The following is a 142,089-nucleotide window of genomic DNA, read 5'->3' as shown; positions in this document are numbered from 1 at the left end:
TGACATGCTCTTCAAAATGTGCGGAAGGCTGGAGGGAAGGGGGCCACAGTGTGTGTGGCATGTGGCTTTGGGTGACTCCAGTCCCTCTCTGGGCCCTCTTTTTCAATCTACACAGTAAGTGACCAGGCCCAAATGGAGCCTTTGCAGCTCTCCTATTCCACGACTTCAAGATTTCTCTACCTTTACCATCTTGGAAGCTACAAACCTTCCTGAACCGCCCGCCTCCCAACTCCCAAAGGAAGCCCTCTTCACTCAAATGAGATAAAACTTACAAATTACCAAATTCATTTTGAAAATGAGTCAAATTGAATGAAGAATACTTAATGGAGCATAACTATTCAAATGGCAGTTAAACACTCATACAATAGACCCCCAAAGCACCAGTATTCTCAAACTGATCAGGACCCTCCAATTCCAGTTTCATTCATTATTAGCTGTGCAATGTTGCTTAACCTCTCTGTGCCTCAGTTTCCTCACTGGTAAAGTGGGAATAATAATGATACCCTCCACCTGGGTTGTTGGGGGTATTTGATTCCTTTTTGTGGTCTATTTTGAGGCAGAGTCTTTCCCCGTCACCCAGGCTGGAGTGCAGTGGTGCAATCACGGCTCACTGCAGCCTCAAACTCTTGGGCTCAAGGGATCCTCCCACCTCAGCCTCCCAAGTAGCTGGGACTACAGGTGTGCACCACCACTTCTGACTAAATTTTTAAAAGTTTTTTTAGAGATTGGGTCTCATTAAGTTGTCCAGGCTGGTCTCAAACTCCTGACCTCAAGAGATCTTCCTGCCTCCATCTCCCAAAGTGCTGGGATTACAGGCCTGAGGCACTGCACCTGGCCAGGATTCGATTCTTCTAACCATTCAGAACAGGATGTGGCATCAGCAAGTAGTAACTATTAATTACTGTCATTGTCCTTATGCGTGGTAGCAGTAGTACTTCTATTAAAGAGGAAGGACTTGAGACTATTTCTGTTACATAAAGTGGCCCATTCACCAGAATCTGTCCTGTTCTGACCACACCCAAGGAAGGATGCTTGCCCTTCAAGTCACTTTCTATCACACTCCCCTGGTTTCTTTTTTTCAAGGCACTCATCATCATGAAAAAAAAAAAATCCTTTTTATGTATCTTCCTATTTGTTGTCAGTCTCTCTCCCTCTTGGCATGAGCTCCACGAGGACAGGGACCTTGTGTCATTCATGGCTATCTCCCCAGTGCCTAGAACAGCATTTGGCAGTTTTTCCATAAATATTTGTCAAACGAATGAACGTCTACATCCACGAAGTGTGTGGTGGTGTGCAGACATGAGCTCTGGGAACTAAGATGCTTGTTACAAGGCCATTGGTCAAAGTCAGGCCCATGGGGAAGCCACAATACACACAGGCACACCCGACCTCTGAAGTCTGAATTCATGGGACTATCCATTAACTGGATCTTTGTTTTAACTTTTAAGATAAAATAAGATCAGAAAAGAATGCAAGGAACAAAACAATATCCTAATCCTTTATCTCCTGGGCCTCCCCTCCAGGGGCCTGGGATAAGGTGACATCTTGTCCTGAAAAAGGGTTCCCAGGGTGCAGAGGCTCTGTGGTGAGGAGGATATGCCATTTTGGGTGACCAGCATGTTACAGTTTAAAAAGTTATATTGGAGCCATCATCTCACCTGAGATCTCCTTGTGAGGATGGAAAGCCCCCACGCCCTCTAGGTGTTACTGCCCCCATTTTACAGATGTGGAAGCCAGGGGAAGAGGCAGAACTGACTCGCCCTTCTGACAGCCTACCCACGGCGCCTGCCGATAATACCTTATGGCCTCCTCAGAAAGGGATATCAATAACACCGCTAAGGCACGGGACAGGATTTGTGCATTTCAAATCAATGTTCAACTATAGGAGAATGAAACGAAAAGGAGTGGGCTATTCTCAGTTAACCAGTGTATACTATTAGCCAGGAACACACGTGCACACACACACGCTGCCCCCAACATTCTGGCTGGAGGTATACCTTAAAGGTCATCCCACTGGGTGCCCTCAGAATTTCAGAAAGTGTATGTGTCTAATTGATCACCCTAGCAAAGACGCAGGAGCCAACATGATGAAATAAAGAGGCCGCTTCTCCTGAGAAGGATTCAGAGGCATTCTATTATTATCATTGACAGTAATAACACTCAACACTTAATAAGCTTGCACCAACTATGCACCAGGTACTGTTTTAACCCCTTCAGACCACAGCAACCTGGTGTTGTATTCTTTTCCCCACTTTTCCCCGCTGTTTTTGTTATTGTTGTTGAGATGGAGTCTCTGTCACACAGGCTGGTGTGCAGTGGTGCAATCTCAGCTCCTTGCAACCTCCACCTCCTGGGCTTAAGCAATTCTCCTGCCTCAGCTTCCCGTAGCTGGCACTACAGTATTTTTAGTAGAGACAGCGTTTCACTATGTTGGCCAAGCTGGTCTCGAACTGACTTCAGGTGATCCACCCGTCTCAGCCTCCCAAAGTGCTGGGATTACAGGCGTAAACAGCCACGCCCAGCCATTTTTCTCACTTTATAGATGAGGATGTGGAGGCACAGAGAAGTGAAGGGATACCCTCAAGATAACAAAGTTGGTGGGTGGCAGAGCCAGGATTCAAATCCAGGCAGACAGGCTCCTGGGCTCACACTCTTCATTCTTGCAGCCTGTTGTCTCTCCAAGGGAAAAATCTTAGGAAATTTTTTAAAAAGTTAAAATATACGGTATGGTATGGTTTGGCTCTGTGTCCCCACCCAAATCTCATGTTGAAATGTGATCCCGAGTGTTGGAGGTGGGGCCTGATGGGAGGTGACTGGAACACGGGGGTGGTTTCTAGTGGTTTAGCACCATCCCCCTAGTGCTGGCTCATGAGATCTGGTTGTTTAAAAGTGTGTGGCACTTCTCCCTTTGCCCTTTCTCTCCTGCCGCCATGTAAAGAGGTGCTTGCTTCCCTTCCACCTTCCTGAGGCCTCCCAGCCATGCTTCCTGTACAGCCCACAGAACTGTGAGTCAATGAAACCTCTTTTCTTTATCAACTACCTGGTGTCAGGTAGTTCTTTATAGCAATGTGAAAACAGACTAATACATAGTAATATTGGTAAGAATCCATCTTATTGCTAAAATTTTAAATCACAAAGATAATTATTAGTAGTGAAAGCTCATGACTGTCCTGTTGGCTGTAAAACCTTCCATGTAATAGCATTATCGGTGAGTGAGTCTACAGAAGATGGCCCAACATTTTGGCTGGTGGACAAGATAGAGCGTTTGGGCCACGGTTATAAAACATGTGTCCCAGCGTGATTACTCCTGGGTCTCAGAAATGGCGCACTCATCTCACCCCTGCTCTCCTTTTACATATAAACTATGTGAAGCCCAGAAAGGTTAGGTGGCTCACCAGAGGTCACACAGCAAGTTATGGGAGAAACTAACCACTCAATTCAATGAATGCTTAACGTTATATCTGCCATTTGATTGAGCTATGTTCTTTGCATTAGAAGCCAGAGAGAAGCCCAATGCCAGATCAGGATGGGCCAAGTTAGCCAGCAAAGGGCTAGAACCAGTTCCTTCCAGGGCTCCAGTCACAGCCCAGGCTATTTTCTGCCTAAGTGCAGCTGCTGCTGTGGGGTAGTCACTTAAGGGTTTTAGCCCTTGGCTGTCCTCAGGAGAGGAAAAAGGAAAGACCAGAGCCTATTGATCCTTTTGTGTGAGGGCCAATGAATACCTCACACCTTTCAGAAATTTCCAAATAACCCTCTGCCTTCCAGTAATTCTAGGAGAATGGAAATTGACTCCCACCTGCCTCTCCTACCACCATTCAAGCTAATGGCTCGGGGAGAGGCCGGGGACCACTTCTCTGTGTGCCTGCAGCCTGCTCCTCCTCCTCCTCACAGGCCCGGGATATTGATCATCTCCATCAGTGATGTCACAGGACTGGGTGGGGAGGAGGCCACTGCCCTGCAGGGGAACCCGAAGACAGAGATCTCCAGCCATGCAGCTGGGAAGTGGGGAGAGCAGAGGAAGGGGGCCCAGGAGCCCCTCCAAGGGTCTGTGCTGGAGGCTTTCCAGTGAGGCGACAGCAGCTTATTACAGCTAATTTCCTTCCCCTTGCTAGAACCAAAAATCCACAGGGTTTTCCCTGCATATTTGTGTATCTGGCACTCTCAGCTCGCCTCCCCTTGGGGACCATAAGAGATGCAGAGGAAAGAAACAACATGGCCTTCCGTAATTTCAAAGTCAGTTCCAGAGTTAATAATAAATTAAGAGCTGGGGGCGGGGTGGAGGCCTAGATGTGGCGAGCCCACTCTTGCAGCGTAGACCAGCCCCTCTGGGAACATCTTCTGGAAGTCAGGAGAAAAAGTAGGTGCCCTGGGGACCGAAGACGCTGAGGTGGCTTCCCCACTGTGGAAAGCTTCCCCCTGGACCTCAGGTTTCTGTGGTACCCACTCCAGGATGGATGGGGATGGAGGTGGAAAGAACTGGAAAGTATTCTCTCCCACTTCTCTCCGGAGCAGGCACCAGCCCCATCGGAGCACCCAGTAGTTCCACAGTCTCTGAGGAGGGGGAGCATAGCTGTTTCAGAGAGAACAGGAAGACTTCTCTCCCTGGAAGATGACTAAACCCACTCACCTCTGAGGAGGTTTCCAGACCAGCAGCCATGCCAGTTGGAAATCCAACAGTCCCAAATGCCTGTGTGATTTTGTTATTCGTTCCTTAGGTCCTAGGAAGACTATCTCCCACACTAGAAGCTCCCAGGAGACCAGGGCCTCTGACATCTGACTGGAAGCTCAATCAATTCTTGTCAGAGCTAGAGTGTGAGGGAACTGGGCAGCAGCAGGGAGGATACTAGGCAGGTTTTGCCCCAAGAAGGTGGAGTGGGGGGTGAACAAGATCACTGCCCTGAAACATCTGAAGGATGGTCCTGTAGGCATGCCTAGGCCAACAAGAAGAGCTAGGATGAATGAGAGATGACACAAGGGACTCGACTTGGGATCCAGAAAAGGGTGAACTTTTGGGAGTGACTCAGTGAGAGGCAGTGAGCCTCCCACTGCAGGGGGAGCTTCTCGGGAGGGGCCCGGAGCACAAGGTGGCGGTCGGACCCGTGGTTGTTAAGATCCTTACCAAGCCCAGCAGTCACTCCGGTTAGATGTTCCAGTCTCTTCCGCCTCTACACCTAGAGCTCCCCCTCCTGACCACACAGAGAGGGACCAGAGGCAAATGTGCAGGAGGACACAGGGACCCAATCCCAGCCAGGGAGGCCACCAAACAAATCAGGCAGACAGCCACAGGCAGAGGATGGACACAGCGGTGGCTGGTGTGGGGCTGTGTCCCCCTCTTCCCCACCCCATGGCCTAGAGGACAGTCCCCGTGTCTGCCAGCTGAAAAGGCTAATAAATAGGAAAATCAGTCTTCCCTGCTGATGGAGAGAGTGTTCTGTCCTCTCCATCACAGCGGGGTGAGGCCTCAGCTCATCCTGAGTGCTACAGGGGACCCACTCACTCTTCACAAGGAAAACGGGGCAGCGCAGAGCCGGGGAGTGACTTGCCCGCAGCCACACAGCTCACACGGCTGGTAAGAGGAAGGGGCGAGGCAGAATCCAAGACACCTACCCTACTGCCAGCCAGTATTCTTTCTCCTGCCCTTGCCTGCCCCTGTAGCACCATCTGCTCCTGCAGCAATTGAGATTCCTTTTAAAACATATGTTCATCTCAGGCAGGTCCCAAAGTGGATGGAGAAATGATATATATGTTCTTTGCTGGCCCAGGAAGAGCTGGCAGAATGAGCTCTTGACATTTCTGGGATACCAGAAGCATTCCTGGGATGCATGGTCTCCATGCTTCCTCCCCACCACCATATTCTCTCCCCAGCATTGGGGAAGAATGGATTTGTCATTCTTCTCCTCCCTGTGCCCATCTGCTTCCTTCCAGGAGCCCCTCCACACGTCGAAGGCCAGGCCAGCTCCTCCAGCTCCTGATGAGCTGTTTGCAAGAAATTTGGAGGCCAGACCCCGGTGCACACCGCTGAGGAGCCCAGGGCAGTTCAGGACCGAACACAGCCAAACGCGTTCAGCAGGGACCATGACCTCTCCCCGCCTGTGAGTAACAGGAACTAGTTCTGGAACTAATCCACACTTGAACCCAGACCCCTGAAGTCCACCCTCCTTCACCAACCAAAGCAGACAGCTCCGTCCCACAGACTCGGCCTCCACTACCCAGACACTCTCTGAGGCTGGAGACTGGACGCAGTGACCTCCGGGGATCCCTTGCCTGAGGTTTCTGGTTCCATCAATCCCAGGGAGCTGGAGAAGGAGAGCGGATTTCCCTCCAGGACTCCCGCGGATACCGAGCTGAGCACATTCGTTAAAGTCCTCGCAGCAGCGCGTTCACAGGCTCCAGAGCCGGGCCTGCGGGTCCTGTCCCCTCCCCCACCCCTGCCCCTCCTCTCAGACCCAGGGCAATTTCCCTACAAGTGTGCTCACGCTGGGCCCTCTGAGCCACGGCGCCAATTGACTGGATTTCAATCAGAAATCCATCTCCCTTAAGGACCGCTTTGGATAAAAGCAGAAGTAACCTGCAATCTAGATGCTGATGCCAGGCCATAATGGGGGAGCCGGAGAGAAGCCGGGCCCAACTCCGGCCCCAGCCCCTAGCCATGGCGAAATCAGGCCTCAGCTTCCAGGGCCCGAGGAAAAGAGGGTAGCCTGAGTTCCCTCCATCCCCGCCACCAGCCGCCACAGGCTAAATCCTGGAGCCTGCCGGTGGGGTTAGCCGGCTGCTAGCCGTTTTAACAGTTGGCCAGGGGCCGGGCACCAGCCTTGCACCCCTGGGCAGGCCCTCTGTGTGGTTCCCAGCGCGCGCGCAACAAGGGCCCTTACAGGCCGGCTAAGGAGGGTCTGGGTGTCCTTAAGAGCCAGGAGGACCTGCGGGCTCAGCACTTGTTCCCGCCTAGCAACCCCCAACCTCACCGCCAGCTGCCGCTTCCGCCACTGGGTCCTCTCCGGGCTATATTGCGGTCAGGAAAGGGCCACTCCGAGAGAGCGGGGCTGCTCCAATGACCACCCCCCAACCCCGCCTCCAGACCCCGCACGCGGGCGAAGGCGGGGCTGTAGGGACAGTAGGGACCCCGCGGAGCGCTGTCGCCTCTGGTGCGCAGCACGGACAGCCTCCCTGGTAAATAATGCACGCCTCCCGGGCCAGGCTGCAGCAGGTAGTGTATCAAAGTAACATCGCGCTGCGAATTGCAGTGTAATCGCCGTAATTTAGGGCCCCGTGGGTGAGCCCGTTTCGGAAGGGCTGTGCGCCCGGACGGGCAAGGTGACTGGAGCGTCTGCGTCGGCTTTGACCTCTGGATTTCCTCCAAGCTAAGTGAGCCCATAAAAAATGGAGAAGCCCAGGCTGTCTCCCAGCAAATGGGGTGTGGGCAGAGAGATTGTATTATCTATCCAGACCCAGCGAGATGCATGCACCTGCCAGGAGAAAAGCGATGTCACTGCGCGCACAACCCGGCAGGCTGGGTATACGCGTGCGGCGCCCATCCTCTCCCAGGTGGCCGAGAAGGCCGGGCGACGTGTCGGCTGCGCCCTGCCAGGAGCTAGATGTTTTCATTAGGACTTGGGCGGCCCCTGCCGCCGTGAGCTGGCGGATCCGTGCCTCCCACCGGCTGCTCAGCAACCACCTTCCAGGGCCCCTGCGCCGTGGCCGCTCCTCCTCCCTCCTCTTGTGCTGGGAAGTTGGGGTATTAATATTCCTGCCCAGGGCCTCCTGGGGGGCCTGCTGCCTGCCTCCCCTCCCCTCCCCCAGCTATACCAGGGAAAGTTACTCTGGGGTGGAAAGATGATAGCAGGAGATGTGTTTGCAGGCTCCCTTCTAACTTCTTGATGGGAGCCAGCTGGAAGGGCAAAAGCTGTGTTGTCCCTCTGTGCTCTGCTCCTGGTGACCTAGAAGGCGATAATCATGAGCCTCTCTCAGGAAAGACAAAGAAATGGAAAAACTTACTAGGGGCTGCAGGCCCGTCACATTGCATTAGCAGAGAGCCTTGTGTCTGCGGCCCCACCTGGGTGCCAGGCAGGGTGTTCCGTGTATCTTTAGAAGCCCCCGCCCCCACCCCATGCCTAATTTCCCGGACCCAGGAGTTACTGGTTCCTCCTCACTCATCTCTAAATCATTTTACGTCTCTCATTGAAGAGCTGGGGCAGACACCCAGCCTTCCTAGTCCGAGAATCTGCTGATATTCCCCAGCCCTGTTCCACATCCCCCCTCCAGCTTTTCTTTCTGCCTGGATGGTGGGCTCTGAGCTAGTAGGGACCTTGGAAACCAGCAGTCCTGGTTAAACAAACCACAGTGCATCCTTCCCGCAGAACATTCTGCAGCGAGAATGAGGGAGATTTATGTGTATGGGGACATGGAAAGATGTCCAGGATATATTGTTAAACCGAAAAGGCCAGTTGCAGAATAGCATGTAAAGTACAGTCTCATTTGTGTTACATTTTAAATCAAGGCTATATATACTCACATGCTTGCATATGCATAGAAAATGTCTGGAAAGATAAAAAGAGACTGTTAGCAATGGTTGTCCCACAGGATAAGGAGAAGCAGAAAGGGACTTTAACCTCTCATATTACATTATGTACTGCTAAATTTTTTTAACAATTGTATTACTTTCATAATTTAAACATAAATCTTCCCCCCCCCAAAAAAACAAAAACAAACAAACAAACAAAATAAACCCAGCAATCTCTCAGCCCAACCCCTTATGAAATTGAGGCCAGAGAAGGAAAAGGACTTTCCCAAGTTGCACAGCACTTACAGCTTGGCCTCAGCACTGGTCCTGCCCCCTCCTCACCCCACACACATAGCTCTGCCAGCCAGACCCACCAGACCCATGAGGGAATCACGGAGCACCCCCTTCCCAGAGCAGGAAGGGCCCCTGACTGGGGTGTGACCTTACTTGAGGGAGCAGTCAGATAAAGGCAGGGGATCCCAAGAATTAGAGATGGATTTGGAACCTGGCTGGATGGCCTGCACTTGTCCGTGACCTTATCCAGCCACTGCCCGCCCAGTCTTCTGACACAGCTGGCTTCTCTTGGTCCAGGCTTGGCCAGGGTAGGGACTGAAGTGTCATGCCTAGGGTGACCTACCATCTTGATTTGTCCAGGACTGAGAGGTTTCCCGTGACGTGGGACTTTCATTACTAAAACTAGGCAGTCCCTAGAAAACGGGAACAAGTCGGTCACCTTTGTCTTGCCAGACATGTCCGCGGCAACCTGCTAAGAGTCTGGCAAGGACTCCTCTTGGTAACTCAAGGGTAAAGATTCTAGAAGATTATCTCTGGATGAAGACAGCCAGCCCCTGCTCTGATTTTTCTGAAAAATATGAAGCTGCAAGAGTTAATTTACATTTTGTCAGTTGTGCTTTCTCCTTGCATTCGTACACACACACACACACACACACACACACACACACACACACACACACCGCTCCTAGTCTCCCTTAGTCTACTGAAAGGCATGTCCACCGGGGCCCAGCAATACCACACAGAGCCCACTGAGTCTCTTTGAGCAACATAATCCTCAAGAAATTCTAGAGCCTATAATTACACATGGGATGCAGCGCAGTTTCTCATCTCTCCCTCCCCACCCCAGGAGACAAAAAGGAAATTTCACACCCTAGTGAACCCAGCTCATCTTTTCCTCTTTGATGCCAGCCTGGGGTTAAAAAGCAGGGACAGACGACACATGCCTCCTCTGGGGCCTGATTCCTTGGCTGATTTTGAGATTCAAAGCATGCATCTTAAAGATCATAATCTGATTGTGCTATGCCCGCCTTCCTGGCCGATTAATGGCCTCCTGGCTTCCGCACTGCAGCACCCAGTGCTCTGCAGAAAGCCACCTCCCACACCCCAGCCCCACCTGAGTCTGGCAACCCGGAGGAGAAAAGGCTAAGGCTAAGCAGTGGGCGTGTCAAGGAAGGAACAGAGATCTAAGTTCAAGTCCTAGTCGTGTCGCTAGCTAGCTGTGTGACTTTAGATAAATTGCTTGCCCTCTCTGGTCTTTGATTTCCTCACCATGAAATGAAGGTATTGACCTACATGATCTCTAAGGCCCTTTAGACCCAATAAACCAGACTTCCTTGGTTAAAATCTCAACTCCTCCTTCTAGGTGGGTAAACTTGGGCAAGTTTCTCCACTTTTCTATGTCTCTGTCTTCATCCACCTCATTGTGTTGTGGTAAGAATTAAGTGAGTTAACATTTTTAAAGTGCTTAAAACAGTGCCTGGCACATGCCAAAGAACTTGTGGTAGGGATATTGGTGCTCCGTCTTATACCCCTGGCACTCACTAGTCCCATGCCTGGCTCTTGGACCCCAAGCACCTGTGGTTCTCTGCCCTGCCTGATAGGTTTATTTGATTCCCACACCCCTACCCCATCACTCCAGTGTCCTTGCCCTGAGCTCCATGCAGGCTGAAAGTGCAAGGAGTGGAAATGGCTCAGAGCAGCCCTCAACCTGATGACTGTAGGGAGTTGGCATATAAATACCCTAGTGGTCCCTCTGAGATAGCTCTGAGGCTTGTTCTGCACAGCCTTGCAGAGGTTCAGCAGGATTGAGCCCTGTACCCAGCAGGCTAACTGCTCATTCACACACCTCTTATTGTCTTCCCTCCTGCCCCTGGCTTCCCCACCCAGTGCTCCTCAGCATCACTCCCCAGTAAACGGCTTGCACCCAAATCCTTCCCTCAGTTATTACTCTGTGCTAATGCGCCTCACAAATGTACCTTTGTTCTTTTTCTTCTTTTTTTTTTTTTTTTTGAGACAGCATCTCACTTTGTCACCCAGGCTGGAGAGCAGTGATGCAATCATAGCTCACCATAGCCTTCAATTCCTGGACTCAAGAGATCCTTCCACCTCAGCCTCTCTAGTAGCTAGAACTAAAGACATGAGCCACCACGTTCTGCTAATTTTTTAATTTTTTGTAGAGGTGGGGTGTTGCTATGTTGCCCAGGTTGGTCTCAAACTCCTGGCCTCAAGTAATCCTCCTGCCTCGGCCTCCAAAGTGCTGGGATTACAGGGATGAGCCACTGTGCCTAGCCTACCTTCGCTCTTCACAACCACCTGAGAAGTGAGTGTGATTGTGCCCATGTTACAGATGTGGAAACTGAGGCCAATGGAGGCTAAATGCCTTGCCCAAGACCACACGGCAGGTGAGTGGCCCAGCTGGGATTTGAAGCCATGTCCGTCTGACGCCACAGACTCTACATCTCCATCCGTCTCCCTCTTTTCCCTCTGAGGGGCTGGATCCTGCTTCAGAGATGGAAAGCTCATTCCTTCAGAGGCACAGCAGCAGCTCCTTTGCTCCAGGCAGACAGCAGAGGCACAGGGCTGGGGCCATCTGTGATATTTTCTCCTTTTCCAGTCACACTCATAGAACCCTTGGGTGGCATGGTCCCAGGCAGAGCAATCAGGCACTTGGTACCACAGCCCCATTTACATGCAAACATGTGGAAATCCTTGAGGGAAAGTGGCCTCCCAAAGTGCCAGCGTTGGACCAAGCTGCTGCCTGCCCCAAAGGGTTGCAGTACTTCCTGGTCCCCAGCTGAGCCCCCCTCTCAGCCCCTGCAAGTGTGTGCTGATGGCAAGAGCAACAGGCCATATGCCTGAGACTTGGGGGAGCCAAGCCTCACATCATCCCTTCAGTGTAGAGAGCTCACTTCAGACCTGGCCTTATTACAGTTCCTGGCTTGATACATATCAATAGCTTTTATACGCACATGGTTCCAAATCCACAAAAGCCTTCCTCTTTTCCTGTGCCCCAGCTTCCCTCTCTGAAGACAACAGCCGCTGTCACTGATCTGCTATGAGTCCTTCCAGAGATAGTCTATACACAGACAGGCACATAAATGCAGTCATTCCAGACACATTCTTCTTTTTCTCTAGAACAAAATGTCTTGGAGATCTTTCTGTGTGAGTACAGAAAGAACTTCCTAATTCCTTTTTTAAAGCTATATAGTATTCCAGTGTATTTATGTCCCATAATTGATTTAACTAGTTCTCAGTGAATGGAAATTTGAGTTATTTCCAATCATTTACCAATACAAATCTTGTGCTTAAGTTATTTTACACACTTGGAAATATAACTATAGGGAAAATGCTAGAGATAGAATTACTGGGACAAGAGGAATGCACATTTGTAATTTTAAAAGATATGACAAACGGACCTCCAAAGGTGCTGAATCATTTACACTCCCACCAGTTATGTGCTGTGCTGAGACCCAACTGCATGCAGACATGGGTGTGCATTATCGACTTTAGTCTCACTACATTCCTGGGGGGGTGGCACTATTATCCTTATTTGATGAGAAAATTGAGAGAGTTCAATTTTGCCCAAGAAGACCCAATAAACCTCTTATGATTTCATGACATGCTAGGGTCTGTGCTTTACATTTATTATCTTATTTAACCTTCACAATAGCACTGTGAGGTGGGTACTTTCACCATCACCGCTTATTTTACAGGTGAGCCTAGTGTTGGAGCTCAGAGAGGTTAAGTAGCTTTCTGAGCATCACACAGCCAGCGGTAAGTGGCAGAGCCAAATGTGAGCCTGGGCTCTCCCTGCTCCCACCAGGAGTCTATCACTGGCTTCCTGCTTCCTGCCTTATGTGTGCCTCAAGCTCCTCTAGTTTGGGGGTTGGGGGTTGCACAAAGCAGAGTCCCCTGGAGGCATTAGACCGAGAATCAAGGAGTCGGCGATTGCTAGAAGGTAAGTGCTGGAAAGGATCATGAAAGGGGCGGGGAGGATGGGGCTGGAAATACGAGGGGTGGTTGCCTCGATGTTTGGGAGAGGTGGGGTTGCTAGGATGCTAAATTGTTGTACCCCGCATGGGATATTCCTTCCCCCAACATGTCCACAGTGCCCCCTATTGAGAAATTCCACATTTCATTTTGCAGATGCAGAAATAAAGGGAGGATCCCCTTGGAAAAGGCACAGGAGTCCTGCACTGGAGGCAAAGCCAGGACCAGCGCTCTGAACTCTGCACGGGGCTGCCTCCTGCACAACTTGAAACAAAGAGAACCAGACCAAGCAGGCTTAGTGTGTGTTGGCAGGGGAGGAGGGCCTCACTTACCAAGCACCTGCTGTATACACATAACCATTTGAGTTCCATGATAACTATCGTTTTACAGGAGAGGAGATTGGCACTAAGTCCCCCAGCTGAAGGAGGGTGTTGGAAGGCAGATTTTGGGAGGCCTGAAACCCAAGCAAAGGGCTTTATATTGACCACAACATTGACTACGGTGAGCTAACAGGGCTGATTCCAGGTTCTTGAACCAGGACATAACTTACGTGACTTGATCAAATTCGTGTTTTAGGACACTCACTCTGGTGGCAATGCTTTGTACATGCCATTCCCCCTGCTTGGAATGCCTTTCTCAGACTTGTATGCCCCAAGAACTGCAACTCAAAGCTCTCTATGAAGCATCCCCTGAACTCTGATCCCCCCAAAAGCAGGGGCTGGGTTTTAGCTTTTCATCCCCAAGCTCTGGTCTAGTGTCAGGCACATCGTGGGAGCTTAACAAATGTTTATGGGGCTGGGCACGGTGGCTCACGCCTGTAATCGCAGCACTTTGGGAGGCCGAGGTGGGTGGCTCATGAGGTCAAGAGATCAAGACCATCCTGGCTAACACGGTGAAACCCCGTCTCTACTAAAAATTCAAAAAATTAGGCGGGCGTGGTGGTGGGCGCCTGTAGTCCCAGCTACTCAGGAGGCTGAGGCAGGAGAATGGCGTGAACCTGGGAGGCGGAGCTTGCAGTGAGCAGAGATCGCACCACTGCACTCCAGCCTGGGCGACAGAGCAAGACTCCATCTCAATAAATAAATAAATATATAAATAAATGTTTATGGGATGAAGGAATGGAGTGGTGAAGGCCTGACTGAGACAGCGGCAGCAGGAAGGAAAAGGAAATGTGAAGACAAGTTGAAGGAAGACGGACAAGGCCCCTTGACTGGTTAGATGTGATGATAACAGCTTGTACCTTTATAGCAACTGCTGTATACCAGTTTTCATAAGGCAAGTGCTATTAGCACCCGCATTTGACAACCAAGACTCAGAGAGAGTACACAGCTAGTCAGTGCTTGAGATCACATAGCTCACAGGCAGTAAAGCCAAGCTTTGAACCCAGGCAGTCTAGCCCGGGATTCATGCTCTTAACCTCTGGTCTGTTTTGTACAACTTACAAGGACAAGCAGGTGAGTAAAGTCAAAACTATCCATCCTGGAAAACTGGATAATGATGCTCAGAGTTCTGGGTCTTCTGATCTCTAATCTGTTGCACTGTCTGCCAGGTGACCCCCCTCCCATTCATTACCTCCTTAAAGGCTCAGCCCAACACCCACCAGGATCCGAGCTCAGTCTCCACAGAATGTACTGCCTGGACGGAGACCCAGTGTGCACACGCGGGGGCTGGGGAACATGTGGGAGCGCGGGCAGGAATCTGGGTCCCACCCCTCAGGCTCTTGGCCTGCCCCAGCAGGCTCCAGGCAGGAAGCCAGTCCAGCCTGCCATGCCCTCTCTCTGCTGCGCCTCCTCCTTCACCCAAGTCACACTCCACATGCTCAGGTTCCTTTGTGGTGGGTGTTTTGATTAATTTCATTCTAATTAATTCAGTAATCTCAAGCTGTTTGCAAGATCTTGCACCAAGCGCTGCTCTGTGATGGATCTGCAGAAGGGGCTACAGACAAACACCCGATTCGTGTTGTTTCTCCATTGGCACTATATCTTACGGCTGGGAGAGAGTGGGCTGGGGGAGAGCAGCAGGACACCACCTGCCTGCTGGCTTTTCACTGTCATTCCCCAAATGTCCTCCATTTGCCTGCAAGCAGGGCGTGGGGTCTATGGTTGGGGCACAGGGACCCCGAAGGCTTTCCTACAGGCAGGCATGCTGGGTGGCAGGGCTTTGAGCCCCACTCTGCCTCTTCCTCTTTGTGGCGCCTCGGGTGATTTGCTTAACCAGCTTCAGCACCCTCACCTAGAAAACGGAGATGAGCCGGGCGCGGTGGCTCACGCCTGTAATCCCAGCACTTTGGGAGGCCGAGGTGGATGGATCACAAGGTCAGGAGTTTGAGACCAGCCTGGCCAAGATGGTGAAACCCTATCTCTACTAAAAATACAAAAATTAGCCGGGCATGGTGGCAGGCGCCTGTAATCCCAGCTATTTGGGAGGCTGAGTCAGGAGAATCACTTGAACCCGGGAGGCGGAGGTCGTGGTGAGCTGACATTATGCCACTGCACTCCAGCCTGGGCAACAGAGCGAGACTCCATCTCAAAGCAAACAAAAAAAAAAGGAAACGGAGATGAAACGCCTACCCTGGCCACCTCAGAGGCACTGAGAGCCAGCTGGGGTATGGGGACAGGCTTGGGAAACTGAAAAGACCTTAGGGTACTGCTAGTGTCTTTATCGGAGAAGCCGTAGAGGGTGATGGGGAAGACTCAAATCAGATTTCCTGGGTTGGAATCCTGCCTCAACCTCTTACTAGTGGGGAACTTTGCAGAGGCAACTTCAGCTCTCTGTGCCTCAGTTTCCATGCCTGTAAAATGAGGGTGAAAACAGCACCCATCTCAGAGGGTTCTTCTAAGATTAAATGAATATGAGCAAAGCTTTTAGAACAGTGCTTGGCATGGAGTCGAGCACTATACAGGATTACTATTATTATGGTTATCTCGGTTGTCTTCATCCCTTCAAAATCTTCCCAGTGCATTGTAAATGCCCTCTCTGATTAACCAGAATGCACCTTGCACTCCAGTCTCAAAGCACTCATCCTTCTCTCATTTCTCTGAACGTGTGAGTCTTGGCCCATAACTGGTTTCCTGTCCAGTTGGCCAATATCTCTCACCCCAGGTCCATAACTCCCACCATGGTAGGATTAAGGGGGCTTGGTCCATGAGTGTTCCAGTAGGGCCTATCCAAAGGGGACTCGGAGGCAACAAGATGATTAGAAGGGAGCTCATCTTAAAGCTGAGTCTGCTAAGTATACACAATGATTTTACTTAAAATCCAAATACAAGAAGGTTTTCAAAAATTGAGGCAATGTCAGTTGTGTATATGAAGGGTTGTTTTTCTTTTCTATGGAAGGACATTGGGAGGGACATATGGAAATGGGGGACATCCCTCCCAGTACACTTTTGGCACCTGTACTCATGCCATGAAGAGGAAAACAACTGACCCAACCAACAGGGCAATGGAACAGGGTGGGAGGTGACGCTTTAGATGGGTCATCAGGGAAGGCCTCTCTGAGGAGGTTTCAAGCCCTGAGAAAAGAGAGAAAAGCCCATTGTGTGACAATACGAGTAAAGAGCACTCCAGGAAGAGGGTACAGTGTGCAAAGGCTTGAGGCGGGAATGAGCTTGGGGGTATTTGGGAGACAACAGCAGCTGAGGGGAACAACAGGATAAATTAGAGTGACAAGGCCACAAGGTCCAGGCCAATGGCCATCAGCCATAATAAGGAGCTGGATTTCATTCTAGAGATGCTGGGAGACTTTGGAGAGTTTTAAGCCAGAAAGTGACCTGATTTCATTTATGTTTTTAAAAGACCACATTGGCTGCCGCTCTAGCATTCATCCATCCATCCTTCCACCTGCTTATTAACAAGATTTCCTGCATACCTACTGTGTGCCAGGGTCTGTGCCAGGCACTTGCAGTTTAGAGTTGAGTAGGATATTGCCCTCCCTCGTGGATCTCAGCATGGATGAGAAAACGAACTTCTGGTGCTTTCAGAAGCAGGGGTTGAGTGCCTGGCAGAGCTGTGTGCAGGGTGTGCACTGCGGAGGAAGGACTGGGGCGCTGGGATTGGGGACAGGAAGAGCTATTGAGAACAGTGGTTCTCCAAAGTGAGTGGCATCAGAATCTCCTGAAGGGCTTGTTAAAAATAGATTGCTGGCCGGGCTTGGTGGCTCACGCCTGTAATCCCAGCACTTTGGGAGGCCAAGGCGGGCAGATCACCTGAGGTCAGGAGTTCGAGACCAGCCTGACCAATATGGTGAAACCCCGTCTCTACTAAAAATACAAAAAATTAGACAGGCGTAGTGGTGCGCACTTGTAGTCCCAGCTACTCGGGAGGCTGAGACAGGAGAATTGCTTGAACCTGAGAGGCAGAGGTTGCAGTGAGCAGAGATCATGTCACTGTACTCCAGCCTGTGACAGAGCAAGACTCTGTCTCAAAAAAAACCAAAAAAAGGAAAAAGATTGCTGTGCACAACCTCCCCCGACCCGCCACAGAGATTCTGATTCAGTAAACCTGGGGTGGGCCTGAGAATTTGCATTTTTAGCAGGTTTCTAGCTGGTTCTGATGGTGCTGGCCCAGGGACTGCACTTTGAGAACCACTGTTTGGAGGATCTCAACTTCTATGGACCAGAAAGGGCTATTTCTAGGAATTCATCTCAGCACCCGAAGTGTGGACAGCTCCCTAGCGGGCTCTTCATTGTCATTCACCACTCAGGCCTGAGACAGGCAGCCCGCTGAGGACAGCATTTCCCCGCCATCTCCCTCTACCCACCACCCACCGCTTGGTTTCCACTCAGACCCCTGCCTCTCCCTGCTCCCTCCTTGGGAAGCACATCCTCAAACTCTGTCCTGCAACCGAAGGAGCAATTTCACTCTCAGTCACGTTCACTGATTCCTTTCAGGATGCAGAAGACCTCAGTTAACACTGCACTTGCCTCCTGGCCAGCCAACTGCCCCCATCTGTTCCTTTCCCAAAACTGCACCCTTGGCTGGGGGACTTGGGATCCCCCAGCTCTGTTATCTGCATGCTACAGGCCTGATTCATTTCACAGCCACATGGTCAGATGTCTCCTCACCCCCTTCTCCTCTTCCTGCCCCCGCCTTTCTCTGAGCTCTGAATGTCCCCTTTTCACCCAGCCATATTTCCCCAGCCCCCTCCTCTCCTCACTCCTTTGCCCATCCCATCTGTGATAAATTTGGCAGATTACCCCATGAAAGCCTAAATTATCAGTGCTCATGGTCACTTTGGCCCTTAGTCCCTTAGAAAGACAGTGTTGAAATTGCAAGCATTCATCAGAATCTGAATTTCAAAATTTCTAAAAATTCCCAAATTTGAGGTTGTCTCAACTATCCTTCAAGACCAGAACTCTCGTTGGATTTTTCAGCAGGCGGTTGAGCCCAATCCCTACTCCTCCACCAGATCGTAAACTCCCTGAGAACAAGAAGCTCAGCCGCTCAACTCTGAGCCACTCGGCCTAGCACAGCGCCCAGCTCCTAGTAAGTACCTAGGAGATGGCCGCTTTCTTATGACTATTATCATGATGGCATTGTTGCTGTTGTTCTTGCTATCTGCTCTGCTCTCCTCGTGCCTTGCCCAATGCCTTGCACGCAGTAGGGTCTCAGCAAAGTCTTACAGGTACACAGATGACAAATGCATAGTTGTCACCCTCACCTCGCTGCTCTTGCCTCCTACTACCTCATTCGCCTGTAACAGCTTCTCCCTCATTTGCCTTTTTTTTTCTTTTCTTAACTGCTGCTATGTTCTGAGCCAGAGCATTCGAACGATTTTTGTGCAATAACTGCCCACCCCCACGCCCAGATCTTCAAGGCCTAGGAGACTAGTGTCAGGAGATTTGGTGGGTAATGGGTTCTGGGCAGTAGAAAACAGCCCCCTTTACAGAGATACAATTATACAGGTTATACTTCCCTGAGTTCAGACACGGCCACAGACCTCAGGGAACCTAGTGTCGGCACAGATGGTGCATGGGGCCACATTATATGGAATATTCTCCACTTGCTATAAAACTGTTGACAAATATAGGAAATGCGATGTTTTCCTTTTCCATGTTTTTTTCCTTTTCCTTAGCCAAACACTGCAGGCCCTCATGAGTCACAAAAGTTTTGAGATATTACCCAGAAATATAGGAGGAAAACTCCATATTTCCCCCTGTCAAAGGTTTGGTTTTCTTATTTATTTTATTTGCATGCCACTGGGTAAATTGAACCCTAAACAATATTAAAAGGAAATAAACATATCTCTCAGCGGCTCACGGACCTAGCACTCACCAGGGAGCGGGGTTATCAACAAGCCTCCCCAGATGGCGACAAAGTTGCAGTCTGGAGGTGGGGTGGGGGTCCAGGGACCTGCAAAGCGGGGGCCCTGCAGCTCCCCACTCCAGGCAAGTCGAAGCTCCCTCTCCCCTGGCCAGCCTCCAAGACCCACAACTGATGCACACATCCACTCGGCATCCACAGCAGCTCCCAGAAGGTGGAAAGACTCCATTTTTATTTCCGCCTTTCCAGTACCTGTGCCTCTCACTGACCCATTCCAACATACACACAGGAACACACAAATACACACACACACATCAGCAATGACTAACATGTCCCAAACCATAGCAGAATGTCATTTCAGAGTCCTATCTGCATAGTTGAAATCAGAGGGTGGGATGCCTGAGAGCGTTCATATGGCCTGTTTATAGTCACTGAGAATCGATACTTACTTTGGGAGAAGAAAAAAATATACGTTAAAAAAAATATATATATATATATATATACACACACACACACACACACACTGAAATACATACCAGTGGTGGATAGATGGATCTTTCTCACCCTGAAAACCATGACAGATGAGTTTTGTTTGGGCCTCTATGCATTTTAAAGGTGCATTTAAACTCACTAAATTAGAATCTGTATCGGTGGCGGTGCCCACCCAACCCTGGCCTCCTCTTCCCCTCAGCAGGAAGGCAGCCAACCAGGTTCTCATTCAGAATTTAATCTTGCCTGAGTGGCGTGACCACTTCTGTCTCTGCCCAGTTTTTGTTTGTTTGTTTGTTTGTTTGTTTGTTTGTTTTTTGAGACGGAGTCTCATTGTGTTGCCCAGGCTAGGGGGCAGTGGAGTGATCTCGGCTCACTGCAACCTCCACCTCCCGGGTTCAGGTGATTCTCCTGCCTCAGCCTCCTGAGTAGCTTGGATTACAGACACGCACAATCACTCCCAGCCAATTTTTGTATTTTTAGTAGAGACAGGGTTTTGCCATGTTGGCCAGGCTGGTCTCAAACTCCTGACCTTGTCCTTCCAAAGTGCTGGGAGTACAGGCTTGAGCCACCACCCCCGGCCTCTGCCCGGTTTCTGCGATGAGAAAGCTGGGCCCTCTCCCCAGGGGGACAGGTCTGGACTAAGTGAGTTTACAGGGTAAAGTCAGAGACCCCACTGCCTTGGGGTCTTCAGAGAGCCCAACCCCTACTGCAACTGAGTCAAAGTTGGTGGGATCAAGATAAGCAGTTCACCCAGGATCCAGGAACACAAAACCTGTTCTGACACCCATTCTTCCGCTCAAGAACATGCAGTGGCTCCCAATTACCCACAACAATGACGTTTCCTCTCAACAGCAGACCATAGGTGGGGACTGCCTGGAGCTCTGGGTGAAACAGATCTCTGAGGCCTTGTGTGGGTTCAGCAGGGAGAGTGCAGTGATCAATGATCCATGTCTGCCATGAATGAAGAAGGGGAGATTGCAGCCGCCCACACTGAATGTCAGTCTTCCCTGGACTACAGAACTAAGTCTAAATGCCTCTGCTGCTCTACCGAACTCTTCCACCATCTGACCCCTCATTTCCTCTCCAGAGTAACTGCCTACTCCTCTCCAGCAAGGCCACCCCCATCACGCCATCTTTGCACTGTACTTGGCACACACCACCTCAGACCTACCTCTGTGCCTTGACTCAAGCTGCCATTCCCACGCTCCTGCCCCATCTTCATCCTTCAAGTATGAGTTTAGTTCCTAGCACTTCTTAAGGTCCAGCTCAAATCCTCCTCCTCCAGGAAGCTTTCTTAACTGCTCTGATCCATGCCAAGCCCTCAAGGCACTCAGGGGCGTTACCACATATTGAAATAGTCAGTGTTCGAAGAGTTTCCTATTTCCAAGTACTCTTCTCACCAACCTGATTGAAAACACACCATCACCACCACCAATGAGAATCACAGCTGACTTTCTTTTTTCTTTTTTCTTTTTCTGAGACAGAGTCTCGCCCTGTCACCCAAGCTGGAGTGCAGTGGCGCAATCTCGGCTCACTGCAACCTCTGCCTCCCAGGTTCAAGCAATTCTCCTGCCTCAGCCTCCCGACTAGCTGAGATTACAGGTGCCCGCCACCATGCCCAGCTAATTTTTGTATTTTTAGTAGAGACAAGGTTTCACCATGTTGGCCAGGCTAGTCTCAAACTCCTGACCTTGTGTTCTGCCCGCCTCAGCCTCCCAAAGTGCTGAGATTACAGGCGTGAGCCACCGCACCCAGCCCTTTCTTTTTTATCCTCCACAGCATTTCACACGGTGCTTGCCAGGAACCAGCCTGGCCACAAGCACTTACTGATGTCCACGGGTTTACCTTAGGTGCTTTAAGATCCTTGGGGTCTCAGAAACCAAACTTGTGGGGCCAGAGGTGAAATCAGAAAGGCCCCACCCTGGACTGAGAGTCCCTCTGACACAAGTTCCATTCCTGACTCATTGTGCAACCTGTGGCTTATGGGCAGGGTCACTTCACTAAATGTCTAGCCCTCGATGTGCCCATCTGCAAAATGGGCAGCCTTGTTCTTCTCCTTCCCCGCCCACCACACCAGGGGCAGAATTTTAATCTCTACCCTTCCACTGACTAGCCAGTGGAGCCAGGGACCCGCCCTCCTCAAGCCCCAGCGCCCTCCCCTGTGCAATGCAACGTTCCCAGTAATGCAGCAGGTGTGCGGGGCAGCCCTGCTCCCCTGAAGGACAACAGCAGGCCACTGGGGAAAGGTGAGGTGTCGGGCAGTAGCAGAGACATGAGCCCCAGCATCTCATTTTTGGTGGGCTTTCCTTCCCCCAGAGCTCTTTTCTTCCCCCTTCTCTTTTTTCTCCCTTTCCCTGGGGCTAGGAAAAGGTTTGGAAGACAGATGTGCTCCACGGGGTGTGGGTGGGGGACCCTCACGCCTCCCCTGGCTGAGGTGGAAAGACATCTCTGAGGTCTGGAAGTCAGTCACAGGACAAGACAAGGGAGGTGGGGAGGGCTCGAGGCCCTGCAGCCTCCCTTTGGACTTCGGAGAGGGCCTGAGAAGGCAGGCAGGCCCCAGGGGGAGAGTCAAAGAGGGGCAGCGAGAACGTGTCAGCCAGGCCAGGAGGGCCCCGGCTCCATTCGCCACAGGCCCCACCCAGGCAAGTGCCCACAAATCCTTCTTGACCCCACAAGGGAACCACAACCCCTCCTTTCCCCCCATTTACTGCAGACTGCAGCTGCTCCGCTTTGCCCTTCCTCGTGGAGCCACCACAGATGGTGATGACAGAAACTACGGGAAATATCTGTGGCTCTGTTAACTGAGGAAAGCAGGGCACAGGGCAGGGTGTACAGCGAGGGCACTGGAGCGCAAGGGCGCTAGAGGCGATGGTGGGCTCTCCAGCAGACCACCCAGGTCAAACCCAGCTCTGCCTCATATAAGCCGTGCGACCGTAGAGAGTCATTTGACCTTTCTGTACTTCAGTTTCCTCGCCTGTAAGACAGAGGTGACTCATGTGGGGACCCAGCTTGCATGAGTTAGTCCTCAGAAGAGATTTGGATCAGGCGCAGTGGCTCACACCTGTAAGGCTCACGTCGGCACTTTGGGATGCTGAGGCGGTAGCATCACTTGAGCCTAGGAGTTCGAGATCAGCCTGGACAACATGGCGAGACCCTCATCTCTACAAAAAATAAAAAAATTGGCTGGGCGCAGTGGCTCACAATCCCAGCACTTTGGGAGGCCGAGGAGGGCAGATCACGAGATCAGGAGATCAAGACCATCTTGGCTAACATGGTGAAACCCCATCTCTACTAAAAATACAAAAAATTAGCCGGGTGTGGTGGTGCAGACCTGTCTGTGGTCCCAGCTGCTCGGGAGGCTGAGGCAGGAGGATCGCTTGAGCCTTAAAGGTTAAGGTTGCAGTCAGCTGTGACTGCACCAGTGCACTCCAACCTGGGGAACAGAGAAAGAGCCTGTTTCTTTTCTTTTTTTTTTTTTTTTTTAAATGAAGAAAGAAAAAAAGTACTGCGAAGAGTGCTTGCTTTTTTTTTTTTTTTTTTTTTTTGAGACGGAGTCTCACTCTGTTGCCTAGGCTGGAGTGCAATGGCACGATCTCGACTCACTGCAACCTCCACCTCCCGGGATCAAGCAATTCTCCTGCCTCAGCCTCCCGAGTAGCTGGGATTACAGGTGCCCACCACCATGCCCAGCTAATTTTTATATTTTTAGTAGAGACACCATTTCGCCATGTTGGCCAGCCTGGTCTTGAACTCCTGACCTCCAGTGATCTGCCTGCCTCGGCCTCCCAAAGTGCTGGGATTACAGGCGTGAGCCACCTCACCTGGCCGAACAGTGCTTGCTATCACTATAGAAGCCACTGGAATGTAAGCCCCAGGGTACAGACTTCTACCTCTTTTATTCATGGCTTCATCCCTGTATCTAGAACAATATCCAGTGCATAGGAAGCACAAATATTTGTTGAATGAGTGAACTGGAGAGGTGAACACATGGATCAATCAGCGGCCGCCACACACCTACTCCAGTCAAGGAGGCAAACGCACATGCTGTAACTGTCAATTCAGGCCTTTCTTTCTGCAAACATGGAGTGTTTACTATGTGCCAGGTAATGTACTGTGGGGTGGCTTGGGCACAACATAGGGGTGAATGAGGCAAGGGCCCTATGGCAGAGACTACTGGTTGTCCCCATTCCACTCTCCCCTTCTTCCCTAGTCCTGGAATTCTTGGCCAGGCACATAGCCATACAGAATAAAGACTAGATTTCTCAGCCTCTCTTGCAGCTAGACATAGCCCTTTCACTAAATTCAAACCAATACAGTGCAAAGTGTCAAGTGATAGCTTCTGAAACTCCTTAAGGGATGGCTGGCACTCACTCTTCCCCCAGGTGACTGAAAAGTGGATGAAATGGCTGGAATTGAAGCAGCCACATTGGACTGTGAGGAGACGGAAGTCACCCCTCACAGAACAATAAGATAATAGGAGCCTGGGCCTCAGAGGACCATATCAAACAAAGCCACCAACCAGCCCCATACTGCAGACTTTCGAGAGAAGAAATAAAACTGCTAAACTGCATGAGCCAACGTTTGGGGTTATACTACTCATGACCTACAGCCCATGCTAAAGCTAACTGATACAGACGCATCACTAGAAGCTCACAATTAGCTGGCGGGGGGCACACAAAGAAACAGACCAACCCATCCATCAGAGTGTGGTGAGGATGTGTAGGCACAGAGTATTGTGGGAGGAAACACAGCGGAGGGAAGGGTGGGAGGGGATCTAGGAAGACTTCCTGGAGGGAACGACATCTACATCAAGTCCCAAAGAATGGGGAGGCCTTTGGTGGGAGGTGGAGGGAAAGGGAAGAAAGTGCTATAACTGAGATAGATACATGCAGAGAGTTGGGGAGTTCAGGAGTGGGGGGGGGGTAAATTTTATCCCAAGGGACTGAGAAAGATTTTTCCAAAGTGAATGGAACAAGGCTCTGAATGATGAGAAAGACTTAGACAGGTTGGGAGGAAGAACGTTCCTGGGTAAGGAACAGCAAGTGCAAAGGCAAAGTGGCCATGACTGGACATGGTTTGAGTGTGGTGTGCTCAGGGAGGGGGTAGGAATGACGGCAGATGCTGGGGAGGACTTAGAACTATGTACCGGGTGCTTCGTATTTTAAGTGTGTAACACGCGTTAGCTGGCTTACCCTCACAACCCTCCGAGCTAAGTGCAGTACTATCATAGCCTCCTTGCACAGATGCAGAAACCAGACACAGGGAGATTAGGCTGCTTGCTCAAGGATGCACAGCAGTGCCCAGCAGGGCTGGGAGTGGAGCCTGGGCAGTGGGACTCCTCAGCCCGCATGCTCCACTCTCACAAGGCAGCGGGGTTTGAGGGCACCCACCGCCCCTTCCCTCTCCTGACCTGAGCACCCGTGTCCACACCCAGCATCCTCCGAGGCCTCCTGTTCATCCATGCTGGATTTAATATTGGAGGTTTTAATATTGGACATGGAGGGAAAGGGAAACATAACAGCACCAGGGAGGCCCAGGGAAGTCCAGAGCAGCCGAAGAGAAAGGCAGATCTGAAAAGAGAACTCTTGGGTGTACTCAGACGTGGCTCTCTTTTCATTTCAGGGATGAGAGTTCTATCAGGAAGCATCACGTCTCCCATCTTCCATGTGGGATAAGGAGGTAGCAACTAATTATATACTAACGTGTTTCTTACACTGTCTCGTTTGTAACCCTCACATCAGTCCTATGAGGCTGACAAGCTGACTCTCACTTTATGGATGAGATGAAGCACAGAGAGGGTAAGTAACTTGCCTGAGGTTGCCCAGCTCATAAATGAGGGAGCCAGGATTCACCCCAGGTCTGCCTGATGCCAAGTCCACATTCATAGCCACCTCGCTCTTACAAGTCCTCAGGCAAGGCTCTTTCTACATCCGTGACAGAATTCTGTTCAGACACTGCGGCCTCCTCCCGCTTCTCCTCCCCTTCCCTCCATCCTGCTGCCACAATCTGTAGTCAGCATATGCCTCAAAAAGGCGACAAAGCCACAGACGTGTCCTCAGAGGTTTTTTAAAAAAAAAATGTAGTATTATTATGCAAGAGCTGAGAGAATCATTGCTAGAAACACCCCTCGCCTTACTTAATCCTGGCACGTTGGAAAACCCATCCGAAGACATGAATCTGAGCCTCTGGGGCACCAAAGACCTTGGACTGGTTTTCTCCTCCATCCCCTGCCTCTTAAAGGAGGCCTCTTAAATGCGATCTGAGACAGAGAAGGGCCTCTCCTGAGAAGACATGTGTTCCCCTTGCTCTATAGGGAGAGGCCCAAACCAGGAGTGCCCAGTTGCACAACTCCAGGGGCGCCATTCCCACAGGGTACAGCGTGCCTGTGTCCTGCAGCTGCTGCAGGCGGCCTCCTTCCTCCCCCACTGCCCTCAGTCCTCCAGTGTCCCATGGCCCAGTCCGTCCTCCGGGAGTTTTGCGCTGGCTCCAGGCCTGCCCGGTCCAGGCCTTGTGGCATCTGAAGCCCAAACTTGAGTCTGATGGATGGCTGGATGCTGGGTGGCACACGCACATCTGGAGTCCTTCCCGGGAGAAGCCCCAAGTACAGCCCAGTAAATCAATAAACAAATTAATAAGCAAATACTGCTGTCTGCTGAGCTGAACTGGAACTCCCGGGCGAACAGATTTAAAATCAACAACAGACGGCCACAGGGCATGCCGGGACCAGGCAAAAAAACCTGCGTGGAATTTTCAGAGCCTCCATCCCCCAGCCCATCGCTCTCGGGACTAGAAACACGGTGGGGTAGGGGTGGGGGGACTCCTGATTTGGGGCTGGCAGGGAGCAGCACGGGACAGGCTGTTGTCTGGGAAACCCCCCCCCCGACCCCTGGCAGCTTCGACTCCCCCTCACTTGCTCTAGTCTGCTGCTTCCTGCCAAGAGGAGGGCTTGGTGCACCGCTGGCAGGACCTTTGATCTGGGTACCACAGATAATGATGTGACCAAGGAGCCTCAGTCACGTGGGGCACCAATTGAGGGGGTTGGCCCTTCCTAGCTGAATCCCAGCCACACTGCAGCAGCTTCTGTTCACTTCTCAGTGGGCTGCAGAAGCAGGGTGGGGGAGGCCAGGTGGTACAGGACTGACCCCTGTGGATGCCACCTCATCACCCTGTTGGTGAGAAAGGCACATGGGCCTGGGGAAGACCACAAGGCCAGGTCCTCCAGGCAGGGAGGCTCTGGCAGAAACCTCTGTGCCAACCCCCCCGCTTCCTGTCCCCGCATGCAGAGGCCTGCGCCGCACCACCCCCACCCCCACCCCAGTGCCCAGGAGGCCAGGGTCAGGAAGCAAACAGAAGCGCCTGCACGCCTGCAAATAGACTCCAACTGATCTCAGGAGAATTTCCAGCCAGCAGGCCTGTGGCGCCGTTTGCTGAAAGGGCCTTCTGAATGCCCGGAGTCTTCTCTTTTGTGCTCACAAATGCCACCCAATCGCAGCGGCCGCGAAGCTGCATAAATAAGGCAGAGAGAGTGTCTGCCTGGGGCGCTGGCCTCTGGGATGCCTGCCAGGGCTGTCAGGCCGCCCAGACTTCAATACCAACAGACTTAAGGGACAAGAAAACAGCTCAGGTAAAGGCTTGGAAGCTCAGGAGGGAAGTGACCCGTCTTGTGAGGCGACAGAGATCAGTCTGCTCAGGGCCTTCTGATGCGAGGCTGTCATGAGGCTCATGCCCGGCAGGCTCTCCCCCACCGGGTGGGCACGAATGGTGCCCAGCAGCTGGGGAAGCAGGCCTCTCAAGCGTCACCCTGCTGCATCCCACGTCTCATGCTGCTGATGAGCGGGAGTCCGCCCTTTCTTTTCCATCCCATGGGGAGGAGGCTCACAGGCTGCTAGAGCTCTCGGAAAGAAGGGAGGATGCTGCCGGGCATGGTGGCTCACGCCTGTAATCCCAGCACTGTGGGAGGCCAAGGCAGGCGGATCACTTGAGCCCAGGAGTTCGAGACCAGCCTGGTCAACATGGCAAAACCTCGTCTCTACTAAAAATACAAAAATTAGCCAGGCTTGGTGGTACGCACTATAGTCCCAGCTACTCGGGAGGCTGAGGCAGGAGAATCGCTTGAACCTGGGAGGCACAGGTTGCAGTGAGCTGAGATCGTGCCACGGCAGCTTAGCCTGGGCAACAGAGTGAGACTCTATCTCAAAAAAAAAAAAGGAAAGAAAAGGAAGGGAAGATGCCGGCCAGCCCCAAACACCCCAGGAGACTTGGAGAATTCTGGCCATGAAATTCACCTGCTGGGAAACTCTGGTGACCCACCAGGCCCACAGAACATTGCCAAGGCCTTTGAGAACATTCTAACGTTCCTCCACAGAGTCTAGCAGTCATTGGTATATGCTGTGTCCCAAAGCACCTTTGAGGAAGGTGTCGGGTGGTGACAGTGAGGAAGACAGATATGGTTCCTGCCTTCCCAGAGTTGCAGTGAGGGAATCCGGGCTCTCAGATTCACAAGGCAGAGTGTGGTTTTGCTGGGCCTGGAAGGCCGTGGTGCATCTCATGGGCTGGGGCAGCAACTCATTTCAGGTGGTGGGGAGGGAGGGCGAGAAGGAAGCCAGCCTGCTGGGGGTTGTCTGGGAAAACAGAAACCTCTCCCACCTCCAGCCTGGCAGGGAGAAAGCCCCAGGCAGCCCCAGGCCCTGACTCTGCCTCCCAGGCTGCCTGCCCTAGGGCACTGCTCATTAATTACCACAGTGCCGCCAAGATAGCCCTGGCCTGGACTCAGTCCCACACCAGTTGCCACGTGAGAGGAAAAGAACTGGAATTTGGGGAAAATGACAGAGAAAAAAGAGATCGGCTTCAAGGGAACAGGCCCCGAGTGTAACTTTCTTTCTGGCCCTGGGGAAGACAAGAAGCTGCACGACGTGGATTGGAGCACAGGTCCTGGGGTAAGTCCTGGCTCTACTCTACATGCTCTGTGGCTTTGGGTGAGTCACTTGAACTCTCTGTGCTTCAGTGTCCTCGTTTGTAAAATGAAATTAAAGACAGTACCAGTGTTCACAGGGCTGTTGTGAGGATTAAATGAGTGAATGCATATTCAGTGCTTAGAGCTACTCCCAGCACATAGGAAGAGCTATATACGTTTGACTCATGATTACTCTCAGCGAACAAGGTGGCTGGGCCTCCCCAGGGAGGCAGGCACTCTGGGCTGGACCACTTCAGCCTTGTAGGGATGGGCTAAGAGGAGTGAGAAGAAAAGACAGTGAGGGAGGTAGCCCTGGAGCTGCAGGCAGCCCCACCTCCGGGATGAACAATGAAAGAAAAGGGAACCCACTGGTCCCAGATCGGTGTGCAGTGTGACACGGCCACATGCACCGTTTACATGTGTATACACTCATATAATCACCATGCAGATCAAGATAATGTTCCCGTCACCCCAGAGTGCTCCTTCAGGGCACTGGCCTTTGAACATGGTGTTCCTCAAGGCAGGAAAAATACACCCCCACGGGGCGTGAAAGAATCTGTTGGGGACAGAAGAAATGGAATAGAACTTCCACTTCTATCTATTTTACCACGTGCTTTTCAACACCCCTTTTTCTGTATATTTTATAATGCACATATTAGCACGATTGCACATTTAGAATTTACTAATAAATAAGTGTACATTTGCTAGGGATACACACTGAGTATCTCCTGCTTACCCCTGGGTTCCCCACCTCCTCCACCCTGCTCTGAGGCTGCCCTGCGTGATCCCTGTCACCCAGGCTCCCTGGGGAGATCAGAGGACACTGGCAAAGTGCAGTTGGGGAATTGATTCCACTGCTCCATCCCTGCAGGGCACTGCAGGCAACTCTTTCCTGGAAGCTGCTTACAAGTTGACTCTCTCCTTCCAAATTTGGCTCAGCACCCCTCCCCTCGTGGCGTTCACAGCCCTGCAGCAGCCAGCCCCTGCTTACTGCACTGTCCCTCCTGGCTCCCCTGCACTCACACCTTTATAAACAGTCCTTTGTGAAGAAATCTGCTCGTATTACCCTAATTTAAAAGTGGCATCTGTCTCCTGCTGGGACCCTGACCTGATAAGCAGCACATCCTCAAAAATATTCTACCCACTGGGGTGTGTGATCCAAGTATTTGGAGATGACTGTTAGTGCACTGGATGGTCCCCATTGGTGGTTCAGGGCGGCTTCCCCTTCCTAGGGGAGGAGTGGGAGGAGCCGCTCTCAGCGTTTGCGCTCAGCTCCGTGCTTGGAAGCAGCAAGCACTAAGATGGTTAGCGGAGTTTACTGAGCTCCTGCCTGTACCTCGCCAAGGGGTGCCTCCATTCCAGGAGAAGGATGCCCAGGAAGTGGCAGCCATGACCTCCTACCCGCAGAGCCTGCCGTCTCAGTCCCTGTTTCCTGTCTGGGGATTCGGCTCTTCCTCAAGGGGCCAGCACTGGATTCGTGCAGGGTGCTGGTAGCACCGTGATGGCAGCCTCACCCTCAGTAATGTGAGGAGACTTGAATAAAGGGTCTCTACAAAGATGGAGGCAGGGTTTAGGGAAACCAACATGGGGAGCCTCAGAACCCTAGGGCTAGCAAGAGTGGGGAGCCCCCTCTGAGAGTAGCTGCATGAGAGCAGCTGCAAGCAGGGTCGGAGGGACACAGCCACCCTGTGGTGACCTTGTGGGGAGGGAGCTGGGGTAATAAATTCCCTGTCCTCACTCTCCTCCCTTCCTCCAAACCCAGCTGCAAGCCAGAGGCCAAGGGAGCCCTTGAATGCAGAGAAGTCAGCATTCTAGGCCAAGAAGGAGGGGGAGCCAGGTGTGGAAAGGGGAATATGCATCGGACGGGACAAAGGGAAGGTTTCCTGGATGCACTGCAAATGACCTCTGTGCCACAAAGGCCTGGCCCCTACCCACAGGGCTGCTCCTTGCCCCTCAGGTGCTCACGGATAACCACATCCCACCTCCCCACAGCTTCCCTACAGGAATGGGAGCAGAGGGACTGAGCGGTGAGGAAAGGCGGGCGGAGGCTGGAGGAGTGAGCTTGGGCGGATCAAGACGTGCTTGGAATGTCAGATGAAGAAGCCCGAACTTTCTCCGCAGGCAGAGCCGTGTAAAACAGCTGATCAGAGGTCTGGCTAAAGCCAGGCCTGAGCAGGTGCCCTCGTGGAGGGGATGCAGGCAGCAGGTGGAAGGAAAGCTCTCTGATTCCTTACTCAGCTCAAAGAGAGAAGGCAGGGAGACAGGAGGCCACTGATACAAACACTGGTGCCTCCAGCGAGACATTTAGGAAGAGCCCCCCGAGCCTTTGTTCACTGCTATATACACAGCTCAGCTCAGGCTCTGACTTCCCCTCCGGAGCGGAAGCTTCTGGTGTTGAAGGCTCTGAACTAGCTGGGAAGAGGCAGCTGGCAGGGAAGGGGACAAGGAGCTCTCTCTCCCTCAGCCCCGAGGAGCTCAGCACCGGCTCTGACCCGCTGTGCCTCCGACTGACTGTGCAGCTCTAGGCAGGCTCCTGCCTTTCTTGGTGCAGCAGTGTGCCCATCTGGAAAGTGGCAATAAAGCACCCACTTGCCAGGGTTCTTGGAGGGTGGAATGTGACACCACGGGTGAAAGCGTGTGTTTCCCATCAGAAGAAACGCGGGGGTTGAGGGGTAGGCTAGTGCCACTTGATGGGAAGCCCAAAAGAAACACTAGTCACTACACATGTCTGATGGAAACGACAGCACCTTTCCCTCTCCCCATGAGGGTTTACTGAGCATCAGTGGGGGCCCTCGCCCTGTGGGCTTCTTGGCGCACAGGAGGAGATGGGGGTCTGCTCTCGCAGGCCGGAAGTGGGGCTGCAGACAAAACACACACAAAAAAACAATGTGACAACTCTACGAGGCTGCAATCATCATTGGGCTGAGTACAACAGTACAGGTTTCAGTATATAGGAATCCTAAAAAGGGGGAAACTGGTGGGAAGAGGGAGGGAGTTTAGCTAAGCACGACTGGAGAGGTCAGAATTCCATGACAGGAGTCACCTAGGTAAAGGCAGGTGCTGGCAGCAGGGACATGGCCAAGGAGGGTGGCGGGCAGGGGGCAGCCCTCTCTCCATCAGCGAGAGCTGGCTGGAAAGGGCTGGATACAAGTCCTGGGGTCCGTGCTCTTCCACACCACACCATGTGTCTTGATAACCAAAGACATGGAGACCTCACCCCAGAGAAGCCTCTGAAAGCCCTCGCCTGTCTTGCTGACTTTCTTTTGCCTCCTCTGAGCCAAACCCCATCCCTGAATTAAGCCAGACAGCTGCTTTCATCCTCCAGGCGGCTGAGATCAGCAAGAGAAAGTGACACCTTCCTGTCAGTTCTGGAGTTCCTATAAATTCATTCATTCGGCAAATATTTAGCGAACATTTCCTATTATCCTTCACTACTCTAGGCCCTGGGGATCCATCAGTGAGGAGAAGGAGCTACATTCTAGTAGAGGAAGACAATAAGCAAAACAAATGAGCAAAATATGCAGGAAATGCTGTCAAGAAAAAGCAAGGGGAATAAGGGAAATTCAGAGGGGACTCAATTTAAAGACAGTAGTCAGGGAGGGCCTCGTGGAGAAGGCAACTTTTGAGTGAAGACTGGAAGGAGGGGATGGAGAGAGCCATGTAGGCTTCAGGAGGGAGGGCATGCCAGGGCCAGGAGTAGGGTGAGAGAGTGAGGCACCTCAGGGACAAATGTTAAGGAGATGTTCCCTTTGGGGTCGTGTTGCAGCCCTGCTCCCCACCACCCTCCCTATTGCAACCAGGCTGACTGTTCTCAAACGCAAATCTGATCGCGATGGCACAAAACCTCAGAGCTGCCCAGGGGCTCCCCTTGGCCTTGGTATGAAATCAGACTCCTTAGAATAGCCCAAAGACCCAGCTGTCCTCCCAGTCTCCTCTCTCCATTCCCTCCTCCCTGTGCACGCCATGCCTCCTCTTTCTCATGCCTCCACCCTTGCAACCTGGAGCCTGGGCCTGGAACACCCTTCCCCCACTCCTGTGTTCTCCTACCTCTTCTAACTTTTTTTTCTACTAATATTATAAATATTTAGGACCTACATAAAAGGTATAAATAACAATAAAATTAATCCCAATGCACTACCACCTCCACCCAGCTTAAGAAAGAAAACATTACCCATGCAATAGAGGCCCCCCTGGGCACATGCCCTAGGCACATCTATCTCTCCAGTGGCTGGGGCCGTCACTATCTTGCTTTTTATATTTACCACTAGTACAGCACAGGTTTGAAAGTTAGCCATGCTGTGGTTTGAATATTTGTCTCCTCCAAAACTCATGTTGAAAAATTAATTACCATTGTAACGATATTAGGAGGTGGGATCTTTAAGGGGTGATTGGGCCATGAGGGCTCCACCCTCATTTGTGGGTTCATGCCATTATAAAAGAGAAGATTCGACCCCCTCTGGCTCTCTTTTGCCCTTCCACTTTTCACCATGCAAAGACTAAGCCTTCCTTGCCTCTGGAGGTCACAGCATTCAGGGCGCCATCTTGAAATCAGAACCACCAAATCTGCTGGCATCTTCATATTGGATTTCCCAGCCTCCAGAACTGCAAGCCAATACATTTCTTTTCTTAAATTCCCCTGTCCGTGGTATTCTGTTATCGCAGCACAAAGGGACTAAGACAAGCAGTATGTAGCACTGTTTTGAATATTTTGAATGTTTTCGAACTTTAAGTGAATGGGATCCTCTGGTTTACATTCCTCTGCAACTTGTCTTTTCATGTAACATTATGTTTGTGAGATTTTATCCACGTTGATATGGGTAGATCTAGATCAGAGCTCGGTAAAGTTTTCTGGAAAGGGACAGATTGTTCATATTTTAAGCTTTGTGGGCCCAACAGTCTGTTGCAGCTGCTCAACTCTGTCATTACAGTGCGAAAGCAGATACAGACAATATGTAAATGAATGAATGTGGCCACATTCCAATACAACCTCGTTTACAAAAACAGGCAGCAAGCTGGATTTGGTCCATGGGCCATAGTTTATCAATCTAGGCCATTTGTTTTCATTGCTGTATAATATTTCATTGTATGACTACACCACAGTTTATTGATCCATTCTTCTATTCATGGTATGGTTGAATTATCACTCCCAATTCTTTACTCCGGGACTATATAGGACTATACATTTAAACTCGTTGATATACAGAGTAGATGGAGAATATATCCCCATCCCATTGACTTGGGGTTTGGCCTAATGGAATTTAACCAGGCAAATGCTAAAGAATGTGATGCAAAAGGAGGTTTTTTGTTGTTGTTCTTGTTGTTTTGAGACGGAGTCTCACTCGGCTCACTGCAACCTCTGCCTCCCGGGTTCAAGCAATTCTCCTGCCTCAGACTCCTGAGTAGCTGGGACTACAGAGGCATGCCACCACACATCGCTAATTTTTGTATTTTTAGTAGAGATGGGGTTTCACCGTGTTGTCCAGGCTGGTCTTGAACTCCTGACCTCGTGATCTGCCCGCTTCAGCCTCCCAAAGTGCTGGGATTACAGGCGTGAGCCACTGCGCCTGGCTGCAAACGGAGGTTTTTAACGTGCTTTTAGGGTTTAGTTTGGCATCTTGTGGTCCTGCCATTTGCCATAGAAGGGCGTGTTCCCAGTAAACTGTTGTCTCTTCAGCCTGAGTCCCCAAATGACAGCTATTTGTAGCCAGTGTGAACGTGAGTTCACCCCAGCTCACCTGCACTCGTGTGTGCAAGAAATAAATGTTTGTCATTATAAGCCAATGATATTCTTAGGATTGTTTGTTACACAGCTTTATTGCAGCAGTAGCTAATGAATACAATGGACATTTACGTTTTTGATTCTTTGCTGTTGCAACAAAGTTCATGCTCATATACCTCAACTGGTGCACAAATGCATCTTCAACTTTGCCAGTTAATGCTGATTTGCTTTCCAGAGTTTTGTACCCATTTACACTCTGCCAGCAATGTCAGAGTTTTCTTGGTTCTACAACCTTGTCAACACTTGGTTTTGTCAGGTGTCTGCTGATCTGTGGGTGTAAAATTCCATTGCCCATCTAACTCTTACTCATCTTTCTCTTCCTCTGGGCCTCCTTCCCTAATGCCCCCATCTGAACTGGGTCCATATACTCATTGCATCCATAGCTCCTTACACTTGCCTCTTTCACAGTCCTGGTATTGTATTTATCTGTTAATCTGTCACCATAGAGATAGCCCCTGTCCCCCAGACCAGGCACTTAGCAAATAATTGTTGAATGAAAGTTTCATGAGAAACTTCAGTCAAGCTGGTCAGCTCCAGTCCTAGGGAATGTATACGCTGAGACAACTACCTCATCACAGGTACAGCCCTCATATCAAGGTGTGTCAAAGGACAGAGACTGATTGCTTTTCATGTGGTTATCACACTTGGGCTTTGAATGTGACTTGTTTTTATGCTGAAAATGTAATCATTCCAGGCTTGAATTACAGTAGCTAGAGAGATGTGAGTGAAAGCTAAACCCTAAGGGTCTAGGAAGGTTTTGTGGGCAAATGCCATCTTTAAAAAGCAGGTTACTCATATAATAAATAGCTTGCATTGCTGCACACTTTACACATACGAGATAAATATCAGAGGAGGAAACTGAGAAAAGTAACCTGCCCTGGGTGCGCAGCTGGTGAAAGCCTCGCTGTAGCCACCATCCTGTTGTTATTTATCACTCCCCCACCCCAAGGTAATTGCTTTAGAGAACAAAGAACTTGACACCTGCCAGAACTACCCCCACCCCCCACCCCACCTACACCCAGCCCCAGCACCACCTACCCCGACCCCCACCACTACCTACCCCCCACCACCACCTACCCCCACCTCCCACCACCACCTACTCCTACCCACCACCACCTACCCCCACCCCACCACCACCTACCCTCACCCCCCACCACCACCTATGTCCACCCCCCAACACCACCTACCCACCTCACCACCACCTACCCCCACCCCCACCTATCCCCACCCCTCCCACCACCTACCACCCCCCACCACCACCTACCCCCACCCCACCACCACCTACCCCCATCTCCATCACCATCTACCCCCACCCCCCACCACCATCTACTGCCACCCCCACCACCACCTACCCCCACCCCCCACCACCACCTACCTCCAACCTTTGGATGGCATGAGTTTGTTTGGTGTATCCAAGGTCACATTTAAAGAACAGAGTTCTGAAAAATCCATGGGGAGACATCTTTGCTGCCAGTCAGCATGATGGAAAAACATGGGTCTTGGAGCCAGGAGGCGGGTTTTAATCCAAGCTTGACCACAGTCTTAATTTAGATTATTTTGGTTGTAAGGAAAAGAAATCAATAACTTTAATAACTTCAAAACTCCCAAAATGAAGAGGAGAGATGTGTTGTAAGGAATGGGTGGTGCTCTCATAGGACAATCAAGGGTTGGAACCAAGAATCGGACCATTGATATAACCATACTGTCATTCTGTCCCCTTCCTCCCTGGGCTAACTGTGATCAGCATCTCATCCTAGGGTCAGATTCCTGGGAGTTAAAATCTGATTGGCCCAGCTTTGGTCAGGTGTGTTCCTCTGATCGAATCAGCTGTGACTGGGTAGGTGGGATCACACAAACCTCAGGAAATGGGGCCTATTGGGAGCTAGGCAGATATTCTCTAGAAGGTGCCTAACGCAGTTACTAATTCACCGTAGACCTCAGGGAAGATACCTTCCTTCCCGGACTCGCGGTTCTCACCTGTAAATGAGAGATTTGATCTGTGTCTGGTTCATCATTACATCTACTATGCCTGTTTAATAAATGCTGAATGGACTACAGTGATCTCTATATTAGCTTCTAGTTCTGACCGTCTGTCTTTTAGAATTCTCATATGTAAAGTGTGTGGGTACAAGGAACTGGCAGCGAGGGAGAAGAAGGGGAGAAGGAGGGTGTGCTGACACTGGCTAGGGGTGCCTGGGGACTTCGGCTTAAGCAGTCTTTTCTCTGGGCATCTTTCCAGGGCCAATCCTCTGTCCCCACCAAGCAGCATTCTGGCCAGAATTTGGCTTCTCTAATAAACACTGTCCCTGGAGGGACAGTGCCCTTTATAAGCTATTAAATTGGCCTTCTGACAGTTGCCAACACAATGCCATTTGAGAAGCAAAGTCCAAAGTGGGAGGACTCCGGATTTGATTCTGGTGTCCCGAATCCAGACTCTTCCACTTATTATGTGACCTAGTGGGTCACAGCCCTCTGAGCATCACAGTCTTCACTGCTCAGACAGATATGAGAATCTTTGTTCTGCCTTATTCATAGAACTGTTTGAGGGATGTTGTGTATAAAATTATCCATAATAATTGAACTATATTTGTGATCTGCTAACTAGATGCCAGGCATAGCGTCATATGCTGAAAATGATTATTATGTATAATCCTCACAAGAGCCTTATGAAGTAGCTGCTACTATAATCTCTGTTTCACAGATGAAGAAACTGAGGCTCGGAGGTTAAATAACTTGCCGAAGGTCACACAGTTGATGAACAACAGAGTCAGATCCACACTCTGAACAACTAGGTTCTAGTACTTTTGTTTGTGGTCCAGTTGTAGACAGACACATTATTATGATTACTTCCCAGGGCCTAAGACCTGTCGGATAAGCTGAACATTGAGACCCACAGAGCTGGGAAACCAAAACTTGGACACCAGAGAAGCAAACTTCTGAGTTTATTCCTTCAGTCTAAACACTACATGAATCAAAAAATCTGTGGGCTGTAAATGAAGTAACTCAGCTCAAATTAGCTCACTCAAAAAAGGGAATTTGTTGGCCTCCACTCTCCGAGGGGCAAAAGTGAGGCTAGGGCACCTGGAATTCAAGTTTCAAACGAGCACCCCCAGGGCAGTCTTCCTCATCATCTCTCATTGCTGCTGCCTTGTGCTGGCTGCCTGCCCTCTTTCATACTCCATGAGCTTTTTCTCAGGAAGAGAACACTGTTGCCAGCAGTTCCAGGATCACACATCAGCTGCTCTGCAACCAAAGTTAAGGTGTGATTTCCTTTCCCAGCTACAGGTGAAACAAATCTCAGGAAAGGATTCTTGTTGGCCTAGCTCAGATCATGAGTCCCCCCTTCTGAACCAATCACTATGGCTAGGGACATGAGGTTCTATGATTGGCTGTCCCGTTTAGATCATATGCCACCCATGTGAATAGTGGGAGTGAATCTGTTATAAGAAAGTGGGGTGGGAGGGGGAGATGGCAACACCGATGTGAACTCTGGGGGACTCTCTGAAGCCTGGGTCACCTCAGTTTGTATCCTTTCCAACTGGCAACAGCAACCTTGGTTTTCTCCTTCCTCAATCTGTATCTACTAAGAAGTCACCTAATAGGCTGTTAGTTTCTCACTCTTGTTTTCTTCAGAGAGGCTCATATGGTCTTCTATATAGAGGCAGGGGGTGAGTATCCTCTTCTGCAAACTTTTCCATGTCTGGAAAATTGGGGCAATGGAGCCTGCCTTACTTTCCTCACAGAGGTACGTGAGGACCCACAGAGTTAATGGATAAAACGCTGCTGCAGAAAGAACAAAGTGCCATATTGACAAACACAGGATCTATTTATTGATTTATTTATGCTCCTTTGTGTTTCAAAAAAGGATTTGAGGTAGCTTACCAAAATGCACACAACATAGTGGGATAAAAACAGTAAGGGGGTAGAGCAGAGGGAAAACACAGGGAGAAAAATCGAATAAAGCCAGGGAAAATTCTTGTACCTGGAAACTTATGCTCAAAGTCCCACAACAAGTTTGGTTCTGAGCTTCCTCATGAACAAAGTGGGAAACATGATCAGTTACAAAAGATACAGTAGTCACAGGATAAGAGAATATCAGCATGTCAGGAAAGGCTACAGAGCTTAGCTCAGCACCAATGTCTGGTAGAAATTTCTTCTCAAGAGGATACCGCAGGGTGGTCCAGGCTCGGTGGTTCACGCCTGTAATCCCAGTACTTTGGGAGACCGAGGCAGGCGGATCATCTGAGGTCTGGAGTTCGAGACCAGCCCGGCCAACATGGTGAAACCCCGTCTCTACTAAAAATACAAAAATTAGCCAGGCGTGGTGGTGGGCGCCTGTAATCCCAGCTACTTGAGAGGCTGAAGCAGGAGAATCACTTGAACCCAGGAGGCGGAGGTTGCAGTAAGCTGAGATCGCACCAATGCACTCCAGCCTGGGTGACAGAGTGAGACGGAATTTAAAAAAAAAAAAAAAAGATGCTGCAGGGTGGAGTGGTCTGCATATTCAACAATATATAGAGATCCTTTGGTTTTCATGTCACTGGATGTCTAATTCAGTTTCATGTGGATTCACTGTCTACAATTTGATTTACGTTAACTAAAAACTGGATACCAACTAAATAGCAAGCACATTCTTTTCCCCTACCTTCCTTCCTTCCTTTTCTTTCTTTTTGCATGGTAACATGAGGTTGGGTGCAAGGAGTGGTACGTGAGTTTTCCCCAGTGAAGTATGTGGACAAAAAAGTTCTACCATCTTGGCTTAGCTGAAATGTATAAAACTCACTAAGACATAAAACTGTTCCAAGCAGGCCATAAAGGCGCTGCTGCCTTTGCCTCAGAACTTGGGCTATAATCTGCTGTCCTGGAACAAAATGCAAACATAAATCAGCTTTCACAGTATTTTTAACCACCTACAAAATTCTTCATTTCCTGCCTGAAATGCTTCTGATAGTGAGCGATGCCACTCTCCCTCATTCTTGCTCTGAAAAGCTTCCCTTTGGGCAGTGATGGGGACGCAACACGGGGCCCCACAGCTCAGGCAAGCCCAGAAGGAGGCATGGGATAGAGGAAATGGTCTCCCAGGGTCTCTAGGACAAATAAGCCAGGGCTGTGGCTAGCGTATAAAGTGCTTTCGTGCAAAGTTGGAAAGGGCGCCCCTCCTTGGCACAGGAAGCCCTGTGGGTTCCCACCTGGGATGCCCTCTCCTGCAACTTTGCCTGATGCAATCGCATCTGTCCTCCTGGACCCATAGCCTCCACAAAGCCATCCCCAAATACCCACCCCATTCTCATTTCTGCACTCCTAATGCATCAACAGTGAGTACCAGACAGCTGGCATTTAATTATATGATGTCTGGCATGCACTATTTCATGTTGTCAGTCTGTCTCTCTAACTAGATTAAAGAGATCTTGAGGTAATCGTTAGTTCTTACTTTATATGTCTCCCTTACAGCTAACAAGGAAGCTTTATGTCTGCGTACCTTACAAATAACGAGGTCATGAAAAACAGGAACGTAGGGTGACTGTCTCGTTCTCCCCACTGTACCCATTGAGCAGACAAAATTGAGAGCCAAAGAGGAGGCTTCACCTGCCCAAGGTCATGCAGTGAGAACTTGGGCTAGCCAGGAATGACTCCAGTTCTCCTGTCTGTCAATGCAGCGTTCTACTTTCCTGAAACACTTAGTTCTAACGCCCCCAAATAGGAGGTTCAGAACCACAGCTCCCTGGGGTAATAAAGACAGACAGACAGACAGAGAGCTGGCCCACAGTAATCCATCTGCTCATGGGCAGAATTTCCAACATGGAGGCAAGTCAAGCTGCTCTAAGACTCAGCAAACAGCCTGCATGGGAATCCAAGCTGGGTCTCTGTATGTGCCAGGGGGATGAAAGGACCTCAGTGGGGTACCTGGAGCACTTGCGTCCTCCCTGACACCACACAGGTCACTATTGTCTGCGATGTCTGGGGCAAAGGAAACCCATAATTGATGGTCTCAGCAGGAAGGACACATAGACAGGTGGAGAGGGCATCTCCTGTTTACAGAGAAACGCTTGTGTTTGCTAGGGGCTGCCTTTTTGCAGTGAACTATGCACCCTTGATAGCAGGAAACCACCCAAGTATTTGCCCCAAATTTATAACAACAGATACAATGGTGTCAAAGCTGATAGAAACTGAGAACAAAATAATAACAAAAAATACCCATGGCAACAATTGCTAGGCAAAACCCTAAAACGACAAGCTGGCAGCAGCCTCATCAGTCCTGCTGAGCCTCTCCTGGGCACTCATAAGCCACAGCACCCGCCACTCAGTACTTCTCACAAACACCCTATGAGTTTGGTATGATGTGCTTGTTTTATAGATGTGGAAGCTGAGGCTTACGGGGCTGAGGTATCTTGCCTCACATCACAGGCTGCTAAGAAGCAGAGCTGGGATTGGCATCCAGGTTGATCTCCCTCTAAAAGCCTCCCCTTTCACTACAACCCACATAGACTCTCATTCCAACGCCACTTCAAGCATTTCTTCCCATTATCAGACCTGTGGGACAAGGTTTGGTTGGGAAAACATGAGGCTCTTCAGGAAGACAGACAACAGATTGCCCGTCATTTCACGGACAAGGGACCGACATGAGGCGCACCCAGATCTCTATGGCTTTTTCTTGGTGCCAAACAAATGCAGAAGGAGCCACTTCTCAAAGAACACAGTGTTTTTCTTCCTCTTCTCACCTCCCCTGGGCTGGTGCCTGTGATAATTGGGAAGCACAGAGTCTGGTTTTTCTGGGATTGGAACCAATGCTGTGAAGAGTATTCTGACAATAAATGTTGATTGACAGTTGATGGACAACGTTCTTGAATCAGTTTTTCCTGTGCTGGGTGTTAAGCTGAGAACTGCACTAAACAACTGCTCAACAGCCTGCTTCCTGTTCAGATAGAATTTACTACACTCTCTCTCTCTGTGGGCCTCAGTCAGGCAGCCAGGCAAGATGGTATCTCAGGCCCCTTCCAGCTCCATCACTCAATGTCTCTATCAAGAAGAGAACACAGATCTGAAAACACTTTTCCCCCTAACACTGAGTTGGGGTTATTATTCACACACAAAAACACAAGCACCAACAGAGATAACTGATCAGGAAATAAGGAGCTTTGATTCTGGTCTCATACTCTTTGACCTAGTAATTCTACTTCTGTGAATTTATCTTAAAGAAAGAATCCAGAGGACAGAGCTGTGTGCACGAAAAGGTTTGCTTTCGCACTATTTGGAGTTACTGTCAATAAAATGATATCCAGTGCAAGAATGGGAGAGACTCACTTGGTGGCACATGAGGCCACTGCAAATGATAATTTCAAAGACACAGAAAAACATCCTTGGCAGTGTTTTTCAGATTGCAGTTCAACCTCCATTAAGAGGTCATGAAATAAACCTAAGAGGTGTCCTGCCACCAACTTGTTTTTATTTATTTTTTTGAGATGGAGTTTCGCTCTTTCGCCCATGCTGGAGTGCAGTGGCACAATCTCGGCTCACTGCAACCTCCGCCTTCCAGTTTCAAGTGATTCTCCTGCTTCAGCCTCCCGAGTAGTTGGGATTACAGGCGCCCACCACCAAGCCCAGCTAATTTTCGTATTTTTAGTAGAGACGGGCTTTCACCACGTTGGCCAGGCTGGTCTCAAATTCCTGACCTCGTGATCTGCCCGGCCTCCCAAAGTGCTGGGATTGAGAGGTAAAGCCAGCTGGACTTCCTGGGTTGAGTGGAGACTTGGAGAACTTTTCTGTCTAGCTAGACGATTGTAAACGCACCAATCAGCGTTCTGTGTCTAGCTAAAGGATTGTAAATGTGCCAATCAGCACTCTGTAAAAACGCACTAATCAGTACTCTGTGTCTAGCTAAAGGATTATAATGCACCAATCAGCACTCTGTGTCTAGCTAGGGATTGTAAATGCACTAATCAGCACTCTGTGTCTAGCTAAAGGATTGTAAATGCACCCATCAGCACTCTGTAAAAAATGCACCAATCAGCACTCTGTGTCTAGCTAAAGGATTGTAAATGCACCAATCAGCACTCTGTAAAATGAACCAATCAGCACTCTGTAAAATGGACCAGTCAGTGCTCTGTAAGAGGGGACAAATAAGGGAATAAAAGGTGGCCATCCCCCAATCAGCAGTGGCAACCCGCTCAGGTCCCCTTCCATGATGTGGGAGCTTTGTTCTTTTGCTCTTCACAATAAATCCTGCTGCTGCTCACTCTTTGGGTCCGTGCTACCTTTAAGAGCTGTAACACTCACCGTGAAGTCAGTGAGACCAAGAATCCACCAGAAGGAACCAACTCCGGACACAGGATTACAAGCCTGAGCCACCGTGTCCAACTTTGTTTTTTTTTTAATTAAATAGGCAAGAATAGAAAATAACAGAGTGCATCACACGAGGTAAAGGTACTTACTGTGAAACTTTGGTTTTGGTTTCATGGGTAACTGGGCCATGGTATAAAATACATTTTTTATCGTGGGGTCACAGTCAAAACATTTCAAAGTCTGTGGGTCTATGGTGTACAGTATAGTAGGATTACAACAATATATAAAATACTGTGTGTGAGGCCAAGCCTGGGAGGAATAAACAGAAGCAAAAAGGAACTGATAAAGTTGGTAGAATAAAGGATGCTGCTTCTCAGTTACATGTTTTCAGTGATGTTTGTAGGTTGTTCTTACAATAAAACAAACCAAAAAAAAAAAAAAAGAAGTCCAGACACAAAGGAGAAGTAACAATAGAGGGCCATTATCAGATTCCATTGGCCGTAACAATAGAGGGCCATCACCAGATTCCATTGGCCGAGAAGCTCAGGGCTCCAGCAGGGGCCTTGAAGGAACAGACAGACTTTGAATGGGGGGCGTGGCCTAAACAGGGAGGGGGTTCTCGCTGAAACACAAAACACACTGAAAGAGAACATGGGGTTAAAAAAGGCTCTCAGTGATGCAAAGCGGCTTAAAACTAGGGAAGAAAGGGGCAGGTCCACTCCCGGGCTGTCCATTGTGCCTCCCTGTACCGACTTTTCCTCCCTCCACCCACCTAGGCTGAGGTCTCAAGCTAGAGGTTGCCCCTCATAAACATGTCCGCACCAAGCCGGCCGCGCCCCTCAACAAGATGGCGACGGCAGCAGCCCCGCCTCCCGCTGCCTCGGTGGCCAATGAAGGAGAAGCACGAAGACTTGCGCATGCGCATATAGCCACTTGGTGAGCGCGTCCAGTGATGACTGGGGGATCCCGGCAAGTAACATGACTAAAAAGAAGCGGGAGAATCTGGGCGTCGCTCTAGAGGTGAGGGGAAAAGTGGGGGTTGCGCCACCTCGTTAGTTGCCTTCTTCTGGCCGCGGGATAAGGGATAGGCTGGGCTATAGGTGGGAGGAGGAGCCAAGCGTAGGAAGAGAGGGCGACGCGGCTTGGGGAGAGGGACGGGAGGGGTGAGAAGGCCCACGGGGTTCCCGGAGGCGAGGGAGCCCGAAGAGGTGCCGGATGGGCGAACCAGACTCCAGGGCATCTCTAGAGAGGAAGAGACGTGGAAGTGAAGGGGAGCCCCAAAGACGGCCTGGCATAGAAGTGAGGGAACTCAAAGCGGGGGACACAGAACAAAAGGGATAGGTACAGAGGTGAGGGAGACCCCGGAGAAATAGGGTCCTGTAGATGAGGGGAGCTCCCAAAGGGCTAGGACGCAAAGATGAGGGAGCCCATTCAGGTGTATATTATTAATGGTTTAACTATCCTCTAAAAGGGGAAGTTTTTCCTCCCGAGTATGGAAGCTTGTACCTTCAAAATTGCTTTGGGAATGTGTAAAGAGAATTCTGGAATTGGTGATGTCACTGAATGGCTTAAAAATAATTTGCTGCATATAGAAGGGAAAGAAAACATGCATATTGAGCACAGCTATGTGCTACTTTCATTGCATCCTCAGCTAATCCTCACTGCAAGCCTGTGAGGTTTGCACAGATGAGGAAATTGAGGTTTCAGGTGGAACCCAGGCTGAGATGATGGAAGTGCTGGAGCCTGGGAATCAAGCACAGGTGGTCTTCCTGGAAATTCATCTTACTTCCGCTGTTTCCCTTCCCTTAGGGCATCCTCCCGGAGGTTGCAGGAGAGGTACAGGGTCATAGTCTTCTTCAGGCTTACTAGTGAGTTCAGTGATTCTCAAACTTTAGCATGCATAGAGTCACAGGGCTTGTTAAAAATGGAGAGTTGAACTCTTCCCACACCCCGAGTAATTCAGTTGGACTTTGATGTGCATTCTTAACAAAGAATCTGCTTTTTTTTTTTTTAAGACAGTCTCACGCTGTTGTCCAGGCTGAAGTGCAGTGGCGTGATCTCAGCTCACTGTAACCTCTGTCTTCCGGGTTCAAGCGATTCTCGTGCCTCAGCCTCCCGAGTAGCTGGGATTACAGGCACGTGCCACCATGCCTGGCTAATTTTTGTATTTTTGTAGAGACGGCCTTTCACCATGTTGGCCAGGCTGGTCTTGAACTCCTGACCTCAAGTGATCTGCCCTCCCGCCTTAGCCTCCCAAAGTGCTGGGATTACAGGCATGAGCCACCACACCCGGCCAGAATCTGCATTTTTTTTTTTTTTTTTTTTTTTTTTTACAAGCCACACACCCCCCGTGGTGAAGCGGATAGTTTTAGTAGCACCCCTTGAGAAATATTGGCCTACTTGGTAGGAAAAAGGTTGATGGAAATGTAAAGAGGATGGTTTATGAGTGGTGCCTGAGATGGCGCTGTGTGGCGGGAGGAACATAGACTTTATAACCTGCATTAGGGTACAATAAGCTGCAGTAACAGAGAAACTCCAAAACTCAGTGGCTTCAAAAACAAGAAAGTGAGTTTTTTTCTAACGGGCTAGAGCAAGGGGCAGCAGATGTCTGCAAATGGTCAGATAGTAACTATTTTAGAAGAGACATGGTCTCTTCTAAAGAGCCAGATGGTCTGGGTTGCAACTACAGTTGATCCTCATTATTCACGGTTTGCGAATTTCCCTAATGGCTAAAATGTGTTTGTGACCCCAAAATCAGTACTCACAGTGCTTTTGTGGCAAATGCAAGGCAGTGGGAAAAAATTTGAGTCGCTCGAAGTCCATGTTCTCAGCTAAAGTCAAACAGGTGATGATGCCCTGCCTTGTTTCATCTGTCCTGCTGTAAACAAGGGTCCTTATTGTGTTCTATTTAGTGCCCTGTTTTTGTTTTGTTTTGTTTTTTTCATTCTCGTGTTTTTATTGGTGATTTCGCTGTGTTTTGCTTTTGCGACAGAATCTCACTCTCGCCCAGGCTGGAGTATAGTGGTGCACTCCTGGCTCACTGCAACCTCCACCTCCCGTTCAAGTGTTCACGCCCACCTTCCCCCGACAGACACAGCCCCCCTAGTAGCCGGGATCAGACCACCAACACATCCGGCTAATTTTTGTATTTTTGGTAAAGACGGGGGTCTTGCCATGTCGGCCAGGCTGGTCTCGAACTCCTGACCTTAGGTGATCTGCCCACCTCGGCCTCCCAAAGTGCCGGGATTACAGGTGTGAGCCACTGCCTGATTTCGCTGTTTAAAGTGCCCCCAATCCCCGACCCCCGACCCCAAGCATAGGACTGAAGTGCTGTCTGGCGTTCCTAAGTCCAAGAAGGTTGTGATATGTTGTAGAAGAAAACAGGTTTCTTAGATAAACTGTTGAGGCATGATATAACTCATGATGTAACAGCACTATACGGGCTGTTGGTTGTGAGTCTGGTGTTAATGAATCAACAATATATATTGAATAAGGTCACTTTAAACAGAATCACACATAAAACAAGGTTGCAAAAATGTTGTGTCCATAGGTGTGCAGGAACCTAACCTGGTTTGGTATTTGCTAATTCAATATTGGAGGCAACTTTATAGGACACAGCTACCAGGAATAACAAGAACCAACTGTATTGAGGCTAAAACAGTATGTAAATGAAGGAATATGTAAATGAGTGGGTGTGTCAGTGTTCCACTAAAGCTTTATCTGCAAGAACCGGCATTAGACCATTTGGCCACAGGGCTTAGTTGCCACCTCCTAAGAGTACCAGGTCTATGGTGGTTCTGCCAGATTCCCTTCCTCTGTGGCTCCACCATCTCTTGGGATCTTGTCACCTTATCAGTGGAACCAGGGCATACCCCACTAATGTGTCCACTGGCAGAGAAAGAGGAGAATGGAGGAAGCACACCCACTGTCCTGGGCCCAAACTGTCCACTTTCCACTGGCAAGAACTAAGACCCCACCTGACCGCAAGGGACCAGGGAAATGCGTTCACCAGTCAGGAGGCCACATAGCCAGCTACTGTTTGCTTACTATGGAAGAAGAGACCAGTGTGTTTTCACAGACAGCCTGTAGTCTCACTGCAGATGGCACCTCACCTCACAGTGTGATTGTGAGGATTAAATGAGACATTGCGTTAAGTGCCCAGCACGTGCCTGGCACCGGATTGGTAATCAATACACGGTAGCTCCAGCCTTTGTATTTCTTTTGCATCCTTCCACCGTGGCTAAGTCAAACTCGTTCTTGGGCATTCGTTCACTCATCTATAACATGAAGGACTTGAATTTCACCAGGGGTTACAGACTCCTTGACTATGGCCCAAATACAGATCACAGATGTCTTCTGTTTGGCTGACACAGATTTTTAAGTTTTTATTTTTATTTATTTTTTTGAGACAGGGTCTTGCTCTGTTGCCCAGGCTGTAGTGCAGTGGCATGATCTCGGGTCACTGCAGCCTCCGCCTCCCGAGTTCAAGCAATTCTCGTGCCTTAGCCTCCCGAGAAGCTGAGACTACAGGCGTGTACACCACACCCAGCTAAGTTTTGTATTTTTGGTAGAGACGGGGTTTCACCATGTTCACCAGGCTGGTCTCGAACTCCTGACCTCAAGTGATCCACCCACCTTAGTCTCCCAAAGTGCTAGGATTACAGGCGTGAGCCACCACACTCGGCTGGATTTTTACATTTTTGAACTTGGTGGGACATATATTCTCCAAGTGCCTTATACTGGGGCAGATTCCATTGTTTTACCCTCTCCATACCACGGTAGATATTTATATTTGCTATCTTTGTCCCTAAGTTTACTTTCTGCTTGGATATTCGAAGATTTGACATCTGTAACCGTGTGCCTTGGAAAAAGCCTGACATCTGGCTGGCTGTCTCCCCACCTTGCTTCTCAGTTGCCCCCAGCGGGTCTGAGTATTGAATGTGCATTGATGCTCAGTAGCAGTAGATATTGTCCTCTTATTGAAAGTCGTGTGCTCAGAGCCAATGAAGTGGTGATTTAATCAAAAATGTTTGTTAATCTGACGAGTGCAATAAAACCCCCACAAGTGAGTGATCTCAGCACCTGCAAACAGTCTCCAATTGTAATGAAGCAATTACCAAGCAGGCAGCACTCACCCCTAGGGCTGGCTCGGGCCAGCTGTATAAGCAGTCACCTCTTAGGACAACCAGGGCACCCTCTAGCCTCCCCCTTAAAGTGGTTCCTTTTGAGTTCTTTTTATCCAATTCATTTGCCACCATATGAGATCTCAGAGTTGGAAAAAACTGTGAGTTTTACCTTCTGAGATTTCATTCTTAATAAGAAAAGAAAATTATAGTTCAAATGAGATATCACCCACCCAGTACTGATTTTAATGTTGTATGGGAGGAAGGAAAGGTTGAATTTCAGTCTAAACTGATAGGAGAATTTTGACTGATGTAAAACCTGTTTGTGTTTTTGGATCTCTGATAGTAATGAGCTGTTCCTTGGTCATTGCACTTTACTTTTGTAGCTGGACTGTTCAAACTGGTGTCTTTAGATGTTTCAGTGACCAGCTGGTCTTGAGTTAACAGATGTGTGGTGTCTTAGCCGGTATCCTAAAGCGGATAACTTGGTTGGATCTGACCCCTAGTACAGAAAGTTTAACAGTTTGGAAAGCTTTTGGCTACAAGTTATAGAAAACTGACCTCAATGATTTAAGCAAATGGGAGTAGACTTTTCTCCTTATAGAAATTTGTAGGGGCCGGGCGCAGTGGCCACACCTGTAATCCCAGCATTTTGGGAGGCTGAGGCAGGTGGATCCTTTGAGGTCAGGAGTTTGAGACCAGCCTGACCAACATGGTGAAACACCATCTCTACTAAAAATACAAAAATCAACTGGGAGTGGTGGTACACGCCTGTAATCCCAGCTACTCGGGAGGCTGAGGCAGGAGAATTGCTTGAACCCGGGAGGTGGAGGTTGCAGTGAGCCAAGATCATGCCACTGCACTCCAGTCTGGGCGACAGAGACCCCGTCTCAAAAAAAAAAAAAGAAATGTGTAGGTAGGTGGCTACTGGCATTGGTTCAAAAGATTAGCTATGTCAGAGCTGGTATTTCTGCATTCTCTTCATTGTTTGCTCATGGTCACAATATAGCTGCCACAGCTCCAGTCTAATATTCAACTTTAACTCAGGAAGGAGGAGGAAGGAACAACACTGTCCCTTTTATCAACAAAGCATAAGCTTCCCCGGGAGTCTCCTAGCTGACTTCTGGAACGTCTCATTGGCCAGAACCGGGTCATGAGCAAGCCTAGTTGCAGTGAGGCTGGGAGAGCATCTGCTGAGGTTTTCCACCTTCTGGAGTAGAGGTGGGCAAAGGAGCAGGGGTGGGGAGTCGGTGTTGTGTTGGCCAGTTGACAGTATCTGCTGTAAGGAATAAATGCTAATGGGAGTCATTGAAAATTCACTGGAATCCTTACCAGAAAAAGAGGGCAGGATCGGCTGGGCGCGGTGGCTCACGCCTGTAATCCCAGCACTTTGGGAGGCTGAGGCGGGTGGATCACCTGAGGTCACGAGTTCGAGACCAGCCTGACCAACATGGAGAAACACCATCTACTAAAAATACAAAATTAGCCGGGCATGGGGGCGCATGCCTGTAATCCCAGCTACTCGGGAGGCTGAGGCAGGAGAATCGCTTGAACCTGGGAGGTGGAGATTGCGGTGAGCCGAGATCGCGCCATTGCACTCTAGCCTGGGCAACAAGAGTGAAACTTCGTCTCAAAAAAAAAAAAAAAAAAAAAAAAAAAAAAAACAAGAGAGCAGGATCACTGACCATGAGGGAGAAGTGGAGAAGTGGTAGGCTGAGGGGAGAGAATGGCCTGGGCCAGGAAGAGCACTGAAAGGCTTGACGCTTGTGGTTATTTGTATGGTGCCAGCCACTGCAGTAGCCTCCGTGGGGCAGGGCGGGCAGAAGCACCAAGTGTGGCTGAAGACGGTCTCTGCTCTGGAGCAGGCTGTGCACAGGGCTCAGGGGAACCTCCCACTTTCCTGAGACAAGGGCTAGAAGCAGGTGAGTGGACTGTCAATAAATATTTGCTGAACTGGCTCGATTGGCAGGAGGAGGCATTGAACCTTCCACCCTGACGTCTGGGCCCAGTTGAGTGGCTGGGTGGTCAGAGGTGAGGAGGTCACAGTAGAGCAGGTGGCTAGACGCCACCTTGCTGGGAACCCTGAACCCCAAAGCCAGGGGCTGAGAGAAAGGCTCGCAGCACGCAGAGGGACTGTTCAGGGACCGCTGACCATTAAATGAGCCTCACCTGCTGCCAGGCGAGAGCGACAGGTCGCCATTGGGCAGGTGATTTCTCGCGGCAGCCTGCGTCTGGCTCTGCGCCACTTGACGGGGGTCAGGAGACTAAAACCTCATTACCTAGCGCGGCTGGATGGCGGCGCGTGTGGAGTGGCTGTCTGCCAGCATCTTAATTAATGAATTCATAAGGCTCGGGGTGGATGCCAGTTCTTCAAAAGTGCTTTGAGCCTTTCAGCGATGAAGAAGCTTTTGCTAATTTATCAAAAAACAGATATCGGGGGGAAAGAAGAGAAAAGAAACCCCACACCACCTTCCGGCCCAGGGACGGCTGGCGTCTTCGGGCGCCACTTGCAGGGCTGGCTCGGCCTCCGTCTCCGCGCGGGAAGGCGTCGGGACTCGCGACTCGCGTGGGCTGCAGCGGCCCCCTCGCCTTTCCGACCTGGCATGGGGGTGCGTCCAGGCAAGCGACAAGCCCCTAGGCTCTCCCTGCTCTTCGTGAAAATTGTTCATTGATTAAAAACTGGGAAGGTCTGCCGTCTTCAGCTGCACAACCTGCGAGAGAAATCCTCACAGGGCCTGTTGATGGGGGGAGCCATGGGCGGAGGTTTTTCTGCCCCCAAAGAGCTCTGTGAGCCGCCTCCACAGAAAAACATCCCTTAAACGATGTGGGGATAATGAGCCCTTTGGGGTTTGAGGCTGGTCACCTGGAAAATTGAGGCCCAAGAACCCCGTGTGACTTGCTGTGGAGCCTGAAGGCCCCAGATGGAAAGCCCCTGCACTCTTGCCAGAGACCATCTGGGCAGGCACTTGGCTGCTTTACCCATTATAATAAATGTCCTGGGGTCTCCTGACGTGTGAAAATGAGTGGATTTTCAAAAATCCAGTTCCCAGGCTGCTGGGGCTGGAGATGAAACAGCTGACACCACTCTCCAGGCTGTGAATTAGCAAGTGAAAGGGAAGCCTTCGGTACTGCTGGGGAAAGAAGGGTTTATCAGGCCCAAGTAGCCCACCTTTTTCCTTCTCCAGACTGGATCTGTTTTGTGTGAATTTTGGAGGACGCTTTGACAGTCGAGGTGATTTGGGGCAAGATGCCTGGGATGTTTGTGAAGCTCATTAAGTTGGCCCAGTTTAAGGGCAGACGCTGGGCTCCTGTCTCCTCTGTCTCAGCAAACAAATTTCAATCAGGGCTTTCCCTCACGGAGAGTATCTGTTATGTAGACAGAAACTGAGCAGAGCCTTGTACAAGAGTATTCCGAGTACAGAATCTGTTGAAGCCAGATCAGCAAGCTTAGATGGGCGTCAGCTGGGATGTGGAATGACTGTTCTGCAGAACTCTTCTTTGTCATGAATGTTTTCATGAGGGATTTTGGAGAAAGAGCTTGAAGTGGTGGGAAGAGCATAAGCCCTGAAGCAGAAAAACCCAGATTCAGGCTTCAGTTTTGCACCTTCCCAGTTACATGACCTTGGGCAAGGTGCTGAAAACCTCTGCACGGGAGCTTGCACCTCTGTAAGATGCAGATGGGCCCTTCCTTGCAGGGCGGTTACAGACATAGGAAACTGCCCACAACTTGCCCAGCTCCGGGGGTAAGGTGTGGAGGTTGTGCCCAGGAGCTAGGAGTCCCTCAGAGCTGATGAGCATTGCCTTCTCCATGTGGCATGGTGGTTAAGGGCACAGACCTGGCTGCCCAGCTCCCGGACTTAATGCCTGTGTGCCCTTGGACAGTTACCTATGTCTGAGTCCCTCATCTGTCAAAGGTGGAAGCTGATAATACCACCCACCTCACAGGGTTCTTGCGAGCATTATGCGAGTTAATCGGTGTAAAGCATGTAGGTCAGTGCCTGGCACACAGCACAGACTACAGAAGTGTTGCTGCTGCTGTCACTGTTGTGGTTCCATTTTGCCGGGACTTTTGGTTTCCGGAGGCTGCTTACACTCATGCTGTCATGCAGACACTGGAGACTCCGTGAGGTGGCTCGGCTCAGCTACCCTGGCACCACGCTCTTTATTGGAAGGTCTCGGTGCCCAGTAAGGGCCTGGCCAGCCAGGTGCAGGGTATGCCCCATGACCACTGCCTGACCCTGTAGCAAACCTGTCACTCGCTGGCCAGAAGCTCCCAAGAGTAAAGCCAGAGAGACAGCAAACAACTTCCTAAATCAGAAAGCAGAGTGGCCTGTGTGGCCCAGCGCCAGGCCCCGGGGGTGCCTTCTGCCCTTTCCCAGAAAAAGGTCTGGCCCTAGACAGTGGCTCATTAGGGAGTGGGCAGAGAGCCACCACCCTGGCTGTCTAGATGCTCTGTGGGAGCACCATTCAGTAGGAGAATGGATTGAACGGTAGCCTGTGGCTCAAACTGTCTCATGCTTATTGGCAGAAGAAAAGCTGCATATGAGGCCCCCGACAGCAGCTAGCCCTGGAGCTGGCACCCCATCAGCTGACCTGGCCAGGATGCTGGGGCAGTTATCTGTGCGTGAGCTGGCACGAAATTCCCTGCTCCCAGTGAGGCCTCCGTGGGGCTCTGATCCTGAGAGGGCCTACACTCCCGAAAAGATGCCTCGCGGGGATTTCAGACGAATTTTACAGTTTCTCTTAACACAGTGGTTTTATGGCATATAGGACCCCAGGGAGACTTCCTTAAAGCTCCCAGAATAAGGTGATATTCTCCAAGTCAGGCTGCAGAGGGGAGTTTGCTTATCTGCCTGGGGGCTGCAGAACTCCAGGCCCGGGTGCTTGGAGCTGCATCTGTCCGACGGGCTCTCAGGGAGGCTGCAGGAAGAGTCCCTGCCTCTGCTGCTGCGCATGAAGAAGCCCTTTCTGCTCTTGGCGCCTGCCAGCAGGACTGACGGCCCTACTTGGCTGGGGCCTTGTCCCCAGTACCCCTCAGGCCCACAACACAGCCTCTGCAGCCCTGACTGCCGGGCTGACTTTAGATCTTCTCATTCTTCTGCACAGAACACCCGCTCTGTGGAGGGCCTTTGGTCTCATGGGTCTCCTCGCTGAGCTCACTCCTCCACCCAGCAGGCCTCAATTCCCTGCCCCCAGCTCTGATACTGAGAAGCAGCAGTTCTCATACCAACTTAGGCAGCATCACTACAGGACTTTTCTGTTAAAAGAACGGACTTGCTGGGTCCCAGTCCCCAAGGCTTCCCCTGGGGCCTTTCCCACCTGTCTACCTGAGGGAAGCTCCTTCTCCATTCCCTGCCTCATATGCCTCTTTTTCCTTCCTCCTCCCCTCTTCCTTTGTGCTCTGTGTCTCCCCTGCCTAGGCAGACTCCCCAGCCATCCCCCCAGGCAGTTTTTAGCCACTGCTGGTCTCTGGGAAAAGAACAGACTTTCCCCCAGGACACCCTTCACACTCGCCAACCTGTTCCTTGGGCCCCTGGACCGCTCACACAGGGCTTCACACAGCGTCTCCGAAGGGCTCAGTCTGGGCCAGATGCCAGGAAGCACAGTGTGCTGGCTTACAGTGGGTTCATACCGCTGCCTCTCTTACTTCCTGGGGTCCCCAGAGCCCCTGCGGATCGCAGCCCTGTGCCCCCTGCTGACTCATCTCAGTGACTGGGACACAGTGCTCTTTTTCCCCATGTAAAAATTGACCTCGGTTTTCTGAGTGTAAATATAATGCACGGCTGGTTCTTGATGTTATTGTACAGCAGGGGGCACCTGCTCTCTGCACCCACACTGTGCCCGACTGAGTGTCGTCTAGGTCTCTGCCTTAGCCGTCTCTACTTTGCTGGTCACAGTCACAGCCAGAAGTGCTGCTGCCTGATAGCTCCAGGCAAGTCCTGGCACCTGAGCCAGCCATGCCTCTTCCTGCCAGCTGGCCCTACTATGCAGCCTGTGGGGCAGGAGTCCTGGGAGCCCCCGTGACCTTCCGAGTGTAACTTTCCCTTCCTGCAGGGCTTGGTCAGATCCCTTCCATGGGGCCTCTTCAGGCTGCCTAGAACCATGGTGTGAGTGAGCCCTGGCCCTGGCTGCTGGGCCTCACCTGCTGTTCCACGTTTCCTCAGATGCCCACTGATGCCCAGACCGTCCCGAGGCTGTTCCACCTTGGACATGGCTCCAGGCCTCTCATGCCAGGATTCTACCAGGCGCCACGTCTGCAACCTGGCCCTGGCTCCAGAGGCCCACCCCAGCTTTGTCCCAGGGCAGGATTGCAAGGTTCCCACCATGCCATGGCTGGAGTACGCGGAGCGAGCTGGCCTGTGGCCTGTTGTTGTTCTGACATCTACCCTGGGGGCCCTCCCTGCTGAACCCCTTCATGGACTGGGAATGGCCACATCCAAGCTAGAGAGTCCCTTCTCCCTGCACTGCCGGTCAGCAACTCATGGAGATTCCTCTCCACCTCACACCCCTGTTTTTTTTTTTGTTTGTTTGTTTGTTTGTTTGTTTGTGAGATAGAGTCTCTCTCTGTCACCCGGGCTGGAGCGCAGTGGTGCGATCTCGGCTCACTGCAGCCTCCACCCCCTGGGTTCAAGCAATTCTCCTGCCTCAGCCTCCTGAGTAGCTGGGACTACAGGCGTGCGCCACCACGCCTGGCTAATTTTTGTATTTTTAGTAGAGACAGAGTTTCACCATGTTGGCCAGGATCTCCTGACCTCGTGATCTGCCCACCTTGGTCTCCCAAAGTGCTGGAATCACAGGCATGAGCCACCGCGCCCAGCCACACCCCTGCTTCTATCACCGTCTCTTACTCTTGCCATGGACTAACCAGGTTTTCTTTTATTCTCCAAAGATCCAGTGCAAACCACACTCCGATAATAAAGATAGCAAACACTTACTGAACTCTGACCATGTAAAGCATGTTCTGGGCATCTTACCCGTATGGCTCCATGTCATCCTCACAAAACCCTTTGAAATAATGAAATGTGGTTATCTTTGTTTTACACGTGAGTCAACTGAGCACAGAACTAAGGGAGTTGCCCGGTCATACCACAAGTGAGTGACAGAGCCAGGGGCACTGATTATAGCCCATGCTCCTTACCACTCGCTTACCTGGAACCACCATTCCAGGCTTCTGGGCACTTGAGCTCCCAACTGCTTGCCCAGTTCTGGCCCTTACACTTCTAGAATCTTCTTGACATTTGTCTCCTTATCTGGTCCTAATCCCCATGTCTTCTCTCCTGGTCCTGGCTGTCTTGTCCTCTGTTGCCTTTAGCCTGGTGTTGGCAGAGAGAGAGCTAACCAAAGACTGCACATTTGCCTCGGGTCATCTGCAAAGTGCATAATCCGTGTGCATGTGGTTGAGAGCTGGCTGAAAATCCAAGTCGGGACGTCTTTAAGACCCACTTTCTGGGTCCTCTCCCACCTTTCAGGCCCATCCTGCTGTGTCAGCTCTGCTCTGTAGCCACCACTCCTGACCCCAGCCACAACTGAAAGAGGCATCTGGACCTACTTTCCCTCCCTGCCTCTACAGCCAGGTCCCCTGGAGTCTCTCCACTCATGTTGACAGCTGGCTCCTGCTTCAGCAAATGCTGCAGGGTGTTTGATTGTCAGCTTCCCGAACCAGGCCCAGTGCTGGGGACCCCGCAGGGTCACCTTCTGAGGATGGGTTTGTGGCCTCTGAAGAGCCTCTTGACAGTCTTAGCCTCCCCTCACTCAGCCCACATCAAGCAGCTGGGTTGTAAAGAAGGGGAACTTGCTATTTAGAAGGGAATCAGCGAGAGCTGTCAGCAGGACATAAATATTCATAGAGGGAGGTTAGAACTTGAGTCCCTAAAACCTTGATTTGTGTTCGACCGTTTAAGCCTCATTAAAAAGTGGCAAATGAAAGTGGGAATATTCAGTGGAACTGCAGATAAATTGGGCTTGTTCAGATAAAGGCCCCCGACTGCCAGCTCCGCAGGCTCTGCCCAGAGCATGATAGCAGATTGGCTTGGCCACTTGTGGTTTGCCAACCTCAATTTTAAGATTTTGCTTAGCATGAGTTCCTGGCCTTGCTCTGGGGGCAATTACCACTTGTTTGGGCACTTGGTAGCCTTCCAGAGGTGTTCAGGGATGGAAATCCCCAACCTGCTCCCTCCCCAGAATGACATGCAAACCAAGGCCTGGCTGAAGGACTGTAAGGAGAAATCTCACCTAGGACTAAGACTTGCACTGGGCAATCTGCAAAGCGTGTAATTTATGTGCATGTCTAGTTGCTTCTCCTCCTCCTAGCTTTTTCTAGCTTCTGTGGACATGAGGGAGGGAGGGTTTCAGACTCCAGTTGCTACATGAGACCTAAACCGTCTGTCCTAGCCCCTCAGTCCCACCCAAGCTCAACTCCACTCACTGTGGCTAAAAATACAAAGGCTGTAGCAGGCTAGGCCTTGTGGTGGGCACAAAGAGGAGACAGATGGTCACTGTTCCTTCTAGGACAGGAGCTTTAGACTCGGGCTTCTGCCGGGAGCAGGCAGGTCACATATGTAAGTGGAATGGGCCAATCTGTGGGCTAGACCTGACCTATGGGCTGCCAGTTGGCACCATCTAGAGACCCCTAGAGTTTGGGAAGATAACGTTTGGACACAAACAGAAGGGCAACAAAGAATATACTCAGCCTCATGAAGGAAGGACTGGTTAATTTGCCAGGAGAAGGAGGGTGGAATGCACCCCGTCCCCTGCCCCCCAACCCCCACCCCCTGCCACAGCCAAGGGCAGCAGGGAAGCCTGGTGGAGGAGGTAGGGCATCAAGAATTAAGCTTTATTTGTGCTCTTGAGTGGAATCTGGTTCCCTGATTGTGGTTTCTACACCATAGGAAACTGAGTCTCAGGGTACTGAGGGGCTGGGCTGTGTGCTGGGGGTGCTGCTGTAAAGGGGAGGCCACATGGTGGCCTGAGGCACTGGCATGGGGCTGCCGCTCTTCCCTGAGTCTGGCTTCCCAGTGTTCATTTCCCTGCTGCACAGGTTCTAGGTAGGCCTTTGGCCTCCCCAGGGACAGCCCCATCTCCTGGCTGGGTCTGTTTCCCAGGACAGCCCTCTTTTTGGGTGCCCATTAGCAGAGAAATGACACAATTAACCAGGCAATTAACTCAAGGCTCTGTGGTCGCTCTCTCCTACAGGGCCCTGCTTATGGGGCTGAAGGTGGCAATGGTGGGGCTGCAGGGCAGGGGGTGGATGGTGGGTCATTGCCAGGCCTCCCTCGGGAAGAAGGAAAAGTGGCTGACATGGAAGTGGCTGAGATGGGCGTTGGCCAGGGAGAGAGGCAGAAGGTCCAGAGACTTGGAATGCGACTCTCCTGACACCCAGCCCCAGAATGTCTGCTACCCTCTAACCAGCCATTGTGGGAGGCAGGAATCTTACCTGCAGTCATTGATTACTAACCCTGCAGGGGCTAACTCCAGAAGCGAATGGGGCAGAGAACTGGCTGAGACTGATAAGGAGAGGGGTGCCCCACCCTGACTTCTCAGAAAGTCATTCCATTTGGGGGACCCCCATTCTTCCATTCATGAAATAGAGGTCTTATTTACCATGTCTCCTGGGGAAGTGGTGAGAATGAGTGAAGTCAGAGATGGGAAATGGAGCATTATGGGGTTCCGAGGCACTATTCAATCAGCTGCTGGGAGGGTCACAGAGCCCCCTGAACCCTTCCACCCACTGACACCCAGGCTCGCCCCAGCCAGAGAGGTGGCCAGCTAAACACCTGGAGACTGAGTCAGACACAGGGAGATGGATTTTCAATGCCAAATGCATGGTGCCAGGACCCAGGTTTAGACAACCCAGTCCAGTATGTTATAAACATTTCTCCACAACTCAAGTATTTCCCCGAGAACACTTCTCTGAAACTCCAGTCAAACAAATGGAAAAAACAGATACCTTAACTATTTTGCTACCTTGATGGTAGGTAAAGTTTTTGCTTAAGAACCAAGTCAGAAAGGAAGAAAGGTGTTTTTGAGCATTTTTCTCAGAAATTTTTGATTCTCACAGAAAAATGTATATTTTTACAACTTGGACTACTAAGTTGTTTTTTTTTTTTTTTGAGACGGAGTCTCGCTCTGTCATCCAGGCTGGAGTGCAGTGGCGCGATCTCGGCTCACTGCAAGCTCCGCCTCCCGGGTTCCCGCCATTCTCCTGCCTCAGCCTCTCCGAGTAGCTGGGACTACAGGCGCCCGCCACCACGCCCGGCTAATTTTTTGTATTTTTAGTAGAGACGGGGTTTCACCATGGTCTCGATCTCCTGACCTCGTGATCCACCCACCTCGGCCTCCCAAAGTGCTGGGATTACAAGCGTGAGCCACCGCGCCCGGCCTACTAAGTTATTAAGATGAAGTATGTCAATGAGAAAAACACCTTTGTGTTGCCCCTAGATGTCTAATCACCCGGCCCCACATGTGTGGAGTGTTTGGAAGCCAGTTTCTTCACAGTGTCTCCGCCACTCTAGGATATGCCCATGGGGCAGGTGTGTGCCATGTTCAGGGTTCTGGTTGCTCCTGTTGTGCGCCCAACTGGGGAATCGTGCTGGGGAGACAACAGACCAAGGGGCTGCTCCTCTCCACCCCCAACCTGTGCTTGGCCCAGAGGGCTGGGACAGCTGTGAGACCCTGGGCAACACCCACTACTGTTTCCTGAAAGAAGCCGGGCAAGGATCAGACTGCAGTGGTCACGGTCAAGAGATCTTTATTGGAGGTATTGAGCGGAGAAGGAAGAGAAGGGAAGAGAAGAGAGAGAGGAGAAGAGAAGAGAGAGAGGGCTGCTGGTGTGCTGGGTTTTATATCCCTTGGGCCTACGTGGATTGGGCTAGGGGCGGGCCCAAGGGAAGGCGGGAGATGCTTCTTTCTGATTGGCCCTCCTTTGGCGGGTTCAGACAGTGCCCGGTCAAGGAGGGGAGAAGAACCCGGAACCGGCCCCATCTTAAGGTACGGCGCCATTTTAAGGCACCCCATGTTACCTAACATTTCCTATGTGGCTCAGGACACTGTCCTATGCAGTTCAGAGCTGAACCACGTGGAGGCAGAGGACAGCAAAACAAAGACACTCCAGGGAAGATAGGCCTGGGTGCCCTGCCCTGCCAAAACGAATGGGCAGGGGACACCTGTCCAAGAAGACTCCCGGAGGCCCTGCTTCTCAGTCCCAGTGTTTTGAGAGCTAGAAGCCTCGGCAGCCCACCTCTCTGTGGCTTTTGTTTCAGATCGATGGGCTAGAGGAGAAGCTGTCGCAGTGTCGGAGAGACCTGGAGGCCGTGAACTCCAGGCTCCACAGCCGGGAGCTGAGCCCAGAGGCCAGGTAATGCTCCTGCCCAGCCACCCCACCCTTCCCCATCGGGCCCCCACCCCCTGTATCTATCCTGGGTCCCCCAAAGTAGGCCTGAGGCAGAAGGTTTGGGTCCCTGACATCTTAGCTTCAATGCACCCCCCCACCCCCACCGAACAAGACCCGAGCCCTGCCAGCTGGCATGCCAGCTGCCCCTCAGGTGGGGAAAAGGAAAGGGTTTGGTCCATGAAACTCCTTCTCCCTCACAGGAGGTCCCTGGAGAAGGAGAAAAACAGCCTGATGAACAAAGCCTCCAACTACGGTAAGAAAGTTCCTTTCAGTTACCAGCCCCGGCCTCCAGTCCCCAGAGCCAGGAAGGGTCAGAAGCCCAAGGGGCCTGACAAGGCAGCAGGGAGCAAGGGGGTTCTTTGGGAAGGAACCAGCCCCCAGAGGCTGCAGACACCCCTGCTAGGCCCAGCAGCCTGCGGGAGAGCGGGTTTGTTACTTTGTTCTAAGGGAGGATGAGACGGCCTGTGGGTCTGTCTGCTCTTTGGGATGAAGGGATGTGGCTGTGGCCAGGTCTAGAAGACACTCATTCACCTAGACATCGGAAGTCTGCTCTCCCCACGCCCCAGCCCAGCCCACCACACCCTCCCAGGAAAACCATGCAGTGGAAGTGAGGGGTAAAGGAAGCTGAACCTCCCACTTGGGTACGGCAAGGGCTCCTGTGGGTGGAGCGATGCCGCCACCTTCTGGGCGCTGGGGGCAGAGGCAGGTAGAGGCCAGGCCCGGCGGGGCGCCAGAGGGCGGCTGGCAGGCTGGTGGGCTCCCTGCTAAAGGCTGGGGAGGACCACGGTCTACAGGTGCTCCTCAGACTTGTCAGTTCTGTTCTCCCCTGGGGGACCAGGCCTGGCCAAGAATCGGCCCCAGGAAGGCTCTAATGGCAGGGAGTCCCCCAGAAGCACTGGTCTGATGAATGTCGTAGGCACAGTGCACACCTACCAGCCCTGCCTGGAGTTCAGCATGTCTAGGCCGGTGCACCCTGGGCCCTGGACTCAGTCTGGCCTGCCCAGAGCAGCTCTGCAGGTGTCTCCTCCCACTGCCCAGCACAGACAGGGATGGGACATTAGTTTCCCTTCAAGTTTAGCAGTTTTCACACAAAACCACACCACCACTCAATTTAGCCCTCACAGAGTACCCCCTACCTGCGTGTCACCTGGAGGGGATACTCAGATACAAGTGTGGCCATAGAGCAGCAGGACTGATTTCCTCTAGAGTCAAGACCAGCTGCCTCATGGACACAAACTGCATCTTAGCATCCCTAGATTCTGCTCAACCAGGCACCCAGCAGAGGGCAGAGACTCAGGAAACACACGGCCCCACCTGGCACCTCCTCCACTGCCAAGGAGGCCCCAGGTGCCCTCAGTTTCTGGTTGGCGGATGAGCTGCCTGGAAGGATGAGCACCACACAGCCAACCCCATGACAGGCCAGCAGACTCACCTGGCAATGTCACCACCTCCTAGCTTGGCTCTCAGGTGTGGCATTTTTGGTGACTCCTCACCCACCTCACCCTCAACCTCAACCACATTTAAAGAGCAATAGTTGAGCAGCACTGGGCATTGGGACTTTATCAGGCTGGCTCTGTAGCCAAAAGGGTATCAGGATTTGGGCAGATTAAGAAGGGCAGGCTCATTTTTTATGGGTAAGGAGGTGGCTGGAAGGGTGCGTCTCTGCCCTCAGCAGTGTGTACCCACTTGTTGGAGAGGCAGAGCAGACCAACAGACGGGCCTAAACTGCCTGTCTCATCCCTATCATCCTCTTTCCTCCCAGAGAAGGAACTGAAGTTTCTTCGACAAGAGAACCGGAAGAACACGCTGCTCTCTGTGGCCATCTTTATCCTCCTGACCCTCGTCTATGCCTACTGGACCATGTGAGCCTGGCACTTCCCCACAACCAACACGGGCTTCCACTTGGCCCCTTGGTCAGGACCAAGCAGGCACTTCAAGCCTCAACAGGACCAAGGTGCTGGGGTCTTCCCCTCCCAACCTAGTGTTCAAGCATGGCTTCCTGGAGGCCCAGGCCTTGCCTCCCTGGCATGCTGGGGGGTTCCGGGTCTCCAGAAGGACATGGTGCTGGCCCCTCCCTTAGCCCAAGGGAGAGGCGATAAAGAACACAAAGCTGTTCCCGTCTGCTGAGTAAATGTCATGGTCTGACTAGCGGAGGGTGGGGGGCGGGGGAAGGAAGGGCAGCAGCAGCAGGGGCGGCACTCAGGAATCAAGGAAGAAGAGATGTTCAAGGGAAAGCTCAGGATTACAATTCAGAATAGAGAAGGCCCCAGCTCGAGTGGGAAGGAAGGAGACACTGGGAAACACTTCCCAAGCCAAATAGTGGGAGTTACTTCCAGGGCTTGGGCACTGCTGGGGTTGAGCAGCAGACATTGTGCCACCTGTCTATCCCCCCACCACACACTGTCATGCCCTCCAGTCGGTGCCATTGCTTGTAATTATGGCAGAAAAAATGCAGTCTGTGCAGCGAAGGGTGGCTTGGGGACTTGAAGTGGTCATGTGGCGATCCCGGGGGAGTGCAGAGTTAATCCATCTTTGACAGGCAGGCAAGGCTGGGGAGGCGGCGAGTGGGCAGGAAGAGTCATGGTAATGACCAGACTTACGGTGACAGTGGCCAGTAAATTAGGTAGAGTTTGTAGTGAGAAGTAGGGGTGGAGCTGATCAGAGGGGGAGCTATGGCAGGAGCAGCAAACTCAGACATTCCCCCTTACCCTTCCACCCCCAACTCTAACTCCCAGCTTAGGAATAAGGAGGGGAGCAGGTGGGACACTACAAGCAGAAGGGCGTGGATGGCCAAGATGGAACCAATTAAGTAGGAAAAACAAGGGATGGAGTTGCCCAGGGAGCTAAGGCCATACACGAAGGACTCTTGGGGCCAAAGTGAGGAAGTCCAGCAAAGTGAAGGTGGACTTTGGGGGGCAACCAGCACCAGGGCGATGACTAACTGGTGGAGAAACCAGCCAGGAACAGAGAGGGAGGTGCCTGCAGCATGGGCATCCCCCGCCCCCAGGCACAGCCCCATGCAGGCAGAACCAGCCGTCCTTGGAGGGGAGGCGGGCTAGGGTCAGTGAAACCATCTCTCCCTCCCTATTTCCCCCAAGTCTAGTAACACTAATTGGTCTGACGCCTCTGTTATTTTAGTCACACAGACTGATCCTGGATTGTCACAGTGCCACCATGGAGTGAGCTGTGTGATTTATGTAAGGGGGGAAGGTGCCTCTCTGCCCTCCCGGGGCTGTGGGTTCATTCATTCTGCAGTCCCTGCTTGTAACAGGAGCTGCACAATTTCCCCCAACTCTTCTTTGGGCCCCCTCTTGAGCAGCAAGCAGCAGCCCTGGGAGCCCTGCAGGGGCCCAAGAGCTTGGACAGGCTCCGATTAAACAAACTCTCTTTTCTCTCCTCTGCTTTGAGTAGAGCTGCCTCCCCTTCACCTCTGGCTCAAGCTGTTTCATCCAAGCCGGTCTCAGATCACAGAGCACTGAGGACAAACAGCAGCAGCCCCGACACAGAGCCACACAGGCATTAAAAATATGTTTATCTTTAATGATCCAAGATTCTGCAAGACACACTGATAATACCCAGAATCGGGTGGAAATACAGCATCTCAGCAGTGCTGCTGCCAGCCTGGGGGTGGGGAGCTGGATGCTGGCTGAAGGACCCCCATGGTGAAGTCGATTCCAACCTCACGGGAGCCTCAGTGCCCTATCTCCATGGAAACCAGCCTGGCACTGGGATGGGGCCCTGGGGAGCCTGCATGAACATCTCTGAGAGGTATTTCCCATTAAAAACAACCACAGGTGCCCACCCCCACCCCAAGCTACTGCCCAGCGCCCCCTCCTCTCTGCACTGTCGGCCAAGATAAAGGAAATGGGAGTGACCACATAACGACAAACAAAAGCAGATTGTACCTCCTATTAAGGAAGAAAAAGGAAGGGAAAGGGTAGTAAGGGAGCTGCACTTTCAGCTCAGAATTCTGCCAAGACCCTAGAGCGGCTATGGCAGACAGACAGCGGTGCATGACTGCCAGAGGGCAGCGCTACCCAAACCCCTGGAGGTACCCTTTGTTACTGCTGGGGCCACTGCTGCTGTGGGGGAGAGAAAGACGGGTCTTCAAGGCTGCTTCCTGCCATCTAGTGCTGCCCAATGTTTGGACCAAAAGGGGATGGGACCTAGGATGGCTCTACAACTCCATACTCAGTACGAAAAGAGGGCTCCCAGGATCTCAGTGTGGTATCAGGGACGAGAGACCCACACTCCCTCCTTCCCACTCTGCTGGACTGTCAGAGCTCTGAGCTAGGAAGAACTAGGGAAGGCCAGGATGAGTGGGGGAAGGAGACAAGAAAATGGTCTCCAACTTGGCATCAAAACAGAGTAAGTTCAAAGAAACAAAACCTTGATTTTTTATAACAGGTTCTCCTGGCCAGCTCACGACAGCAGGTCTCCACCCACTCAGGGATGGCCCAATAAAAAGTTGGGCAAAGCAAGGGCATGGCTACCCTCAGGGCAGTGCATGAACTCAGAAAAGTGAGTCTACAGGATGCAGGAGAGAACAGCAGAGCCCACAGCTCTGCCACTCTGGTATGTCCTCCATCAGCCCCACGTGCCCTAGGCACTGACCTCATACCTGCCTCAGGAGCAGCTTCCTTCAGGCTGAGTCCTGGCAGGGGAAAGTTTCCAGGCAGGTGTCCCAGAAGGAACGTGGGAGTGTTCTCTGCAGGGCCCTGCCTGAGCTCTTCAGGGGATGGAGAGGAGGCCACCCACTCCTCATGCCAGGTACAGTGCTCCCCAGTCCCTTTTCAAGAGGGGGAAGAAGCCAGCACTGTGGGCCCCAGGTGGCCCCATCTCAGGAATGACAGGGCATTCTGCAGGGGTGGCGCATCCTGAGGCTCTTAGGCCCTGTGCATCTGGATGAAGGAGAGGACATCCTCCTTGGACAGCTTGTCCTGGTCCTGGGGCTTCTGGGAGTCATGCACACGAATGCCATCCCCCCACTCCCAGAAGAGCCGGCCATAGTAGCAGATGCTGGGGAGGAGAGGGACAGGAAAGAGGTCAGGACTGCACCCAGATGGCACAGGGTCACGTGTTCTTAAGGGTGTGGGGCAGAGGGGTCTGTCAGTGACTTTAGTTGAGGTTCTTCCCCCTGGCAGGCAATAGGTACCCAGTAGGCCCTAACTCCCTGCCTCCCAGAACCAACCTTTCCCAACAAACAGCTGTTGCTGCTAATTGCACCAACTGGATTCCTACAATGACTGATATTCCTGGCTTATCTGTCTGTGCTTCTCTAATATACAGTATTAGTAGTGTGGTGACAGAAAATGTCAGTGGCTAATTACAGGCACATTAGGGCTGCTGGGGAAGCCTGTAACCAACAGTCTAATGGACACCGGGTCCTAAAGAGGGACAGCTGGGACCTTGAGTGCCAAGGGGCAGGGCTGTGGGCCCTCAGCAGTTTCCCACCATCAGGCCAGTGTTGGAATGTCACCGAAACGTGGCTGCTCCATGGGGGTGGATATGCTGCCCAGATGGGCCTTCACAGCCAGGCCCGTAACCATTAGCAGGTCCAGGCATCATGCTTCCCTCACCAGCTCTACCCAGGTCCAGCCATACCTGCAGGGGGCTGCCATCCCCACAAAGGTATTCTCAGGCCTGTGCTCAGGGGAACCCCTGCATAGGCAACAATCTCAGGACCCAGGGTGTGCCCCAGGACAGCTGGCTGGCATCCTGCAGGAGTATTTGAGCCTGCTAAGGAGAGCAGGCTTGGAGGAGAGCTACTTACTGAAATGGAGCAATGGAGTCTGCAGGGAGGTCAAAAGTAGAGTCCTTGGTTTTCTTGTTGTAGAAGAACTTCTTCTTGAAGTTTTTGCTGAATCCCATAGTCCAGGGCTCTGATGGGAGGAAGAGGGGATGAAGCCCAGAAGGGACACAAAGCACTTGTGGAGGACAGGTGTGTGCCTTCCTCCACTCCTGGTGGTCCTATTCCTGCCTCCCACCAAAAGCAAGCAGGGAATAGCCCGTGAGGCAGCAGCCTTCATCACCAGCCCAAAGGGGCTCCAGGAGAATGAGTAAGCGATGACTTCTCAACGACCCCACCCCAGTCCTGCCAACTCTCCATCAGGGTAACATCTCTAGGACTTGTTAGCCAGAGCACTCTGAAGAAAGGGGGATGCAAATGGACAGAAACCAAGCTTGACTTTCTGGATCTGCTGCTGTCTACTGAGAAGGCCCTTTTCCTGCCATGAGAACAACACGTGTGTGTGTACAAGTTGAGCTCCTCTCCCTATTCCCTAACCAACTCCCAGGGCCCACGGAAGAACAGAAGAGGCTCAGGGAACACTGTCCCCTAACATATGCCTCAGAAAAATGCCAGCCTGGCTGCTACCCACCTTAGCTGGGAGCCCTTCACTCTGGCTCAGGTAGGGTCTGAACCCATCACCTGGCGGGGAGATGGGAGAGGGGAGGGGATGGCGGGAACAGTCCTTCCTCACCCACCATTCACTGTCCTGACGATGTAGAGTCCCATGGGTACGAAGTGCCGGTCATCACGCCCTGTGTAGCTGAGCTTTGGGGTGCCACTGGAGCCCTTGATGATCTTCATCTCCAACCTGATTTCCCCGAGAAGGTATGTGCATGAGAGAGAGAAAAGGCCCTGGCTGATAAAATTAGTCTCTGACTAATAAAATCACCCCAACTGCAGTATCTGATCCTGGTTTGACTTAAGATGAAACTGAGGCACACAGCCGAGTGAGTGGGTGGCCATGCTGAGTTTAGAATTCAGGCCCTGAATTCCCACTCAGGCAGTGGAGGCAGGGGAGTAACAAATGACCCTGCTGTGTCACTGCTGCTTGAGGGATTTCAGGGTGACACCAGTAAGGGTGAGATCTGACACCACGGATGCCCATGGCAACACTGTGGCCACTAAAGAGTTAATGTAACCTCCACATAAGCACACCCCGAAGGAGACTGAGATCTGTGAGCACCTGCACACCACTAAGAATATGAGGACGCATTTATGCCCCTTCTGCCCCTCCAGGCTCAATTTCTCTCTCAGTACCGGGAGCTGGGATTTATGGTATTTCAAGCAGCTTGCTGCTCTGCCCCTCGCAGGGCCCATCGTAACTATGACAGCATCAATGAGCCCGTATTTCTGCCTGACACAGCCCGCCCGGCTCCCTCCTGATAGGATGCTGAAGCAGCTCTCAGCCGGGGGACTCTTGACTGCAGCAGTGCTGCAGCGAGGCAGGTGAAGTGAGGGGACTGCTGGAGCCAGTTCACCACCCCACCCCTGACCCATCTCTATGAAACAGAGGATGACTCCAGGACACAGCCGCACCCCCACCTCCTCCTGAATCTGAGCTTCACCGGTCAAGTCACTCACCTGACAAAAATCTTCTCCATCTCTTCCAGTCTGTACACCTCCTTCACCCTGCGGGTAGAGGGACAGAGACAAGACAAAGGCTTCCTGGGGGACATTCTCATCCAGGAGGCAGCTGGGAGGCAGGAGACTGCACCTGACCTTCGTCTCTGCCCCAGGCCCTCCCTGAAACCACCCGGCCCACCGGCAGCGAGGACGCCAAGCCTGCCACGTGGCTGTTCTACGCAGACAAGCCCTGGGTTTCAGAGCTGCCAAGCAGCTCCTCAGGCCTGCGTCAGGGCAACTGGGGAGTGAAACTGGATACTGGAAGACGGGAGGGAGAAAGGGGAAGAAAAGTCTGGCAGACAAAGATGTCTCTGTCAGCATTCCCACCCCCAAGTCATCTTCACCATCACCAGAGGGCAGAAAACCAAGGAGTAGGCTCTTGCCCAGGTCTGTCCACATGGATTTTAGGCCTTCCATAACAAGTTGCTGCTAAACAGTCCTAATAGTCCTATTACCCACAGTGTGTGGGGAAACCCTAACAAGGATGCAGGGCTCTTGTTTGATGCCCACGCTCAGCTCTTGGGGGCCCTGAACATGTCTTTGGAACTGCTAGTGGGGAAGGTTCCCAGAAATCCAGCAACCAAACCACAAGCAATGAAGGCAAGGTTCCCCCTGGGAGCTGTCTTTCAGGACCTAGCAGACAGGACATTTTAAAGTGCAGACAGAAATTCCTTTGAAACTTTCACATGCCATCTATAAAGTGCATTCTCAATACTGGATTTAATTTTAACTAAGTAAATTTATGTTAAAAAGAACAAAAACAATGTGGATAAAGTGTAAATAGATAGATACCTCCGTCTCCAGCCGCATGAAGCCCCCAAGAGCAGGGCTAAGCAGTGCCCCTTGGCAATAACCTCAGACCTCAGCCTACCTTGGAAAAGTGTGTCCTCCATCTGTCTACTCTTGACTCTGTTCTCTTCCTCCTTTCCCTCTCAGGGTCCTGGAACTTTCTCGCTATCTAACATTACAACAACCCTGGCCTCCTCCTCCCTCAGCACTGGGGGTCCCATTCCCTCAAACCATCCTTCTCTTTTTCATGTTCAAAATTCCTATTCCCTCAGCACCCATTTCTTACCTGAAAAAAAAATTAAAAGGCCAGGTGATGTCCTAACAATGCTCAGGTGGAAACGGGTGATTCATGAGGTGGGCTGGCACTCCCAGAAGCACGTGCACCCTAAACAAGGATGCCTTAACCCCTCACCCACTGCCAGGCAGGATGGGGAGATGCTCTGGGGCAAGTCACCTACCTAGCACCCCCAAACAAACTTCACGGCAGGAACGGTCTTGTCTCTAACACCCACTTGCCTAGTGCCCTCCGCTGAGCCCTCCCGTCCCTTACTGGACGGGAGCAGCAGGTACTGGCCAGAAAGAAGCGTGGAGGGTAGGGAGCACACACTCACCTGATGGGATTCATGTCAGGCCGACTGGGCTTGGAAACGGCTTTCACAAATTTCTCGGCAAGCTGAATTCTACAATCCAAACAGTCTCTCTCAGAGGCAGGCCAAGGATGCCTCCACCAGCACCCCTACCCCCAGGGCATTTTCACAGCTCCAGTAGGAGAACCTTCTGAATCTGCGGCAAGACTGCTCCAAGAGGCAGCACCCATGTCACCCAGGAAGCCCGCCCTGCCCTTCTCCACCGACGTCTTTATTCATGCCCCGCCCCTGTGGATTCTGACCTCTAATTTCACTATGTCGGTTGGTTTTCCTGAAGTGTGCCTTCAGCTGTGCTCAGTCACCTCCACTAGAACTTCAAGTATCATTTTTATTGTATGTGTCTGCCCTGTCACCCCAAAGCATGGACACCACAGTGCACCCACTTAGATGAGCAACTTAAATGGGACCACTCAAGCACAGGATATTTCTTCCAAGGAGTACCCCCTCTTCCCGCAAGGTCACCCTCTTGCTCAACCTTAACATAAATACCTCAACCTGAGCAGCTGTGGCAAAATGGAGCGTGCTGGTATCTCTCATAACCAGGGCCCAAGCCCTAGCAAACTCTGAAATGGCAACTCCAATTCTCGCCCTGACTTTGGGACCAACCAGTGGGTGGGAGAGGGACACTCTCAGGATGTCAACAAGCAGAGAAGGCCTAGGTGAGGGGCCACACCTCGGGAGGCCGCTGTCCTCCCAAGCTGCCCTGGCCTACCCCCACCCTCCCTACCCTGGGGCCCAGGTCAGACCGCTGGTTAAAGTGCTGCTCCCGAACATCGGTGCCATTCAGCACAAGGACATCGAGGATGTGGATGGCACTGATCTTCCGCTGGGCCTTCCCCTAGAAGGATAAGTAAGTACACTGCCCACTCTGCCAGGCGTCAGCCTTCAGCCCCCACTACCCACCATGGCATGCTGGCTCCATTCTGCCTACAGCTGGGGGAAGGGTAGGGCTCTAAATGCAGGATATTTCTCTTGGTCTCCCTCCCAGCTGCTCCTCAGCATCAGACTGGCCTGGGCTTCTGAGCAGGGTAAGATCCAAGGCATTGGGTGATAAGGCCCCTTGAACCTCAAACCCAGTGAGGCTGCTGCCATGGCACTCCAGACAGGATCTGGCTTACCTCCCTTGCCAACTGTTCCTACTGACTGTTCTGAATGTCACCATATAGATTTCATACTCATGGCTCCAGAGAAATAACAAGTCTCTTCTTTCCCAAGGGATCTCTGGTCAAAAACTAAATCAGCTGCTAAAAAATACCCAGTAGACTCACCAGGGCCCTCAATGCACAGAAGACAATCGAGGTCTCCTCTGACACATGGAGACTGCGCTCCTCCTTACCTGAACCACTGTGGCTCAGAGCAACTGCTCGGGGAGAAGGAGTCATTATAAACCCTCACCCCAGCCCTGGGCCCTGTCAGCCACTACACAATGTAACCAAGTTAACTCAGGGCAAAAGGCCAGGTTCAGCAGCCCCCTAGTCCCCTAGCTGCAGGGCCAACACCTGAGCAGAACCATCTCTGACCTCCCCTTTCAGCTCATGCACAATTTCCACAGATAGCAGAGTGTCCCGGGGCAGCTCTGTCTTCAGGTCTAGCTTGATCCAGCGGTCTGACTGGCGGCCATCCCACGTGTAGATCTGGGATTTCTACAGGCAGAGAGAAACAACCAGGTAAGGAAGGCATGGAGATCCAGGGATAAGAGGCTTACTTCTCAAAGGAGCTTTTAGTTGGCAGCTACAAACTGATGGGACTTGGAAATGTCAGAAGAAAATGTCTATGAGAGATTAAATCCATTATACTTTAGTGATAATAATAGTAGTGTTCTCCAGTGCCTCAGCAGAAGAGAAGCAGAGATCTGGCTCAGCCTTGGTACAGGTGCAGGGCACCACTCAAAAGACCTAAGTCCATAATTAGTGGCCCTCAAAAAAGATCCAGTTTTGTATATGTCTAAGGTGGGTTTAGTGAAGAGTCCAGAGAGCAGAGAAGGAGAGAGTAAGTAAAAGGAGAAAAAGACAAAGTGTGAGAGGGCACAAAAGAAGTAACTGAGGAAGACAGGACCAAATTATATAGAAACACAAGTCAAGAGCTGAAAGAAAAGCAATGACTTTACCCAGTTAAGTAAGATAAAGAGCTTGCCAAGGCTTTCCCTCACCTCATTTTAGACTCCAGGGGGCCCAGGGTAGGGACAGGGAGTATCTTTGCAAGACAGGGGATGGCATCGGGTGGTGGTGGTGTTGCAAAGGAATGGCTGCATGGGCTCAAGTCAGATTAGCCTGCTGACCACTCTGCTAGCCTGGGAAGCTCTGTATCACAAGAAAAGCAGCAGTGTTCCCTTTAGCAATGCACAGAGTTGAAGAAACAAATGAAAGAATGAATGACACCTGGCAAACTCAGAGGAAGAAAGGAAATGAAGTTTCAAGAAATACCTTCACTAGGGTCAAAGCAACAGCTACTTAATGCCAAGAGAACATGTACCAAGTGTGGCAGGCAGCTGTCCAGATTCCCACAAAGGGCAAATCCACCATCCCAAGCTGGGCAGGAAGCCAGCTGCAGACTTACCCCCAGGCCGATGAGGAACTTCTGCTCACTGCCAGATACCATGCAGCGGTAGTCAAACACAGGACGGATCTTCTCCAGGGTTTTAGAGGTGAGCAGTGTGGGCTTGTAGCTGAAGATGTCAATCTCAGTGCCCTGCAGCCACGAGTCAGAGAAAACACTGCTGGGTTGGGGGAGGGGACAGTATGGGTGCCTATATGGGCTGGGGGCAGGCTCGACAAGGCAAGGGACAGGAAGCATTGGCTCTCTGAAATAGGCTCCCCTGCACCCCCTTCTCTACCTAACTGTGCACTAAATGGGATCTATTTCCATCTGCTTGGAATGTTCCTGTAGGACCTATTAGGAAAGGCTGGAAAAGGAAAGAACATTAAGTCCCCAAGCACAGATCAATTTACCAGACCTATAAGAAAATGTCACCAGAATATAAAAGCTGCCCCTTCAATAAAACTAAAAGCAAGGATTCTCCAGCAGTTGGTTTGAGAACAGTTTAGTGATCTCTTTACCCCATTTAGAAAAATGTACACATACTATTCTTTTGAGGGCATCTTGAACCTCGGTCTCTACTCCCTGACCCCCACAAAACCACCACAATTGCCCATGATCTGGGCCAGATTTAAATGAGGCCCAAGTAAAAGCTGGAGGTTGAGCGGTAGGAAGAAACAGGGCAAAAGAACTCTGAGGACCAGCTCACCAGAAATAAGACAAAGAACCTGGGGTTAGGCCAACCCTGCTGTGGGCTTCCCTGGCAGCTCCCTTCACCCTGTGCCCAGCTCCCTTGCCTAAGATCATCCCACACTCTACGTCTCCTTTGTAGGCAACTCCCACAGGACCCTGAACTTGCCAGGGTGACACAGCCAGAACCACCCTTTGGGTGGCAGCAATGCTGAGCACAAGCACTGAACATGAGAATCTTCCGTTGGCCTGACTGTGCTCTTGGGGAATTCAACATCCTATACCAAAGGTTCCCACCTGTGGCAGCCTTAGCTCCACCCCTTAGAGCCCATGGCGGGCATCTGCACAAGCCCCTCTGGAGACCATGCATCTGGGGCCTCAGTGATACCATCCACATCGAGAGACAGATCTCTAACTTTTCATGTCCACCACAGATACCAGTCTTACCTGGATTAGCTCAAAGAACTTCGATTTGGGGTCGGAGGAAGAAGGAGCCACACGAGCCTGGTCTGGGATCTGAAATAAGACAGCAAGGAGCTCTGACTTTCAAATGCCCTTTTGACCAAGGCCGTGTGTGAGTGTAGGCAGGTGGAGGACAGGGTCAGGCTGGGGAGGAGGAATATGGCACACGACAAAGGAGGCCAGGCTGACAGGGATGGAAGTGGATAATTCACTCACTGCTCCCTTTCAGACCCTGTGGCAATGCACCCCAAAGGCTACTTCCTTTTCTCTGGGGCTCTCTGTTGTCAGTGCTGCTACATGGGGCCACCAGTTGCAAAACTGACGCCAGCCCACTTCCCACACCCCACCCCTTTAGTCCTTTCTGTAGTCCTTTCTGACCCAGCTGCAGGGCCAAACCAGCAGTGAAAGGGCCAAGGAGGTAACTACCAACAATGCCGAGATGTCAACCTCTGGGATGCTGTGAGGGTAGCAGATATTTTTGGAAGCGGAGAGACCCTAAGGTGACAGGATTGGGAGTCAACCCCATTCTTCTCTATGGCTTCCCTGCCCTGAAGCAGCAATGGGCTGGGTGAGATACTTACCCCCCAGAGTCGGAGGCACTCCTTCCGTATCTCTGCCTGTCGAGGCTCACTCAGTGTCCTGGGAATATGAAGCCAGTTAGTGATTAAAATCTCTAAGAGGCACAGGAGTGCCCCTGTGCACCCCTCATATCCCATAGAGAGGAGGCCTGAATGAATGAACATGTGAGTGTACACGCAGACACTATGCTGCCACTGGCCCAGCGTGATTACAACACATGCAACGGGAGCTCAAACATACACGAAATGGGATTACCTGCCCTTCTCACCACAATGGGAAAGAGAAAGTGCCCTCCAGACCACCTGGATGCCAGGGTCCTCCCCGACACCCCTTTTCAATCACCCATCAGCATGTTCTAGCTCCTCTTCTGCTGACACAGGCCACACTAAACCCATCCCAATGGATGTCACCATGCCCCACAAAGCTGAATTAGCTTATGTTCACCCCCTACCAGAGGTTTCTCTGATCAGTCCTACCTCTCCTCTCTTGATCACTCTTCACTCTGTGTCCCCTGAACATTATGTATTCTACTTGTGCTATGCCACTCTACACCCTCTGATGCACTGTTAATAACCTTTCCTGTATCCTTTTCCTGGGTTATTCTTATCTGCCCAAAGACAATGTAAAGTATTTGGGGACAAGGGTCATGTCATACGCTTCTCTGGCATCCTTCAGAGACCATAGCAGAGTATGAGATAAAAGTAGGTGTTTTAAAATGTTTGTTGAAATGAAAAAAACAAACAGCTTGTGGGGAGGGAAAGCAAGTTCGAAATAGGTGGTTTCTGAAAAGTTGGCAACACTCACGTGTCTTGAACAAAGGCATGGATTTTCGCCAGAGCTTTGATCTGCAGACTACAGTAGCTAGAAGAAAAAAAATTATTTGATCTTAGGATTACCAAAAAAGACAGGTAACTGACATCAGGACAGAGAGGTTCAACTGGAGCAGTGGCCATCTACATTTGGTGAAGGAGCTGGAGAGTTGAGAAAGAAACCCACACCCCTACCCCACAGTGCAGTTATGTGGGGCTTACTGAAGGATGAGGGTAGAACAGGAAAACCGAGTCACTCAGTTCTTAGATCCCAAGTCCTACTAAAAGGAAGCTTCTAATCCCACCCTTAAATAATCTGAAAGTAGTGGTGAGCTCATTCAAGCCCAGATTCAGTTCAACTATAGACTAAGCTTACTCGACCTATGCATACTAACAGCCACCCTTTCTACTTTAGTCTTCACTGTTCTTTACACACAATGTCTGGCATTGAATAAAAAACTATGAGGCATATGATAAAGCAAGAAAATGCTACCCATTGACAAGAGGGAAAACAGGCCAACAGAACAAGACCCAGAGATGGCCCAAATGTTGGAATTCTCAGATGGGGCCTTTAAGATAACTGTGATAAACACGTTAAAAGATCTACTGGAAAGGGTGAATGACGGCCAGGTGCGGGGGCTCAGGCCTGTAATCCCAGCACTTTGGGAGGCCAAGGCGGGCAGATCACAAGGTCAGGAGATCGAGACCATCCTGGCTAACACGGTGAAACCCTGTCTCTACTAAAAATACAAAAAATTAGCCGGGCGAGGTGGCGGGCGCCTGTAGTCCCAGCTACTCAGGAGGCTGAGGCAGGAGAATGGCGTGAACCCAGGAGGCGGAGCTTGCAGTGAGCCAAGATTGGGCCACTGCACTCCAGCCTGGGCGACAGTGCGAGACTCCGTCTCAAAAAAAAAAAGGGAGGGTGAATGACATATAAAAAGGTGAAGATTTTCAGCAAAGATATAGAAACTATATTTTTAAAAGGCAAATAGAAACTCTATAAATGAAAATATGTTAGAGATGAATAATTATTTTGCTGGGATTGGCAGACTGAACATAGTAGAGGAAAGAATCAGTGAACTTGAGGGCAGACATGTCAACAGAAACCCAAACTGAAACATAAAAGAGGAAAAAAAGTGAAAAAAAAAAAAAAATGAATCATCTAGGTATTGGGGACAATAGCAAACTGCTTAACATAAACATAATTGGAGTTCCAGAAGCAGAGGAAAGAATAAAACAATATATTAGGCCAGGTACGGTGGCTCACGCCTGTAATCCCAGCACTTAGGGAAGTTAAGGTTGGTGGATCACCTGAGGTCAGGAGTTCGAGACCAGACTGACCAACATGGCGAAACTCTGTCTCTACTAAAAATACAAAAACTAGCCAGGCATGGTGGTGGGTGCCTGTAATCCCAACTACTCGGGAGGCTGAGGCAGGTGAATCACTTGAACACCAGAGGCGGAGGTGGCAGCGAGCCGAGATCACACCATTGCACTCCAGCCTGGGCAACAGAGCGAGACTCCATCTCAAAAAAAAAAAAAAAAAAAAAATGGATAAAACAACATATCGACAAACTAATGGCCAAGAAATTTCCTGAAGAGTTGAATGAAATCAATCCACAGATCCAAGGTCAGTGAACCCCAAGCAGAATAAATACAAAGAAAACCACATATAAATATATCAAGATTGAGATACTAAAAATAACATAAAATATTAAAAGCAGCCAGAGGTGAAAAAGACACATGACATACAGAAAAACAACAGGTATAATGGCTGACTTTTCATCAGAAACAAGGGAGGCAGAGAACCATGGAATCATATCTTTAAAGTGCTAAGAGAAAAAATATCAACCTCAAATTCCATACCCAGTGAAAATATCCTTCAAAAATGAAAGGGAAATAATAGTTTTTTTTTTTTTAATTTTTAATTTTTTTTTCTTTTTTTTTTTTTTTTTGAGACAGAGTCTCACTCTATCACCCAGGCTGGAGTGCAGTGGCACAATCTCGGCTCACTGCAGCCTCCATCTCCTGGGTTCAAGCGATTCTCTTGCCAGATGGGAGTTTTGCCATGTTGGCCAGGCCAGTCTCAAGCTCCTGGCCTGAGGTGATCCACCTGCCTTGGCCTCCCAAAGTGCTGGGATTACAGGCATGAGCCACCATGCCCAGTCTAAATACATTATTTTTATTTATTTATTTATTTTTTGAGACGGAGTCTTACTCTCTCACCTAGGCTAGAGAGCAATGGCATAATCCCGGCTAACTGCAACCTCCGCCTCCCAGGTTCAAGTGATTCTTCTGCCTCAGCCTCCCGAGTAGCTGGGATTACACGTACCCACCATCATGCCGGGCTAATTTTTATACTTTTGTAGAGACGGGGTTTCACCATGTTGGTCAGGCTGGTCTCGAACTCCTGACCTCAGGTGATCCACCTGCCTCAGCCTCCCAAAGTCCTGGGATTGCAGGTGTGAGCCACCATGCCTGGCCTAAATACATTTTTAAATAGACAAAAGCAGGGAATTAGTCTCCAGCAGACTTGTACTACAAAGACAGGCTAAAAGAAATTCTTTAGGCTGAAGCAAAATGATTCCAAATAGAAATCTGGTTCTACAGGAAGGAATGAAGAACACCAGAAAGCGTAAGTATGTCAGTAAATACCAAGGACCTTTTTTAAAAAATTAGATATATATGTGCATGCGTGTGCATCTTTAAAAGACTATAAATGGTTTAAAGTAAAAATAGTAACAATATAGAGTTTATATAAAAACAAAAACACAAAGACAAAAGAACAATAGCATGTATCGTGTTGTAAGGTTCTTACACTGTTCATAAAGCAACAAAATAGTTTTGGAAGGCAGACTGATTACTTAAAGGTGCATATTGTAATCTCTAGAGCAACAACTGAAACATAACAAAAAAAAAAGGCATCTAAAAAACCTCAAGGAGATAAAAGGAATACTAAAAAATATTTAAAAAAGAATTATTTAAAAAATACTGAATTAGTTATTGAAAAATACTGAATTAGTCCCCCACCCCCAAAACAGGGAAGAAAGGAAGAGAGGAACAAAGAGCAGATAGGATAAATAGAAATAAAACAAAGAGCAGACAGGATAAATAGAAATCAAAAAACCAAGATTGGGGATTTAAAGCCAAACATTAATAATTACACTCAATGTAAATGTACCAATCACCCCAATTAAAATGCTGAGACTTTTATCCAGGTCAGACTGGACAAAAAGGTAAGACTCAACCACATGTTGTCTATAAGAAACATATTTAATCATAAAGACAAAGGTAGAAGGACAAAAAAAGACCATACGAACACTAAGCTAAAGAAAGCTTATGTGGCTACACTAATGTCAGATAAAGCAGACTTTCAGACAAGGAGTATTACTGGAAATAAATAGGGTATTTCATAACGATAAAAGGTCAATTCATCAAGAAAACAAAACTATCTTAAATGTGCGTGTGCCTAATAACAAAGATAACAAATAGCTGAAGAATTAACAAAACTAACGGGAGACACAGACAGCTCAATAATCCTAGTTAAAGACTTTAACAACCCTCTTAGCAGTTGACAGAATAAGTACTCAAAATATCAGTTAAGATTTAGAAGATATGAAAAACACTATGAACCAACTTGACCAAATTAACATTTATAGAACATTATACCAAGCAACACCAAGATAGAGCATATGATGGGCCATAAAATAAGCCTCATTAAGTTTCAAAGGATCAAAATCATACAGAATACATTCTCTGAGAATGGTGTGACTAAATCTAATAGATATCTTGAAAATCCTAAATTATCTGAATATTAAATACAACACATATGCATAATCTATGAATCAAAGAACAAATCATAAGGAAAAAATTTAAAATATATGAGCCATAGGATAATTAAAAGACACATATCAAAATGTAGGAGATTCAGCTAAAGCATCCTTTTTTTTGAGACAGGGTCTCGTTCTGTCACCCAGGCTGGAGGGCAGTGGTGCGATCTTGGCTCACTGCAACCTCCACCTTCTGAGCTCAAGCAATCCTCCTGCCTCAGCCTCCTGAGTAGCTGCTACCACAGGTGTAAGCCACCATGCCCAGCTAATTTTTGTACATTTTGTAGAGACAGGGCTTCACCATGTTGCCCAGGCTGGTCTCAAACTCCTGAGCACAAGTAATCAACTGCCTCGGCCTCCCAAAGGGCTGGGATTACAGGTGTGAGCCACCGTGCCTGGCCCTAAAGGATCCTTAAAGGGAAATTTATAACATTAAAAATTATATATATATATACACATATGTGCAGAAATAGAAAAACCCATCCTAAAATTTATGTGGAATCTCAAGGGACACCAAATAGCCAAAATAATCTTGAAAATGATGAGCAAAGTTGGAGAACTCACACTTCCTAATTTTAAAACTTCCTACAAAGCTACAGTAATAAAAACTGTCTACTACTGGCATAAAGACAGACACATAAACCAATGGAAGAGATAGCCCAGAAATAAACTCTTACATATATATGGTCAAATGACAGATGCCAAGACCAATCAATGGGGAAAGGGCAGTGTTTTCAACTAATGGTGCTGGGAAAACTGGATATTCACATGCAAAAGGACCCTTACCTAATACTCTATACAAAAATTAAAATGAATCAAAGATCTAAATGTAACAGATAAAACTGTAAAACTCGGCCGGGTGCAGTGGCTCACACCTGTAATTCCAGCACTTTGGGAGGCCGAGGCAGGAGGATCACGAGGTCAAGATATCGAGACCATCCTGGCCAAGAGATCAAGACCACCCTGGCCAACATGGTGAAACTCTGTCTCTACTAAAAATACAAAAATTAGCTGGGCGTGGTGGCACACACCTGTAATCCCAGCTACTCAGGAGGCCAAGACAGGAGAATTGCTCAAACCGGGGAGGCAGAGGTTGCAGTGAGCCGACATTGCGCCACTGTACTCCAGCCTGGTAACACAGCAAGACTCCATCTCAAAAAAAAAAAAAACCTGTAAAACTCTTTAAAAACATAGAGGAAAGATTAATGACATTGAATTTAACAATGATTTACTGCATATAACACCAAAAGCACAAGGAATAAAAGAAAAAAATTGGTAAATTGGATTACATCAAAATTTTAAACTTCAGTGCATCAAAGGACACAATCAATGCAGTGGGGGAAAAAAAATCCACAGAATCGCAGATATTTTCAAATCACATATCTGACAAGTATTAATATCCAGAATATATAAAGAACTCCTACAATTCAACAACAACAACAAACAAACCAAAAACAATTAAAAACAGCCAAAGGTCAGCCAGACATGGTGGCTCATGCCTGAAATCCCAGTACTTTGGGAGGCATAGGTGGGCGGATCACCTGAGGTCAGGAGTTCGAGACCAGCCTGGCCAACATGCTGTAACCTGTCTCTCCTAAAAATACAAAAATTAGCTGGGGGTAGTGGTGGGTGCCTGTAATCCTAGCTACTCCAACTACTCACAGGACTTGTATCCAGAATGTAAAATAATTCCTGCAACTTAATAAAAAGACAAATCAATTTTTTTAAATGTTCAAAAGAAGAAGCACTTCATAAAAGAAGATATACAAATAGCCAATAAGCACATAAAAAGGGGTTCAATATAATTAGTTGTCACAGAAATACATATTGAAACCACAATGATATAACACTACATCGCACCAAATGGTTAAAATAAAAGACTGATAATACCAAATGCTGACAAAGACGTAATCAGAACTTCATACTTTGCAGGAAGGAGAATAAAACAATATATATCAATTGTTTTATTGCTTTTATATATAATATACATTTTTTTTTTTTGAGACGGAGTCTTGCTCATTGCCCAGGCTGGAGTACAATGGTGCTATCTCAGCTCACCGCAACCTCGCCTCCCGGGTTCAAGTGATTCTCCTGCCTCAGCCTCCCCAGTAGCTGGGATTACAGGCATGTGCCACCATGCCCAGCTAATTTTGTATTTTTAGTAGAGATGGAGTTTCACCATGTTGGCCAGGCTGGTCTCAAACTCCTGATCTCAGGTGATCCACCCGCCTTGGCCTCCCAAAGTGCTGGATTACAGGTGTGAGTCACTGCGCCCGGCCATAATATACATATGTATACTATATACATATACATTGTTTTATTGTGTGTCTACACACACACACACACACACACACACACACACACACAGCGTTTTAGAAAACTATGTGGTATTTTAAAATAAAAATACATCTCCTCTATGATCCAGAATTTCCCACTCAGGTATTTACCCAAGGGAAATTACAACATTTGTCCACCAAAAGCTTTGTACAAGAATGTCTGTATCAGCTTTATTCGTAACAGCCCCAAACTGGAAATATCTCAAGTGGCCATTGACAAAAGAATCCTCATACGATGGAATGGAATACTAGTCAGCAAGAAAAAGAAACCAACTAACATAATATGAATGAATCTCAAAAACATGAGGAGGAAAAAATCCCAGACATAAAATACAAAAGTAAAACTAACTTGTGGTGATAAAAATCAGAAGAGGGCTTACTTTGGGGTTGCCTGAGTAGGGGCACAAGGAAATTTCCTTAGGTGATGGAAACGTTTTTCATCTTTTTTTTTTTTTGAGATGGAGTCTTGCTCGTCACCCAGGATGGAGTGCGGTGGCGCCATCTTGGCTCACTGCAAGCTCCGCCTCCTGGGCTCACGCCATTCTCCTGCCTCAGCCTCCCGAGTAGCTGGGACTACAAGCACCCACCACCACGTCTGGCTAATTTTTTTTTGAATTTTTAGTAGAGACGGGGTTTTGCTGTGTTAGCCAGGATGGTAGACGATCTCTGGATCTTGTGATCCATCCGCCTCAGCCTCCCAAAGTGCTGGGATTACAGGTGTGAGCCACTACGCCTGGCCCATTTTTTCTCTTAATAGGGATGTGGGCTACAAGGATATATGCATTTGTCAAAACTGATTATACGCTTAAGATTTGCATTTCACTTACAGAATTATACCTCAACTTTTTTAGAAAAAGAAAAGTGGCTGGTTATAGAGTTGCTTAAACACTCTGTGTTATTGGAACCACTGAAAAGAATTCCAGTTCCGCCATGCATCTGTGCACACTTGTTCAGCCAAAAGACATGTTCCATAACCGAGAAGTGTTATAAAGCCCTAGCCAGGTGGGTCCCTGGGCCTGTTTGCTTCCTCATCCATAACATGCTGAAGTTTACTGTCTGCTCCACCTTGGTGACTACATTGCTATCAAAATGAGGGAGCTTATATGGCAGTACTGTGGAAAGTTAAAACACCAGGCAATACTGGAAAAACAGGAGAGAACAGGATAAAGACTTCCTCTCCTTCTATGATTCTCCAGGGCCACCTCTATCTTCAAACTTCTCTGGGGGACTTAAGGTTGGACCCTTAACTAAGGCCTTTCCAACACCTGTTTAGCCCCCTAAGAGAGCACTTTCTATTGATTCACTGCTACTATACAACCCTCCAGCCTATCTCCAAACACTTTTTTCTAAGGCCTGCCCATTAAGAAAACTAAGCCAAATGTCACAACTTTAAATTATTACCACTAACAGGGAGTGGGGAAAACAAAGAAGATACAGAAAAAAGCATTTGGATCACCGGCTGGGGAACTCATGAAGAACTGGCAAAAGTTTGGGCACTTCCAAAGCATGTTGTACACATGCTTTCCATCCATCTCCTGCCTCCAAACAGGGACTTCACCAGGCAACAAGCATGATGGCCTTTTACAAACAGCAGCAATTAAAGGGAAATTACTCCTGCCTCCAGGGACACAGGCTGCTCTGTCAGCTTTCACTGTTATACACAGGCTCCTGCGGGCAGGCCTATACTAGCCAGGCACCTACCTGCCACCCTTGGGATAGGGCATGGCAGCAGGATGGGGGTCCCTGAGGGTAACTAACCAAAGTCCCAGGGAGCCCTGAAACCAGCAGACCATACCCAGTTGCCAATTTGTCAGGGTTGACAAAGTGATACCAAGAGCCAACCATTCAGTCTTTCACTCTCTGGTCTTCCTTAGGACCTCAGTGGCACCAGCAAAAACCAGCGTTGGCTTACCTCTCATTGGACCGAATCATGTAGTCAGTAAATTCATGGTCTCCCTTGATCACCTCCAGGGGGACCACCAAGTTGACGTCAGAATCCGTGTTCCGCAGCTGATTGAGTTTAATATTCACTGCGAAGAGGTAATCCCGAACATCATCTATGCCCACCTTCAGGCCCTTGCACACCACATACCTGGCAGGAGATACTCTGTCACTCCACCGAGCAAGGGCTTCCTCCCCATACATTCCTTTCCCCCCAAACCCTTGTGGAATCACAAAACTTAACGGCTTCCCTGTTCAACCTTAGGCCTACGCACAAAGAACAACACAGACCCTTTGTGGTGCTAAAGTTCCCCTCAAATCCTTCTCTGTTAAGCTCTATTTCTACTCTCTATCGCAGTAGTTCCTAACTTCCCTGTGACAGACGGGCTGTGTCACAATCACCTGGGGAATCTGTTAAATTATAGACCTAATGAATCAAACTCTCCCAGGAGAAAGCCCAGAAATATGTGTTTGTAACAAGCCACCAGGCAATTCTGATTGGTTGCATTTTCTCTCACCTTGTGTGTGGGCAGTGTCACACTGGGACCCCAATAGTGCCTCTGGATAGCGGCTCCTTGCCCCTTCCCAGCCCAAGACCCCCGAAGTGTCCCTACTATTGGTCACCTTCTCCTTGGCCAAGCTGAGAATCCCTCACATAGCATGGAGCATAAGGCTTGGAAGAAGGAGGCAGAGGCTGAACTGGCATATCATCAAACCAAAAGATCCAGGAATCCTGAATCCTGTTGGCTCTCATCACTTCTTTAAAGTCAAGGTTTTAAATGTAGCTTAAGAGGTCATGCCAGAGAGATGCACCGTGATTTGCTGTTCTGACATTTAGCCAATTAATCTGGCTAATATAGAGAGAAAGGCTTCACCTCTCTGAGTTGGCAGGACGGCTGGTAATAGGCTTGAAGAGACAAACTCGTTCAAAGCAGCAGTACAGCAGGTAGACAAGCCCCACACTAAACGGTGTGAACAGGTCAAAGGTTTTACAGATGAAGTGGCCTCCTAGATTAGAGAGAAAACACCAAAAGCAGCCAATGGGTCTATTCCAAGAGATGGGTGAAGTAGTCTTGGGAATAAATATGACAAAGTCAAGGAAACCAGCACCTGGGTCTGTTAAAACTCAGAGACAATTTAAGGGAGAGAACCATCTTTGGAGGGGACTTTGAGGATTCCACAGCCCTTTCTTCCCTAAATTACTCATTTAGCTACCTGTCATCTAATATAAGCAGATTTTTTTAACTTCCCCACCAACCCCTTGTACATGTTCTTGTCCAATAGGGCCTCTAAGTGGGTCCTGGGGTGAGGAAACAGCTGAGGAAGTGTCACCTGTCCGGACAATGGACAGCGCCATGAGGAACTGACACAGAAGCAGCTGCTTGCTGAGGATCTCCTGCAGGTTCTCCTGCCCCTCCACCGAGAAACCCTGAAATGAGAGCACAAGGAATGGGGTGGGAAAGAGAAAGGAGAAGAACTGAGAATAACATCACTACCTCATCTTCATCCTTCATCGAGAGTTCTTGAAGTGTTTTCACTGATCACCATCTGATTGATGAAGACGCAGCTCAGTGTTATTTTAGAAGGTCACTGGGCTTGTTAGATGGAGTAAGCACAGGACCCAGGCCTACTACTGGACCAGCTCCACTTTCCTGCTCTATTATTCTCAGGGGATGGAACCAAGCCTGCTTTTCCAAGGAGATGGTTTAGAAAGTGTTTTAACTCATGGGAATCCAGGAAGAGTAAGGCAGAACAGAGGCAAAATATTGGCTAGTCAGAGGTCAACGACGACATAGGAAACAGAATGCTCTGGTGAGTCCTAACAAGACCAGGGAGTGAGTGCAGTGAGGACACTCTGCTTCAGCTTCCCACTGTGGTGACAGGAGAAAAGTTAACTTTCCTAGTCACAGTAATCTCTCTGTTGACTCAGGTTTTCTTTCCTGTCCTAAGACCACAGTGCCTCTTCTCTCCAGCTGGCAGACTCTCTGGCCAGGGTATTTACTGAAAGAATGTGTGATGCTATTTCTAGAGTGGTCTCCCTCCTTGTGAGATCCCAGCAAGAGACAGAGTCAGGCTTACATAAAAGTAAAGGAGGCCAGGGGACATCGGGTGGCAGGGTGTTGTTAAATGGGTATAGTTTCTGTTTTGCAAAGTGAAAACTTCTGAAAATCTGTTGCACAACAGTGTGAATAGACTTAACACTACTGTTAACACTTAAAAATGATTAAGATGATCAAATTTGTGTTTTTTACAATAAAATAAAGAAAAAAGGACGCTCCCCTCTATTAAACATGCCCCAGGTGTCCCTGACTCAGTTCTACAAAAGTGATAGCTAAAGGACTCAGGATAAAAAATGTTTGGGAGTGTCTTCCAGACTTAAAGATGCTTCTCAAAATGCATGCCTGATTATGGGGTCAATTAAAAAAAAAAAAAAAAAGCCCAGGTCACCCCTCTACACTGCTGAAGTGCTAAAGCAGAAAGCCCTTGAGTTTCCAACTCTACAGCTGCCGCACGGCAACAGCTGCCTCATAAGCGCTATCAGACTCCCACATCTGCTCAGCCAGAGCCGCCCCTCCCTCACAGCCAGCCCCAAGCCTGTCATCTGTTGCTCCCTGCTGTGCACAGTGCTTTGGTGAGCCTAGGCATCTTTGGATATCATGCTGACATCCTGCCCACCTTCCTTCACTAGCCACACAGCTACTGCTTAAGAGGCCACCCAAAGAGTCCCTGAGGCTTTTCTCAACTCTAGCTATATGACCCTGGAGCAGCTGCCACATTGTCTGTCCTTCCTCTAGAGTAAGTGGTGGCTCACTCCAGAAAGGAATGCCTGCATTGTCAGATGACTGGGTGAGAGCTTCTGCTGAACAAAGCTGCAATGGGCTTCCCTCTATGCCTCAAGCAGCTGCCCGTAGACAAGACCTCTTGAACATTCACTTTAGCCCAGCCCTGACAAGAGCCTCCTGTGGATTCCCCTGTGCTGCCGTCTTTGGTTAGGTGGCCATCTGTCAGCCTATGAGAGGCTTACAGGTGACCATGTGTAGACAGCCTCCACCAGGAGCAACACCAAGATCACCCTGCTCCAGGCAAAGGTATCCACAACATCAGTCTCTACACAATTATCATTTTAAAAATGTACAAAAAGAATAAAAATGCATTCCCTACAATCTGAACTGTGAAATACCATCTTTGGGGGCAGCTAAAGAACCAGATAAAACAAACAATTCTCAAACCTCTAAAATAACAAATCCTTAATGCATCAGTCTATGGAAAAAAGGTAACCTACCCCATCAGCCATCAGAAAGTGGACACCCTTGCGATCTGTGTTATCCAGGACAAAATTCCGAAAAGCAGAGATGTTCTCTGGGCGGGTGATATCTCCATCTCCATCAATCCCACCCTCACCTGTCAGAATACAAGAGTCGTAGTGAGTTCATCTGCCCTATACATGTCAGGAGCTGGGACACGAGTGCTCTGGGTCAGTGAACACGGGCATCAGGTGTCTCAAGAACTAGGGCCCAACCTGCAAGGCTCCCTTACAGTGATGGACCAGGAGGAAGAACAGTACTCTGCTATAATGAAACACAGTCCCAAAGGAGTTGACCAGCCAAAAGTCATCAACTCGTGGAACTTTCTCTTTAAGACCCAAGTTGTGTTTAAGGCACCTACATTTAGGCATCAATTTTTTAATAAGGACTGTTCAGAAAGAACTTAGGATTTGCTGTCAAATTACAATCAACATAGAGCAGAGGGACTGCTGTGGGTTGCCGAGCTGTCTGCAACCCAGTGCATTCTGCACCTGGCACAGAGGGCGAGAGATGGGCGTGGGTTTATATTTGTTAATAATCCTGCCAGTTCTCAGCCAGAGATCAGGCAGTTTCATTATCTCCTGCCACCACAAAAGCAGAATGCTCCTGAAAGGAGGAATTAATAGGGCCTTGATGAGAATCTGCTGAGGGAGTGTTTGACCTGTATTCTGCAGGCCCAGGGTAAAAAGGGATAGTCCAGAGGGAACCAAGATTTTGACATGAACTGTGAAGCCCAGGGTAAGAGACCTAGGAAAGAAAATATGGCATGTGGATAACAACTGCTTCTGACCTGAAGTCCTCATAGAGGGGTTGTCCCTCATACCTCCTAGTACCCTCCTCAGTATCCCTACCATAGTAGGGTTCGAAGAGTTCACTGGAAGCAGAGTAGAAGTCCTCCAGCTTGAAGTCATTAGGGCCCTTCAAAGTCATTCCAAAGCCCTTTGCATGCCACTTCTTCCTCCACAGCACATACTCTGAGAAGCCACCTGGGCCTGCGCAGACGTCAGCAAAGTACAGAAGCTCAGCTTCCCGGTCCTTCACCAGTGGCTTCTACAAAGGCAAGTGGAGGACAGGAGAGGAAGGAAAACAAGACAGCTCAATGGGGAACAGGAAGGAGAATGCAGGGAGAGTAAAATAAGCCTTTCAGCAAGTACAATCCAGAGCTCCCACCAGGGCTACAGCATCCAGGAAATGTATCTTCTGGTGATTAACACCCTTTAGTGTTGCCTCACCCACCCTCAAAATACCCACAATGCCTATCACATCACCAGGCCTAGCTCAGACTCCTCATAGAAACATCTTCATGGAGCCGGGCGCGGTGGCTCACGCCTGTAATCCCAGCACTTTGGGGGGCCAGAGAGGCAGATAGCCTGAGGTCAGGGGTTTGAGACCAGCCTGGCCAACATGGTAAAACCCCGTCTCTACTAAAAATACAAAAAATTAGCCAGGTGTGGTGGCACACACCTGTAAACCCAGCTACTCGGGAGGCTGAGGCATGAGAATTGCTTGAACCCAGGAGGCAGAGGTTGCAGTAAGCTGAGATCACGCCACTGCACTTGAGCCTGGATGACAGACCAAGACCCTGTCTCAACAAAAACAAAAAAAAATCTTTATGGGTATCTGACTACATTTTTTATTTCTCAGAGTGTTTTCCTCACCATATCCTGCCTTTCAAGAGTCCTACTGAACAGAATATGCCCCACATTACAGATAGGGAAAAAGAGGCACCAAGATACGAAGTCACAAAGTAATCTGTTCACAGCCAGTCTGCAACAAAGCTAAATCAGGGTCCAGTTGGCCTAGCTACTAGACTCAGGTCTTCCTGTCCAACCAAAGGCTGGGGGACTCTAACACCCTCTCCCAGCCACAGGAACCTCCCTTTTCCCATCACAGCCTCTGTCTTCCTTTCTCTCCTTCCTCCTTGGCTCTCCCAACCACCTTTTAAAAAATCCCAAATAACTTTTTATTTTGGAATAATTTTAGATTTACAGAAAAGTTGCCAAGATAGTACCCCTCACCCAGTTTCCAGTTTTGTTAACACCTTACACCATGGTATGTTTGGCAAAACTAAGATTGGTACCTTACTATTAACTAAACTCTAGACTTCATTTAGATTTCACTAATGTTCTTTTTCTGTTTGGGATCCAATCCAAGACACCACATTGCATTTGGTCTCTCTCCTTTTTGCACTCCCTTTTTTCTTCTCCTGCCCAGTGCTGGGTGTGGGGTTGGGGCAGGGCACAGTCAGAAGCAACAAGACAGAGAGGGAAGGAAATACTGGTGTGCAGCAACAGCAGCTTCCAGGCAACCCTCGGAGCACCCAGCCAACTCAGGACTGACTAATCATCATTTGAATTTTGGCATAATTACATTTGTGGCCCCTTGAGTAGCTTTCGCTCTCTCGCCCCAGTTTTTTTTTTTTTTTTTTTTTTTTTAGAGACAGGATCTTGGTATATTGCCCAGGCTGGCCTCCAACTCCTGGACTGAAGCAATCCTCCCACTTCAGCCTCCCACAGTGTTGGAATTACAAGTGTAAGTCACCATGCCCAGCCTGGCTTTATCTCTTAACCTCATATTTATGCTGAACCCAGTACTGGCCCATATTGTATGTTTATACTTCTCTTACACAAATGCTAGGTATGCTCTTACCCACACCTGAGCCCTAGGCAGTGAAATTCTACCCACCCTCCACAGCAGACAGGATGAACCACTTGCACTGGTGACAACAACAAAAGGTTGAGTTCTACAAGTGAGCAACTGCAAAAGACTACAGTTGGCCTCAGACCATGATGAACACTCAGCCAGAAGCGGCTTAGGGACCTCAGTCTTCCCTCTCTACAGGTTTGGCATGGCTGAGTGCTGGTCTGGAGTTCTGCAGCTGCTAGATAATGATCAGAAAGCTTTAGGGGAAACAGTCCCAAGAAAGAAATAGACATACTAATGTTTACAACCCAATCACTTCTAGGTGAGATGGGCCTTTCTTCTGATGATAGCTATCTGGCTTTATCAAAATAGTGAAAAAGTCTCTGGAGAAAGTGAGTTTAGCTAAAAATAAATGTCATCATCCCGTGACAAGCCCACTCCAGGCATGCTGGGTCTTAATCGTTCTTTCCCCACCTCCTTACTAAGCCGCCCCAGCATTCTTTGTTCCTGAGCCATCGATTATTCATCTTTTTGGATTATATTCATTTGCACACAAAAAAGACCCAATGGTATTTGCCAAGAACATTATGTAGCATCTTCGAGTCAGCATGGTGGTAATGAGGCAGGGGTCACAAGTTTAAGCCCTACACATACTGCAAAGAGGGAAAACAAGGTTCCTTGCCACTGGCCGTGCCCTCTAAGTGAACCACTGGTCCAAAGGAAGACTGGGAGAAGGATGCGGAATGATCGATGCAAACACCTCACCCCTGAAAAGGGGGCATGAATATGACCTCGTTCTGTGATTTCAAGATGTATGGCCCTTATAGGTCATGGCCAGGAAGTCTTTTCACAGGAAGGACAGCTGGGGTTCTTAGCCCTGCTACTTACTGACTATGCAGTCAAGGACAAGCACACAATTTAAGTCATTAAGCTTGAGCTTGCTCAGTTATAAATTGGGACTGATGCAGGTATTTCTCCAGGCCGTTGTAGGACTAAATAAAGTATCCTATATTGAAGAGCTTTACAAACTGTAAAGTATTAAACAATTAACGCAAGATGATATTGTACTCAATCAGATCAACTTCCTCAGAGTCAAAACTCTTATCCTTTTCCATGTTTTTCTCTTTCCAGGGGCGAGTACAGCAGCACTCCACACTCAATGGAAATTAGATAAATGATGTCTAATTTCCTCAGCTAGGACTGAAACTTACAGATCTACCTTCAGTTGTCTTCTGCAATGCTTCACAGAAAATGTATTCTTGTCTCAACAACATTCCCAGGCACTCGAACCCCTGACATAATGTAACAGTTTATAATATGCTTCCATACACTCCAAGGATCTAAATTTCCCTCTGTCTCTTCCAGTTCTTGCTTATAGCTTCTTTATTTTCCTCCCCTTGCCCCCTTTCTCCTTTACCATAACCTGCCGCACCACAGACCTACTTAAAAACTTCAGAGTTGGCTGGGCGTGGTAGCTCACGCCTGTAATCCCAACACTTTGGGAGGCCAAGGCAGGCGGATCACCTTAGGTCGGGAGTTTAAGACCAGCCTGACATGGAGAAACCCTGTCTCCACTAAAAATACAAAATTAGCCAGACGTCAAAATTAGCCGGACGTGGTGGTGCATGCCTGTAATCCCAGCTACTTGGGAGGCTGAGGCAGGAGAATTGCATGAACCCGAGAAGCAGAGGTCGAGGTGAGCCGAGATCGCGCCATTGCACTCCAGCCTGGGCAACAACAGCGAAACTCCATCTCAAAAAAAAACAAAAAACAAAAAACTTTAGTCTGCTCTCTCCATCACCTGTTATCACCTCCTAACCTCTCCACATTCCAAGCTTCAAATTCTCCTGCTCTTAGTCTATAATTTGCCTGATCCAAGAGCCACTATGACCCTTGCAAACATGGGTGTGTGCCTGGGCCTTCAGCCACTCCCTCTTCTGCTGGGGACTGCTCTAGTGTCTCTGCTTGCCTGAAAACCACACCAAGCCTGTTGGGCTTGGCTGTAACTCTGGTCCTCAGGGGAAAACGGAAATGAAAAGAGAAAATAAAACACTAGGGGCTCGAGAGAAATCACTTTTTTTATAGTGAAGCGTAGAGAAACATCTCTGAAAGGGCAATTCTCTGTGGCCACTAACAATCAATTCAGGTCAAGAAGCTGCCTGAAGCATTACAAACACGGCTGCCTTTTCCTATGTAACTAACATCTCCACCCTCAACCTGAATGGTACAACCCTGGTGCCTACTTCATTTTCATGACAGCAAAAGGCAATAACCAGATACCAGCTGCTGGAGGCATTTGTATTCAAAAGCCAAAAAAGACACTGTGACTTCCCATCAGCTTGACAGAGCTCCTCTGCCAGGCAGGGATTTAAAGGAAATCATTTGGAGCTCAGAAAATTAAATCAACATTATATCAACCTAATTTTCTCAAGATGCTAATTCCAAGAGCCCTTTTGTGCTGCCTGATGGTACTGGAGAATGGAAAGGGAGACCTGGGAGTGAAAAATGAGTAATGGCTGGAAGAGCTACATGCCAGTTTTGCCAGCAAGGAGGAAGCAGTTAGGCAGGTGGAGCTGAAACATTAAAGAACTTGGAAAACAAGTTTCTTTAGCCAGTGAGGGTGAGTGAAGCAGAAACAGGTTTGGGGATAGCTGGCTCCTGGCCTATCACTGTCAAAGAAAAGTAACTTTCTAGGACCGGGTAAAAACGCTTTGAAACCCTGAAGGGAATTCTAGAATGAAATTTCCTTTTTTTCTTTCTCTATCACTATGGAGAGTCTATGTTCAGAGAAATGAGATGCAGCAGAGTAGAAAATCATTTTGCTTTACCACTTCTTGAAAAGGGCCAAAGCCTTATAATTATGATCCCACGCAAAGCTTGTTCAGAGAGGCAGAGAAGGAAAGTGGCCCAGTCTAAAATTACAGTCTTAGTGCTGGGACAAATCTTAAGAGCCTTTTGGTTCTACCCTAGCCCTCTGGCAGGTTAGTACGGCTCATTTCAGAATGAGGCAGCTGAGGCCCAAAGAAGATATAAACTTAAGTAATCCATCCTGCTTCATAAATGCTATGTCCCTCCTCACCACATTCCAACAACACAGGCTAGATTTTCAGATACAACACTGATTTTAAATAGATCAGTGAAAATGCCCACTGAAATGCCCACATTTCATCCAACACTCAAACCGTATTTCCCAGTACTCCCCTCTCATTACCAGAAACAGCACCTAAATCAGGTGATGTCACCAAGTTTAAATTTGGAAAATAAGCTTGCTATATAAAAACAGTATTCACCCTTCCACTCTACCTTCTATAGGGTTAGGGGCTCGGATTCCAGGACTGAAGCCCTGGAGAAAACTGCTTTACTCCTGGGACCACAGAAGCACTGTGGGACCCTATCTGAGAAGCTCAAGGCAAAATATCTCCATCACACAGTCAGAATACTCTCCTAGCATTGAACAAATGGCAATGGCTGAGCCACTGAAGCTTAAGCCCTCTTAGCACCATGAATTCAGAAGCAGAATCTTGTTCTCACCCCGTAAGAGTCCCGTGGATTTGTGAACATGCGATCAAACACAAAATCCATGTTAGCCATCTTCATTGCTGCCCTGCAATAAAGCAAGACAGAAAAGTACTAGATGTACTAGGCTCAAATGAAAAGGTAGAGCAGGGAGCATCAGGGGCGGGGAGGGGAATGTCAGCAAACCTGTTTAGAAAGAAGACTCCTCGGATCATCTCATAGGGATTGGCCCGAGTCCGAGCTCGCCGCATCTCTTCCCCATCCAGGACATCAAACACGCTCTGCCCAGAGAATCAGAACCTCAAGGTGAATTCCAGGATACAAAAGGGATCTTAAGAGCCTGCAGTGCCCAACTCACAGCCCTCCAAGGAACAAGATTCCTGTGGCATCTCAGCTCTGAAATGTCTCACTGTGTGACCCTACACAGGCTGCTCAATAACTCTCTCAACTACCTTGCCGGTAAATTGGTTAAAAAAAAAAAAAATGTAAACAGGTGCCTGGCACATGGCAAGTGGTTACAAAACAGCACCCGCTGCTACACACAGAGCCACCTCTGGGCATTGCTAATCCTCATAGTAAATCTGTTTCTCCATCCCATACCAGCAGCTACTCTCCAAGGGATCAAAGTTCTGGTATGAAGGCTTACCTGACTAGACCTCACTTAGAGAGAGGAGAAACAAATAAACAAGACTAGGGTTTTCTGATGGCACCGACCACACAGTAGCGATCCCTTCTCTTAAACTCCCCTGACCAATTTCCTCTCTAGATAAAGAAATCCTCACATTACCTGAGTTCCAGTCACCTTATGGATATTCCCAACCCTATGCCTGCCAAAAAATAAAATCTGTGAGGCTAGTCTGAGGCCTTCTTTTTCATCAACCCATTTCCTCCTCAGTTTCCCTGGCTCATTCTGCCCACAGACAATGTGATTCTCAATTAGGCCAAAAAGTGTCAAGGGGAGGCTAACATTTACCCAGGTACTTCACACCCACTATTTCATTTAGCTCTCACAACAACCCTAAGAAATGAGTATTTTCTCCTCATTTTATAGATGAGGAAACTCAAACTCAGAGAGGGTAAAACAACCGGGCCAAAATCACACAGCAAAGAGTTGTAGATCTTGGATTTGAATCCTGGTCTATCTGATGCTGAAGAACGACTCCAAACCTTTTACTACACCAGGCCCTCTCAGGATTACAATGAACAGACCCACTGAGGTTAGGCAGATCCTTTCTTGGCTGCTGACCACAGGGACAGCACAACACCCACAGGGCAGAACAGTCACCCGGGAAAAGGACAATTTGGAGATACGAACCAAGCTATGCATCTGATCTCCAGCAAAAATCTTAACTTTCCCACAACCAACTCAAAGGAGAAATGGAAAAGTCCAACAAATCACCTCCCACAAGGTTTTCATATCTGGTTCCAGCCACAAGACCTTACCTTACACTGCAACACACTGTGAAGCAGCTCTTCCCCACAAAACTCTGTTTCATCTTCAATAATCATCTTTCTCTACAGGGAGAAAAAAGCAGTTAAGTAATGACCACATGTGACTGCAATTGTCAGGGATGAATGAAGAAATTAGGGTTCCAAGTAAGTAGAGCAAGAAGGGACTTGGTTCTCTGCCAAGAAATATCAATCCCTGAAGGGTGGGAAAGAGAAAATCCTAAATCCCTCTGGCTATTCTCCAGATGGCTGAGATGAAGCACCCCCTCAGCCCCATCCCAGGAGCTCTGAGTGGAGCACCATATGGACACAAGACTAATGAATGCTGAGGCTAGGAACACCAAACAGGAAGGAGACATTCAAGCTGTCTAGCCCTGGAGCATGGAGGCAGAAGGATGGGGAATGCCTCAAATGACAAAAGCTTGTCCTTCCACCAGGAAGCCTCTCACTCTGTGATGAGTACAAATGCATGATACCAGGCACTGACCTGGTGGCATTTCAGAAAACAGGGACGCTAAGGGGTCTCACAGGGATATCAAGTGCAACCCCCAAATGAGTGAAACCACCTCGAAACCAGTGAAACTCAATCTCTTTGGTCTCAGGTTTTACACTCGTAAAAACTACTGAGGATCCTAAAGAATTTTTGTTTATGCGGGATAGATAATAGATAGGTAATCTATTATCTAGAATTCAAATAATTATATTATTAGAAATTAAAAACATTTTTAAAATATTTTTAAATTCAGTTTAAAAGGCTAATGTTAACATAAATATTTTTCAGAAATATATTTTCAGAAAAATAACATTTCCACAAAAAAATGAGTGAGGAGAGTGGAACTGTTTTCCATTTTTGCAAATTTCTTCAGTGTCTCGCTTAATAGAAGGCCAGGTTTTCCTCTCTGCTTTTTCATTCACTCTGTTGTAATATCACATCACGGCCTCTGGAAAACTCCACTGAACACTTGTGAGAGAATGAGGGTGAAGAGTGCAAATAACTTCTCAATATCATTATGAAAATAGCTTTGCCCTTGTGGACCCCCGAAGGGGTCTTAGAGATCCCCGGCAGCACATATACTTTGAGAACTGCCCTCTATACCATATTGATTTGGTAGCCATCTACTTTATTCTCACAATTTTCCAGAAGAAGATTAAACAAATTCCCTCTGTAACAATTCCCTCATTACTTTCTGAGGATAGGGACAATGTCTTTTCATCTAGCAGTGATCAGAATACACAGATATGTATGATAAGCCACTTCAAAAGGCATCCATGAAGAAGACAGAGGTTATACATTTTGTCTGCCTTACAATTTAAATGACTCGGAGAAAAGAAAAAACCCTGTCATATCTCCAAGGGGCATACTTGTAAAGCTCATGACACTCCCTCTTGACACAGTTTTATTCCTACCAACGTGAATGGTCAGATTCCTATTTTTCTTAAACTGCAAGTGTATGTACATACCAGACTCGAGCAAGTGAAAAGTCAAGAGAATGCCAAGAAGTCAGGGTACATTTTTCTGAAAGCCTACCTTTCCCACGACCATCCAATCGCTCATTTCCTGAGTGTCAGGAATTTCAGTGGTACATTCTGGAAACCATGACACCTGCTCACAAGCACTGGGCTGCAAACAAAAGAGAGGCTAGTAAGACAGATATGACAGACCCTCAAAGCTAAACCCCAACTCATCAGGACTTCCCCAAAACAATCAAAAGGGACTGAGACAGACCAAGAAGGGTGCAGGTTGCTGAAGCCAAACGCAGTGGTCAGACATGAGAAGTGAGAGCCAGAATTCCAAAGTTTAACTTCTAAAGGCCAGCTCCAATTGTGGTTAGAATCCTTAGAAACTTCTCAAACCTGTTTCTTTCATTTGTTCCATTATTATTTAATGAATACCTACTATGTGTTAAGCACTCAGAATGCAGAGTTAAATAAGACCTGGCCCTTGGCAAAAGGGGTTTGCAATCAGAGCAGTGGAGACACAGAGAAGTAAACAGGCAGTTATCACATACGATGTAGGTCTATGACAAGATAAGTATATCAGAAAGCCTTAATGGCAATGAGTCTCATCTCCTGAGTCCTTTCAAAGTGTTATTCACAAAACAATCCAGAAACTGGTAAATAGGATTCCTAGCCCATTCATTCAAAGACAGAACAAAAACTGACATCTCTAATGGCTGCTTCCTCTTAATTTTTCAATTACTTTCCTATCAGGCCAAAACAGTGCATTAGGATCATCTGCAGTGCTTCTAAAGAGTACTGATGCAGCTGGGTGTGGTGGCTCACGCCTGTAATCCCAGCACTTTGGGAGGCTGAGGTGGGCAGATCACTTTAGGTCAGGAGTTCAAGACCAGCCTGGCCAACATGGTGAAACCCCATCTCTACTAAAAATACAAAAATTAGCTGGGCATGGTGGTGCACATCTGTAAACCCAGCTACTTGGGAGGCTGAGGCAGGAGAACCCCTTGAATCCGGAAGGTAGAGGTTGCAGTGAGCCGAGATTGTGCCACTGCACTCCAGCCTGGGTGACAGAACAACACTCCATCTTTCAAATAACATAACATAACATAAAATAAAAAAACATAGCATAACATACATAACATAACATAACATAACATAACATAACATAACATTAGTACTGATGCCTGGGGCTAGGCACAGTAGCTCACACCTGTAATTCCAATGCTTTGGGAGGCCAAGGTAGAAGGACTGCTTGAGGCCAGGAGTTTAAGACCAGTCTGGGCAACACAGCAAGACTCTGTCTCTACCAAAAAAAGTCTAAAAAATTAGCCAGGTATGGTGGCACAGGCCTGTAGTTGCAGATACTCAGAAGGCTAAGGTAGGAGGATATCTTGCGCCCAGGATTTCGAAGTTGCAGTTAACTGTGTTTGTGCCACTGCATTCCAGCCTGGGCAACAGCGCAAGACCTTGTCTCAAATAAAATAAAAAATAAAAAATAGTACTGATGCCTGAGACCCACTTCCAGAGTATAAGATTCTGCTGGTCTGAGGTGAGGCCTGGGGATAAGTTTTCAGAAGTCCTCAGATGATTCTACTGTGCAGGCAGCGCTAAGTGCCACCAGGATAGAGAAACATGGATTATAAAACCTAAACAGGTGGCTAACCTGCATGGCAGCTTCACATATTGGCTCCCAAGCAAGTGTGAAGAAGAGATTCACCATTGCAAATTGAAGCAATGAGATTAAAAGTAATATTACATGCTCTGAAAGGCATAAAGTGGTATCACAATGAAAGGTCTTGAGGACAAGCCAACCAGCATCAACAGAGACAAAGTTGAAAAGAAAAATTACTGAAGCCTTTTGTCCCTGAATCTGGCAGTGAATCATGGCTTCTTCTCCTGGTCAAATCTATCACATTTAAGCATAAAGGTGATAGAGTTGGTTATATAAATTATAAACTCTAGAGAACAAGAAGCTCATATAAACTTGGAAAGAAAAAGCAGACTCAATGTCCCTATAGAAGTCTGATTATTATACCTACCTACAGAGTGGACTTTATCCAGAGGGTCATACCCTGTCCTCCACATTCCTAGGCTGCAGTAGCCACTGAGCACTTATCCTGTGGTAACCCCAGAACTGGATATCCACCCCTGGACACCCAGACTCACCTGCTGTGAAGAAGTGGCTGCCAACTGACATTTGACCTCTTTTTTTTTTTTTTTTTTTTTTTTTTGAGACGGAATCTCTATCGCCCAGGCTGGAGTGCAGTGGCGCAATCTCAGCTCACTGCAAGCTCCGCCTCCCAGGTTCATGCCATTCTCCTGCCTCAGCCTCCCAAGTATCTGGGACTACAGGTGCCCGCCACCATGCCCGGCTAATTTGTTGTATTTTTTAGTAGAGACGGGATCTCACCATGTTAGCCAAGATGGTCTTGATCTCCTGACCTTGAGATCCACCTGCCTTGGCCTCCCAAAGTGCTGGGGTTACAGGCGTGAGCCACCGTGCCCGGCCCCATTTGACCTAACTTTTACTTACAAACTTTTACTTACTTATAGGGCTTTTTTTTTTTTTTTGAGACAAAGTCTCACTCTGTTGCCCAGGCTGGAAGGCTAGAGTGCAGTGGCACGATCTCTGCTCACTGCAACCTCTGCTTCCCAGGTTCAAGTGATTCTCCTGCCTTAGCCTCTCTAGTAGCTGGGATTACAGGTGTGAGTCCCATGCCTGGCTAGTTTTTGTATTTTTAGCAGAGATGGGGTTTTGTCATGTTGGTCAGGCTGGTCTTGAACTCCTGACCTCAGGTGATCCATCTGCCTCGGCCTCCCAAAGTGCTGGGATTATAGGCATAAGCCACCACGCCCGGCCTATAGGGTGATTTCAGATTTTGAGTTTAGTAAAGTTAGTTCAACTTCTGCCCCACTGAAAGGATGTGGACTCTTGTTTTAACACGAATGAAGACAGAAACCATCAGGTACTTCTGAGATGAAAGCCCACAACCAGCAACAAGCAGCAGGTATCTACCCTACTCCGCATTGCCAGTCTGCTGGTCTCAACACCCACAACTACAAGGCAACAGCAAGACCGGCCCCAGAACCCATGAGCCCCTCACTTGTCAGAATCTTACTCAGAAGACTTATTAGGCTTTTATCACATGCAGCTTCACGGGACTTCTTTGCTGAACTGGAACATTAGGGAGACAAATAAAATATCAATTTTCCAGAGTTCAGAGCCACATTTGAAGCTGAACTACAGGAACTATGCAGAAAGCTAGATGTTTGAGTTCCATTTTCTCTAGTTTCAACTCTGTAATGGTAATATCTCAATGTTATTTTTAGGTGTTTTTATTGTACCCACTACAGATCCTTTGTGGAATAAGACAGGACATAAATAAATGAATAAAATAAAATCTCACATTATCTGTGCCATGAAAAGGGATAATGAGAGTTTCCTTTGGTCTTCAGGGTGAAAACAAACTGGTACCCTAGTAAGCAGACTAAACCCACAGTAGAAAAGCAATGCGGCATAAAAAAGCACCTATTTAGAACCTGGATGGCATAAACCTGGGGAGGTACAAGGGTCTTCTTAGAAGGCACCTAGTCCAGTTACTCACACAGTGAGAGAGTGGGTGCTCCCTTGGCCTGCCTGAACACCTTCAGCACAGAGCACACTGCCTGACAAGGTAGCCTAGTCCACTAGTGGAGAGCTGTAGCTATTTATTAAAGTTTTCATGGAGCCAAACTCTGCCTTTCAAGCATCTTCTACCCACTGGTCTTAGACAGTCCTATAATGCAACAGGAAATCCACATCCCACCATATCTCCCCCAGCCTTCTGTTTTCCATTCTGGATATCCCCAGTACTTTCCACATAAAAAACTAATTCCACTTTGCTCATACTGCCTCTGGAGATTTCTAGTTTGTTGATACGGCTTCTTAAAGCCATGCATCCAAAAACACAAGTGGCTTTCCATCTCCTCCTCCCTTTAACACTTACCTCTGGCTCATCTCGCCAGTCCACATTCAGCTCCTGGTCAAAGCCCCGGAGTGTCAGACCCAAGCCTCTTCGACCTTTCTGACTGGAAGCCTCAACGATGTCCTTCCGACCCTGGCTGTATTTACCCAATCCTTCACCTTCCCTGAAGCCCATCTTGGCCTGAAAAAGAGAAGTAATGGAGCACAGTTAATTAGGTTCAACAGACATTTATTTAGCCCCATCACATGCCAAACAGTGTGCTAAATCCTAAGAAAAACAGATGAGTAAGGTCTAAAGTTTGTCTTAGCCTAATGAAGAAAAGAAGCATAAATAAATAACTGCAGTATAACTGTGGGCCCAGTGGCTGGCTGTTCTGGAGGTTAAAGTCTAGGGCAACCAGAAATTGGATAAATGAGAAGGGACCTCATAGTCATAATTAAAAGCACCCAGAGTACTTAATGAATCTCTCATTGGACATTTGCTAATTTGTCTGATTAAGTGAGAAATAGATCCAGAGTAGACTTGATAAAGAGAACATAATTTAAAATGGAACCGCTTCAAGCTGTAACTTCTACCTTACCCTTATCCAGTCAAACAGCCTTACTAGGCAAGGATAAGTGGCTTTGCAGGAGCCCACTTAAGAGATTAAAAACTTGCCTCATGTAAAAGTGAGGTATGGGGCCAGGCACGGTGGCTCAAGCCTGTAATCCCAGCACTTTGGGAGGCCGAGAAGGGCGGATCACGAGGTCAGGAGATCGAGACCATCCTGGCTAACACGGTGAAACCCTGTCTCTACTAAAAATACAAAAAAACTAGCCGGGCATGGTGGCGGGCGCCTGTAGTCCCAGCTACTCAGGGGGCTGAGGCAGGAGAATGGCGTGAACCCAGGAGGCAGAGCTTGCAGTGAGCCAAGATCACACCACTGCAATCCGCCCCGGCCTGGGGGGCGACTCCACATCTCCTCAAAAAAAAAAAAAAAAAAAAAAGTGAGGTATGGGAGGTACTATAATACCCTGGGACAGAACAGTTTTTTAAATGCCACAACTATCTGTAAGTTCTCACCAAACTTTAGAGTTACTGGGCCCAGGTATATACCCAAAGATTAGAGACTTGAATCCCAAACCCCACAGACTCCTGCCTAATAAAAAAAAAAACTGCAATCCTAAGAAGATCTAAATTTCTCTGGAGGGTCTATATTCCTTCTGAAAGGGGGATTACCAGCTAAAGAGCTGGATGGAATTCCTATGGTAGCCACAAATACTTCTCCCAGGTCAAACAGGCTGACTAAATCACAAGCCTTCCCATCTTTAACTTCCCCAAATCTTGTGGCCTGCAAACTAGAATCCTGACCTATGGCTTTAGCAGTGACAACTCTTATTCTTAAATGAATCCAAGAGAAAATGGAGGGGTCAACTACAATATTTCTTTCTTTCTTTTTTTTTTATTTTTTGAGATGGAGTCTCACTTTGTTAATCATGCTGGAGTGCAGTGGCGTGATCTCAGCTCACTACAACCTCCGCCTCTCGGGTTCAAGTGATTCTCCTGACTCAGCCTCCTGAGTAGCTGCCATTACAGGCACCTGCCACCATGCCTGGCTAATTTTTTGTATTTTTAGTAGAGACGGGGTTTCACCATGTTGGCCAGGCTGGTCTCGAACTCCTGACCTCAAGTGAGCCACCTACCTTGGCCTCCCAAAGTGCTGGGATTACAGACGTGAGCCACTGTGCCTGGCCCAACTATAATATTTCTAAAGCTAGACAGAAGGTAAACTTGGATCTCTCTAACGTTTGCACATACACTAAGGAGTATGAGCAGGTCTTCCTAGCCACCATTCTTCTTGTGATACATCAATTAGGTATAAAAGTTGGAAAGATAATTGGGCTTTCTTTCAGAAAAAGAATAAATGGAATACTTCCATTTATTTTAGGCATCTGGGAGTGAACAGGATTTTAGTCATTTCTTTTGACACCACTCACTAGAGCAAAAATTCACAGCATGAAGCTTCTTTACCCACTGACAAACATCCATGTTTAGGGAAGTATATTCACACACGTTAATAATAAGAATTCATATGGCTGGGCGCGGTGGCTCACGCTTGTAATCCCAGCACTTTGGGAGGCCGAGGCGGGCGGATCACGAGGTCAGGAGATCGAGACCACGGTGAAATCCCGTCTCTACTAAAAATACAAAAAAAAATTAGCCGGGCGTGGTGGCAGGCGCCTGTAGTCCCAGGTACTCGGGAGGCTGAGGCAGGAGAATGGCGTGAACCCGGGAGGCGGAGCTTGCAGTGAGCCGAGATCGCGCCACTGCACTCCAGCCTGGGTGACAGAGCAAGACTCTGTCTCAAAAAAATAAAAAAAATAAAATAAATAAAAAAAAAAAGAACAGCAGAAACAGGCCTAAGCAGTTGCTGCCCATAGATGATACAAATGTGATAGATACTTCTATCAACAAGTGGGCCACACTCTGCTAAATTTCAGTAGCTGAAAAGCAAAGGAAAAACCTATGGCCAAACTTTTCTTCTTCTCATACAATACAAATTGCCCTTCTTTCACTCCGCTAGTGGGGCTTGAGAAACCCAACCCAAGCGCTGACATACCATAAGCTTCTGGGAGACGCTATTATACATGGAATAGCGAGAAGAAGTTCCCTCCACAAGAGAGTCTGCTTTGAATGCATCGTCGAAAGAGTCAGAGCTGTGTTGTTTCCCCTCCGTCTCACTATCAGACCCACTAAGGCTTGTAGTAGATGCTGAAAAAGAAAAAGGAAAATGTTTAGGTAGGTTTATGGCACAAAATAACCTCCAGAAGTCCAAGTTTCATTTATTCAACTACTGTTCAGTATACACAATGCACATATAAAGTTCATTAAATGACCCAAGGTCAAATCTATTCTCTACCTCTTACTAGCTAGGTAATCTTGAGCAAGTCACTACTGAAAGTTCCTAATGGACTTGACACAATGGGAGCTCAAAAATAATAGTTTTCCTTCCCCACCCTTTCAATTTCCTCCACTACAAAACTGAGATGGCAATACCTGCCTCACAGGATTGTTTAAAGATTAAATGAAATAACGTATTTGAAAATGCATTGTTGGCTGGGCATGGTGCCTCACACGTAATCCCAGCACTCCAGGGGGCTGAGGTGGACGGATCACTTGAGGTCAGGAATTCAAGATCAGCCTGGCCAACATGGTGAAACCCTATCTCTAATAAAAATACAAAAATTAGCCGGGTGTGGTAGTGCGTGCCTGTAATCCAAGCTAGTTGGGAGGCTGAGGCAGGAGAATTGCTTGAACCCGGGAGGCAGAGGTTGCAGTGAGCCGGAATTGCACTACTGCACTCCAGTCTGGGCAAAACGAATGAGACTCCATCTCAAAAAAAAAAAAAAAAGAAAGTACATTGTCAAATATAAAGTGTATTTACTGAAGATATGATTGTTATTTCTGCTGCTGGTGGTTATTATTTGAACATCAATATCCAAACATTGATGCCTGATTCCATTTTCAACGATTCCATTATAAGGCTAACATTTGCTTTTGGAAGGAACGATATACAAGAAGACCAATAAAAGTGATTATTCACACATTCAGGGGTTAGCACTTGGAGACAGAATACCAAAACAATTACTTGGAACTAGTGAAAGCGAAAGTGAAACTTGATTTACATTTTTATACCACGAAAGTTTACACTGGCTATCTTTTTATATTTTTTGACTTATGAACCATGTGAATATATTATCTATTAAAATTTAAAATAAATATGAAAATACTGACTTAGCAATGTGGCATAATTCCTTTGAAGAAGAAGGGACACCACTCAGAAAGGGTGCTGATTCAAAACTTGGCTGCTTGTGAGAAATACTGAAGGAAAGTCACAGACGGCAGTGTGTAAAACATTTTTTAATAGACCCGAGGTGGTCACTATTCAGATATTTCTAACTTGAAGAATACATTATAATTCTGAAGCCAATCTTAAGCAATCCATCCATTTCCCTACCAGAACCAAAACCTGCTAAGAGTTGACATTCAAGAAGAACAAAGCTTTCCCCAGCACTCCAGGCCTAACTGATGATCCCCTCTACTGTGCTCCAGTAGCACCAGTGTCACTGGCAGAGCACTCATCACATTGCCTTAGAGCCAGTTATTGTTTGCCACCTGCTGACCCCACTGGAAAGGGTCACTCCTGGAGGGCAGGAACTATGTCACCCATAGTTTGTACCCAACATGTAATGGGGTACTGTGCAAAAGTAACAACCCTTATCTATTAAAAATCTAATAGATAAGGTTAATATGCATTCTCAAGGATACAACATTTTACAAAAGAAAGAAAGAAAAGACAGGTGAACGTGTGTGAAAGAATAAACTTAAAACCAAAATTCTGGCTCCTAATAAGTCAGCAAGGAGAAATTTTGGTTGAGAAAGTCCCTGTATGAGAGGCACAAAATCTGCCCTTCCCTTTATGGTGGCTCTCCAATTCTCTTAATCGAGTTGACTTGCTTACATGAACCAATCTGGCAAACGTCAGAGTGCCAGAGTGTGCCACTCAGAAAATCCAGACCACTAAGAATGAGTAACCATGGAAACTGAGAGGTAAACTGATATTTCTTTTGTTTTGCATTTTCCTGCATTTTCTGCATTTGTGAGACACAAGAATGTGTTACTTTGAAAATCAGGAGCCAGGCACAGTAGCTCATGCCTGTAATCCCAACACTTTGGGAGGCCGAGGTGGGCAGATCACCTGAGGTCAGGAGTTCAAGACCAGCCTGACCCAAATGGAGAAACCCCGTCTCTACTAAAAATACAAAATTAGCCAGGCGTGGTGGCACATGCCTGTAATCTCAGCTACTCGGGAGGCTGAGGTAGGAGATTCACTTGAACCCAGGAGGTGGAGATTGCAGTGAGCCGAGATCGAGCCATTGCACTCCAGCCTGGGCAAGAAGAGCTAAACTCTGTCTCAAAAAAAAAAGAAAAAGAAAATTAGGGTAAAAAAAGCTATAAATAAATAGATTACCACTCCAAGCCTTGGGAAGAGGTTGGTTCCTTTCCAGAGAAATCTTCCAAGAGTAGCAAATCTGAGGGGAAAGGCCTTCTAAATGGCTCAAGACTGTTCCAGGGCCTCTCATCTATTCTCCCACGCAGAGGAGAGAGATGCACTCTGCAACAGAGTGCCCACATGCTAAAAAACTGCACTTCCAAAGGTATGGATTCTCTTCACTCAGTTGCTTTCATGCCTTCAACCTGCACTGCTTAATACAGAAACAGGTGGTACCAGGAATGTGGGCAGCTCCCTAAGCACAGCCCTAAAGTTCCTCTTGGGCAGTCCAGGGATCCAGGGTCCTGACTAATCACAAGCTACAAGGCTAAATCAGTTGCTATTCCTTTCACCAGCAATCTGGACATTCATAGGTCTACCTATGAAAAAGTCTGAAAACCTGGTATCCTTCTCAAAGGAGAGTACGCCCTTGCTCCAGCTCTAAAGAGTTGCCAGGCTGTTAGATTTGCCTGAGGGCCCAACAATGAGCACAGAAATAGTACAAATAACATTCCTGGGCACACAGGGTTCCTGCCACCCTAAGATCTCAAAGAGAGATCTTTTGTTTCCTTCTGTCTTCAGAATATCTCTGGGCAAAAATGACAGGGAGAACCAAATTTGAGTGGAAGGCTCACTAAGCAAATCAGTGGTGACTCTGGTGTAAAATTCCAGTACCAGACTTTGGCACAAAGATTTTTCCCTCCTACTCTTCCTCCCAAGGTGTTACCTAATGTACATTGTCCTTTCCAGGTTCTAAGAGTGAGGTTAATGGGAGTAAAATATCACCCTACTAGGCAATTCCTTGTAAAGATCAAGAAGTGTGCTAGATAAGCAAATAAGTCTTATTTTTTTCTTTTATTCACGTGGTATAGGAGACCACTTCTCAGCTTGACACGCTTTAAGCCAAAGTTCCCTAGATTATTCCTGATGTCCACAGACTGCCACAGCCACTACTTATTCTTACTCAGGGGCCTTTGAGGCTACTCTTTTCATATGAAAGGGAGACAACTGTCACGGCTGCAGCAGGAACTAAACAGGAGGCTTAGCTTCTCAAGACTGATAAAGAATTTAGCAAACATTGAGCAGATAATTTTGTAATGAGGTTGTAAATTAATAGGAGTAATAAGGTCAGTCTATTAAACTCATCAGTTTCAGTAAGAATTTGCCAAAGCTGGATGGCATTCCCATTTACCTCCTGGGGAGCTCCCTCCTAAAACCTACCAGAGAGCCCAAAACAGTATGTGCGGTTTTAAGATTTCTCCTCCAGCTGATAGAAATCACTATTAAGTCATTACAAGGAAGAAAGGTTCAACTTTACAGAGGAAACAGAGGTCTCCTGGCTGTTGGCAAAATTTTTCACATGGCAATACAGCAATGGGACAAACATGCCAAGATTAAAATTGGCAGTGACAAGCTGGGCACAGTGGCATGTGCCTGTAGTCCCAGCTACTTGGGAGGCTGAGGTAGGAAGATCACCTGAGCTCAAGAGTTCATGGCCAGTGTGGGCAACATAGTGAAACCCTGTCTCTAAAAAAAGAAAAAGAATACATATACTATGTTTAAAAAATGACAGTGACAACAAAGAGGGGCAGCTCCAACCACTAATGGCCAAGGTGAGCAGCATACAGATACAGAAAAATAAATTATGAATTTTAATAAACATCACATCCTGCTTAACAACTGTTGTGAAATAAACTCATTCCTGCTTAAAGACTCAATTTCTCCTTCATGCCAGACAAATGGTAACTTGTTAGAGCAATTTAAACAGATACCGATAAAGGAAGCTTTTGATTAAGGTCATGAATCTGGGCTGACAGGAAAGCGATGGTGTTTCAGGGCAAATAGCCTATTTAGGAAAGAATTAAACCTGGTGGAAAGGAAGGCGCCTTTAATGTGATACTGGTGAAGGAGGCTGGCAACTTCCAAAGCAACTGGCTGCAGCAGGGCTAGGAGCCTACACTAGATGCACAGCTAAGGAGAGAAGGAATTTTCTTAGGGTCTAGCCCATAGTTTCCCCGTGAAAAACAACCAAAAAGAACAAAATGACCTCATCTGCCTCTCCTTACTTCAAAAAGTTATTTGATAGCAAATTTGTAAGAATGTATTTACACTTGAAAATACCTTCAAACTCCTTTGAAACTACTCAAAAGATCACATGATGCAACAGTGGCCATGACAACAACATCCCTTTTCTTCTTTACTCTGGCCAGACGTCAGTCTTTGACCTGGCAATGCAGCTACCATGTGAATAATGGAAAATAAACACACTGATTAAACTAAATAGATCTAATAATGAGTCATCACATTGATTTAGCAGAGGAGGAAAAAATAAGGTCCACACAGACGGAAATAGTAACTACTGTTTTGTTTTTCTAATTGTCCTCCCTAAAGAGCATTTTTCAATCATCTACTTGAACATTATGTTCAGGTAGAAGTGGCTGCAGTAAATGGAAACACCCCCGCTTTAATAGAATGATTTGAATAGGAAAACTGCATATACATTTCAGGGGATATGTAGACAGCAAACCACCAGGGTATACTGTCCAGGGGACACCTAAGAGAATTTGATACAGAACACAGATGATATAAATGCTAAGTACTTAATGAAATGATCTTCCGCAGACTGGAAGAGATAGGCAAAATGAAAACTGTGACGCATTTTAAGCTTCTTGGAAAAGATACTATTGTTGCCTTTCATCAGTTCTATTCAGTAACTATCTACTGAGCTTTTGCTCCAGGCTAGGCATGGTGGGAAAGAAGGCACAGGCAGCAGTCTTGCTGATAAAGATACTGCCCTCAGTTTCTGTGTCAATGCAGAGCTGCCCCTTCCTAAAATAAACTAACCTAGGGAAATCTAGAAATGTTGGTTTGCCTCTGCTTCCCATCTCATTTTCTGCAAATGAAAGGACCAAGTGGCCTCTTGCCAGACACATACAAGGAACTGGACACCTCTGGATTTCCATTCCTTTTTTTTTCTTTTTGAGATAGGGTCTTGCTCTGATGCCCAGGCTGGAGTGCAGCGGCATAATCTTGACTCAGTGCAACCTCTACCTCCTGGGCTCAAGTGATCCTCCCAGCTCAGCCTCCCGAGTAGCTGGGTCTACAGGTGCATGCCACCATGCCCAGCTAATATCTGTATTTTTTGTACAGGTGGGTTTTCACCATGTTCCCCAGGCTGGTCTCAAACTCCCGGGCTCAAGCAATCCGTCCACCTCGACCTCCAAAAGTATTAGAATTACAGGCATGAGCCACCATGCCCAGCCTGGATTTCCATTCTACACACACAACAGCAATAGTCAATCCTGACTGAGTCATATAGTACCACTTCCAGAGAAGAGGGAAGAGTAATCTCAATTCAGTCACAAAAGCTTGAGATTTAAATCAGAATGGTTTCCTTGAAGGATCCTTGCCCTTATACACTTACCTTCTTTTACCTGGGAGTTGTCCTTTCCTTACTTCAAAGAGATGTTACTTGAGAGCAAATGTCCCCCAAGATCCACTTAGAACCAGGCATCGCTTGTTCCCCAGACACGCTCTCTCTTTTTCCCTTACAGGCCATCTCTCCCAGTACCCCTATCCAAGGAGATTCTATCTTCACCAAGCTGCTCCAATTCCAGGTGAGAGGTAAAATTCCCTTTCCTCAAGAATCTCCAGAACCATCGCGTGCAATAAGTTTTTGCCCTCCTACTCAGGAACTTCAATTCCTACCTACCTTGGAATCTACTGTGACTTTAAAGCAGAGGTGTCCAATCTTTTGGCTTCCCTGGGCGACACTGGAAGAATTGTCTTGGGCCACACATGAAATACACTAATGACAGCATGAGAGTTTTTTTTTTTTTTTTTTTTGAGACGGACTCTCGCTCCGTGGAGTGCAGTGATGCGATCTCGGCTCACTGCAAGCTCTGCCTCCCGGGTTCACGCCATTCTCCTGCCTCAGCCTCCCGAGTAGCTAGCTGGGACTGCAGGCGCCTGCCACCTCGCCCGGCTACTTTTTTCTATTTTTTAGTAGAGACTGGGTTTCACCGTGTTAGCCAGGATGGTCTTGATCTCCTGACCTCGTGATCCGCCCGCCTCGGCCTCCCAAAGTGCTGGGATTACGAGCGTGAGCCACCGCGCCTGGCCCGCTGATGAGCTTTAAAAAAAAAAAAAATCCCCCAAAAATCTCATAATGTTTTAAGAAAGTTTACGAATTTATGTTGGGTCCCATTCAAAGCAATCCTAGGCCACATTAGCCCACAGGCCGCAGGTTGGACAAGCTTGCTTTAAAGGCGTGAACACCTCCACACACAAAGTTGCAAGTGAGTCTCTTATCCAGCCTGGACTACAGCAATACCAATGCTCCATTCACTGTACCGCCTGTCAAGCTTCTCTCTGGACCAGCTTCTCAGTAGCCGCTGATGAGTAACTGCCCTTCAATAAGCTTATCACTTGTGAATAAACTGTACTTCCTACTACCTTCAAAGGGTGCTTCACACCCTTTCAGTCACCAATCTGTTACGAAATTTCATTCCAATTTCCCAGTGATCCAACAGAGGATCCAATATGTAAGCCTGCTGGTGTGCTGGGTTGAATATGGTATCCTCCCCAAAGCCTGTAAATGTGACCTAATTTGGAAATAGGGTCTTTCCTGATTACATCAAATGTAATAATAGATTACAGTAGGCCCTATCCAATGACCGACGTCCTTATAAGAAGAGGGAAATTTGGATACAGACACACACAGAGGAAAGGTAGAGGCAGAGACTGGAGTTATGCTACCACAAGCCAAGGAACACCAAGGAATGCCAGCAGCCAGCAGAAGCTAGAAGTGGTAAGGAAGGTCTTCCCAAGAGCCTTTGAGGGAACATGGCCCCACCAACACTTTGATTCTGGACTACTAGCCTCCAGAACTGTAAGAGAATAAATGTCCGTTGTTTTGGGTCACCCAGGTTGTAGTAATTTGTTACAGTAGCCCTAGGAAACTAATACAGCTGGCAAGTCAAGGTAAATGCAAATTTACCTTGAGGTAAGTGAGGCAAGCTCCCAGACATTTTACCATTTCTCAGAAAGCATCTATGGAAACTGTGAATAACCCTAAAAGACAGGCAAAGCAAAATGCTAGTTTCAACCAGATTAGTGAAATCTTTGACGATTAATGCAAACAGTGAACACAGCAATGCCCCAGTACAGTTGGATGTTTCTGACCACAACTGCTGAAGGAATTGAGAAAACAGTATGCATGCAAAAAAAGTGAAAATTAGGCTCGATGGCTGCAGCAAAGAGGCCCTCCCTTACAAAAGAGCCCCAGGATAATTAACAGCTATTAAGGGCACAGAGCACTCAATGCTCACCACTACTTCTAACTGGTTTAAGGCAGCAAGAGTGCCACCTACTGAAGGACAACCAACAGAAAGCAACTTCTGGAAAAATTACCATTTTTTATTTAAAACAAGTTTCCCCACTCTTAGTCGGAGAATGGCAGAAGGGAAAAGAGTCTATAGCCAACATCTCTCTGTAGAGTATTCCTAATTTTCCCCAAGAGACCAAGGGGCAGTGGATTATAGTCTGCTCCACCTAGATCAGACACTGTGTGTTCAAATAACCAGATGGCCAGTGGCCTCGGACCACACAAGCACACGTACCTTTTGCTCCATGACTGACAGAGGAGGGAGGTTCATCATCGGACGTGGAGCTGAGGCTCAGGGCAAGCTCTGCAACTCTTTTTTTCTGTTTCTTGATGGGGGCAGTGCATTCTGGGTCAGTTCTCCTCTTCATCGTTAACTGTAACCATAAATCCAGTCAGTCAGCTGCCCTTGGGTCAGAGCCACTGGGATCACAGCAGGGATTCCAAAGTGTAAATCATCAATGGGATGAGATTTGGCAACTCTACACATCTTCCAGTGCCAGCACTTGGATAGCCTCTTCCTCAGAATGAGGTCTAGGAAGGATGCTAGCCAAGTGTTGGTTTTCAATAATAGCTGTTTTACTGGAAAATGTGGTGCTCACAGACTGAGAGAGCCCTGGGCCACTGGTGTCAGATAACAGAAAGTCATGGATCAACTCCACAAGCCACTGGGAGAAAAAGCCTTGGTACCTGTAGTTATTCTACACTTTTGATGCAATATTGGCCATGCATGACAATGTACACTGAAAATGAACTATAAAACCTAATAAATATTAACCAATATTCCCAAGGTGAAGGGACCATCCCAGAATGACTGTTTCATCAGCATTATTTTACCAAAACAATTAAGAAATTACATAATATCATAAAAATACTGGTTTTGGTTTACTTCGTAATGTTTGAAAACATGAAAGAATTGGGAAAGTTTTTAAGCAGAGTAAGGAATGGAAGCAGTGAATGGCTTAAGACTGAGGAAACACAAGAGTGGGAAAGTTATTGGGACTGGAGGTAGCTATACCACAGAACTGAGTTACGAAAACAACAATTTTAAGGACAGAAATCCACCTCCACAAAAAAGAATGGAAACCGGCTGGGCGCGGTGGCTCACGCCTGTAATCCCAGCACTTTGGGAGAATGAGGCAGGCGGATCACCTGAGGTCAGGAGTTCAAGACCAGCCTGGCCAACATGGTGAAACCCCATCTCTGGCAAAAAAAAACACAAAAATTAGCCGGGTGGTGGCACATGCCTGTAGTCCCAGCTACTCAGGAGAACTGCTTGAATTGCTGAGGCGGAGGTTGCAGTGAGCCGAGATCACACCACTGCACTCCAGCCTGGGCGACAGAGCAAGACTCCGTCTCAAAAAAAGAAAGAAAGAAAGAAAGGAAACAGGCACCATGCCACCATCAATCATCCATCCCCATGGTTAGGTACATGAGAGATAAGCACAAGAAAAAAATGAGATGGAATGAAGTGATTATGAAACCCTGCAATCTTATGGAATCATCAAGTTAAAGAGCAAGCAAGAGAAGTAGTGAATACAGCGTGGCTTACACACAACTGACTGGCTGTAGAGAACTCAGAAAAGAGGACTCAATACAGGGTGGGCGACCAGCTGGGAAACAATCCTTAGGGAAGGCGAGGTACAGCAATAAAGCACTGAAACCCAAAAGTGTCACTGATCCCCCCAACCTCATAAAACCCTGGATCACATGTTTCGGTTCTCTCCAACTCAAGGAAGAGCCAATCAACCCAATGCACAATCGCCACCTTCCTGAGAAAGCAGCCTCTTACTAGATACAGGCAGGGGCTGTCCCAGAGAAGAACCGGAGACACTAAGCAAACAGAAAGCAAGACCAAGCTAAGCCGCATTTCACTTTAAGCCGTAGTCTTAAATACCCCCAAAAGGTCCCCAGGGTGAGCTAAAGGAAGGCTCATCACAGAGCTTGCTTCTAGCCATTGCAAGCGCTAAAAGCTTTTAATTCTTAAGTGACTCGGGGGCAGACTGGAAGCACAGCAAACTCAAAGCGGACTGTATTGAATAGTTGTGTGAAAGGCAGGAGAGGCGGATGCTCCTCCCCAAACCACATCACCTTAGATTTGGGCCTTCCAAATCATCTCATCCAACCCTACCATCTTCCACTGGAAAGGACTGCGGCCGCAGAGGGGAAGGCCACACAGCTAAGCAGTGCCCAGCTCAAGTGACCCACACACGCCAGCAGAATGCTCTGGCAGGGAACTTCTAAGCGGAAGGCAGGCGGCCTGGTTCTACCTGCTGCTTCCGAACAGAAGGGGTTCAAATCCCCTCTGCAGTCTTCTCTCCCTGGGCCTCGGTTTGGCACTGCCACCCCTAATCACAGAGAGAAAAGCTCCCATGTCCCCTCGGCCAGTCCCTTCATTTGAAGATAACGTGAGCGTGTGAATGTGTGCGCAGAGACGTGTGTCAGCGGCAGCTCGGGCTCCAGGGAGCCGGCGTTGGGGGTGGGAGGAGGAGGGAAGACGTAAGGGGCCAGAAGGCGAGGAGACTCACGACCGCGGGTGGGGGGCCCAGGCGGCGGTGGAGGGGAGAGGGATGCTGAGCCCGCGCGCCCGCCCGCTTGCTCCCCCCGGGCCGCGCGTCGGCACTCACGCTGAGGGGAGAGAGCGAGCTGCCGGGGAGCGCAGCGGGGGTCAGGCCGACACTGTCGCCGCCGCTGCCAGAGCCGCCGCCTCCTCCCTCAGTTTCGTTTCCCCACAAGCCGGCCCAGGTCCGCCGGCGGCACCGTCGCGCTCGGGTCCGGTACTGCGGGCAGCGCAGCCTGATGACGTCACGGACAGCGCCGCGGCTTGGTCCTCCCCCGGCCGGGTCCCGGCCCCGGGAAAGGCCGCTGAGGTTCTGGCCGGCTCCGCCCTGCAACCTGGGAGGTCCGGGGGCGCCTGCGCGGAAAAGCCGCCCGGAAAAGGCTGCAAAAGCAAAAGTCACTATCGCTTCCTTCGGCTCTGAGGAAGAGAAACCAATACAAAAATTATAAGTGCTAGGTGCCCTCACACGACCTCATCTTACTTAATCTTATCATTATCTTCATTTTGCAGACTAAGAACAAGCTCAGAGAGGTAGATGGTAAACTGGTTGAGCGAACGCAGTGTTCTTGTTCCCTGCTGTATCCCCAGCATCCAGCCTATGGGACATCTCAACAGATTTTGAACGAAGGACGGGAGGAAAGAAGGAATGCCGCCTATAGCATCTTACCATATGGACACAGTTGGCTCTCCATCTCAAACCTCTCTTCTGATTTTCAGGCCAATATGGCCAAACGTCTGTTGGACATCTTCACTCGGTCACCTCAAACCCCATGAATTCAAATTTCACCTTATGTTTTCCCATCAGCTCACTTTTTTCCTGGTGAAGGGCGCTGCCATCCATCCTGTTGGTCCAGCTAGAAATCTGAGGAGTCTCCCTCTTCTTCATACCCCAAAGCTTCTCATACACTTAATTGCGTTTACCTCCTAATTGTCTTTCAAATCCATCCATTCACCCCCATCCCCATTACCACAATTCATGCACTCACCCCCTCTCGGCAGAATTTCTCCAGTAACCTCCAAACTCCCGCGACTGTCTCCAGTTGTGATCCCTCTAATGCGTTCTTCACAAAACCAAAGTGATTTTTAAAATTTTCAACACCTGTGAAAAGAAGGGAATTTAAAATTAACTAATTAATTAAACCTGATCCTGTCACAACCTATCAATGATTAAAATCCATCAATGATGTCCCATTGCTCTTAGAATAAAGCTAATGTCCTTAAAATGGCCTCACAGACCCTCCAGCATGACCCCTTCTTCAGGTATGCCTTGTACTACTATCCCTTAGTTCTCCCCATGCTGACTCTTCTCAGTTTATCAAACATGCCCTGTCTCCGCCGGGCGCGGTGGCTCACGCCTGTAATCCCAGCACGTTGGGAGGCTGAGGCGGATGGATCACCTGAGGTCAGGAGTTCGAGACCAGCCTGGCCAACATGGTGAAACCCTGTCTCTACTGAAGATACAAAAAAAGTAGCTGGGTGTGGTGGTGCGCGCCTATAGTCCCAGCTACTCAGTAGGCTGAGTCAGGAGAATCGCTTGAACCTGGGAAGCAGAGGTTGCAGTGAGCAGAGATTGCGCCACTACATTCCAGCCTGGGCAACAGAGCCAGACTCCATCTCAAAAACAGAACAGAACAAAACAAAATATGCCATGTCTCTTAAGAGTTCAGGCCCCTGCCTGGATCATGCTTCTCCTCTTTGCTGGGCTAATGTCCATTTATCCCTCAGGGCTCACTTTAGTGTCCTCATCTCGAAATATTTCCTGATGTCACAAGTCTAGGTTGGGAGCCCCACCTCTGAGCTCCTAAAGCACTCTGTCCTTCCACTATCAAAGCACTTACCACAGTGTTGTGTAATGGCCTGTGGATTCATCTGCCTCCCTGACTCAGCTGTAAACTCTGTACAGGAAAGATTGTCTGTCTGTATTAAATTCACAAGATTTAACAGAGGCTGGTGGTCAGTGCTCAATAGATATTTACTGAATCTGTGGAAGTGTGGAATATGAATGAAGGTTGAGTGATATGTTCAAGGTTACAGAGCTAGGAAGCAGCAAACAGGTATTTACCTAGTTCTCTATGTTCTAAAGCTTAGTGTCCTTTCCACCTCACTAAGGCTTCTTAATATGCATTGTGACACGAACACTTTTGGTAATCTTGTAAAGCTTATGGACCCGTTCTCAAAATAATAATTTGAAGGGTATAAAATAAGGTATACGAAATGAGTTATATTGAAAAAGTTAACATATTTAGCAAATTTAATGATTTAATTTTTATGTAAAGCGTTAAATAATGAGAGAATGCATTCAAAATATAGTCAAGTTAAAGTTAAATTTTATTTTTTAATGTATATGAGTATACCCAATGAATAGTGCTGGAAAAACCAGATAAATATATAGGGAAACATGAACTTTGAATCTTTTTTTTTTTTTTTTTTGAGATGGAGTCTTGCTCTGTCGCCCAGGCTGGAGTGCAGTGGCGCAGTCTCGGCTCACTGCAAGCACCGCCTCCAGGTTCACGCCATTCTCCTGCCTCAGCCTCCTGAGTAGCTGGGACTACAGGCGCCTGCCACCACGCCCGGCTAATTTTTTGTATTTTTAGTAGAGACAGGGTTTCACCGTGTTAGCCAAGATGGTCTTGATCTCCTGACCTCGTGATCCGCCCACCTCAGCCTCCCAAAGTGCCGGGATTACAGGCATGAGCCAACATGCTCGGCCCACTTTGATTCTCACTTTATGCCAAATGCAAATTAAGTTAAGATAGATCATAGACCTAAACATAAAACCTAAAATGATAAAACTTATAACAGAAAACATAGGAAAATATTTTTGCAGACTTAGGGTAGACAAAGATTTTTTTTTTACATGGGACCCAGGGAGCATTAATCAGAAAGAAAAATAATGATAAAATGGAGTTCATCAAAATAAAAGGCTTCTACTCAACAAAAGACACCATTAAGACATTGAATAATCAAACCACAGAATGAGAGGAAAGGATTCACAATACATATATCTGACAAATGACTTATCTCTTTTATATATACACACACACACACACACACACACACGTATATATATAAAATACCCAAGAATAAAAAGAAAAACAGAAATTTCCAATTCCTGTCAAAATTGAAACAACACATTTCATTCTGTTTCTCCCACTGAATGTAATTTAAAACCTTAGACAGAATGCATGGAATAACTATCTGAGGATTCTGAAAAGTAAATGGTAAAGTATAAAGTAAATGGCAGAAATATGGAGAAAGGAAACCAGAAGTCAAAGAACTGTCAAATCAAGAGTGAGTTTCCCAATCTTTTTCCCCTTTGTTTTCTCCCAACTGGTACTAAAAGGCAACCTAAAATGCACATATTTTGCACAACAATGTGAATATAGTTAACACTGCTGAACTGTACACTGTTAAATTACATTTGGGTTAAATCTCCCTCCATACATGATGTAATCTAACAATATGTAAACAAACTGTAACCTAACTTGAGAGTATATTCTTTTTTTTTTTTTTTTTTTTTTTGAGATGGAGTCTCGATCTGTCGTCCAGGCTGGAGTGCAGTGGCACAATCTCAGCTCACTGCAACCTCCACCTCCCGGGTTCAAGCAATTCTCCTGCCTCAGCCTCCTGAGTAGCTGGGACTATAGGCACATGCCAGCACGCCTGGCTAATTTATGTATTTTTAGTAGAGATGGGGTTTTACCATATTGGCCAGGCTGGTCTTGAACTCCTAACCTTGTGATCCGCCTGCCTTGGCCTCCCGAGAGTATATTCTTGTAACAAGTATCTGAGTCCGGGCTAATCATAGCAGGTAAACTTTCAGTCAGTCATGGGGATGCAAACTGCCAAAATATGTCCAAATAAGGCAAATGCCAAACTGTAACCAATCAGGTTATTTTCATATGTCACTTCCTTTTTCTGTCTATAAATACTGCATGCCTCCATTGGTAGGTAAAGCTCTCTGAACCTTTACTGGTTTGGGATGCTTCCCAATTCATGAATTGTTTCTTTTCTCAAATAATCTCTGCTAAATTTTATTTATGTAAAGTTTTTCTTTCAACAACACTTAAAAATGGTTAAGATGGTAAATTTTATGTTGTGTTTTTTACCACAATTTAAAGAATAGCTATTATAACCGTAACCTAAAACACAGGAGTGAGACTCTTAAAAAATGAATAGAAAGATAATGAGTCTCTGCAGAAAGAACCAAATGGAAATTTTAGAATTAAAAAGTACAGTAACAAAAACAAAAATTTCACTAGATGGGTTCAATAGCAGAATGATGATGATGGGGGTGGAGGGAGTCACTAAACTCGAAGATAGATCAATGAAAATTATCAAACGTGAAAAACAAATGGAAAAAAAAAGTGAGGACAGCCTCAGGGACCCAGGGAACAATACCAAACGATCCAATACTTATGTCATCAGAGTCCTACAAAGAAAAGGAGGTAGAAAAAATATTTGGCGCTAAAAAATATTTGAAGAAATAATGGTTAAACATTTCCAAACAATGGGAAAAAGGCATAAATTTACAGACTCAAAAAGCTCAGAAATTCCCAAATAGTAAATACCCAAAGAAATCCACTCCCAATGCATCGTAACGAAACTGCTGGAAACTAAAGCCAAATAAACTATCTTAAAAACAGCCAGAGAAAGTTGTCAGAATCAAAATGGAGTCACTCATGTTTAAAACTCTGACAGGCCAGGTGTGGTGGCTCATGCCTGTAATCCCAGCACTTTGGGAGGCCAAGGCAGGTGGATTACCTGAGGTTGGGAGCTCAAGACATGCCTGGCCAACATGGTGAAACCCTGTCTCTACTAAAAATACAAAAATTAGCCAGGTGCAGTGGCGCACATCTGTAATCCCAGCTACTCAGGAGGCTGAGGCAGGAGAATCGCTTGAATCCGGGAGGTGGAGGCTGGAGTGAGCTGAGATCACACCACTGCACTCCAGTCTGGGTCACAGAGTGAGACTCCATCTCAAAAAAACAAAACTCTGACAGACAGAGCCAGGGAACCCACAAAGGGAGAGTTCTCATGCATAAATGCCTGATAACAAGAACTATCACAAAAGACTCTGCAAAAATCACAGTCTTCCACAAAAGTCATCACAACCTAACAACGACAACAACAACAACATACTTCTGCAAGGACAACTGCCTAACAACTGCCTGTCCAAACTTGCAGTGACACCATCCTTGTTATTAAGGATCCTTGTAGTGAAGGATAATTGTCTTGAAACATTTATGTAACCCTCCTCATTTTTCCTAAAAAATTTTTGGTCTCCCTTTACCTGTCTGAATACACACATTATTTACTGTGGCAGCTGTATTCCCATTGCAATGCTTATTCCTGAATAAACACAGCTTCTTTTTTGGAGAGTTTCTCTCTCTCTCTCTCTCTGTTATTTAGGCTGACAAAACTATGTATCACATTTAGGGGAAAAACAATTAGAATGACTATGAATCTTACATCAGAAACCATGGAAGCCAAAAAAGTAGTGACACAAAACATTTCAAGTCCAGAAAGAAAAGAACAGTCAACCTGGAATTCTATATCCAGTAGAAATATCCTTCAAGAATGAAAGCAAACTAAAGAGATTCTCAGAGGAAGAAAAACTAAGAGAATTCATCACCAGCCACACTTTGTAAAATAAAGCCTAAAGGAAGTTATTCAGGCTGAAAAGAAATGATAGCAGAGTAAAACTGGAAATGTCAGGAATGAAGAAAAAGCAATAAAAGTGGTAAATAGCTAGGTAGATATATAATAGGCTATTTTTCTCCTTTTAAGTTCTTACAAATATACCTGATGATTAAAAGCAAAACATATAACATTGTCTGATAAAGTTGCCAGTGTGTGTAAATGTAACACATATGATAACTACCACATAAATGGGGAAGGGTGAAGGGATCTATAAGGCAGTAAGGTTTCTGCATTCCACTGAAAGTGGTAAAATATTAATTCTAAATACACTGTGAAAGTTATTCTGGAATTGTCCTTTTTGGAAAGGCGAAGTAAGGACCTCTGAAATATAATCTTCCATAAAAACAATGAGAATACTAGCAAAATTGCCAAAATTGGGTGGAGAGGATTCTGGGAAGATGGCAGAGTAGGAAGCAGCAGGAATATGGCTTCTCACCTAGACAAAAATTGTGCTGGTGGAATTTGTCTGATGTAACTATTATGGGACTCCGGAGTCTAATAAGGGCTTGCAACGTCCAGAGGAAGGCAAGGATGGTAAATTGTGGTTAATTTTAGTTCATTTCAGCTCTTAGCACAGCAGCAGCTACTCATCCACCACCACTCAGCCATATGGCAGACAGCGGTGCACATGTTCCTGGAGCAGCTTACAAACAGCTTGTGGGAGCCAGGGTAGGCAAAGAGGACTTTGTCCTCTGATTATGGGGGATCTATGCCCTGATCTCTCATTCCCGCTTCTTATCACAGAGGTATAAACAAAGCAGGGAAAGCCATTGTTGTTGCAACTTCCCCTATTTGTTTCAATCCTCTTGCCCTCTGGCTGTAGTGACTCCTGGAGATTTAAAGGGCTGGTGACCTTTCTATTCCCCCATTTCATTTTTGCTTTTTCTCCTTTTGGGAGCCAGACATTAAAGACTAGGACATTAAAAAACGACTACATATATGGAGCAAATTAGAAAGTGACTGAGCCTGCCCAGGGAAAGTTTCAAAAAAGATCTGAGGAAAATTGGCCAGGTGTGGTCGTGCACGCCTGTAATCCCAGCTACTTGGGAAGCTGAGGTGGGAGGATCGCTTGAACCTGGGAGACAGAGGTTTCAGTGAGCCAAGATTGCACTACTGCACTCCAGCCTGGGTGACAGAGTGAGACTGCATCTCAGAAAAAAAAAAAAAAAAAAGACCTGAGGAGACTTAACTCTATACCTCAGGCTCATCCTTGGCACAGAAACAACCTACACTAACCAAAAAATAAAAATTGAAAAATAAAAACAAATACAAAAAACAGCAAGTCCTGGGGAAGGTGAAGAATTGGCTTTCTGGAGTTACCATCTTATTAGATGCATATGTCCAATTTCCAACAAAAATTCACAAGGCATACAAAGAAACAGAAAAGTGTGTCACATTCAAAAGAAAAAGTAAATCAACAGAAAATGTCCCTGAAAAAGACCTGATGGGAGATCTACTAGACAAAGACTTAAAAAAAGTCTTAAGATGCTCAAAGAACTAAAGGAAGATGTGGAGAAAGTCCAGAAAACAATGTATAAACAAATTGGAAATATCAACAAAGAGATGAAAACCCTAAAAAGAAACAAGAAAAAATTCTGGAGCTGAAAAGTACAATAATCAAAATACAATATACTCACTAGAAGGATTCAAAGTCAGATTTGAGCAGGTAGAAGAAAGAAGTAGTGAACCTGAAGATAGGACAATGTTAATTATTGAGTCTAAGGAACAAAAAAAAAAGACAACAAAACAAATGCAGTCTAAGGGGCCTCTGGGACACCATGGAGCAGACCAACATATGCATTGTGGGAGTGTCAGAGGGGCAGAGAGAATATTTGAAGAAATAGTGACTGAAAGCTTCCCAAAATTGATGAATATAAAGATTCAAATTTTATGAATATAAAGATTCAAGAAGCTTAACAAACTCCAAATAAAATGAACTCAAAGATATGCATATTGAGACACATTACAATCAACTTTAGAAAGACAAAGAGAGAATCTTGAAAGCAGCAAGAAAGAAGCAACTCTTCAAATACAAATGATCACCAATAAATTAACAGCAGAGTTTTCATCAAAAACTCTGGAGGCCAGAAAGCAGTGGGCCAATATATTCAAGAATACATTGCTAAAACATGGTGGCTCATGCCTGTAATCCCAGCACTTTGGGAGCCCAAGGCGGATCACGAAGTCAGGAGTTCAAGACCAGCCTGGCCAACATGGTACAACCCCATCTCTACTAAAAATACAAAAAAATTAGCCAGGCGTGGCACGCGCCTATAATCCCAGCTACTCAGGAGGCTGAGGCACGAGAATTGCTTGAACTCTGGAGGTGGAGGTTACAGTGGGCTGAGATCGCACCACTGCACTCCAGCCTGGGTGACAGAGCAAGACTTTGTCTCGGGAAAAAAAATAATTAAATAAATAATATATTGCTAAAAGAAAAAAAATCAATCAAGAATTCTATATCCAGAAGAACTGTCCCTCAAAAGTGAGGGAAAAACTTCCCAGCACTTTGGGAGGCCAAGGTGGGCAGATCATGAAGTCAGGAGTTCGAGACCAGCCTGGCCAACATGGTGAAACCTCATTTGTACTAAAAATACAAAAATTAACTGGGCGGTGGGTGCCTGTAATCCCAGCTACTCTGGAGGCTGAGGCAGGAGAATTGCTTGAACTTGGGAGGCAAAGGTTGCAATAAGCTGAGATTGTGCCACTGCACTCCAGCCTGGGCGACAAAAGCAAAACTCCATCTCAAAAAAAAAAAAAAAAAAAAAAAAAAAAGTGAGGGAAAAATTAAGACATTCCCAGATAAACAAAAGCTGAGAGAGTTTGTTACCACTGAATCTGCCCTTCAAGAAATGCTCAAGGAAGTCCTACAGGGTGAAATAAAAGGACACCAGAAAATAACTTGATGCCATGTGAAAAAAATAAAGATAATAATAAAGGTAAATACATGGACAATTATAAAAGCTAGCATTATTGCAACTAAGGTGGTTTGTAATTCCACTTTTTATTTTTTATATGATGTGAGAGATGAATACATTAAAAAAATTATTAGCCTAAAACCCAGTATTATTTTAACTTTGGTTTGCAACTCTATATTTTGTTTTCTGTATAATTTAGGAGACTAATGTAGTTTTAAAATATTAGTGATACAGGAATTAAGAAAAAGGTACTAGGCTGGGCGCGGTGGCCCACGCCTGTAATCCCAGCACTTTGGGAGGCCGAGGTGGGCAGATCAGGAGGTAAGGAGATCGAGGCCATCCTGGCTAACAGGGTGAAACCCCGTCTCTACTAAAAATACAAAAAAAAAATTAGCTGGGCGAGGTGGTGGGCGCCTGTAGTCCCAGCTACTCGGGAGGCTGAGGCAGGAGAATGGCGTGAACCGGAGAGGCGCAGCTTGCAGTGAGCTGAGATCATGCCACTGCACTCCAGCCTGGGCGACAGAGCGAGACTCTGTCTCAAAAAAAAAAAAGAGAAAGGTACTTCGGCAGATAGTGAGGGTACGGGAGTCCTCAGTAAGGTTTTCCTTTTAATGAAAAGCAGCCCCCAAATCATTTTCTTTTCTAACAAAGAGCAGCCTGTAAAATCGAGCTGCAGACATAGAAAACCAAGCTAGAAGCTTGCACGGGTGAATGCCCGCAGTTGTGCCAATAAAAAAAGGCTACCTGTGACTAGGCATGATCAAAATGGTGGGTCCGTCTTCTCTCCTCTTTGCCAGCAACGTGTACAGTAAGGAGCAGACAAGATGGCACTGTCCAAGTGGAAAGTCCATTTACATAATAAGATCAGGGTGGGGCAACCAGCCTTCCCCACATGCTATGTAAATGTCACACCTGGTTGAACCAATCTGTGAGCTCTCTGTAAAGCAGACACCGCCTCCTCAAGCCTGCCTGTCAAATCTGCTGCAGTCTGCCGCAGGCCACCTTTTCCCTTTTGGACACCTCTCTCTCACAAAAAACAGACCTGCTCTCCTCTCTCCTTTCTTTTGCCTATTAAACTTTCCACTCCCTAACCCACATCTTGAGTGTGTGACAGTGTTGTTAATCTTCTCAGCGGGAGACGGCGAACCCCACCCAGGTATTTACCCCAGACAACGAGGCCACTTCATTAATTTATGTTTAGGGGCACACAATGTATAAAGATAGGTAATTTTGTGACATCTACAATGAAAAGAGGTGAACACAGTGTTGTATGTAATGAAGCAGAGTTTTTGTGTGTTATTGAAGTTGAACTGGTGTAAATTCAAATTAGAGTACTAACACAGGATTATCATGTTAAATGTAATCCTAATGGTAACCACGAAGAAAATAGCTAGAGAATATACACAGAAAGAAATGAGAAAGGAATTTAAACATGTTACTACCCCAAAATACAAAAAGGACAGTAATGCAAGAAATGAGGGACAGAAAGCTATAAGGCATACAAAAACATGTAACATAATGGGCTGGGCATGGTGGCTCACACCTGTAATCCCAACATTTTGGGAGGCTGAAGCGAGTGGATCACTTAAGATCAGGAGTTTGAGACCAGCTTGGGCAACATGGCGAAACTCTACTAAAAATACAAAAATTAGCCAGGCATGGTGGCACGTGCCTGTGGTCCCAGCTACTCAAGAGGCTGAGGTGGGAGGATTGCTTGAATCCAGGAGGTGGAAGTTGCAGTGAGCCCAGATCATGCCACTGCACTCCAGCCTGCATGACAGAGCAAGGCTCTGTCTCAAAAAAAAAAATTAATTTAATTGAATTGAATAAAAAAGAAAACATATAACAAAATGAGAGAAGTAAGTCCCTCCTTATCAATAATTAACTTTAAGTATAAATAAATTAAATTTCCCAATCAAAAGACGAAGATTGGCAGAATGAAAAAAAAAATCCACATGATCCTTTATATGCTGTCTACAAGCCACCCGTTTTAGATCCAAAAACACAAATAGATTGAAAGTGAAAAGATGGAAAAATATATTCCATGCAAATAGTAACCAAAAGAGAGTAGAGTGGCTAGACTAATATCAGACAAAATAGATTTTAAATCAAAAAGGGTTATAAGAGACAAAGCATGATATTACATATTAAAGGTTCAATACTGCAAGAAGATATAACAATAACAAACATTTACACACCTAATGACAGGTCATCAAAATATAGGATGCAGGCCAGGCGCTGTGGCTCACGCCTATAATCCCAGCACTTTGGGAGGCCGAGGTGGGTGGATCACCTGAGGTCAGGAGTTCAACACCAGACTGGCCAACATGGCAAAACCCCATCTCTACTAAAAGTACAATAGCTGGGTGTGGTGGCATGCGCCTGTAGTCCCAGCTACTCAGGAGGCTGAGGCAGGAGAATCACTTGAACCCATTGAACCTAGAAGGCAGAGGTTGCAATGAACCAAGATTGCACCACTGCACTCCAGCCTGGGTGACAGAGCAAGAGTCTGTCTCAAAAAAATAAAAAATAAAAAATAATATATATACACACACACATATATATACACATATATATGTATACAACATATACAGTTTTTGCATTATATATATATATACATATATAATATACAAATATATATATTTGTATATTATATATATTTGTATATATATTTTATATATATTATGTATATACATATATATAAAATGCAAAAACTGACAGAATTGAAGGGAGAGATAGGCAGTTCTACAACTGTAGTTGGAGGTCTCAATACCCGCCCTTGCAATGATGGATAGAACAACCAGATAAAAGGTAAGAAAATGCAGGAATTAAACAGTATAATAAACCAATCAGATCAAATAGACATGTCCAGAACACTGTACTCAACAACGACATACTGCACATTTTTCTCAAATGCACATGAAACATTCTCCAGGATAGACCATATGTTAGGCCACAAATCAAGTACCAATAGATTTTAAAAGATAGGGATCACACAAAGTATCTTCTCCAGTCGCAGTGGGATGGAGTCAGAAATCAATTAACAGAAGTAAAACTGGAAATTTCACAAATTTGTGGATATTGAACAACATACTCTTAAACAACTAATGGACACAGAAGAAAACATAAAGGAAATTAGAAAATACTTAGAAGTAAATGAAAATTAAAAATACAATACACCAAAGCTTATGAGATGCAGCAAAAGCAGTGCTAAGGGAGAAATTTATAGCTATAAATGCTTACATTAAAACAGTAAGAAAGATCTAAAATCAGCAACCTAACTTCACAGCTTAAGAAACTAGGGGCCGGCACCTGTAATCCTAGCACTTTGGGAGGCCGAGGCAGGCGGATCACTTGAGGTCAGGAGTTTGAGACCAGCCTGGCCAACATGGTGAAACCCCGTCTCTACTAAAATTCAAAAATCAGCTGGGTGTGGTGGCGTGTGCCTGTAATTCCAGCTACTCAGGAGCTGAGGCAGGAGAATTGCTTGAAACTGGGAGGCGGAGGTTGCAGTGAGCCGAGGTCCTGCCATTGCACTCCAGCCTGGGGGACAAGAGTGAAATTCTGTCTCTTAGAAAAAAAAAAAGAAAAAGAAAAAAAAAGACAGAAAGAAGCTAGGGGAAAAAGAACAAACTAAACCCAAAGCTGGCCTAAGGGAGGAAATAATAAGATTAGAACAGAGATAAGGGAGATAAGGAAAATACAGACTAGAAAAACAATAGAGAAAATAGGCCGGTCATGTTGGTGCGCGTCTGTAATCCCAGCTACTTGGGAGGCTGAGGCAAGAGAATCGCTTGAACCTGGGAGGCAGAGGTTGCAGTGAGCCAAGATCGTGCCATTGCACTCCAGCCTGGGCAACAAGAGTGAAACTCCATCTCAAAAATAAACAAAAACAAACAACAAAAAAAAGTGAAAGAGAAATGAAGACATTTCCAGATAAACAAAAACAAAAAAGAGAATTTGCTGTTAGCAGACCTTCCTTACAAAAAATATGGAAAAGAGTCCTTCATGCTAAAATGAAAGAATACCAGACAGTAAATTGAATACACTGTACTCCAGCCTGGGCTACAGAGCAAGACTCCATCTCAAAAAAAAAAAAAAAAAAAGAGGGAACAATTTGGCCAGGCACAGTGGCTCACGCCTATAATTATAGCACTTTGGGAGGCTAAGGTGGGTGGATCAGGAGGTCAGGAGATCGAGGCCAGCCTGGCCAACATAGTGTAACCTCGTCTCTGCTAAAAATACAAAAATTAGCCGGGCATGTTGGCGCACGCCTGTAGTCCCAGCTATTTGGGAGGCTGAGGCAGGAGAATTGCTTGAACCTGGGAGGTGGAAGTCGCAGTGAGGCAAGATCGTGCCACTGCACTCCAGCCTGGGCAACAGAGTGAGACTTCATCTCAAAAAAAAAAAAAGAAAGAAAGAAAGAAAGAAACATTTTCCAATATATCTTATGAGGCTCAGCATCACCCTGATACAAAAAGCAGATAAAGACAGTAGAGTGAAAGAACCAATATCCTTCATGAATAAAAAAACAAATATCCTAAACAAAATACTAGCAAATCAAATCCAGCAATATATAAAAAGAATTATACACCATGGCCTACTTGCAAGACTGGTTAAATATTCAAAGATCAACCAATATAATCTATCATATTAACACACTTAAGTATCAAAACTTCACATTAATTGCTGCAGAAAAAGCATTTGACAAAATTCAACATCCACTAATTATTAAAAATTAGTAATAAAAGGGAACTTTTATAACCTGATAACGAAGGATATATGTGTATATTCATATTGGTGTGCATATATATATATACATATAGCTAACATCCTATTCAAATCCTAGTGGATGTCCTAGACAGTGAAATAAAGGCAGGGGAAAAGGGCATACAATTGACGAGCAAAAAGGAAAAGTGTCCTTTTCAACACATTACATGATGAATTCACAGAAAAGTTGCAAAGAATCTACCAAAAAAGCTCCTAGAATTAATAAGTGAGTTTTCGAAGTTTACAGAATCCAAAGTCAACAGATAAAGATGAATATTTCTATATGCGGCCAGGCGCAGTGGCTCATGCCTGTAATCCCAGCACTTTGGGAGGCCGAGGCGGGTGGCTTACCTGAGGTGAGGAGTTCGAGACCAGCCTAGCCAACATGGTGAAACCCTGTCTCTACTAAAAATACAAAAATTTGCCAGACATGGTGGCGTGCACCTGTAATCCCAGCTACTCAGAAAGGTGAGACAGGAGAATCGCTTGAACCCAGAAGTCAGAGATTACAGTGAGTCAAGATCGCCCCACTGCACTCCAGCCTGGGTGACAGAGCAAGACTACATCTCAAAAAAATATATATATGTATATTATATGTTATATATATTATATATTTATATATTATATTTTAAATATACTTATATAATATAAAAATATATTTCTATATGCTTGCAATTAACAATTGGAAATCAAACAAAAATTTAAATTATTTACAATAGCTTAAAGAAAATGAAATATTCTAACAAAACTTGTGCAGGATATGTCTGCTAAACAATATAAAATGCCAATGAACTAAATCAAGGAAGACCTATATAGAGAGACATAAAACATTCATGGATTAAAAGACTCAATATAGTTAAGATGTCAATTATCTCTAAATGATCTATCAATTTAATACAACTCCAGTAAAAATTCCAGCAGGAATTTTTATAGAAATAGATACATGGATTTTAAAATTTATGTGGAAAGGCAAAGGAACATGGATAGCCAGCAACAATTTTGAAAAAGAAGAATAAAGCTGGAGGATTCATACTACCCAATTTTAAGACTCGCTATAAAGCTACAGTAATCAAGGCAGTCTGGTGCTATAAAGTAATAGAAACACAATCAGTGGGACAGAGAATAGAGTTCAGAAATTGGCCACAAAAATATTGCCAGTTGCTTTTCCCCCCTTGAGACACACAAAAATACAAACCAATTGCTTTTTTAAAAACTTTTTACCAAAAACAGGTATATTTCTGATCAAACTAATTGCTTTTTGACAAAAGTGCAAAGGAATAGAATATTATTCAGCCATAAAAAGAATGAAAGCCTCTCATTTGCAGTAACATGGATGAAACTGGAGGCTATTATGTTAAGCAAAATAAGTCAGGCACAGAAAGACAAATACGTTATTACCCACATGTGGGAGCTAAAGCGGTAGATCTCATGAAGATAGAAAGTAGATTGGTGGTTTCCAGAGGCCAAGAAGGGGAGAGAGAGGAGGGATGAAGAGAAAAAACAGAATATAAATGTAATTATTACCACTGGTGTACACTTAAAGTTGACAAAGATGGTAAATTTTACATGAATATTTTACCTCAACAAAAAAATAAAATTTTTTAAAATACAAAGACATAGTTGTGGAGAAAGGGTTGCCTTTTAACAAATGGTGTTAGAACACCAGTTGAATATCCATATGCAAAAAATAAGCTGTATCCTTATAGAGTTTTGAAACTCTGTACAAAAATTAAACCAAAATAGATCATAAATCTAAACAAAAATCGTAAAACTATAATGCTTTGAGAAGAAAACAGGAGAAAATCTTAATGAACTTGGGTTAGGCAAAGACTACTTAAATATGACACAAAAACCATGATTCATAAAAAAATTGATAAATTTGGCTGCATCAAAATGGAAAACTATTGCTCTGAAAAAGACGCTGTTAAGAAAATGAAAAGAAGCTGTAGAGTGGGAGAAAATATCTGCAAATTGTTTACCCCACAATGAATTTGTATCCTGAATATGCAAAGAACTCTCAATATTCAACCATAAGAAAACAATTCAATTTTTTAAATGGGTCAAAGATTTGAACAGATAGTTCACCATGGAAAGTATGTGGATGACAAAGAAGTGCTTGAAATTGGCTATTATGGAAATGAAAGCTAAAACAATGGTTAGTTATACACTTATTAGAATGATTACAATTTAAAAAAAAAAACCTGACAATACTAAGTGTAGGAGAAGATGTAAAGCAACTGGAAGTGTTTATTTTATTTTATTTTATTTTATTTTATTTTTAGACGGAGTTTCATTCTTGTTGCCCAGGCTGGAGTGCAATGGCGCGATCTCGGCTCACTGAAACATCCGCCTCCCAGGTTCAAGCGATTCTCCTGCCTCTGCCTCCCGAGTAGCTAGAATTACAGACATGTGCCACCATGCCCAGCTAATTTTGTATTTTTAGTAGAGACAGGGTTTCTCCATGTTGGTCAGGCTGGTCTCGAACTCCCGACCTCAGGTGATCCACCTGCCTTGGCCTCCCAAAGTGCTGGGATTACAGGCGTGAGCCACCGCGCCCGGCAGTTTATTTTTTTTTGAGATGGAGTTTTACTCTGTTGCCCAGGCTGGAGTGCAACGGCATGATCTCGGCTCACTGCAACTCTCCCTCCTGGGTTCAAGTGATTCTCCTGTCTCAGCCTTCCAAGTAGCTGAAATTACAGGCACCCGCCACCATGACCAGCTAATTTTTGTATTTTAGTAGGGAGGGGGAGTTTCACCATGTTGGTCAGGCTAGCCTTGAACTCCTGAACTCAGATGATCCACCCACCTCGGCCTCCCAAAGTGCTGGTATTACAAGCGTGAGCCACTGCTCCTGGTCACAACTGGAAGTCTTATACATTACATGGGAATACAAAATGGTACTGGCAGTCTGGTTAACAGTTTGGCAGTTTTTTATAATAAAACTTAAACACATGCTTACTAAATGACCCAGCAGTTCCACTGAACTATTTAATAACTAGGATCTTATGCTCACAGACAAATGAATCTCATGCTCACAGAACAACCACAAATGTTTTTAGCAGCTCTTTTCATAATTGTCAAAATCTGGAAACCGAATGTTGTTCAACAGGAGAATAAATAAACTGTATATAACTATACAATAGAATACTATGCAAGTAATAAAAATGAACAAACTGTTGACATAAGCAATGGCATGAAAAAGTTTAAAATGCTGACTGGAAGAAGCCAGGCTCCAATTGTTACATACTGTATGATCCCATCTACATGACCTTCTGGAGAAGGCAAAACTACAGGACAAAGAATACATCAGTGGTTGCTAGAGGTTAGAGATGGGGAGGGGGGAGTTTGACCACAAAACAAAGGGGAATCTATGAGGGATTTTTTAGGGTGATGAAACTGTTTTACATCTTGATTGTGGTGGTGGTTACACAACTCTACATATGTATTAAAACTTATAGAACTGTATACCAAAAAGCCAATTTAACTGTATTCTATTAGTTATCAAGAAAATGCAAATTAAAACCACCACAATGAAATATCACTTCCCACTCACTCGAATAGCTAAAATTAAACATACAGACAAAACCAAATGCTGACAGGGTATGGAGCAACTGTAACTCTCACACATGACTGTGGGAGTGTAAAATGGCATAACTATTTTGGAAATCAATGTGGCAGTTTCTCATGAAGTTAAATATACACCTACTCTCTGACCCAGCAATTTCACCTCCAGGCATTTACAATAGAATGAAAACATACGCACACAAAAAGGCTTGCACATGAATGTTCACAGCAGTTTTATTCATCATCACCTCAAAAATAAAATGCTGTGAAAAAACCATGCACAGAAGAGTATACACGCTATGATTTTATTTATATGAAGTTCAAGAAGAGTCAGAACTAATTTATGGTGATATTTGAGCAGTAGTTGGCTCTGGGACTGAGGAATTACTGAAAAGAAGTATGAGGGAACTTGGTGGGATGCTGGAAATATTTTATACTTTGATTGATGTGATGGTTACCCAGGTACACACATTGCCAACACTTCTGGAACTGTTCACTTAAGATCTGTGAATTTGGCTGGGCGTGGTGGCTCACACCTGTAAACCCAGCACTTTGGGAGGCCGAAGCGGGTGAATCACGAGGTCAGAAGTTCAAGACCAGCCTGGTCAATATGGTGAAACCTCATCTCTACTAAAAATACAAAAATTAGACGAGTGTGGCGATGCGTGCCTGTAGTCCCAGTTACTCGGGAGGCTGAGGCAGAAGAATTGCTTGAACCTGGGAGGCAGAGGTTGCAGTGAGCCAAGATCGTGCCACTATACTCCAGCCTGGGCGACAAAGTGAGACTCCATCTCAAAAAACAAAACAAAACAAAACAAAGCAAAAAAACTGTGACTTCACAGGATGTAAAATTTAACACAATAAAAACACTTAACATATATATGTGCGTGTGTGTGTATGTACGTATGGTAAAATTTATAAAGGAAAGAGCTTTAATCAACTCAGTTCCACGTTACTGTGGAGGCCTCAGGGAACTTACAATCATGGCAGAAGGCAAAGGAGAAGTAGGTACCTTCTTCACAGGGTGGCAGAACAGAGTGAGTGCAAGCAGGGGAAACACCAGATGCTTATAAAACCATCAGACCTCATGAGACTCATTCATTTATCACGAGACCAGCACGGAGGAAACTGCTCCCATGACTCAATTATTTCCACCTGGTCTGGCCCTTGACACAGGGATTATGGGGATCATTATACGATTCAAAGTGAGATTTGAGTAGGGACGCAGAGCCAAACCATATCAGTATATATGTGAAAAGGCTGTTCCTTAGCTTAAATAAGAAAATTAAATTGTAAGATGATGTTTGACAATGAATGTTTTGTTACACATTAAATCAATCTTCAAAGGTCGTAAGTGCTGAAAAATCCCCATTTGTGGATTCGAAAACTATTGTTGCAAACAGAATTAAATTTTCTAGACCTTGTTAAAAATCAAGGCAAAAATAATCCTTTCTTAAGGAATTCAATAATTTTTCAAGGAGTTTTGAGTTAAACTTCAACTGTATTTTTTATCCTAAGATCAATTAATTCATCTTCAGTTAGGTCAACATCTTAACATCTTTGATTCAGTCTGTGTAAGAAAGAAATAGATTGCACATCTCTGGGTCAACTTAGAAGCTATCAAGATAGAAATAGCCTTTGGAAGCCTTCTGAAGTGTTCAAGAAATTTACAGATTTCTCTTTTCAAAGAAAACGACAGAGAACTGTGTCTTACAACTCCATCTTAGAACAGCATATCCTCCAGCTTCTTCCTTATTGACCGCTTAGCCAAGAATGTCTTTAATTTTTTTCAGTAGCATCTATAATGTTGATTTCATAACATTGAATTGAAGGTTCAACTCATTCATATGGTTTAAAGTATCTGCCAGGTAAGCCAACACCTTGATAAAATTCCTTTTCTCATAATGTCCCAAGAGTGGGTTTTCTTTTCTTTTGCTCTTGTTTTATTTCAGTTAAAGTAAAACTTCGGTCCTTAGTTTGAAAAAGTGCTTCAAGGCGTATTCTCATTAAGGGCAGCAAACCTCTGTGTGGAGAGAAGCAATTCATATTTTGCTCTCACATCTTAATGGAAAATGTTTGACGTGTTTGACTCGGAGACCTGCCTCTGATAAAGTTGATGACGTTTATGGCTGTTGACACACCTTATTTTTCAGGATTGTTGAAGGAATCTTTCTTGTCAGTACATGCCTCTGTAAAAAAAAAAAATAATGATGATGCCTATGTGAAGAGTTTGCTTTCTCATTAAAGCAGGAAAACTAGATGCAATATCAAGCATTGCAGGAGCTCCATCTGTGCAGAGTATGAAAGTTTTCGTTCCAAAGTTTGATTTGGCAAAAAATCCTTTCACCATTTCCAAAATGAACAGGTTTCGTAGTTTCCAAAAGGAGTCACAAAATAAGAATTCTTATTTGATGGCATCAGCATGCATACAGAAACAAAAAGAGGGAGCTGGCTACATTGAGAGATGTCTGACAGGAGACATGTCTTACTTAGATGCCCTTTCAAACTGGGCAGATGTGATATACTCTTTCAATTTTTCTGATGTCATACTTCAATTCACATTAATTATTATAGACACATACACCACTGTGCCTTTTGTGTCCCATAACGTTCAATAATGGACATTAAAAAATATAACATATGATCTTCATCATTTGTCATTTTCTGTGACATTTCATTTTAAATTGGGTTTGTAAAAAATATGCAAAGTAGGCCAGGCATGCTGGCTCACGCCTGTAATCCTAGCACTTTGGGAGGCCAAGGCGGGTGGATTGCTTGAACTCAGGAGTTTGAGACCAGTCTGGGCAACATGGTGAAGCCCCGTCTCTATCAAAAATTCAAAAAATTAGCCGGGGACCAGGCGCAGTGGCTCACGCCTGTAATCCTAGCACTTTAGGAGGCCAAGGCGGGTGGACACCTGAGGTCAAGAGTTCGAGACTAGCCTGATCAACATAGTGAAACCCTATCTCTACTAAAAATGCAAAAATTAGCTGGGCATGGTGGCACACGTCTGTCTTCTCAGCTACTTGAGAGGCTCAGGGAGGAGAATCGCTTGAACCTGGGAGGTGGTGGTTGCAGTAAGCCAAGAGTGTGCCACTGCACTCCAGCCTGGGCAACAGAGTGAGACTCTGTCTCCAAAAAAAAAAAAAAAAAAAAATTAGCCAGGCATGGTGGCGTGCACCTGTGGTCCCAGGAAGGCTGAGGCCAGAGGATCATTTGAACCTAGGAGGCGGGGGTTGCGGTGAGCCAAGATGGCATCACTGTACTCCAGCCTGGGCAACAGTTAGATTCTGTGAAAGGAAGAAAAGAAGAAAAGAAAGAAAGAAGGAAAGAAAGAAAGAAAAGAAAGAAAGAAGGAAAGAAAGAAAGAAAAGAAAGGAAGGAAGGAAGGAAGGAAGGAAGGAAGGAAGGAAGGAAGGAAGGCAGGCAGGCAGGCAGGCAGGCACGCGAGCCAGGGAGCAGGCAGGCAAGCTAAAATAAAAACTTTGATCCAATTTACTTGTTTTAACTTTTTTATTTTGAAATAATTCCAGACTTACAGAAAATTTGCAAGAATAATACAAGGAATTTCCATATACCTTTGACTTGGATTCTCCAGTTGCTAACATTTTACCACATTTACTCTGTCATGTTCTGTCATATATGTCTCTTTATGTATACATAGTTTTCTGTATTATTATTTTATGTACACACATACTTATCTCATTATATAAGTAAATATTGTTTTTATGAACCATTGAAAGTAAATTACAATGAGGCATAATGCCTCGTTATCCCTAAATGCTTCAGTGTTCACATCATAGAAACAAGGATAGTCTGTTACTTAACTACAGTATAACTATAAAAATCAGGAGGTTAACATTGATATGACACTTGAATCTATAGTCATGTTTCACCAGTTGTCCCATAGTGTCCTTTGTAGTAAACAAGAATTTTTTTTTTTTGAGATGGAGTTTCACTCTTGTTGCCCAGGCCGGAGTACAGTGGCATGACTTGGCTCACTGCAACCTCTGTCTCCTGAGTTCAAATGATTCTCCTGCCTCAGCCTTCCGAGTAGCTGGGATTACAGGAGCCCGCCACCATGCCTGGCTAATTTTGTATTTTTAGTATAGACAGGGTTTCACCATGTTGACCAGGCTGGTCTGGAACTCCTGACCTCAAGTGATCCACCTGCCTCAGCCTCCCAAAGAGCTGGGATTACAGGTGTGAGCCACTGCACCCAGCCGTAAATAAGATTTTTTTTTTTCCCAAAGACCACTTCAGGATCATATATCAAATTATACGTAATGCCTCTTTAGTCCCCTTTAACCTGGAACAGTTCCTAAATTTATCTTCGTCTCTCACAATCTTGACATTTTTAAAAAGTTATCTAGTCGAAAGTCTCCACCAGGTGCATTGGTTCATGCCTGTAATCCCAACACTCTGAGAGGCTGAGGTGGGAAGATTGCTTGAGTTTGAGAACAGCCTAGGCAACATGGCGAGACACCATCTCTACAAAATAAGACAAAAAATTACCCAGGCATGGTGGCATGTGCCTGTAATCCCAGGAACTTGGGATGAGGCGGAAGGGTCGCTTGAGCCTGGGAGGCGGAGGTTGCAGTGAACCTTGATTGCACCACTACACTCCATCCTGGGTGACAGAGCAAGACCCTGTAACAACAACAACAACAACAACAACAACAATAAAAGGAAAGTCTCTTAATTGTATTTGTCTAAGTTTCTTCATGATTAAGTTGGAGTCATGTACTTTTGGCAATAATACATTGAAATGATAGTGTCCCTTCTATCAGGAAGGACATGATGTCAGTTTGCACCATTACCAGTGAAGTTAACTTTGATCACTTTGGCCGGGCGCAGTGGCTCACGCCTGTAATCCCAGCACTTTGGGAAGGGCAAGGCAGGCGGATCATGAGGTCAGGAGATCGAGACCATCCTGGCTAACACGGTGAAATCCCCATCTCTACTAAAAATACAAAAAATTAGCCGGGCGTGGTGGCGGGTGCCTGTAGTCCCAGCTACTCGGGAGGCTGTGGCAGGAGAATGGAGTGAACCCGGGAGGCAGAGCTTGCAGTGAGCCAAAATTGAGCCACTACAGTCCAGCCTGGGCGACAGAGCAAGACTCCATCTCAAAAAAAAAAAAAAAAAAAAAAAAGAAAAGAAAAGAAATCCCCATCAAAATACCAAAGTGATTTTTCACAGAGTTAGAAAAAACTATCCTAAAGTTCATATAGAACCAAAAAGAGCCTGAATCATCAAAGAATCCTAAGCAAAAAGAACAAAGTTGAAGGCATCATGGTATCTGACCTCAAATTATACTGCAAGGCTATAGTAACCAAACCAGCATAAAAATAGATATAAAAACAGTATAAAAATAGACACATAGATCGATGGAAGAAAATAGAAAACCCAGAAATAAAGCCACATATCTACAGCCAACTGACATTTGACAAAGTCAACAAAAACATACACTGGGAAAAGGACACACTTTTCAATAAATGGTGCTGGGAAAATTGGATAGCTGTATACGGAAGAATGAAACTGGGCCCCATCTCTCACAGTATACAAAAATTAACTCAACATGGATTAAAGACTTAAGTTTAAAACCTGAAACTATAAAAATACTAGAAGAAAACCTAGGGAAAACTCTTCTGGACATTGGCAAAGAATTCATGACTAAGACCTCAAAAACACAAGCAACAAAAACAAAAATAGGTAAGCGGGGCTTAATTAAACTAAAAAGAAATAATCACACAGCAAAAGAAATAATCAACAGAGTGAACAACCTGCAGAATGGGAGAAAATATTTCCAAGTTATTCATGTGGCAGGAGACTAATATCCAGAATTTACAATAAACTCAAACAACTCAACAACAAACACATAAATAGCCCCATTAAAAATTGGGCAAAGGACATAATAGACATTCTTCAAAAGAAGACAGAGAAATGGCCAACGTGCATATGAAGAAATGCTCAGCATCACTAGTGATCAGAGAAATGCAAATTAAAACCAAGAGATGTCATCTGACATCAGTCAGAATGGCTTTTTTTTGTTTGTTTTTTTTGAGACGGAGTCTCGCTCTGTCACCCAGGTTGGAGTGCAGTGGCGCAATCTCAGCTCACTGCAAGCTCTGCCTCTCGGGTTCACGCCATTCCCCTGCCTCAGCCTCTCCGAGTAGCTGGGACTACCCGCCACCACGCCCGGCTAATTTTTTGTATTTTTAGTAGAGACTGGGTTTCACCATGGTCTCGATCTCCTGACCTCGTGATCCGCCTGCCTCGGCGTCCCAAAGTGCTGGGATTACAAGCGTGAGCCACCGCGCCCGGCCCAGAATGGCTATCATTAAAAAGTTTTTAAATAACAGATATTGACAAGGATATAGAGACAAGAAAACGCTTTTACACTGCTGGCGGGAATGTAAATCAGTAAAACCTCTAAGGAACACAGTATAGAGATTTCCCAAAGAACTAAAAATAGGACTACCATTCAATCCAGCAATCCCACTACTGGGTATCTACTCAAAGGAAAAGAAATCATTATATCAAAAAGATATGCCGGGTGCAGTGGCTCATGCCTGTAATCCCAGCACTTTGGGAGGCCTAGGTGGGTGGATCATCTGAGATCAGGAGTTCGAGACTAGCCTGGCCAACATGGTGAAACCCCGTCTCTACTGAAAATACAAAAAAATTAGCCAGGCATGGTGGCGGGCACCTGTAGTCCCAGCTACTTGGGAGGCTGAGGCATGAGAATCACTTGAACCCGGGAGGCAGAAGTTGCAGTGAGCCACTGTACTCCAGCCTCAGTGACAGAACGAGACTCCATCTCAAAAAAAAAAAAAAAACAAAAAAAAAAAAAAAAAAAAAAAAACCTGCACTCATTGTTTATCACAGCACTATTTACAATAGCAAAGATATGGAATCAACCTAAGTGTCCAACAGTGGATGATTGGATCAGGAAAATGTGGTATATACAAACAATGGAATACTACTTATTCATAAAAAAAAAAAATCGTCTTTTATAGCAACATGGATGGAACTGGAGGCCCTTATCTTAAGTGAAACAACTCAGAAGCAGAAAGTCAAATATTGCATGTTCTCACTTATAAGTGGAAGCTAAATAGTATGTGCACATGGACATAGAGTGTGAAGGGACAGGCATTTAAGACTTGGAAGGGTAGGGAGCAGAAGGGGAAGGTGATGAGAAATTACCTAATGAGTACAAGGTACATTATTTGGGTGATGGATACTAAAAGTCAAGACTTCACCGCTAGGCAATATATCCATGTAACAAAATTGCACTTGTGCCCCTTAAATTTATACAAGAGAAAGTAGTTTAGGTGCTGTGCTAGGGGGCAAAAGGACAAATATAGATGAGATAGTTTCAGGAAAAGGGCAGAAATCAAAGAAGATTTTTGCAACATTTCATGACAATGTGAGGTGGGAAATTAAAGAAAAATAAAATTAAAAAGAAAGAGAAATAAGCTTTTCTGTATTAGGCTGACTTGACCCAGAGGCAGCAACAAGCACAGGCCAGACCCAGGAAAAGTCTTAACAATATTATCTAACATGCTCTGCAGACTCTCCCAGCACTCCCTCAACATAGGGAGAAGAAAAACAAATTTTCCTTTGTTTTATGGTATGAGTTTATAGATTCTTGTTCTCTGTAACTAGTAACTTCAAGTATTCTCTTTTATCTAATAAGTACAATGAAGGTCATGAGAAGCCTGAGCAGGCCTGAACTACAGCTGCCTGGGCACCATAGTGAAGGTTATGAGATAAGCCAGTCCAAGTCTCTTTAGGGCAAAACCTAGATAATAGATATCTGGGTTGCACAGCAATGGTCATGTGCAATCCTAAGTTATGAACCTGTTACAATTTAATTAACTGTCTTTGTCCTGCCTCTGTATCCCTACTTTCAGGCCACTGTAAGCTTACCCACTCCCTTTTGTGAAGTGTATATGAAAGTCAAGTGCTGGCCGGGCGCGGTGGCTCACGCTTGTAATCCCAGCACTTTGGGAGGCCGAGGCGGGCGAATCACGAGGTCAGGAGATCGAGACCACGGTGAAACTCCATCTCTACTAAAAAAATACAAAAAATTAGCCGGGCGTGGTGGCGGGCGCCTGTAGTCCCAGCTACTCGGAGAGGCTGAGGCAGGAGAATGGCGTGAACCCAGGAGGCGGAGCTTGCAGTGAGCCGAGATTGCGCCACTGCACTCCAGCCTGGGCGGCAGAGCGAGACTCCGTCTCAAAAAAAAAAGAAAGTCAAGTGCTGTCTTTGTTCTGTGCCCAGTCTTTGGACATTAAGTCTGCTGGGTCTGATTGCACTCAATAATAAAGATATCCTCCTGTATACACCCCAAGGTCTCTCTCTGGTCCTCCTAATTCCACAACAAATGCATAATTTGTTCCTGCTGTTGCAGCTGAAAATTAAAGAGAAACGAGAGTGGGAGATTAAGAGGTATAAGAAGAATATATTATTGAAAATGAAGAGTTCCTATGGACATTTTGTTTAATATTTATTCTTATTTTTAATATCTGTAAGACAAATATAGCCACAAGAGCAGTATATTCATGTATATACATATATATGTATGTACACACACACACACACAGTTGGTCCTCCATATCCATGGGTTCTGCATACATAGATACAACTGAGTGAGGACCCAAAATATTCAGAAAAAAAATTCTACAAAGTTCCAAAAAGTAAAACTTGAATATGCCATGTGTCAAGTGCTATGTTGAATCCAAACAAATGATGTGTAGGATTGTTTAGGTATTATAAGTACTCTAGAGATTATTTAAAGTATACAGGAGGGTGTGCATAGGTCATATACAAATAGTATGTCATTTTATATCAGGGACTTGAGCATCTGTGGATTCTGGAACCCATGGGGCATCCTGAAACCAGCAATCCCCCACAGATACCAAAAGATGACTCTCTCTGTGTGTGTGTGTATGTGTGTGTGCGTTTACACTGTTCTTTGACCCGGCAGGTAGTTTCCCCAGACCCTGGACCTCCCTACTTTCTACTTATTAACTCCCTCCTATTTTCATTTTCCACCTTAACCAGCCCTGAATCCAAGTTCCATCACTTTAACCCCTATCCATCTCCATGGTACCCCATTACCAAATCCCAACCCTGGGTCCATCCAGTTGCATTTTCTCCAGATGTAGGGTCTGCCAGGGAAAACCACACAAAAGTGCCTACTGGTGTCATAGACACCCATGGCCCCCTCATCACCATGCCCCCACACAGCCCAGCAATCCTTCTGTTTCCCTAGTGAGCACTCCCCTGTTCTCTGCAGTAGCTATTTTAGACCATCTCCTCCTTCTTCCAACCTTCCATCCAAACACCTCTCTCTCTTCACACTTGTCAGAAGATCCCTTTTCAACTTCACAGCATAAATAGAAACCATCAGTAAGAAAATTCCTCAACTTCCCTCTTCCATATTTTCAGACTTTTCTTTCCATCTCTATTCTATTTTTTCTCTTCTCCTGAAATATAATAAGTGCTTATTTTTCACTCACTCCCTAATGCAGGGCAAATGGTTGTTTTGCCTCTACTATGCCACTAAAACTGCTCTTCCAACAGCCTCCTGGTTGCTAAACCTGTTGCTACTTTTTAAATATCTTATCTTACTTGACCAAACAGCAACCTTTGACCCAATCGACCATTCTCTACTTCTTGAAGCACTGCTTTGCTATATTGGTCAGGGTTCTCCAGAAAAACAGAACCAACAGGAGAAAGAAGGAAAGAAGGAAGGAAGGAAGGAAGGAAGGAAGGAAGGAAGGAAGGAAGGAAGGAAGGAAGGAAGGAAGAGAAAGAAAGAGGGGGAGAGAGAGAGAGAGAGAGAAGGGAAGGAGGGAGGGAGGGAGGAAGATCGGTTATATGGAATGAGCTCAGACAGTTATGGAGGTTGACAAATCCGAAGATCTTCAGTCAGCAAACTAGAGACCCAGGAGAGCTGACAGTGTATGTAGATCTAGTCCAAAGACCTGAGGCTTGAGACCCAGACAAAACTGATGTTTCAGTTCAAGTCAAAAGGCAGGAAAAAAAACTGATGTCCCAGCTCAAGGCAGTCCCGTAGGAAGCAACTCTGTCTTACTCGCCAGAGGGTCAGCCATTTGGTTCTGCTCAGGCCTTCAACTGATTGCATGGGGCCCACCCACATTAGGGAGGGCAATCTGCTTTATTCGGTATAGCTTCAAATGTTAGTCCTATCCAGAAATACCCTCATATACCTAGAATAATGTTTGACCAAATGCCTGGACACCCCATGGCCCAATCATGTATACACAGCAAGTTATTTATCACATTTGCCCTCTCAGCTATATCACCATTTCTATCTCCTACCTCTTGCCTCCTACCTTTTATTGGTTTCTGCAAGCTGCTCCCTTGAATGTCTGTTATCCTCAATGTTCTGTCTTGGGTAATTTTTCCCTCGCCCACTCTCCCTAGGGATTTCACCCTCTCTCAGGACCCCAATGACCATCTATACCTCCATGAGTCTCACATTTGTATCGCCAGGCCAGCTCTCACCTCTGCACCCTCAACTCTGTTGAGAAGCCACAAAATCCTTATGATTGACACCTTCTCCTCCACTCAAGGGCAGCAGCTCCTTCATGTCTTGATATGGGCAGTGATTCCATAAGTTCACTTATTGGGGCATTTCTTTTGTCAATGTCAACCACAAGGGTTACTTGAGTACATTTCACATGTGAATTTTCCCACAACTGTGAGAGGAAGGTCTTGAAGCAACAGCTCTCCTGCCCCAGCACTTATGCTCTCCCAGTTAGTGGATACTTATCTTGACAACCAATTCAGTGGATGCTGGTATGGGTGTGGGTGTAATAGCATATGGCACACTTAACAACATGTGACGATTTGCTTTTGGGCGTTGTGAAAGAGTAAATTCTCAAATCTACACAATCTAGGACAATTTTAATAATTTCCAGCCATGGCTATGAAAGTTGATGGCCAGAAGACTATGAGGAAAAATCTAAATCTGTGTGAACAGCAGAGGGGAGCATACAAGTCAGCATACATAGGAACTCTGTACACATTCCATGAAATTTCCTTTTTGAGATGGAGTCTCGTTCTGTTGCCCAGGCTAGAGTGCAGTAGCGCAATCTCGGCTCACTGCAACCTCCACCTCCCAGGTTCAAGCGATTCTCCTGCCTCAGCCTCCCGAGTAGCTGGCACTACAGGCACGTGCCACCACACCTGGCTAATTTTTGTATTTTTAGTAGAAACAGGGCTTCACCATGTTGGCCAGGCTGGTCTCGAACTCCTGACTTTAAGTGATCTGCCCACCTCGGCCTCCCAAAGGGCTGAGATTACAGGCATGAGCCACCATGCTGGGCGAAATTTTCTTTTTGACATCCCAAAACAGAACTCATGCTTGCTCAGCATCTCCAGTGCCTTCCCCAGACGTGTTCCTCTCCCTACGTTATTTCAGTGAACACTATGACTGAGATTGTTGTCCAAGGCAGAAACCCGTGGTCATCTTTCCCTCCAGGCTGTCCCTCACCCCCACATTCAATCAATCATAAATCTTGATCTCTCATTGCCTTCATTTCTCATCTATAAAATGTGAGACCTTGTCTCTACTAAAAAAAAAAAAAAAAAGAGTTCCTCATCTAAAGTACTGGTAACAATGCTCAACCAAAGTTATTGTGCTGCTACTAGCTAACATGATTATTTATCTCCCCAAACTCTACAATCCAGTCACACAGAATGCCTTTCAAGAGGCCATGCTGTCTCTCGCCTCCACACCCTCCCACTTCCTTGTCTGCTCCCCAGCCCTATCCTCTCCCCAGTCTTACTCTGCTGACCCCTAGTCATCCTTCAAGTCTTAGCTAAGATGCCACATGCTCTTGGAAGCTTTCCATGCTCCTCAGTCTGGGCTAGTTGTCCCCTCTCAGTGCTTTTTTGGCTGCCAGTACTATGCCTACAAACACTTGTTACTCTGTGTGTTCTTCACAGGACAAGCTCCAGAAGGTCACGTATTGTGCCTGTCTTTTTCAGGGTTGTAACCCTAGTAGGTAACACAATGTCTGGCACGCTAGGTGTTTGGTAACTATTTGTGCAACGAATGAATGTGAGCACTTCTTCCCCAGGGGTTCAGAAGCTAAGTTCCCCTTAGAAGCGACTGGGCAACTCCAGAAGAGCAGGGGAAAGTGAGTAGTCCGGCCGGGCGCGGTGGCTCACGCCTGTGATCCCAGCACTTTGGGAGGCCGAGGCGGGTAGATCACGAAGTCAGGAGACTGAGACCATCCTGGCTAACACGGTGAAACCCTGTCTCTACTAAAAATACAAAAAATTAGCCGGGCGTGGTGGTGGGTGCCTGTAGTCCCAGCTACTTGGGAGGCTGAGGCAGGAGAATGGCGTGAATCCAGGAGGCGGAGCTTGCAGTGAGCTGAGATCACGCCACTGCACTCCAGCCTGGGCGACAGAGCGAGACTCCGTCTCACAAAAAAAAAAAAAAAAAAGAAAGAAAATGAGTAGTCCTACCCTTCACATTCAGGCATGGGAAGAGAAGGTAGGGGAGACTCTCTCTGTCCCTTGAATTTCAGGACCTGACCTGTGGCAGAAGGGTAAGGAGATTTTCCAAACGGGAAGAGGATAGCCACAGCTGCTCTGTGAGGACTGCACACTTAGAAACAAATTACATGACTAGAAGCATTCACTGGGAAACCGGCCTGCTCTCCAGGTTAACCCTCAAGCCCCACGCTATGATCTTTGAGTCAAGGGCAGCTGCCAGCTTCCAGGTCATAGCACGCTTGGGAGGGGTTTTCCCAAAAATCAGGAAAGACGCTACCCATGACAACCTGTGCCTTTGCTGGAAGAAGCCAGAGCTGCCTTGCATGGTGGGAACCTCCTGGGTAGAAACCATGTGTCCCAGAGGAGGAAGGGCTAATATCCAGACTCACGTGGCTCAGGGTGAAATGTAGTTCACATCATGCAGCACTGTCTCCAGCCCTGGAGAAATGCCTGGTGCCCAGCCACAATGCCTTTTTTCTCTGTTAAAAGAATTTTTGTAGGAGGCTGGAGGTGGTGGTTCATGCCTGTAATCCCAGCACTATGGGAGGTCAAAGCGGGAGGACTGCTTGAGCTCAGGAGTTCAAGACCAGCCTGGGCAGCATAGCAAGATTCTGTCTCCACAAAAAATTTTAAAAATTAGCTGGACGTGTTGGCATGTGCATGTAGTCCTAGCTACTTGGGACGCTGAGGTGGATCACTTGAGGCCCAGAGTTCAAGACCAGCTTGGGCAACATAGTGAGATCTTGTCTCTACAAAAAATTTTAAAAATTAGCTGGGCGTGGCGGCACGTCTTTAGTCCTAGCTGTCCAGGAAGCTGCGGCGGGAGGATTGCGTGAGCCCAGGAGTTTGAGGCTGCAGTGGCCATGATGGTGCCACTGTACTCCAGCCTGGGTGACAGAGTGAGACTCTGTCTCCTAAAGTAAAAAAGCTTGAGGCCGGGCACGGTGGCTCACGCCTGTAATCCCAGCACTTTGGGAGGCTGAGGCAGGCAGATCACGACGTCAGGAGTTCAAGACCAGCCTGGCCAATATGGTGAAACCCCGTCTCTACTAAAAATACAAAAATTAGCCAGGTGTGGTGGCATATGCCTGTAGTCCCAGCTACTCAGGAGGCTGAGGCAGAAGAATTGCTTGAACCCAGGAGGCAGAGGTTGCAGTGAGCAGAGATCGCGCCACTGCACTCCAGCCTGGGTGATAGAGCAAGACTCCGTCTCAAAAAAAGTAAAAAAAAAAAAAATTTTTTTAAATAATTAAATTAAAAAGCTTGTAGAAGGCAGGCTTGAGGAAGTACAATGGAGCACACCGACTGGCTGTGCTGAGGACTGAGGCTATGCTGGTTGCAATGACATCCCTTGCCTCCACCCCTTCCACACTTGATCTTAGCCAAAACGCCGAGAAGCGATTGCCTCCACCCCTTCCACCAAGTGTATATCTTATCTATATTGACAGCTATGAGGAAGGAAATGGGGGCTATTTACAGGGGGCGTCATGACATCTACCTTCTCCCTGGCCTCTGGGATGAGTTCTGGGTTCCAGTGGTTATGGTACTGATGGTCAGCAGCAACTTGGTTGAGAAACTGAGAATTCTAAAGGTGTTGGTGATACCAAAGGTGCCAAAATGTGGCCTCAAGTTTTTGGAAGAGCCGTTCCCCTGCCTCTGTAGTGACACTGCTACCATGCTGGGCAATTCCAGAGCATTAGGAAGGAGAAGCATTCTTAGACTGAATGGTGGCTTTCTCACAAGAACAGGGAAGACCTGGGGTGAGCAGGCTTCAGGAGTCAACCATGTGGGGAGATGTCAGTGATGCTCCGGTGAATGTTTCACCGCCTATCCAGGGGTGGGGAAAGCTCCAACTTACAGCGTTTGCCAATTTCCATGGTGTGAATACTCCCACCATGGCTGATTTCAAACTACCAACATGACCTCACTGAATGTAGAGTTGGGAAGAGATGCACACCATCAGCTGCAGAGCCAGGGCGGCACTGGGAGAGGCCCAGGGAAGATGGGGAGGAATTGAGATCAGGAGAGCACCCTCACAGCCAGGCTGAAACTCACAAAGCCTCATGGTCCTGAAAACTTGTCCAGCCCTATCCACCACTAGGTTAAGTTTGGTGTCAATATTCGCATCAGAAACATTCGGCTGTGCTTACCTTGACTGAAGTACCTGAGGCTTCCAGAGGTCTCCTGGGT

General features: G+C 47.2%; 4 protein-coding genes and 1 long non-coding RNA gene across 12 annotated transcripts; 3 read left to right on the top strand and 2 right to left on the bottom strand.

Annotated features, from left to right (window-relative positions):
• Nucleotides 1-7,191: 7,191 nt before the first annotated feature.
• Nucleotides 7,192-36,002, bottom strand: LOC116460242 (putative uncharacterized protein FLJ45825). Its single transcript, XM_032141190.1, has 4 exons — nt 35,642-36,002; nt 9,135-9,204; nt 8,510-8,534; nt 7,192-7,934 (listed from the first exon to the last, which is right to left on the bottom strand). The coding sequence occupies exons 1-4, from the start codon at nt 35,726-35,728 to the stop codon at nt 7,736-7,738; spliced, it is 381 nt and encodes a 126-aa protein (XP_031997081.1). The 5' UTR covers nt 35,729-36,002; the 3' UTR covers nt 7,192-7,735.
• A 7,353-nt stretch (nt 36,003-43,355) lies between these two features.
• Nucleotides 43,356-62,715, top strand: CCDC167 (coiled-coil domain containing 167). 5 transcript variants are annotated; one of them, XR_009211280.1, is made up of 5 exons: nt 43,356-43,566; nt 58,928-59,022; nt 59,259-59,311; nt 60,821-61,012; nt 62,609-62,623. XR_009211280.1 is itself a non-coding variant. In XM_058432296.1 (5 exons), exons 1-5 carry the CDS (start codon nt 43,525-43,527, stop codon nt 62,625-62,627), a joined length of 309 nt encoding a protein of 102 aa, XP_058288279.1. In that variant the 5' UTR covers nt 43,356-43,524; the 3' UTR covers nt 62,628-62,715. The 5 variants fall into 5 exon arrangements, 3 of the variants coding, with proteins under 3 accessions (XP_058288279.1, XP_058288278.1, XP_031996235.1); XR_004245648.2 differs by lacking the exon at nt 62,609-62,623 and adding an exon at nt 62,470-62,516; XM_058432296.1 differs by having other exon boundaries at nt 60,821-60,920; nt 62,609-62,715.
• On the bottom strand, nt 62,578-110,628 carry CMTR1 (cap methyltransferase 1). Of its 4 annotated transcripts, none has more exons than XM_032140342.2 (24): nt 110,469-110,627; nt 108,080-108,218; nt 100,026-100,177; nt 97,448-97,606; nt 93,532-93,624; nt 91,998-92,069; nt 90,741-90,835; nt 90,570-90,642; nt 85,247-85,445; nt 84,374-84,492; nt 82,423-82,519; nt 81,966-82,098; nt 81,062-81,241; nt 72,979-73,035; nt 72,177-72,234; nt 71,581-71,649; nt 70,465-70,596; nt 69,429-69,551; nt 68,655-68,746; nt 67,873-67,941; nt 66,431-66,478; nt 65,545-65,657; nt 64,832-64,940; nt 62,578-64,077 (listed from the first exon to the last, which is right to left on the bottom strand). In XM_032140342.2, exons 2-24 carry the CDS (start codon nt 108,210-108,212, stop codon nt 63,945-63,947), a joined length of 2,508 nt encoding a protein of 835 aa, XP_031996233.1. In that variant the 5' UTR covers nt 108,213-108,218; nt 110,469-110,627; the 3' UTR covers nt 62,578-63,944. The 4 variants fall into 4 exon arrangements, 3 of the variants coding, with proteins under 3 accessions (XP_031996233.1, XP_058288276.1, XP_058288277.1); XM_058432293.1 differs by having other exon boundaries at nt 110,370-110,598; XR_009211278.1 differs by lacking the exons at nt 62,578-64,077; nt 64,832-64,940; nt 65,545-65,657 and adding an exon at nt 68,151-68,221 and having other exon boundaries at nt 66,445-66,478; nt 110,469-110,628.
• LOC116459680 (uncharacterized) lies at nt 64,933-67,582 on the top strand. The gene is made up of 3 exons (XR_004245649.2): nt 64,933-65,468; nt 65,568-65,674; nt 66,460-67,582. It is a non-coding gene; the product is annotated as an uncharacterized LOC116459680 (long non-coding RNA).
• Nucleotides 110,262-111,636, top strand: LOC131382099 (CDK5 and ABL1 enzyme substrate 2-like). Its single transcript, XM_058432243.1, has 3 exons — nt 110,262-110,340; nt 110,504-110,796; nt 110,912-111,636. The coding sequence occupies exons 1-3, from the start codon at nt 110,262-110,264 to the stop codon at nt 111,173-111,175; spliced, it is 636 nt and encodes a 211-aa protein (XP_058288226.1). The 3' UTR covers nt 111,176-111,636.
• Nucleotides 111,637-142,089: the final 30,453 nt, after the last annotated feature.

The sequence above is a fragment of the Hylobates moloch genome, unplaced genomic scaffold, assembly GCF_009828535.3.
Source record: "Hylobates moloch isolate HMO894 unplaced genomic scaffold, HMol_V3 SCAFFOLD_20, whole genome shotgun sequence".
Lineage (NCBI taxonomy): Eukaryota > Metazoa > Chordata > Mammalia > Primates > Hylobatidae > Hylobates > Hylobates moloch.
This window is presented reverse-complemented; position numbering and strand designations above follow the sequence as displayed.

What these genes read in the sequence shown, in the direction of transcription:
- CMTR1 (XM_032140342.2), bottom strand. Translation starts at nt 108,212, where the DNA reads ATGAAGAGGAGAACTGACCCAGAATGCACTGCCCCCATCAAGAAACAG. An exon ending in TGTCAGTCATGGAGCAAAAG is followed by an intron (nt 100,178 to 108,079) that starts GTACGTGTGCTT and finishes TTTCTTTTTCAG; the next exon opens with CATCTACTACAAGCCTTAGT. An exon ending in CCTGACATGAATCCCATCAG is followed by an intron (nt 66,479 to 67,872) that starts GTGAGTGTGTGC and finishes CTCTACCCGCAG; the next exon opens with GGTGAAGGAGGTGTACAGAC.
- LOC116460242 (XM_032141190.1), bottom strand. Translation starts at nt 35,728, where the DNA reads ATGTCTCCCCATGGATTTTTCAGAACTCTGTTCTTTAAATGTGACCTT. An exon ending in ATGCCATCCAAAGGTTGGAG is followed by an intron (nt 9,205 to 35,641) that starts GTAGGTGGTGGT and finishes CCCGTTTTCTAG; the next exon opens with GGACTGCCTAGTTTTAGTAA. An exon ending in GTCCTGGACAAATCAAGATG is followed by an intron (nt 8,535 to 9,134) that starts GTAGGTCACCCT and finishes TTATCTTTCCAG; the next exon opens with ACATTTTCTATGCATATGCA.
- LOC131382099 (XM_058432243.1), top strand. Translation starts at nt 110,262, where the DNA reads ATGTGTGCGCAGAGACGTGTGTCAGCGGCAGCTCGGGCTCCAGGGAGC. An exon ending in GTGGGAGGAGGAGGGAAGAC is followed by an intron (nt 110,341 to 110,503) that starts GTAAGGGGCCAG and finishes CGGGGAGCGCAG; the next exon opens with CGGGGGTCAGGCCGACACTG. An exon ending in AAAAGGCTGCAAAAGCAAAA is followed by an intron (nt 110,797 to 110,911) that starts GTCACTATCGCT and finishes TTCATTTTGCAG; the next exon opens with ACTAAGAACAAGCTCAGAGA.
- CCDC167 (XM_058432295.1), top strand. Translation starts at nt 43,525, where the DNA reads ATGACTAAAAAGAAGCGGGAGAATCTGGGCGTCGCTCTAGAG. An exon ending in GAGCTGAGCCCAGAGGCCAG is followed by an intron (nt 59,023 to 59,258) that starts GTAATGCTCCTG and finishes TCTCCCTCACAG; the next exon opens with GAGGTCCCTGGAGAAGGAGA. An exon ending in GTCTATGCCTACTGGACCAT is followed by an intron (nt 60,921 to 62,469) that starts GTGAGCCTGGCA and finishes TGCTTTGAGTAG; the next exon opens with AGCTGCCTCCCCTTCACCTC.